This window comes from Typha angustifolia, chromosome 7 (genome assembly GCF_048772165.1).
Source record: "Typha angustifolia cultivar Huaian chromosome 7, ASM4877216v1, whole genome shotgun sequence".
Taxonomy (NCBI): domain Eukaryota; kingdom Viridiplantae; phylum Streptophyta; class Magnoliopsida; order Poales; family Typhaceae; genus Typha; species Typha angustifolia.
The window spans coordinates 7088039-7232217 of NC_133245.1; the positions used below are offsets into that span (position 1 = coordinate 7088039).

The following is a 144179-nucleotide window of genomic DNA, read 5'->3' on the forward strand; positions in this document are numbered from 1 at the left end:
ACATCCAGATCTTGAAGGAGTCATTGCGTAGCCTATCATTGGTATTGAGAATCTATCAATTTGGTATCAGAGCCAGGAGAACCTCAGACCTCCATTAATGGTTGAAACAAGGAAGATGCTATCAACAAGGAGACCTATGGAGAGCACACCGACAAGGGAAGACTCAATCCTCGATGACCCTAATCGTGAGGCCGATTTCTTTGGAGCGACCACGGCAAGACTAAGTCAACCAACGTCTATGAGTGCGAATATGGATGAACTTAGGGGCATGTTCCAAACATTGTTGCATAGAGTTGACACAATGCAAAAGGACTATAATAAATTCAAGGAATATGTCGTGAACCGATTGGGTTCGTCATCTCCTCGATGACGATCGGAGTTTCAAGAAGGACCAGCGGTGGGATTTCATCGAACTGATACCGCACAGGTCTAAGTGTGTCATGTGAGTGTCAATGATCCCCTCTTACCTATGCTTACACATTATCTCCCATCTCTATTACAAAACCCAAGACCGGCGGTGATGGAACTCGAGAGGCATGAGGCACCAGTGCGCTTCGTCGATGAGGAGGACTGGCACTTTGAGGATGAGGTTGATCCCTATGGAGATGGTGATGCACGTGATCGAGGATTTAGAGAAGGTGATCAACATGCACAAAGGTTTAGACCTGGATTAAGAATCTTTCGCGAACTTGACAATGCTATTCGGGGGAGAACGACACGCTTGGACTTTTCAAAATTCTAAGGCGGTGATCCAACGGATTTGGTGTTTCAAGTCGAACAATATTTTGATTGTCAAGGTACAGCAGAAGATGCGAAAGTCCAGATGGCAAGCTTTCACCTCCAAGGAACATCATTATATTGGTATAGATCGGTTATTCGTGGTGGTGGATTTACCGGATGGGCTAATTTTTATAGGAGGATTACACGTAGATTTGGGACAGTAGCATATGAAGATTTTGCTGCCACATTAAGTAAGATGGTTTAGAGGATGACCGTATCGGAGTACCAAGCTGAGTTTGAAAGAATTAGTAGTCGCTGTGAGCCACCGTGGCATGAACAAACATTAATGAGTACATTTATTTCAGGGCTACGAGATGAGATACAAGCGGATGTTCGTGCACTATGTCCTACTACTCTTGAGGAGGCCTTTGAGAAGGCTGTGAGAATGGAACAAAAGCATAGGGCTCTAAAGATGGTAGCAAAAACCAATTAGGGCAACTGAGATGGACAGTTTGCACCTAGAACGCCGCCTGGAAATTCTGCGGTTTCAAAATCAACAACTGCGAGCACTAGACGACGACCACCTTTGAGACCTTCTTCCGATGTTAGAGAAGGCACTAAACCCTCTCGTTCAAACTCTCACACAAGCCCAGGTGGAGGAGCGAAGAGCGAAGAGCCTTTGCTTTCAATGTGATGAGCGTTTCACCCCTAGTCATCGGTGTTCTAAATCGATCGGGAGTGTGGTGCTTATAGATGGTCTTGAGGAGGATGATGAAGTTGTTGATGATGGAGAGTGTCCAGAGGAGGTCCATGAGGAGGCTGTTGTGGAGGGCGTGGAGGAAGATATCTAAGCTGAAATATCAATGCATGCATATTCGAGTACTTTCGTGCTGAGGATGTTACGGGTAGACGGACTCGTTAAAAAGCATTGTGTGCACATCCTCATCAATTCGGAGAATACACACAACTTTTTAGACGAGAGGTTAGTGAGGAGATTAGGTTTGGATGCCAAACCGACCACGGGATTTGACGTTGTTATTGGAAATGGCACAAAGCTTAGGGCGGAGAGCTTGTGTCGCCGAGTCAGTATACGGGTACAAGGACATGATATCATTATGGACTTGTATCTGTTGGCGCTGCGAGGAGCGGACATTATTCTTGGTGCTCAATGGTTATAGAGTTTGTGATCCATCACATTTGATTTCCAAAGCATATGGATGAAGAATAAACAAGGAAACAAAGATGTGCGACTTGATGGTGTTTGGTCTTCGCCAATTCTTGCAATGAAGCCTATGATGGGGCTGCCTTGTGCATATGATTTGGCCTATCTTCTTTAGTTAGGACCTATAGGAGATGAGCCTTAAACGAGTTTAGGTACTACTATTGAATTGTCTAATTTATTAGATAATTTTTCTGGACTGTTTGATGAGCCATAGGAGTTGCTACCGAGGAGAGCGACAGACCATCGCATAGAGATTGTACCCGGGGTTGCACCGACGAATGTGAGGCCATATCGATATCTACATATGAAAAATGAAGTTATCTCAAATATGGTAGCTGAGATATTAGAGCAAGGTCTCATTTAACCAAATCATAGCTCATACTCATCCCAGTGTTATTGGTGCAAAAAAAGGATAAGACATAACATTTTTGTGTCGACTATCAAGTACTAAATGTTATTATCGTCAAGGACCAATACCCTATTTCGGTTATCGAGGAGTTGTTGGACGAGCTTGTAGGGGTGACTATATTTAGTAAGCTTGACTTGAGAGCCACGTCTCATCAAATTAGAGTTAACCTAGCGAATGTGCACAAAACTGCATTTTGGACTCCGAACAGGCATTACGAGTTCCGGGTGATGCCTTTTAGTCTCACCAATGCTCTAGCTACCTTTCAAGGCCTCATGAATGATATATTTTGGCCTCTCTTTCAAAGGTATGTCTTGGTATTTTTGATGACATTTTGATGTATAGTATGACTGAATTGAAGCATTGAAGGCATTTGGAGGATATGCTGAATTTGTTGAGGCAAAACCAATTAAAGATCAAGAAGTCCAAGTACCTATGGGAAGTACCACAGGTGGAGTATTTAGGCCACATCATTTCAGCGGATGGTGTAGCGGCGGATCCTCAAAAGATTGCATGCATAACCGCTTGGCCTATTCCTACTATTATCACCGGATTGAGAGGATTTTTGGGGTTGACCAGATATTATTGTCGATTTATCGTCGGATATGGCAAGATCGCTGCTCTTCTCACTTTTTTGCTGAAGAATGACTTTTTTAGATGGACGAATGAAGCCATTGTAGCCTTTGAAAAACTAAAAATAGCAATGACGACGGCACATGTTCTAGCGTTACCGGACTTCACCAAAGAGGTCATTATGGAATGTGATGCGTTGAGTGTTGGCATAGGAGCTGTACTAATACAAGGAGGATGTCTCATAGACTTTCTTAGTAAGGCTTTGTCATAAAAATTTTAGCAATTATCGACTTATGAGAGAGAGATGTTGGCAATTCTGCATGCGGTGACAAGGTGGAGGTCTTATTTAATCGGTAGGCGATTCATTATCCGAACCGATCAAAAGAGCCTCCATACTTTATGAGACAGCGGATACACACTTCAGCACAGCAGTGATGGGTCACAAAATTGTTGGGGTATGATTATGAAATCCAATACAAAAGGGAATGGAAAATATAGCGGCGGATGCACTATCGCGCCAACCCGATACTGCCGAGCTTGTAGCCTATTCTTCTCCTACCTTTCCCTTTCTTGACGAGCTAAGGTATGCATGTACATCTGACCTAGGTATTTTGAGATTATTGCAGGAGGTTATGGATGATCTGAAGCACCATCCCGAGTTGGAGAATCGAGGCTGTTTGCTGCTTGACCGCGGATCTATTCGGGTGCTTGCAAATGATGGATTGCGGCAGAAATTGTTGGAGCACTTTCACCAAACTCCAGAGGCTAGTCATGAGGGTGTCTTGAGGACTTATAGGAGGATATCTCAGAGTTGCACGTGGCCAGGATTGTGGCGGGATGTGAGGAATTTTGTCCATTCTTGCGAAGTCTCTCAAAGGGCTAAAGCAACCACATTGAAACCGATTGGATTACTTCAGCCTTTACCTACACCGGATCGTATTTGGGAAGACATTTTTATGGATTACATAAAGAGTCTTTCGTTGGTACGTGGTTATTTTGTTATCTTTGTAGTGGTTGACAAATTGAGCAAGTATGCGCACTTTTCGGCATTGTCACATTCGTTTTCAGCCAAGTCGGTGGCTAAAATTTTTGTTAGAGATGTTGCTCGATTAGATGGCATGCCACACATGATTGTCTCAGATCTTGATCGTGTATTTATGAGTGACTTTTGGACGGAGTTTTTTAGATTATAAGGGACTCAATTGAACTTCAGTTCAGCCTACCATCCACAGATAGACGGCTAAACCAAGGTGGTTAATCGAGACATTGAGCAGTATTTGAGGTGCTATGTTGGGAAGATATCGAGACGATGGTTGGAGTTCTTACCATGGGCAAAGTGGTCTTATAACACTGCCTACCATAGCAGCATTGGCATAACTCCATTTGAAGTGGTGTATAGACGCACGACTCCAACGTTATGTGCTTATGATCCAGTGGGCGAGTGTTGAAGCGTATTGGTCCGGTTGCATATCATTTGGAGCTGCCGGAGGGGTCGAGAGTGTATCTTGTCTTCCATGTTTCATTGCTGAGGGAGTGGATTGGAGATCACGAGGTCATTGGATCGGTTCTACCGAAGCCATCGGAGGAGATAGAGATCGTAGAGCCAGTTCATGTACTTGCTAGGCGATGACGACGACATGGTACCAGATTGGAGATGGAGATTCTAGTTGAGTGGCTTGGCAAGCCATCTGATGAGGTGACATGGGAGTTGGAGATTGATATCTTGGAGAGTCTCCCCGACTTTTCACCTTGAGGGCAAGATAGGGGAAGCATAGTAGGCTAATGCACTTAATTAGGATCTTTTCTTATTGCATTAGGTGTTTATTTTTATTAAAATAAAATTTCTGTATGTCGCGTTCAAACGTAGGAGGGGTCGCGTTCGAACGCCTTTACGAACGCCTGCATCAGGTTCGTAAATACAGAGAACACATATTGTGCGTTCGAACGCGGTCGGGCGAGTTCAAACGCTCGCGTTCGAACGCCTGCATCACCTTCGGACATACAGAGATGAAGCTTTTGGTGCATTCGAACGCGATCGAGTGCATTCGAACGCGATCGAGCGCATTCGAACGCGATCGACTGGAATCCTCTAGAATTAAGAATTCATATTATTTTAGGACTTGTTGGCTAGCCTCTATAAATATGTGGATGGCAGCCAACTTTATAATGCTATTAGATTATTGATTTCTTGTCTTCTATCTTCTCTCTAGACTCTCTCTCTCCTCCCCTATCACCATCTTCTATCTCTACCGTTGACAAGGTTTCTCCTAACTTCTAATCTCCTTTGACTGTAGAGCCACTCTTTTTTTTTTGGATCTCGACCACTTCGTACCCTTCTTCTATATCCCTTAACCACATCCACCATCCACCTTCATCTCCATACCCATCCATAACCTAACATCCACTCCACTTGTCGCCACTACCATCACCCACGTTCTTTTGTATTTTAGTCCTAGTTGTAGTTCGAACCTACAAAGGGTGTAAATACAAAAGTTGTAGATCAGGAAGTTATGAATCTAATCCATATAGTTTCGTAATTTTCTGACCATCAGAAAATATTTGACGAATATTGTTTTACGATTGCGCGGACTAATTCTTGTAATACATCCAGATCTTGAAGGAATCATTGCGTAGCCTATCTTTGGTACTGAAAACCCAATTTGGTATCAGAGATCATCAATATATAATCTTTACAAATATACTAATAAATTAGGAAAGAAAATGAAGCGTAAATAAAATAAAAAATCTTACAAAAATAAACCAACTAGGACTGAAAACTACAACAGACATCTGAATGACTAGGAGAATATTCAAATGAATGCACTTGAATATGAAAAAAATACAAGGCGAAACGTGACGAGCATTCAAATGCATAGAAAACCATTGAGAGTTCTGTTAGAATGACATTTCATCCACTGAAATTTCAGGAGAGAAATGATTTCTAATTTGATTAGATCTAGAAGATATCAAAGTCAAAGTCATTGGTGGTAACTATCGAAGATGACAACTCTTTTCTGCCCCTCTAATATTCTCTGATCAATCTCTGATGTACACTTAGCACTTAGACATATATAGATGGCTCTCTTCACATTTTGTGTGCTCTGTATGTATGAGAAATATAAAACTCTCTGAATTTGAAATATGATCTTCCTTGAGTATTCTTTGGATGGATATCTCTCTCTAGCCTTTTTGATCTTTTAAATCAAGACAAGAAACATTTTTTTGGTTCTACTAGGAGAATATAAAATATGAAATCATATTTGGTTTGTCATGCAACCTGGCAAATGACTGCAAGTGAATTGTCTTAGACAACAAAAGTATTTCAAAATGCTATAGTAAGATCAGTGCGCATTGAGCCTAGTAAGTATGCATTGACATGGTAATCTGGCTTAGTTTTTGAAAGCGGTGAACACAAGATCGTGGAGTGTGCACCCATGTAGGATTCAAATACTTGATTCTTATGGCTTGCTAGTACATACTAAGCTTTAAGTGGTGTGTTTAGAGATTGAGAGTGGTCAATTTGTGGTGGTTGGACTAAATCTAGGGTTGTGGAAGGGCTTAGCTAAGTAGTATGAAGTTCTATGATTTGGATACGATATTGGATAGATGATGGTGGAAGATAGCTAAGACTACTGAGTTGTGGTGCGACTAGAGATGAGAGGTTTGCCGTGGGGTGACGGTGATGATGGTGTGAAGGCTAAGTAGTTAATATAGGTGGCTCGACAAAAGATGATAATTGTGGCTTACATATGTGATAGATGACTAAAGGTTATAATTAAACTACAGCTATGGTAATGGAAAAGAGACTATACGGAAGATAGAGATGGCTAAAGCAAAGAGAGAAGTGGGAGAACTCAAAGACAAAAGAGATAGCTAGATAGCTAGAGAAAAATGATATATAGTGATATAAATGGAGATGGAAAACAATAACTAAAATTGAATAAGTGACAACGTAATAAACTTATCTAAACTAGTCTTAGTATCTCTTTGGAATGGATCACGATTTTGTCCCAGATGGAATATGAATCTAAACAAAGTCTTGATAATTAAATTGTAGATCATGATGTTACTGATCCAATCTCTTTATGATACAAACTAAAACTGAACTGATTTGATCTTAAAAAAGTTCTAAGATTTTAAGCAGTGGTAATCTCATCATTTATTCAAACATGCGCGTTGGATAATGAGCGATCGCTTATTAACAGCATATTTTAAACAACCGCAGCTTTGCTCATTCTCAATACCTACATCAGTCCCCACTTTGCTATCTAACATGATAAGCTCTATTGGGTATGTATGAAAAATGGCATATTCTTAGCCAAAGCTACTTATGAATATCTCTAGCATGGTGAATGGTTGAGCTCGTCATTGGACAATAACAATAGAAATCTCTGGTTCATTATCTGGCGGGCAAAAGAAGTGTTACCGAGGGTGAACTTTTCTATGGAGGTGTTTGGTTTGCACTATTTTGGTAAGAGAGGTCCTTCATAGTCGCGTCTAAGAAATTGATGAAGGCTTACCCTATGTGCTCTTCTAGCAACGAGACAATCCACTATCTGCTCCAAAGTTGCTCATTTGCGCGTGCAGTTTGGCTCTCCTAATACCTAGGTATTAGAACCATGAACAAACCCTCCTCCTTGAATGCCTGGTTGCCGGTGCTTCACTCAAATCTCCTAGTAGAAGACATGATCTATTGCTTTTACCTACTATAGTGTATTTAGAAAGCTAGATGCCAAAAGGTCTATAACAGCAAGGATGTCTATCCAAGAGATGTAGTGTTCAATGCTAACAAGCTTCACTCAAGTTACTTAGCGTGTTTTTTTAGTACTCTGAACCACAAAAATGATACTCATCAATCAATAAAGCCCAACAATGCAGTCAGTTGTATTGGCTGGGTTGATGCAGCTTGGTGCAATGCACCCTACAGTGGTATCGGTATTTACATTAGGCTCAACCCTTACTCTCTCCCTCTGGCTAAATTAGTTTTTTTGAAACATTTCTCGTGCCCTTACTAGGTGAAGCGCGGGCTATTCTAGCTAGCTTGATGGAGCTCTCCAAGTTTCCTTTATAAAATGAGGTGTGGCTCTTTAGTGATAGTCACTTATCTATTTGATGGATTAACGACCATGCAACTAATCCAGATTGGGTAATCCATTATACAGTGCTTGATTATAAATGACTACTATCTAAGCATCCCTAGATTAAGCTATAATTTACTAGCAGGTGCAACAATTTTCTTCTGCATAACCTAGCCCAGCATGCCATTCGCCTAAGGTCTTTTCAGCCATTGGTCGAGCGAGCAGTTGGACACTATTTACAATAATTTCCTTGCGCATAACTTGGCCCAGCATGCCATTCACCTAAGATCTTTTGGCCACTTATTGGGCGAGAGGTGGGGAATCAATTTTATTTTATTTAGGGTATTCATCCAACATAGAAGAATCACCTGACATCATAAAATTATATTTCTTATTCTTTTGGATTCATCAAAAATTGACTATAGAATGATGCAAATTTATAGAATCTTCTTGATCTGCTCCTCCATAAAAATTTGAAATTTCAATCTTGATATTCATAATTTCACATTGCAACAACTCTTTTTTGAACCCTTGATGACTACAAGATGAAAAGGATTTATATTTAAAAATATGGAAATAAAAATTCCATAGCAAAGTCAGATGTCAATGGAACAAATCTTATTTGGTTTAGAGAAACCAGGTCATACTAGGTCTAGAAAAAATAAAGAAGAATCAACTTTTGAAAATCAAAATCAATTAAGAAATTTGGATCCTACTCTAGTATTAAAAATCAAACTTAACTCGATGTGCAAAAATCTAAGAGTAGAAAGTAAAAAAGCTCAATACAAGTAGAAAAACAAACATGACTAATACACAGTGGTATTTTTTTGAATGTCAAAATCTTCTCTCGCATAGAGAGGGCAAAACCATAGACCTACCCAATATTGATCGATCTTATTTCACAAAGCAATAAAAAAAGACTTAATTACAATCCCTCCCAACAATCAAATTCTATTATGTTTAAATAACTTCTTAAACAAAAACCATTTGATTAATTACCGTTATGAAAAGATCGCCTCCTTTTGGTAATCACCTAGCCAATGGATCAACCCTCAAAAGCACCTGTCTTAAATTGTTTGATGCCGACAAATGTTTCATCTTCTTTTGATACTACTGGATCATGCTTAGCTATAGTTCAAACAATTAAACAAGTGTAGAAGTCTCATTTAAAGATGGAGTATAAATTTCAAGAGGGAACTAGAGGACTCCTAAGATGATAATATAATTCCTAGAGTTCTCTATTTAATCGGTGATTCAATATCTAGTTCTGAGTCCTTAAATAAAGGTTAGAAACTTCCTTAACAATTCTCACAACTTCAGATGAATTTGTGAGGTATATAATGACTTCTCATTCGCCATCCGATGACAGGACACAAAGAGATACAAGTCAAAATAGCTAATCGCAAGAAGAAACACGCTGATATTAAAGGAAAGCTTTTCAAACCAAAGTTAGGTTTACATAAAATAAAAATAATATCAGCCTAATATAGGACCATAAATACATATTAATAGTCTTTACCAACGTGCTAATAAATTGGGAAAAATATCTAACCCCAAGGAAAAACTCTTTAAAAAAAATTAACCAACTTAACTACGACAAACATTGGAAAAGCTGGGAGAATGCTCGAAATGATGCATTTGAATAAGAAGAAAAAACGAGGGCCTCAATTTTTATTTTATAAAGACACTAGTGACTGATTAGCTTTTTGAAGTGCTGCTAGTTTTGCTTTCTGATAGAATATTGTGTAGGTTCGCTAACCACATATTACTATATAAGCGTCTCTTATGTGGCTAACTTGACATAAATTTCTAACATCTTATTGATTAATTCGTGATGCTAGGATTCAGAGACTATTCTATTTAGCACCATACTTTCTATAACTTGCACCTCAATCAAGTTTGGCTAGTCTCAGGTCGCATGTTATTATCAGCTTTATATTTATATTCATTAGTTAAGTAATTCAAGCTTATCTTACAAATACTCCTGTATAACTTATGCCGACCAGAATTATGAAATCAAGAGAAGCATCTTGGGAAACATATAAACACCACGAAAACTATCATGACTATTTTATTTTAAATTGAAGGCGAATATTCTCGCATGCAAATGATTGTATTACTTTACCGTGCTGTCCAAAAAGATTGTAATAACTAATAAATTTGCAAATAAGTTAGCTTGAAGTAGTTTTTTTTTTTAATGAAAGATGATGAGTCAAAAGAATACAAAGAAAAGGATTACTAACAAAACGAAAAATAAAAAGAACATAAAAAAAAAAAGAACATAAAAAACGAAAAATCCAAGGTTATCTGTGTGTTGGTTCCTTTTACAGTTGAAAGTCATGCAGTCTTCCTAGTCCTTGAACATTGCGCACGTCATGCAAAGGTAGCAATGACATGCACGATACTATGCACAAGACTGGTTGATGTCAACCTTAGATGCTGACCCAAGTATATATATATAGATTTTTTGACTCTTACGACTTAGTGGTACTAATTGAGTAATTGGTATATACCCCATGACCCATCGAATAAATATCGAGATGGAGGTCGAGAGGAAATAAAGGGAAACATAGTAGTGGGAAACCAAGTGGCCAAATGGTCCGAGCCCAAAGTGGCCTCACTGAGGGCCAAGCTCCTCCCAATATATAAAGAGTCAAAAGCGATCTCTCTCAGGAGGAGGGAGTGTGCGTGTGTGTGTGTGTGTGAGAGAGAGAGAGAGAGAGAGAGAGAGAGAGAGAGAGAGAGAGGTCTGGTGAGTGGTGGGATGGGCACATCCTGATTGATTCAGACCTTGGTGCTCATACATGGATTCCACCAGACTTTTTTTTTTAAAACAATTTCCCAAGATGTTTGCAGATGACACCATACATTTAAGCATATTTTGTTGTTCAAACCCTGCATTTCCAATATCAGAAGTCGTATCTTTAACATTGTTCAAGATCAGTGAAAGAGTGTTTGACAGATAATAATATTTCTCTTTATACGTGAGTCTAACATCACCTATTCGCTCTCGAGTCTAGTCTTCTAATTTTGAGTAAGTCTTACTGATTTGCAGAACCATTTGCTAGAGACCGGAAAGTCCCAAGTCCGAAACGGAAGAGATTTGATACAAACTATTTATGAAACCCAATTCAACTCACAAGTTTTAAGTTTTTAGGTAAGAGCTGAATTAAGTGTCTTTATTTTCCTAAATTAATAGTGAAAAATCAGGTGGGGGAACTGCTAGGGAAATAATTCGCTGGTATATAGGGTGTCATATGCAAATTTCCCCCTCCCTTTTTTTTTTCCTCTCTCTTTTCAATTGACCAAGGTGGGTGGCAATATTCCCGGTCATGCTGTGGTTAGGATAATGATGGGAAATGAGAACTCAAGGCTCCCAAGATGCTTCTACTCATCTTAGTTGAGAAAAAGGAGATAGAGAGGGACATGTTCCACTTTACGTGGACATTACCCAAAGGCGATGGTCCCAACTTGCAGTTTATTAATTGCAAGCCACCTCCATACCCTCTCTCTCCTTCTCATTCTCTCTCTCTTTCTCTCTCTTTAATTCCTTTATTACTTGGGATTCGTTGACTACTACGCTTGTGGGATCCATCATTTTGACTATGTGGGTTTGTTCCCAGAGTTTAATTTAGATTTTGGGATGTCCACTGCGCACACAGCAAAAACTGAAACAAACGTTTTATCCTAATATATATACGTTGTTGTCCATCGATGAATATGATACATTTTCTTTGTTATTTGGAGATATATATGAGCTGGAATGGTGGAAATAATTAGAAAGCGACTCTAGATGCCAATTTTGTGCGCGCTCCTAAGAAAATATCTTCGCTGGAAGCACTGCTTATTGTGGGATGAACAAGGAATTCTATATATATTTGACCAGAATAAAGTTTTTTCTTCTATTAACTAAGGTTGTTATATAAGATTCCTAATCACGATTTATATTTGACCAGAATAAACTTTATAGGATGTGCAAGGACCATAAAAAAAATTTACAATTTAATCAGCAGGATTATCATTTCAACCTCATCTAGCTTTATGTTTCTAATGTATTTGTTATAGGGTTTCAATTATTTATGTTACGAACCGGCCTAATCCGATCCACAACGGTTCTGAAATTTAGATCCTAGCTTGATAGCCCTTCAATGGCTAGATGGATGCTAGAGTTAGTTCTTGATGTGAAAGGGGGAAAAGTTATTGTGAAAGAGGGAGGATAGAGGTTAGAAGAAGCCAACCAAAGACTTGGGCGGCGGAAGAAGGGAGGTGAGAGAGGGCGCCAATAGCTAGAGTCAAGAAAGAAGAAGATGAGGCTAAAGCCAATTTCAATCCAGATAATAATATTTCAATTAAAATTTCCTCCACATATATATAGAGACTCACTCAAAGGACTCCTTAAGTAACACAAAAACATCCCAAACAACCCTAACATCCCTAACTTAACCCATACTTTCGCTGCGGTGCGTTTGAACGTGCCCGATTGCGTTCGAACACGCCAATTCCGTTCTCTGTCAATACAAACGTGATGTAGGCGTTCGAACGGCCGCGTTCGAATGCGCTCATTTCCGTTCGAACGCGCCAATTCCGTTCTCTGTCGATACAAACGTGATGCATGCGTTCGAACGACCGTGTTCGAATGGACGTGCGCCTATTTTCGTTCGAACGCGCCTTGGCAAAAAATAGATTTTATTGATTCTACTAACTCAACTAGATAAATAGGTTTATTCCCATAAACCCAATGTCCCGCGTGGAGCCAATGTGAATCGAATCGTATCACTCCACCACGCTTCTGCTCACCTTGACCTCAAGGTGTTAGCTCCAGGTAACAGTCCATGAAGTCAGCTTCAGGCACCCATGTCGCCTCCTCCACTAGGCATCCTTGCCACTCCACCAAAATCTTAGTCGTCCACTCGTCCTGAACTCGAGTGCGTCGGCGTGCTAGGATCCGAACTAGAATAGGGGTACTTGGTTCGGATTTAGACTCTTCGACCTCCGTCGTCATTGGTTCGGGTAGAGCACCTTTGATGGGCTCGGTAGGGGGAACTCGAGCCTTGAGATTTGAAACATGAAATACTGGGTGTATTCGTGCCTCCTCCGGTAAGTCAAGGCGATAGGGTATCGGTCCAATCCTCTCGACCATCTGATATGGTCCATAAAATTTTAGAGCTAGCTTCTGATTGGGAATTGGTTTAACCGAGCTTTGTCGATATGGTTGGAGCTTGATGTAGACCCAATCCCCAAACGAGAAGGACCTTTCTTGGTGCCTCTGGTCATAAACTTGCTTCATCCTATTTTGGACAGCCGCTAAGTATATTTTGAGTCTCCTCATCACCTCATCACGGTCTCTCAGAACGACATCTACCTCGGTTTGCTCCGTTCAGACTGGTGGCAAGTATGTCTGCAAGGTAGGAGGGGGTCGTCCATAAATGACCTCAAATGGAGTCATGCCAATGGCCGAATGAAAAGCTGTATTGTATGACCATTCAGCCTATGGCAAATAAGACATCCACCGTCGTAGTCGCTCACCCACAAAACACCTCAAATACTGCTCTAAGCAACAGTTCAGCACTTCGGATTACCCGTCCATTTGAGGATGATAGGCTGAACTCATCCGAAAGGTTGTCTCTTGGAGTGCAAAGAATTCCTGCCAAAATTTACTCACAAATATAGGATCACGATCTGAAACAATTGATTTTGGCAGACCATGCATTTTGGCCACGTTGCGCACATAGACCTCAGCCACCCTTTTCGCCGTGTAAGGATGCGCTAAGGCTGAAAAATGCGCATACTTGCTGAGGCGATCAACCACCACCAATATAATAGAATGTCCCTTGGCCTTGGGTAGGCCATCAATGAAATCCATGGCGACATCCTTCCAAACCTTGGTCGGATTGGGAAGCGGTTGAAGCAATCCAACAGGTTTGGCCGACTCCGTCTTTGTCCTTTGGCACACTTCACAAGCCTTGACATAGGCCTGCACATCCTTCTTCATCCCAATCCATATGCAACTCTGACTTAATCTTCTGTAGGTGCGTAATACCCCTTCATGTCCAGCCATAGAAGAGTCATGGAAGTGGCGCATCAACTCCAAGTGCAATTGACGGTCATCTGGAACAATGATCTTCCCCTTGTCTATCAAGAGTCCATCCCTCAACAACACCCCTTGTTTACAATTAGGATCTGCAGCAAGGTCCATCATCTTCTTGGCTTCCGAATCATTCTTGTAGGCCTCCTGCAACTACTAGAAAAAGAAAAAAATCGGTGCTGAAATGGTTGCTAACTCGGCTAGGTTTGGGCATCTGGATAAGGCGTCGACATTGCTGTTTTCAGTCCCCTTTTTGTATACAATCTCTTAATCATATTCGAGTAGCTTAGACACCCACCTTTGTTGGGCTGGTGTGTGAATGCGCTGCCCAAGAAAATATGGTAAACTCTTTTGATTCGTGCAAATCGTGAAGCGCCACCCGATGAGATAAGGCATCCATTTGGTGATAAACATGGATGATGGCAAGCATCTCTCTTTCATAGGTTGATAGCAACTGTGAACACTCGGAAAGAGCCTTGTTCATGTAGGCTATAAGCCTTCCTTCTTGCATTAAAACTGCCCCTATATCAACTCCGGATGCATCGCACTCAATGGTGAATGGTTTGGTAAAATCTGCTAAGGGAAGGACCGGGGCTGAGACCATTGCCTTCTTTAAGGCTTCAAATGCTTCCCTGGCTTTGTCCGTTCATGAGAATCCCACTTTTCTTAGCAAGGCTGTGAGGGGAGCTGCCACCTTGCCGTAATTTGCTACAAACCGGCGAACGTATTGATTTGACCCCATAAGCAGGACCACCACCCAATAGCATGTTGCCAAACAGAAGCAAAACCCCAAGAAAAAGTATTTCTATTTTGCATGTCCAATCATGAATCCCGGAATGAATCTTCTTAGGGTCTACTTTTACTCCATCTTTTGATATGATGTGACCCAGGTAGTCGACCCTTTGCTGCCCCCATGAACACTTGGAATCCTTTGCTTTTAGCTCGTGCTGCCGAAGTAGTCCAAGAACCGTCCTAAGATGTCCCAAATGTTCCTCCCATGTGCGACTGTATACTAATATATTATTAAAGAATATCAACACATATTGGCTTAGGTGAGGCCTAAATATATCATTCATTAAGCTTTGGATAGTGACTGGGGCGTTGGTAAGTCCGAAAGGCATGACCAAGAACTCATAGTTTCCATTATGAGTTCTAAATGCCGTCTTGTACACATCGGATGGTTCGGCTCTGATTTGATGGTATCCAGCCCTCAAATCCAACTTCAAAAAATAACATGCACTAGCTAGTTCATCCAACAACTCTTTAATCATCGGAATAGGGTACCGATCCTTGACGGTGATGGAATTGAGAGCTCGATAGTCCACACAGAACCTCCATGACCTGTCCTTCTTTCGCACAAGTAAGACGGGTGAAGAATAAGAGCTTCTACTTGGTCTTATCACCCTGTTGGACATCTCTTGGACCATCTTTGATATAGCCTCATTTTGGATGAATGGGTATCGATATGGCCTCACATTGGCTGGGCCCGCCCCTGGCAGGATCTCGATACGATGGTCTTGCGCTCTAGGTGGTGGCAGTCCATGGTGTTGTTGGAACACATCTTCGAATTCCTACAAAACAATCTTTAAGTCAGCGGGTAAGGGTGTTGAGTCCTCCATATCCTGGGTCCCCTCGATGAGTTTCATGAGGAACTCGCGGCACCCGGGTTTCAAGAACCCTTCTAGGGATTGTAGGACTTCAAAAGGTTCCTTGTTTGATGTAGCTATTAATTGGATCGGGTTGCCTTCGTATCTAAACTCTGTTGCCATGGTGGTGAAATTGAAGGTGACTAGTCCAAGATTCCGTAGTCATTGCACCCCAAGCACCATGTCGGCCCCTCAAAGAGCCAACGGGTAGAAGTCAATTTAGAAGGTGTGACCTTGAATTTGTAGTTGTACCTTGCAGCATATTCCCTCAGTCCTCAACACGGTGTCGTCCCCGATGATCACATCAAAGCTATTAGAAGGCTCCGATTATAAACCCAATCGCCTAACCATACGTAGATCTACAAAGTTGTGGATGCTTCCTAAGTCAATATGAATTAGTGCCTTTTTCTTCTTAATCATACCTTCGACCCAAAGGGTTTTGGGAGTTGACTTGCCGGCAAGCGAATAGAGGGAGAGTTCGGCTTGAACTTCTAGCGAGTTATCTTCCTTGATGTGATTTATTTCATCCACTTACTACCCTTCAAGATCTTCAATAGGATCTTCCTCAATCATCTCTTCCATGAGCATGATGGCTGTAGGTTGTTTAGCACATTTGTGGCCTAGTGTGAAGCGTTCGTCGCAATAGAAGCATGAACCCTTAAAACACCAATCTTCGACCTCTGCTGGTATGAGGCGTTGCCCTCTCACCCTTGGCTGTCCCCGAGAGTCAGGGCCTGTACGTGGAAGGTTTTGTCGATTAAGGTTTGGCCGAGCCCACCCTGAACGTGCCACTCCTGAAACCGACGGTCTGGTGTTAACACGCGGGTCCGCAACGCTCCAATTGGGGCAGTGAGTAGCCTTCAATTTCCTTATCTTTTCTTCCATCATTTGAGCCGTTGAGAATGCCTCTAGTAAGGATGTAGGACGTGTAGCCTTGACTTCCACTTGGATATCACGGCAAAGTCTGAAGATGAAAGTACTTTTAAGGGCCGAGTCCGACCACCCATAGACTCTATTGCTTATCCTTTCGAACTCTTCTTGATAGGCTCTTACCGAAGTTTTTTGGATTAGCTTTATCAAGGTGGCTTGGAAGTCTTCATAGTATGATGGTCCGAAACGCACACAAAGCGCATCGGCAAACTCCTCCCAAGTGGCGAAGGGACGAGTTCGATGTGTTGCTTGATACCACCTCACCGCTACATCTTCAAGGTGGAATGAGGCTAATAACACCTTTCAATGATTAGGTGTCCCTTGATATGTGAAGAACTATTCCACTCTATAAATCCAATCCAATGGGTCCCCACCGTTGAACTTAGGAAAATCAATTCAAACAGTGCGGGGTTGTAGCATTTGGTCGTGCCCGTTCTCATGTCCTCAACGAAGCGGCCCTTGATGTTAGGCCCTTAGGTGATGAGGAAGTTCCTCCCACTCATCCCAAGGCTCCTCCTCTGGTTGTGGGGCCATAGGTTCCCTCAGGTGAAGGGGAGGTATGTCAGTGCGGTGCCCATACGGCTTGTCGCATTGTCTCCAAGGTGCCTCTAGGATCGGTCCTCGTCGGTTTCCCTTTCTAGGTAAGGGGAGTTCTTCATGTCTTCGATGTTGTTCAGATATACGCCTTAGAGGGTATTCATTCCTATCTACAAGGGTAGCTTTGAGCTCCAACAAAGTTTGTGCCATAAGCGCTAGGGTTTGCGCGAGATCAGGCGGGCTTTCTGTCCGTCCTCGAGAACTCTGAGGGGATGGAGATCTTGATATAGCCACGCGGTCCATCTCCACACCTTGATCACTTACTTGCTTGGCCACCTTGGATCTTGTGGTAGCCATAATGGTCCGAGGAAAGTTGGCTCTGGTACTAGTTATTACGAACCGGCCTAATCCGATCCGCAACGATTCTGAAACTTAGATCCTAGCTTGATAGCCTTTCAATGGCTAGATGGATGTTAGGGTTAGTTCTTGGTGTGAAGGGGGAGAAGTTGTTGTGGAAGAGAAATGATAGAGGTTGGAAGAAGCTGACCAAAGACTTAGGCAGTGGAAGAAGAGAGGTGGGAGAGGGCGCTAATGGCTAAAGTCAAGAGAGAAGAAGATGATGCTAAAGCCAATTCCAATCCAGATAATAATATTTCAATTAAGGTTTCCTCCACATATATATATAGAGGCTCACCCAAAGGACTCCATAAGTAACACAAAAACACCCCAAACAACCCTAACATCTCTAATTTAACCCATACTTTCGCTGCGGTGCATTCGAACGCGTCAATTCCATTCTCTGTCGATGTGAACGTGATGCAGCGTTCGAACGGCCGCGTTCGAATGCGCCCGTTTCCGTTCAAACGCGCCCTGATAAAAAATAGATTTTATTGATTCTACTAACTCAACTAGATAAATAGGTTCATTCCCATGAACCCAATGTCCCGCATGGAGCCAATATGGATCGAATCGTATCAGTTTACTGTTTGATTTTAATGATAACGATTAAACAAATTAGTTATATTTTCTCAATGGTAGCAGACAAGTTGACATTTAAAAGTATAATCTTTTGATGCTTAGGGTGAAATAATTTTGAATATATGATAGTATTTTGGGCACAACTTTTAAGTGATATATGATACAAATATGATGCTTTTTGATCTTAGATGAAGACTTATTTATCTATATTTTTACTATAGTATATAGTTTTGAGTTCTCATGTTCTATTTGCCATAAATTATGCCACAGCTGAAGTATTACAAAACTGTATTTCTGGTAGATAGATTTTTGACACCTATCTGATATTTTAGTCATAACATTCAATACAATGATCTTTTACATATAATATTTTATATGCGGAAATTAAACTTGATACTTTATAACTTTTATATACATATATTTTTTAATTTTGTCTATTAGCTATGTGAAATATGATCTACAAATTGACTATCCATAGCTGCATTTTAGGTTGATAAAATGAAGACTATTTATAGTTTTAACTATAATTGATGTAATTCTCATCAAGTCGGAAACATCACTCAGATATTTACATCTCTGATAAATTTAAATTCGAATATTTAAGCTATCAACAAGGCACCGCAAAGAAAATATTGAAATGTGATGCAAATCCCTTGATATTAAATGCTTTGAAAAAAGTGTCTCTAATGTCTGTAACACCTTCAAATGAGAGAGAGTTTTCTCAAGTATATGCATAGGGATCCATACCAGAGGTTGAAGTAAGGTTTCCGAAAAGCAAATCAAGAGACAAAAAATAGAGCATTCTAGCTCAGCCTAATATTGGAGAAGTGAATATCTCAACTTGATAAACTTTCTCTCTCTTCTTTCTTTTTCTTTGTGAGCTTAATTTATAAATCTATCTCCTTGGGAATATTTATACGCCATGGATGTATTTGCATTTTAAGTTTCTTGTGAAAAAGATAGGAAAGACTTCATGGTTTGTTAATGAAAGATCAGATAGTCCTCTTAAATAGGTTTATAACTAAAAATGGTGGTTGTTTTGAGGAGAGATATTTTGAGAGATAAATCTCTTATAAATATTGCTAACACCTTAGAAAACTAGTGGTATATGCATTTAAGTACATAATGAATCCTCAAAGGATGATCCTTAAAGAGTAGATATAAACATTGCTCCAACCATTATAAATCCTAGTATCTTATTTTCTCTCAAAAGCTTTTATTCATCTATTTTATTTGTAATTTGTGCATACATTTATATATCAGTTTTTTTAATCTTTATTATAAACCCAATTCAACTCTCTTTCCCCTCTTGCTCGCCTAACCAGGCCAACATATAATTATTATATATTTTATATTTTTTTAATTAAAAGGAGAGTTGCTAGTTGTGCTCAAGTATTATTTATTCTTATGAAGTCTTAGCTCTTGTACTGTTAGAAATTCACCCCATTAAGGAAAAAAAGGTAATCCCTACCTATCCGACTATCCATTTAACACTATTACATTTTTTGTAGGTGTGTAAAAAGATACATAAATCAAAACGAGGTATCAATTCTCTATACTAGGATATTATGTTGCTAATTCTAAGGAGAATCTTAAATATTGTTAATAGCCGAGATAATGACTTTGTAATCACTTTCGCATATGATTCTAGGGAGCTGCCCTCTAACTACATACATCAAGGCCTCTTTTAGAGCAAGAGCTTATGCTTCTAAGGGAGGGGGCACTCAACTGGCTAAGCTTAGCAAAAAGAAGGAATTTGGTGCTATCACTCCCAACAAATCTAAGGCCATCCCTTATCTACTCAGGTCGAAAGCCTCAACCACGTTGAGTTTTACCTCCCTCCTGATGTTTCTCCCTGTTAACCAAATATCAATGATAGACTTTAGAAATGATCGGACACACCTTCACTCAAAATAATCCTTGGCCATAGCTAAGGCTTGCCAAATCATGTTTGCGGCTTGGTTCTAGCTCCTTGAAAACACATTTTATTTCAAGCTTTCCAAATCAACCAGATTGTGGTAGCTACCACAACTTTAAGCTTCTTAGAATTGCTCCCAGGGCGGGACCAGTCATCGGCACCCAATTGACATCAAGATTGAAGGTAATGTTAGGTTGTAGCCAATTACATCCCACACCTTCAAGGCGAAACAACATTGATAAAAAAAGATGGATAACTATTTCGAATATGAAGCCTATGAAGAAGTACTTTAGTGGGTGCCTTGTCCCACGGGATTTCGAATTAAAAAGAAGCACTTTATCGTTAAATTTAGCCTCCCAAGACATTTACATCCCGTCCCTACATCTCTAGTTTTGAGTTGAAAAAAATTGTAAATGAACTTAGGATGATGCCTTGTCTTGTGGGTCCGGCCAAAAAATTCACTTACCCTCTATCGGTCCAATTCTACTTTCTAAGATAACCTTTGGAGAGGAGGCTCAAAAACTTTTGTAACTTGTAGTTCCATTGACCATTCACCTAATGTTAATTTACTTTCATATTATGGATGATTTGATACTATCATAAAAACAAAGGTATCAGACTCAAAGGCATATTAGTGATTCGAGGTCCTTTAGGATATTAGTCCTATAGTCCTGTCTAATGAGAATTTTAGTGGCCAAAGGGTCTATATACCCATATTTGTGGTTCATTAAAGAAACCAAAAAAGGGATTTGTGCTTTGTAGCTTAGGCATGTATTGAATTGACTATTCTTTTTTCCTAGCTCTCTTTATTTCTCTTAGCCCTAGCCTTTTCATTCATCTCTAACTTCTCCCCCTTCAATCGAAGATTAGGTTGTTGGATAACGAAAACTCTTTCAATTTGGGGTTGACTGATGCTATTTAACATAGTTTTATTGGCCCCATCCCTCCTATGCCTTTTGGATTTGGACCAAAATACTTCACAAAATTGACTCCATCAAAAAGGGGTTCTTGTTTGCAAGGGAAGACAAAATGAAATAGTTTCACTGCTCGGTAAGTTGGGAACATGTTTGTAAAATCAAGGATCAAGGGAGTCTTGGCATTATTAATTTCCAGTCTTAGAAATTTGCCCTACTAACTAAATGGTGGTGGGTGGTGGAAACTCGGTCACTCTCCACTTTGGCACAACCTTATCCTATATTTCTGCTACCTAAGAAAGAACTCTCCTAAAGCACTAAGACATTTTTCTTAATCCTACAAATTGGAAAGGCGTTCTCAAAACTAAAGATCCTTTTCCAACTGGAATCAACTATATTATTAGCAATACAGAATGGATTAACCCTTGGACGAAAAGATGGGCTACAAATATCTCTATTGCCACTCTTTATCCCTCAAGCTATTAGCACTTAATAGAGGAAACAAAACCCTAGCCTCCACTGTAAGAAGATCCAACTCAGAATACCTAAATTCATCCTTAAGAATTCCTCGGAAGAAGAGACTCAGAAATTTCTAAAGACTTTCAGTAGATTCGAAATCTCCTTATAGGAAAGCAATTAATGAATGAATGAATGCGATCAGATTGTATAGAGATTTATCCCTAGTGGAATATCCCCTGCCATATCTCTCTACAATATCATCAACTTCTCAGGCCTAAGTTTGACAAACTTATAACATATGGAATCTCACTGTAACCACAAAAGAGTTGCTTTCCCATAAGGAGATTCGAATGCGAACACATCAAAAGAATTTACAACCATCTTTCTACTAGGAGGCTGGGTCCGAGAGGATGGCCGACATCCTAGAGCACTATCATTCATGGAACGCTAACTACATTCCACCGTTCTTAAGGAAAAGATTAAAGGTTTTAAAATGTTGCTTCCAATGATCTAGTTGGTGGAAGCTACGGAGGGAAAGAAATAATAGAATTTTTGATTTCTCAATACTAACAACCTCTGAATTCCTCCTAGACATCTCTCACCTCTGGAGGAAGTGCTGAGCCTTGCTATCCTTTTTAAAGGCTCCACTTCTTTTGAAATCTTTTACCTCGCTTTTCCTTTTGTAATATATATTTTTTTCTGTAACCCAATTTTTCTCAATAAAAAAAAAATGTAAATCATGTAGCTTGAACAATATCCTAACTGGTATTTAATTAGAAAAAAAAAGAACCTAGCTGGTGAGATACCCGGTTTCCCACCGTGTCAGTAACAAATCATTATGGTTTAACCAGGACATCGTACATTCCCGCCACCACCCTCTCTCTCTCAAGAAAAGAATAAAATAAAACAAAGATAATTTGAATAATCTCTTAACATAAAATTGAACAATCTAAATTAATCCAAAAAGAAAAATATGATCTAAAGACAAACGAAAATATAAATCTGATAACAATGTTACAAATTAATGAGCATGCACCATCTGAAGTTCCACGATAACACAACTTTCCCCACACATCTTTCTCTTGCATAGATAAGGATAAAAAAAGAGAGTAGTTTTGCAATCAATATCTCATGGACATAGGTGGCAAGCTTGGATGATGAAAGTATCATAATTTACATCTTATCCAAGTTAAATAATTTTAACTAGATGTACAAACTGAAGCTGACGAGCTGATTCATCTCGTTCTGTTAGCCGCAAGGACAAGCATCAGAGCACTCAGTATGTAAAAAAGAAGACACTGTAGACTAGTGATATCTTCTTTACGTGAAGGGCGTGCCTCAATTTGGAAGGAAGTAAACTTTTCTTGTCAGACAAATCATCCAGTTGAAACTTGAAAGCCAGCAGCTCTCTTTTGAGATTGCTGTTATGGATTCTCACAGGAAACTTGTTCCAAGTGAAAGATCACTAAAATTGGAAAGAATCTGTGAGCGGGTTGTTCCAGTTTGGTGAGCAATTTCTAGCTGTTCTTCCAATGGGAGCATCTCATAACTGCAAAAAGAAAAGAAAAGAACAAATAAAAAGACTAGTTCAACATAGTATCAGCCTAACATTAATATACCAGGATACATTTAGCCAGCAAATTTATATTTTGATCAAAAACTATAAAGGAAAGTGGTCCAAGAGTAAGGTATAGGAGTTAAAATATAAGTTCTTTAACATATAATTTCTTTACTTCATACTTCTATCTAATATGCTTCAATCTGGTATTGAACTGAAATTGTTTGACATGATGATTTTCATATATCACTTCTTATGTCATGCTTTTGAAATCATCAATTATTTTTCCTGAGGAACATAAACTATGAAGACAAAATGTAAACACAGTATTCTTATTAGCCACTTATGTTCCATGGCTGGTCAGCAAACAGTCCAACCTTGCTACATCTTTTTGCATGCTTGAAAGTGTTAGAATGCGAAGGATCTAAACCATTGTTCTCGAAGGTGACCTCTGGTTCTGGAATAACTCTGAACTAATTTAGCTATAATTATTTCTAAGGTTTGAAAAATTGGGATCGGGATTGGCGTTCCGAAAAAATGATTCGTATCCAGATTGGATCGGATTTTTTTAATTACATAAAATTCTAAATATTTTTTAAAAATACAGAAAAATTTCTAAAAATTTAGAAAATATGAAAAAAATAAGAAAATAATAATTATTCACATATGAACCTTAAAAATTAAACAAAAATATTAACTTTATCAAAAGTCAAAATTCGATGAATACCAAATTGGCTCTCATAAATCCGTGTGATCGTCATCATAATCATCATAAGTTTGAAAATAATGATATCTAGGGTCTAGTGCTCCAAAGAGTGATTGCATCATACCATTCATATCAAATGGATCTTGTTGAATCTGAAAAGGATAATAATCAATATATGGATCTTGTATCTTAGGATATTGAGAAGGATATTGAAGAGGATAATAAACAACATATGAATTATGTGATTATTCCAAACAATGAATACTTGATGAACCATAATTTGTTGGAGTGAGATTTGTGTTGTCGGATTTCGTCGGAGTTCGTTGGAGCTAGATCTCTCCGTTAGAAAATGAGAGTGAGAAGAAAAGGAAAAAGTAGTGAAAGAAAGAAAGTGAGAAGAAAAAAGTAAATAGAGAAAGGGAAAGAGTTTGGAGGCATCAATAATTGATGTCTCTGGATCAGATCCATAATGGATCTGGCTCGATTTGATCAAAACCGGTCGATCTCGATCCTAGCCGATCCTGGCCGATTCCAATCATTTGATTAGGATCAGCCATGGATCAAGATTGGGTTTGGCCAATCCCGATCCGACTAACCTTGATTATTTCTTAAACTTGCATAAGAAAGCTTATACCGTTTAGGTTATTATGGTATTTGATTGAAAACCAATATAATAGTATAATAATTACACTAATGTGACATGAAATGTAAAATTTAAGAGATATTTTAGCAAACGACCAAAATACCCTTTATGATAGGACGGATGAGGAGAGGATAGGAGAGGAGGGAGGATAGGGAAAATGAAATGATAGTTAATTGAAGTGATGTACTTTTAAGAGTAAAAGAGTAATTAGATTTTGTCGGTAAATATAAATTATTGGATGGAAAAGGAGAGGAGAGAGAAGTAGGTATTAGTAAATTAGTATTGAGAGAAACTACTATTTTGATACTAACACTCACTATACTAGAATAAATTTATGCTTAGTCCACGACCTAATAGAGTCTAACTTAAACTTTTAGAGCAATTAGTAAGTCTATATGGTGTTAGAGCAGGAAGTCTTGGTTTCAAATCTAACCAGACTTGCTTGCTACTAAAGATATAAAACCTCAACCATTTAGTATCAAAATTAACATCTTCGGCCCATTAAAATATCTCAATTCTCAAGGCCACACACATAAGGAGGAGTGTTAAAATATAAAGAAATAAAATCATTATCTATCAGGCTATCAATTCAATAATCGTCTAAGCTAATATTACTACACTCATAATGATGAAAAATATATGCAGTAGGAAAGAAATTAACAAATAATCCGTAGGAATCTATTTTACTTTAAACTCGTCCAAACTTGGGCATATTTCCATAAAAGTTCCTCGATATTTGGGTGTGGTTTGTGTACAACTTCTATAAATCCATTGGCACCATGCCACCATCCACATATTTTCTGTATGCATTGCAACACAATTAGTGACCTTGAGTCCATCTATCAGTCTTGCATATTGCTAATATCTAGCAACATATGCCACTGGAACACACTCCGTGTAATTTAAGAACTCTTAAATTGCACAATAGAAACAGTCACACATTAGGACCTTTCTAGTGTTCTCAGATCTTGTTCAACTAAGGAAAAGAAGTGAGGAGCGAGACTAATACACTGCCGCCCTTGCATCGCTGTCGCTGTTGTTGAGTTCTGCAGTCATCCAGCTCCATTTTCCCCCTCCACTCTCGATCATGCCGTAGGATGAATGAGGAAGATGACCCAAATGGGACAAAAATAAAAAGATCCGCAAAGTGGATCTTTCTTAAGTAGCGGATCCACTTTCTAGATCTTTTTATTTTTGACCCGTTTGGGTCGTCTTTCTGATTCGTCCGACCTAGGGCATGGTTGAGAGAGGAGGGGCAAGGTGGAGCTTAACAACGGAAATGGTGATGGTGACTGTGGAGCTCCACAACAGCGACTGCTTCACATTTTTCTGTAGGAGGCGAGAGGAGAGATGCCGTGCGGCACTCCTCGTGGCACGTGCCGATACTACACCGGCACGGCAAGTGTTGACCCGCACGAGTCGTGTCGGTTGGCATGACAATCCTTAGACAGACCAACATGGAATCCTGAAACCTAAACATAAAAAATGAACATCTGTATAATCCTGCCAAACATATAAAGAAGGTATACTGAGAATGGCCAGAAGCATCGAAAATGCCAAAGATTCTGATTAAACACTGTAAATTATCCAGGTCCCTCACTGAAAATGGACCATTAAAGAAACACAGCAAGAATAACATACAGATACTATTATGAATTTAATTGGACACAATCCATAAAACAGCTAATGAGTATAAAATTTGAAAGAAGAGAAGAATAATAGGTCATAACTCATGAAAGTAGAGTAGAAATCTGTAAAGGTTCAGTAAGATTTAAAGGTTCACTTACTGCGAAAGAAGTTCTAAGTCAACCATATTATCAGGGCCCGGACGATGTGCTTTGCCATTCGAATGGAACTGTCGGAATGATCTGGGGTTTAGGCCACAGACATGGGGGACAACATCCACTAGCTTCCTCTGTAATGCCTGAAGTCGACGGTATGTGAGCTCATCAAGTGGTGCAATACATCCAATGCTACCATCTAGTGTGCTGAATAAAAGAGCAAATCTATTGGTCTTTTCAGACACGGGTGCTGTATTTGTTCTATCAGAGGAAGTACAGAGCATCTGCAAGCGCAAGAACTTTGTCACATGGGCTCCAGCATGAAATTCTGCTCTTGGCAAGAGCTTTTGCCCTTTCCAGCTCTCTAACATTTTTGGTGCATAATAGAAGATCTGCATCAAACTGGAAATCAGAGGTGCCCATTGGAACATAACTATCATCAAAATACTAAGTGTTCTTGGTGTATTTTTTATGAGAATAAAAAGAAGATACTGGTAATTCTTGGTTCATAGCTTCAATTTACTTAATAGAGCAGAGGTGCATATGTAAAGGTTGAGTTTTTTGAACTGCAACACTCATAGTATGGTTTCACTATCAGAAAACATCCAACTAAAAGAACAGACTTAGTGTCACAATCCATGTATACAATCAGTGTCCTTAACGTAGCATTTCATATCTTTTTAAGACTATCCGCATTTGGCATATCCTTCTTGTGGTGTATCCCTAATATAGCATCATAAAGGATGACCTTGAAGTTGACTAAAATATACAAGGACCTCGAACAAGAAAGAAGAAGACTCATCCCCTCCTCGCTGCCTTTATTAGAATATAAAAGATAAAAACCACCTTTCTCTAGTCTAGAACAAGGAACAAGGTCCACTTTCTCTTTTCTTTAAAAGCTTTTTATCATGACATTTATTAGATAACTAATTCGACCTACGCATTTAAGTTATACCAATGTATTGAAAAGCGGCCATGAGTTGCAGGCGGTCACCCGACCACATAGCATCTAGGTGGAAGATGGGTACCAAGGCCATTTAGCATGTTTAATATATATAAATTTAAAAATAATTATATATGATATATAATATATACTAATGTAATATATAATAAAGCTTTTAATAGTGCACTACACCAAAATAGAATATTTATTGCAGTACTCTATGGAAATTACAAATGGGAAACCTTAGAAATTGTTGTTCCAGATAGCGGTCCACTTTAGCGGAAACAGTATGACACCTATTTCTCAAAATATTTTGAAGCCGCCACCTACTCTTCTATAAAGCTTAAAAAATAGACTTATTTAGCCAAAAAGTTCTCTAAATAGAACTTTTAGAAAAGAAAAGAATGGAATTGGTATGGAGACTTGAGAGATACGATAATGGGTGATGCATCCCATGTCTAGCTTCTAGAGTATTTCGGAACTGCTATTATGTGATTAGAAGCTTCAGATAAAGAAATTAAAAGAAAGAGAAATAGCTAGAAGCTTCTGCAATCTGTTCTGCCTTTTCTCATCATCAACCAAAATAGTCTCTCTCACTCATGCTCTTTCCCCCATCAATATTGATCTTGCCAATTTGCCCTTGTCGCTTTCTTTCCTCAGTCCAAATTGATTCTTGGTCTCTGCTGGAATCCATCATCAATTTTCAGTCTTCATCATCTACAGCAGTGACCTATATCGGAAGATGCCAACTGGAGGATAATTTATAGCAAGGGATTAGTTATACGCGAAGTCTTGCAAGCAAGATCTACTCCAATCAATAATCGTGAATATCTAGTGGCAGGGATTGTTTCTTCTATCTATGACTTGATTGCAATAGATTGGTCTGTGTTTAAACGAATCTGTCCTTTTTCTCTCTAGAGTGAGGTCGTTCCACGTAAAAAGTGTTGTTAGTGTTGCTTTATTTTTCTTATTATGGTTTACATCATACTTGATGCTAGACTCTAAGTGAGCTTTCTTACTAAGTATTTGTTATAATTCTGCATTCAAACAATGCAGTCTACCATTTTAATATATAAAAAATTAAAAATAAGTATATAATATATTTTTAATACTAATATAGTATATATAAAATTTGTTTTTTGTAATAATGCACTACACCAAAATATCAATAGCATAATTACAATATCACAGCCATAACTAGTTTACAAGAATCACAACCAAATATCTAAAGCAAATAACATGATCAAAGATTAACAATGATAAAAGGGAAAAAGTTTTCCTTCAGCAAACTAACAATAAGGCTATGATGATGCTCTCACTGCAAGGATTTTAGTGTCCTTGGAACTAGGTGTGCTGCATGCTCAGTGGCATGGCTTGTTCATTCAACACATTTCATCATGTTCGACAACATCCCAAGTGAGAGGAAAAGGGAATGATTCCCATAGAAACATTCGGAGAAGATTGATGGAGACATAAAAAATGAGATTGTTAGAGGATCTATGATAAAGAAAACAAACTCTTCAACCAACTTACTACAGTGAGTTATATTGTGAAAAAGGAGGTTTCATTTTGCTTTCTTTCTCTCATTTTTTTAAGCCAACCCAATCCAATGAATATAACTTATCTTCTTTTTTACCTATGATGTGTTCTGGTAGAGAAATGATACGAACCCGCCAAGGATCATAATCAAATCCGCCCTGACAGCAAATAAGGGCCCCTATTGCTGTTTGGGGGTAGTGTGCACCAAAGTCTAGTGGGTGCGTGATAGGCTTTGATACCAATTGATGGGATTTGAAACCAAAAGATCGGCTACAGAACAATTTTTTAAGATCTGAATTTATTGCAGGAAACAGTCCACGCAACCGTGGAAAAATATTCGTTGGATATTCTCTGATGGTCAGAAAATTACGAAACCAATTGGGTTAGATTTGTAACTTCCTGATCTACAACTTTCGTATTTATGTCCTTCGCAAATTCAAACTGTAGTAGAGACGAAAACACGGAATAATGTGGGTGATGGTGATGGTGAAGAGTGGAATGGATGTTAGGGTTATGGATGGGTATGGAGATGAGGGTGGATAAGAGGCAAGAAATTAAGAATTCAATAACATAATGAAGTTGGCTGGCATCCACATATTTATAGAGGCTAGCCAACAAGTCCTAAAACAATATGAAACCCCAAATCTAGAAGATTCACATCGATCGCGCCCGATCGCGTTCGAACGCACTCAAAAAAACCCCTTCTCTGGATTTGCGAACGCGACACAGGCCTTCGAACGCGGGCGTTCAAACTCGCCCGTCCTCATTCGAGCACACTATATGCGTTCTCTGTATTTACAAACCTGATGTAGGCGTTCACAAGGGCGTTCAAATGCGACTCTACCTGCATTCGAACGCGACATACAGGAATTTTATTTTAATGAAAATAAACACCTAATGCAACAAAAAAATCCTAACTAAGTGTATCAGTGCGCACCGAGCTCAGATTACTGATGAATTTTTGGAAGCGGTGCACACCGATAAAGACTAGCGAGTATGGTAAAGCTATAGTGGTCTATTGCAGATAAAACTTTAGATGAGACTTTCAAGATTGTAAGGGGTTGTGAGGTAGTGTTTGGACTAAAGGGAAAGGGTCATGGAAAGGTATAGCTTGGTGATAGGATGATCTAAGAATTAGATATGGTAGATGATAGATGAATTAAGGCTAGGGTTGACGAAGATGGTGGAACGTGCATAATGGATCTAATATGGTTGTGCATAGTGAGAGAGCACCAATGCGGACGATAAAGAAAGAGAAAGACTTACTAGAAGATAGAGAGAGCTACCAAACAAGAGATAGGGAGATTGAGGAATAAAAAAAAGAGTCTAAAAACTGAATAAGAAATAAACTATTAAGCTATATAAACAGTCCCAAAATCTCTCAGGTTGATTTTCCATTCCGTCCTAGATAGAGTTTGAGTGAAAAAAATCCGAATACAAAAAGTTTATACACGTCAACGATCTAATCTATCTGGTTTCATAGTTTTCAAACAATGTATGAATATCTATTGATTATTTTCCCGGAACAGTGTAAGACTGAAAATTCCTGCAATTTAGGAACTTAAACTAGTTTTGACTTAAACTCAATCCTGACTTGGACCATATTAAGAAAGAGAGGCAGAAAATGAAAAGGCATAGGTGGAGGTGGCGGTGGATAATGGATAAAGAGAGAGAGATAGATAGAAATAGAGAGACCACTAACTGTAGCAGTTGAGACGACACCCACCATTGTCCGTCCATTGACGAGCACGAGAGAGTTTCCAAGTGAAAGATGAGGTATTAAGGTTAGGGATGTAGCTATTTGCATGGGATCGGTGCAAGCTGAGTTTGTTTGTTTTTTTTTAATTAATACCTTGTTGGGCCACGTATCCACTAATAGCTTGTTGGGCTGCCTCTGCCTTGGCGACTCCCCAAAACCTGACAATGCAGCCCAGCCACCTTGTTGGGGCACAAATGGCACAAATGTTCAACGTGAGCCACAAGGCAGCCACATAGGCAGCCGCCTCAATACACTGTTTAAAACACATGGGCTTTCTTTTATTTCTCATTAACTGATCAGTTTTAGATGTAACAGATATTTTCGTGGTATATATATAATGGGATAAGAGGGCATTGAAGTCCATCTGTCGAGGATGTCATATTTCAATATTTATTTCTTGAGATTTTTAATGCATAGTGTGGCAACAGTTGGACACTTAAACTCCCATCCCAATGTAATTTTTTTAAGAAGTTAAATTTGAAATGGAAGAAAAATGAAGTAGTAATATTTGTCAGAAGATAATCTTAGGGGTGTATTCTTTTAGGATCCACTTCATAGTTTTCTTCGCACAAGTTTACTCTTTTTGTCAAGCTACCCCTTTATTTGGGCATAAGATCGGCTTGTGAAAGATCATGGTAGAAGAGGTAATAAATAGGAGTCCACTGATAGAGAATAACATATGTGAGAATAGACTTAAATGGTTTGACATGTCCAACAAAGAGCATAGGTGCACTAGTAGGACTGGTTTCATTCAAATAGAAGGTTACTTAAAAGGTAAGGAGCAACAAAACTAAATGTGCAGAATTAGCAAGAAAAGATTATAGCTCTTGATTTGGTACTAATGGATGCATTAAACTAGATGAATGGATAAAATAGATCCATATAGCACTTGATTGATTTATACTCCTTAAAGCCAACAATTTATCCTGCCATGTTCGAGTGACGCTCCATCATTAATACATAGAAGTTGCATGTACAAAATGCATATTGAATAATAGTAATGACATTTTTAAAGTTTCTTCATTTTCTCCCACAAACACATTCATTTGTCAAATAGATAAAAAATTCATCTCAAGAAACATCTTTCTAGGACATTTTAATTTGTGAATTTTGAGTGAATCTGGAGAAATTTTAACTATTTTAAATCTACCACTATTTGTTTTACGCATACAATTCACTTCAAAATTTAAATATGAATCTAGATGAATGTTGCTAAACCGAATAATGACTTTCAAATATAAATCACTTTCTTGTTCAGTGCTTTGTGTTAAAAATTTGAAAGTCACTTAGTAAACTACTAAGTCTTAGGGGGAAAATTTTCCACAAATCATTGAACCGGACAACTTTCAAATATAAGTCATTGAATCTAAAAGCTTTTTAAGTGGAAATTTCTCCTCCTAACACTTAGCAATTTGCTTAGAAGACTTTCAAATTTTATCATAAGTTGTTGAACGGGAAAATTACTATATTTGGAAGTCATTGTTCGGTTTAGCAGTTTTGCTAACTAGACAAATCTCACCTAGATTCATATGTAAATTTTAATGTGTGCTGGACGCAGAAAAAAATGTTTGGGAGGGCTAATTTGTTCAAAATCTCAAATCTAGAAGTACATTAGGTTTCGTAATTTGGAATTTTGAGTGATTCTAGAAGCGCAATAGAATTGGAGTTCAAATTTAATTGAGATATCTAAAGAGAATTCTTGCAAAAATATTTGAACTTGTACAAATATGAGACTTCTAGTTGGCACCGCCCACCAGTGCCATATAGTAGTTGTGTTGCTGCTACGGAGATAAGAAATAGTGTAAGAGAAAGTGGTCAGGAACATCAATGACCAAATCAGGAGAAACAAAGTGCGGAAAGAGCGTATGCACGAAGAGAAAGAAGGTTACAACTTACAAGTTGATGGTGGTTCTCTTTATTCATAGGCTGATATTGAGGACATCACTAAACATAGAACAGACCCAACTTTTACTATTATATTCATACTTGTGAGATAATATCAAAAGATTCAAGACATCACCAATTTTTTTCTTTAGAAAACCATGTCCTTAAAGTGGGTTTCATAGTATGCACGCTAACTCCATAATTGAGAATCAAAAACAGTATAATACCACTAAAAGCTAGAATATTAAAGACATCACTACACATAGGACAGACTCAACTTTCACTATTATATTTATACTTGTGAGATAATATCAAAAGATTCAAAATATCACCAATTTTTTTCTTTAGAAGACCATGTCCTTAACATGGGTTTCATAGTATGTGCGCTAACTCCATAATTGAGAATCAAAGACAGAATAATACCACTAAAAGCTAGAATTGCAACAATTGATTAGAGGTGAACAAGAAATAGAGTTTATTATAATATATTAAGATCTAACGCAAGGATTGCCATGCCATGCCATGCCAACCTGTGGTTGGCATGTGGCACGAGGGTGTCACACACCACCTATCCTCTCACCTCCTTGCAATGATTCACGAAGCCGTTGCCATTGCTTTTGCCACTTGTCATCGCCCTTTTGCTCACGTGCCTTAGCGGTGAGGAAGAAGATGATGGAAGCAAGTCAAATTAAATCATTTTAATTCTGCCACTAGGGCATGCAAGGACAAGTAGTATCCCTCTCTCCTCATTCTCTCCTCTTGTATGCGGTCAGCAGAGGGTGAAGCCTCTACTCTACTCTTGTGGCACAAATCATGCACAACAATCCTTGGTCTAAGGTAGGCCCTTCTAAGTATCCCGATTAACTTAGAGACTTCTTATAGGTTCTAAACAATAAGAGGAAAAATAGATAATACAAAGGTTGAGGAAAACGAGAGTAGTCATTATCGTTCCTCTCAAAATTGCATCTCTCTACTAAGCTTGAATGTTCTTCATCTAATGTTGCCAAATTTAGTAGTGTATATTGCATTTGTACATGAAGAGAAAGCTACCACTTGCTATGAAACCATTTCTTTGCAATGTTTACAACAACAAACTTAAATAAGTTCTGATAACACTTTCCAAATTATGTTCGTTGAGGTTAGAGGAAGTCTTTTTCCTCATCTTATTGTTCTCTTATTTGGGCACTGTTTTCCTTCACAATTTGTGCTAGGTTTTACAATCCATCTAAAGAAACTTCCACAATAAAATAAAATAATAGTTTATCCAAGAGAAAACAACTTCTAGAAACCTTATAAATAACACATAAATGAGGGATTGCCACCTTTGCAGTGATAGAATTGATAAATTACCAAAATAAAATTGAACTAGAGTACTGTTATAGAGTAACAATATTATGCAGTTCTATCTTGGCCAGGACAAGAAAATAAAGAATACTATATATCAGTAGAAAAAATAAGATAAGAAAAGTTAGTGTTACTATTCAACCGAAAAGTATAATGAGTATAAGTGAAAAATCACCTGAATATTTTTGTCCGCGTCTGAAACTACTAGACTCAATGTGCTCCCATCAATTAAGAACTCTGTTGCATAACAATCAAGAGATCCAAAATCTTTTGCTAGCAAGCTCAACTGAGCACCTTGTTCTTTCCAATTAAGAAAATATATGCTTTTGTGAATGTCGCCAAACAAGATAAAATTTTTTACCTGAAACATCAGAAATTGCTTACTAATAGTACCAGTGTGGCAGTGTCAAACAAACACTCTTACACTTTCTTCAATAAAAGTAACAGGAGAAAAAATGAACCATCAAGTAATAAAAATCAGCAGGTTCCTTCAAAGTTCAATCTACATCTAGAAATGTCCGGTTCACAGGCAAATGGCTACCAAATTTGAAGAATAGAGTATTATTGATGCGGACATCAGTGACATATTATATAAGCACATGTATTAGTACATTCCTCCTTTATAAAATTAGTCTTAACTCAATTATTTTTATTATAAGTTTCATATCAGACCTTAAAAACCCAAAACAATCCTCAATCAATTCCTTCGTAGACAAATAATATTGCAATGAAAAATGTCATACCACTTCTAAGGAAAATGTAGAAAAAAATAGAAGTGGGATATTGCAAGCAATTCTCATATTAAAAGGGATTAGCAACCTCGGAAACACGGATACTTTCATACTCTCACCATATCCGTATCGGATACGATACTCGTATACATATCTGATACTTCCTTAAAATATCTGAATATTAAAGATAAAATTAACATTGTAGATATTTCTCGAATAGTTCATAGATTCTTCATAGATACTTTTAATTTTCTTATCAATGAGGCAAATCAAAGGAGCCATTACCTTTCATTTCTTATAAGATCTAAAAGGTTTCTCTTTGTGAAAAGATTTGAATTCGCTTATTTATTATATATATTATATTAGAAAATCATATAACAATTATCAATTTCTCTTGATTTATAGATCGAATTCACTTGTTTATCTCACATTTTAGTTAGTAATATAGTACATAGTATACTAGTTTGCAAAGAACAGTAATTATTTTAAATGTTTATTGAAACATAAACCTATTCTTAAAATAAGTCTAACTTAATAAATACATGCTAAATTATACAGAAAAACCTAAGAATTTCTTAATGATAATAATTACAGATTCAGCACGCCTTATTGGGTCCTTAAAGCACTACAACATTAGGACCTGGATGTACACAAATGTAGAGTGGTTGTAGCTTGTGATCATTAACCCTTGATTGTGACTACTCATACCTCCTAGATTCCTTTTCCAAATACGGTATATTATATTTGTATGTTTATGTGTGCATTTGTTGGCCTCTAGCATGAGAATATTTGAAATTAAAGGAGGTTAGCAATGTACATGTTGTTCATATCTTTTTTGGCTCCTTTTACAATCTAAATTCCAAAGAAGACATGATACTGTGAAAAGTACTAGATACTCAACAATTGATTTATTCTGAAAAGAATCATGAAATCACATTAGCAGGTAGTTGATATAGGTCATAAGAATACCCGAGTAGAGTCCCAGATTTAAGGGTGCATCTATTGTCTATAATCGCTGATATGCAATACATTAATTTGTATTTTGGTCCATACCCAAGGTTAGGAGTATGAAACGCACAAACAACCGAGCAAGCCACTCCCCCGTGTATGTGCATAGCAAGTTACCCTCATACATTTGATGTCAACTAAAATGTGCAGTATTCGTTATTTAGGATTGTTATATTCACATAATTGATAGAATATGGATTGAGCCTTTGGGCTGGATTGTAGAACTGTATATTGAGTGTGTTGAACAGTTTCTAGTATTGTTCTTATCATTCAAAGCCGATATGATGATTGAGATGTTGTAACATGCATTGATTTTATTATTATGATAACTTGATTATCAAGTGGCTATAATATATCATCTGTTGTTATATTTGATATACATGATATGATTACATTATATGAATTATTTGCGATTCATATTCGTTCTTAGTATAATAGTTCTTTTATTGACTCACGTTATCCAACACATAAATTACTGTTTGTTTGGTATTCCCCAATTTGGGGTAGAATCCATTCATTGAGCCCCTTGGCTCATGACACCTTTTATTTTCTAAACCTACAGGTATGGATCTTAATAGCGTATAAAAGACTTGAGTATCCTACATTCCTATCCAAGAAATGTGTTAGGAATTTAGGATGTATAGATGTTAGCCGGTATGCAGTGATGGAGTTTCTGTTAGCACTTGGCAGTTGGTTTTTCACTTTTTTGTATCATTTTATACCAGATGATAGTTTGTATAAACAGGTCACTTTTGTTTATGATGTATTTTACATACAAACTTCTACATATATGTGATTGATGTACTCTTGACTGTGGTCTGTGTGGGACCGACTTGGGTGATATAAGGTATGTACAACAAAATTTTATGGAGATTCTGAGTACAGGTTTGGGTGATGCCACCCGAGTTGTCACATCTCCGCGCATGCCGTTGGACACATACGTGCATGACCAAGGGACAAGTGTTACAAAATACCAAGTATATCTAGATGAACACTTAAAAAGAGTAGCATTGCACTGATTTACCATGCTTCAAATTTAGTCTTTGATATCACTTGTGACTCATAAAGATCAACTACAGCATGATGGGCTACCAATATGTAGTTAGAACCATGGATGGCTCTGTCGACCGGCATGGATCCGGATCCAGATCCGCAACTTAAATTTTAACCGATAACTTTATATATATATATATATATATATATATCTCGATTTCTCTCTCTCTCGATCTCATCTTCTCCCTCGGGCTAGGGCACCCGATGCACTCGAGCGATGGCAATTGGCGAGCGGCGGTCAGCAACAACAAAGGTGAGTATCTCGTTTTTTTTTCTTCTCCTCTTACGGCCGGCCGTGTCACGTGTCGTGCCGGCCACAGGCCGACACGGTTCGTGCTTGTAGCACGGCCATCGTTGGGTAAAACTTAAAACACAATGTATTGAATATAGTGAATAAGTAATTAGAACCTTTGAGTTCTATGGCTTTTTGGTCAATTATTTTGCTGATCAGTAAAATAACTGGATCACATCAGTAGTGACTACTTTACTCGTTTAATGGTCTGACCTACCAGTGTAGAAAGTTTGGACAAACAAAACTAGATAGCAACAGCTCTCTTACATATGGTACAAGTTTCTCTACTTAAGGATAAATTGGAAATTTGATATTTGATACAGTGATCAAAAAGTGAGTCCTGAAAACACCCACAACTCTAATGATGATAATGACAAAATTTTCAAGGGAAATTTGGAAACCAAAACTACTCACAATGTTCAAGCTCACAACATGCAATGGAGCATCATAGAAAGCAACACCATTCAATTCAGAGCCGGTCCACCTATGCAAGGTGATCTTTGGACCAGATGCTATCAGCAAGTGGCCTTGAAGAGCTGCTAAAGCTGAGACAGCACCCTTTAGCTCCTTTGAGTAGACCTCTGAAACCTATTAATTAGTATCATAAGAGGTAAAAGAAACGATGAAAGAGAAAACTAGAAAGACCAGTACAGGTAAGAGCTAGCACTGGCAGGAAATTTTGAAGAAAAATTGAAATACATTTCATATGTCATACCAAATTTTGGGATATTTCAGCATTTTTGACAAACGTATACAGTAACACTCTTCCTCGAGCAGCTACATCCTCTCCTTGTACATAAGCAGTCCCAATGGCCATAAGAGTGTCATTTTCCTTCGTTGTCGTATTCTGAATTTACAAGATGTTATAAGATAGGTATTAACATACAATAGTAATCCAATTCCAACCTTAAAAGTATACATGATATATTAAAAGAATTACTATTTACCATAAATAGTATTACTAATCCCTGGATCTAGGCACTCCAACAATCTAAAAGATACAACAGAGAGGAAAGGTAATGTTGTGGGATGGAAGACCATATACAACACTTACATATAAAGTAACAATGCGTACAGTGAGGGCATTTTCTGAAGTTTGCATTGCAATAGTAGCCTTAGTCTCCCAATGTCCACCAGATTTCTCTGGCTCCATAATCCGTACCTCGAATTCATCAATACAGTAAGTCTTTTGCATGTCATCTGAATTAATGCTCTCATTGTCTGGCTGATGACCCATTTCTTGATCAACCAGAGAAGAAAGAACCTGGTTTAGAGGTCGAATAACCTACAGAAACAGGAAAATAGCATTCTTAGATGACATTATGTAATTATTTGGCCTTGATATCATTATGTGTAACATTTCCACATCTTATTAGGATCAGCTCAAAAGAGAGCAAACAGTTTCGGAGTATCAACAATTCAGGCAGACATCATGATACTCTTAATCAAAAGATAGCTAATAAGGTATGTCGTCATTCTGAATGCATATACTTACAGGAACAGATAAAATAATTGGATACAAATTCTTTTCAGCATAGTATGTGACCTGATGCGGAGTGCCCATCAAAGGTATCTACCAAAATGTGAAAATTAAACAAATTAATTAATCTCAGTGCACCAATTTACAATTCAAAATAGAGAAAGGGAACATAGCTGCTGATTTAACCTTCTGAACTGGCCAGTAGTTGTCGTAGTTACATATTGAAGGAAGCTGACATATTTTCAGATAACCCTATAGAGAAAACATTACATTTAGTCAGTTTTCTGTTCCTTATTATAGGCATATACAAAGATAATGGAGATGATCTCAAATAAACATTTACCTGTGATGTTACATATATAAGTCCATGATTGCAATTTACATTGTGGAGAACTGTAAAGGCTACTATTGAACCATCACATAGCTGCATATTATTGTAAAAGGAAAACAGTAGGAATAAGTAAGAGAGGTAACAAGCTTGAAAATTAGGCAAGGAAACTTTCCCAGATTATAATATCAAACTCACAATCTAGTAAAAGCCATACTTGGAAGATCTTAAATCTAGCAACCAACACTCTTCAGACTATTTAGAATGAAAAAAATCTGATAAGAAAGCATAAGTTGGTCTAACTTTCTTGATTCCAAGATTTGACAGTTGAAGGATAAGCATTAATTTATATCAACTACATACAAATTAACAATTATGAATCATATAATTTTCATGGATAAAGCAGCTTCAAAGACAAGAATACAAGGCACATTCTAGTAAACAAACTTGGATCACACAGTAGGCAAAATATCTCTATTGCACTATGATGAGAACCTGAGCAGCAATTTAAACCTGCAGACAGCATAGAAATGAATGGAGTTTTACTATATCAAGTGCCTGTATGAATTGTAAAATTAACTTAATAAATGTTTTTTTTTACATTATCCTGTAATAATAAGAGCTACAAGCATGCTTACATATGAGAAAATTCAACACTGAGGTCACGAATTTCTTAAAATCGAGAACCAAGCGGTACTCGATTGTCAAGTAAAATATCTACAAAGTTCCAGGCTTAGGCATTTTGGTGAAAAAGGGAGAAATACCATGAATAAATGGTGAGTGGTTGAAGTGACCTATTGAGTATTAAACTAGATTCCAGATCAGAGATAATACAACTTATTGATTGTTGGATAAGCCAAGAACAATATTTTGTCCCTGGTATATACTGGGTTTTTTTTCTACCAATTGGGGCTCTCCCTTCACTGCCCCCATGGGGATGGTCTACAGGGTTCTTTTCTAGATCCAGGAGCTAGGAAGTCCGAGCATCATTATTGCATTCCTATAATTCCAGCTGCGACAAAGCATCTTTTAAGACCATTTTGTCTTTGAAACATGTGTCCTCTCTTCCCAGCTCTGTAGGGACAAAACTCCTTGGATCATTTCCCACCCTTGTGGTACTATCGAACTCTTAATGAGTAAATCCTCTCTAGAATATTATTTTCTATGCCATAGTACATAACTTCTCCAGAATACAACTGTTTCCATATTTTGCTTTTCCACCTAATTTCATACCTAATCATGATTACTAGTCATACAGATTTCCCAGAGGTAGTTTTGAGCATTAGAAATGCTCAAATCAACTTGAAAACACCATTTATCTGCTTTACAAAGTTGCATAGAGTTTTCTAAGACCACAAGTTTTTTCTGCAAAGTCAAGTCTATTTCATAATAGATTCCATGCATTGTGTTACGTCATCTTATCTCGTGTCAATTTTTGCTCTTCCTCCTACACAACAAAAAACCAATTGCATGTTCATTTCACAAGAGAAAAAACCTACCATAAACACACAATAGCAAGGGACAGGATGCAAGCTCAACTAAAGAGTATAACAAATGTGTGCCAAATACAATATTTTTATCCCCATCATTCAGCCAACAAGAAACAGAAAGTAATCTCATACCTGTGGATGTACCCGAAGCCGTTCCCTACAGAGCATAAACCATGCTGGTCTTGAACCACTAAGGAATAAACCTTGATAACCCCCAACATTCTTGAATACTGTAATTCTTGGCCGAGAAAAATTATTGGATGTTTCTTCTCTTGTACTGATATCAACAGAAACACGACCAAATCTCAAATTTCTAAGCCTTGAAGTGCTTATACTGCTTACATTAGTACAACTATGAGGAGAAACAGCACCTCCACCTTTTTGGGCATTTTCCAGACCTTCGTAGAAGTAAGCATGGTAGCATAGCATTGTTCCATCATTCAATATTCCAAAAAGATATGGACGACTATATTGGCCAGACCATTTTTGCATAGCAAGTTCAACTAACTTCATATCTTGTGTTGGTTCTTTCTTTATTGGGCTTTTAGTCTCTTCAGAGGTTCTTTTCATTACATCCTGAGATGTTCCATTTGAGTCTTGAATATATGTATCCACCAGATGTGACTTTCCAGAAATGAAATTGTCCACAGAGAAAACATTTTTAAAAGCAGGCACATCAAAAATTTCCAGTTTACCATTTTCATAACAGATTAAACAATATATGTCACCATGATCATGTAATGATCCATCATTCCCATCAATTGCCTCAGAAGTTCCAGTAGAAAGCCATGCATCAGTGCTTGTCTTACGAAGCCATGGTTCTGGTCCTTCATCATGATAGAGTGTGCATGCAGACACTGATTCGGTTGAGTTTGAAAATATAGCTGGGACACTAAGAGAAACAGTGCAAGTGGAGGGGTCTGCCAAACAAAGTGTAATGACAGGTGCTCATAAATAGCCAAATTATTGAACACTTAATCAAATAAAAATAAAAATAAAAATAAAATAAAATAAAATAAAATAAATGTATTAAGAGATGGAAGGAAAATTGGAGAATAGCTATAAGACCAAAAATATTTTGTGAATCAGGATGTTGAGCAACTAGATATAGTAATTGTGAAAGTTGACCGTCACTGAATTTAGGACGATCTTGATGTGGATGCATGTACTAGAACAGCTGTGGCAAACGCATGTTCGGGTAGGATCCATGTAGAAGCTTCCTTGAGAGGGAGGGGGAAAGACCACAACTAACATGGAAGAAAATAGTAAAACAGACACTTTCGCACTTGTTACAGATTGAATAGAGATCAAAAGAGAAATTGCAGTTTTCTCCAGGTTATTTTCCATAATTTGAAAACTCAAGAAAGAATGGAGAAAATCATCAAGTTAGAATTGAATTGATGCATTATTCAACTAAATACCACTTTCTACGAGAAATTGCATGTGTTGCACCAATATATAGTACTAAAAGACTTGAATTTAGCCCTGAAACATATTTAAGGCCCTAAAAAGATTTAAAGGATGTTTTTTGGGCATATCATTCAATGTAGCATTGCTGGTACATCAGTTTGACATGGCACATCCAACAAGATGTGTCGTGCCAAGCCAAGCTCAGCATGCCATGTGCCTTTGAGATGCATGCAACAAACAATGTCCATGCAACATTGCAATCTTATTGATCAATTATACTTTATATGGATAGCACACCAAATGAAGAAATTTGGGCCTTCTCGCTTCTTTCTTATAAAAATCATAATTGACCTAGAAGTTCTTATGCACCATTTTTGCTCTTGAACCAAGCAGCCCCTAAGGACATAGAAGTAGAAAACACAGATAACCGTCACAATGAAAAAATTCTCCTAATAAGAGAAAAGGAAATCAAAATTGAGAAAAACAAGTTCATTAGTACTATAGTTGATTGATATACCTCCAACAAGCATTTGAACACTTCCATCAGTCATTTTCAGCAATACATATGGATCAGCAATTGAAACAGATGCCACTAAAGGTGACTCCAGATTTGTAGCTGGTTCAGAATTATGTGTCCCAAAGTTCAACTCTTGGGTCATATAAGAACCATCAAGTATACGTGCACCCCTAGCAAAAATCTGCACAACGCGTCGCCTGTAGAATTATAATTAGCCTAGAGAATTTATATAAGAAACTTTTAGGTATAATGCACATCCCAACAAGAAGTCTTGTGCTTCTATGATCAGTTCACATAGCAAGGGTTAAAACAATTTCTATGTAACACACCTATACCGTATACATATTAAAGAAGAGAGAACAAATCATTCTCAAGCATAATGTGCATAACCATCTCACTTCTTTAGTACACAATATCATAAATGTTGAGTGAATGAAAATTGGAAAATGGCAATAAAAGAAACCTCAACATGCAAACACCATTATAGTTGCATGTTGACAACTATATGGGTTTCACAGCAAAGCTCCATAAGATTACAGGTATAATTTTAAGAGTAAGAATCTAGAATAACTATTCTAGATTTTCCTTTAACAGCAAACCAAACAGGGCCTTAAGATATACCCCATTTTTGAAGATACCAGATGCTAAAAACAGGGCACAAGATGCTAAAAGCATCATGTTTGAAGATACCATTTTAAATTTCTCCTTGTTGAAGAATCAAAACCCATTTAGCAAATATAAATATTAAATAATCTCAGTGTTTTGTTTCCCTTTTCTTTTGTTTGTTTATTTTATTAATGTAAATTAGATTTAATTGGGCATTTAATTAGTTTAATAATATATTTTCACTAACATAATTATTAGCTAGGTATAAGTAGTGCAATTACTGAGTAATTATAAATATTTATTATAGCTTATTTATTTATTATTAGATTAATACATATAGTTTTATTAATAATAATCAAATTCATATACATTTATATGCTTGTTAAAAATATATGCACATGTGCATGTGTATTTTTAGCATCTTATTTATTATATACGATTTTGTATAAGATGAAATGCTAAGCTTATATATTTATTTTTACATGATTAGATATTAAACATTTTATGAATAATTAATGACTAGTCAAGAAAGAGTAAGAATCACAAAATAATTATAACTAGATGTTGTCTATACTTACATTTTATTTATAATTATATATATTTAGCCTTTTAAAAAGAGATGATTATTACATGCTTATTCTATAATTAGCAAAAAGTTATAGTAATAACATATTAACATTAATATAATTATAATATATATATATATATATATATATATATATATATCTGGTTGTTTAATAAAAGTATTAGGAGTAATTAGAAACCTAGTAAATTATCATATGGGTTCTAAATGGATAAATAAACTAACTTTGTACTATTTAAATATTTTTAGATCCTAACACTATTTTGGACCCCGTTGACACCCCTTGCAATGGATTAATGTTTAGTTAACAGAAATGAGGAATACAAGTGTTCTATGATCATATGGTGAGTAATCTTATCTCCTAGACAGCTTTTTTAAATTATGATATATTATATATTTAAATATTTTTAGATCCTAACACTATTTTGGACCCCGTTGACACCACTTGCAATGGGTTAATGTTTGGTTAACAGAAATGAGGAATACTTGTTTTGGGTGTTCTATGATCATGTGGTGAGTAATCTTATCTCCTAGACAGCTTTTTTAAATTATGATATATTATATATTTATATATATGCATTCCACTTTGGCTTCCAATATGTTTATACAAATTTATATACAGATGATTAAAAATGAGTATGCAGATAATGCAGAAAAATTAAAAATGATTGGAGATGGATATATTATTCATATTTTTTTTGTCGAGTTGATCTTTAGCATTAGTATACATGATATATAATTAAAAAATGCATTACATCATATTTCTTTTGACTCACACAAATTCCTGAGATGTATGGTTTATTATAGTACAGGATATATATGATCTATCATTTAAAAGGAAAACATTAAATCTCATTAATAAGATAATTGGTAATTATTCGACGCTACAGTAGTTGTCGGAGGGTGACAAACGGCTAAGGGTGGTAGAGGACGACCGTAAGGTAGGGTGACTCGTGGAGGTGATGGTGAACATAACTTAGAGGTAGAATTAGGGTTCTAAATTAGATTTATTCCTAAAATAACAAACGGTTATAATTATTTTACTCTTACTCCTAAGATAAACTCAATGCCAAAATGATTTTTCAATTCTTGCATGCTTGGATGATAAAGAAGCCTAGCCCATTTATATATAAAGATCGAGTATAATGAATTCTACTCGAACTAGAATTTATCTTAGAGGCTTACATGATTTAATTGGACTTGCATTAATAGTTTATATAACTTAACTATACTTGCCTTAAAAACTTACATAACATAATTAGACTTGACTTAGTACTTTATATGATTTAACTAAACTTGTCTTAAGAGCTTACATAAGAAATAAGCATGAATCAATTAAAAAATAAATAAATTCGATTCATCGAGCCCAATGTCTTTATCATGCAATCCGATCTTATTTGATTCATATCAATTTAGTAGTCTAGTATAATTGTCATTCAGAGTTGACAATTATAATTAAGATATCAACAAATGTATTGATTTATCATATTCGGATATACATGATTATCGAGTAGCCATACATCATATGTGTTAGGACCAAAAAAAAAAAAAAAAAAATTAGGTTGAGAGAAGAGGGTGCACGTGCTCTGCACGTGCAGCCCCTCCCCTCTCCTTCTCCGGTACGCAACGGAAAAGAAGGGATTTCATCTAATCCGAATCAGATTAGATTTAATCCTCTTCTAATCTATAAATTAGAAACCCTAATCTCTCTCTCTCTCTTTGCTTAATGATTAATACGTGCGGCACCGTATGGGTGTTGGGGAGCCAAGGGTGCGGCCGGCGAACCTTCGCCGTGGCGGTCGCCGGCGTCTTCCTCTTTCTCTTCTTCTTTCTCTCTCTTTTCCTCTCTTTTCCTCTCTCTCTCTCTTCGATTTGGGGAAGACAGACTCGGGTTGCCCGAGTCTGATCTTCTCCCTTTTAGTGATGGATTCGGGTCGAGTTGGATCCAAATCCAAGGAACCCGACCCGGTTCCATTATCTAATTGGATTGGGCCTTGGCCCAATCCATTTAAGAATTTATTTGGGTGGGCTGCGGGCCAACTGCAGCCCAGCCCAATTGATTTGGGCTTATTTTAGCCCAAATTAATTATTCTTAGGTTAAATTGTATAAACATTTTTAATAATTGTTTTAATTAAAAATGTTATTGTTATTTATTATTTAAGGTGGTGATTTTTAGTACGTAGGCTAGAGATTTGAGATTTTGGTTGTCTTGCCTAGACTCAGGTGAGTAGGTTCACTCACGTGTTTATTTTATTGTATTTCGTATTTTTCTCAGACCATGTAAATTTTCTGTGTGCAAATTATTTATTTCACCCTCATGTGTAAAAATTAAATTGTTGCAATTTCTGTGTGCAAGTCTATTTATTTCATCCGTACGTGCGAAAATTTAATTGTTTTATTTTCTGTGTGCATTTAATTATTATATTCAGAGCATCACCATACTTCGTGCTAATATTGAGAATTTTGAAAAGAAAAATGAGACTAGTATTGATATGACTTAGAAAAAAAGTCCCGGTATAAATCGTCTGCGATTTTCCGTCTCAAGTCTATCTAGAAGTCTAGGGGAAAGTCCTAAATTAGATCACTGCGGTGACTTTCTTAGGTGACTCTGGCGGGGTTAGGGAACAGTCCTTTTTAAAAAATGAGAAAATTTCCTAGGTGACTCTAACTTCTCTCAACGGTTAGAGGAAAAGACAGAGTGTTGATCACAGGGTGATACCCTCTGATGACCCTAACCGGATCAGCTATGAAGAAAAGTCTCGAGCGTCATCTCGAGGTGACTTCTAGTTAATGTGGATCCACAGGGTTTAGACCCATTGAGACATATGACAGTATAAATATCAAAAAGATGTTAATATGTTGAAAACGTGCAAGGTTACAAGTTGTGACATTTCTCTATTGTTATCATTGTTATTATGTAGAGAGCATGCCTATTGCATATTATGATGGATATTGTTGCTTTTAGTTTAATTTATTCAGCATTAATATCTTTTAAAATTTATTTGGTCCGAGTGGATTCGACTAACTGAGCTATAGTTGTTGGCTCAAGAGTTCTATTGTTTTTTTGTATTTGTTTATTTATTTCAGGTAATAGTCAGCGGGGCGACTGAGCGTGATGTACCCGGATTTCACCTCCACTTAGGATTCACCTATTTACCTTTCCGCTCTTTTAGATTTTGTGCTTTAGATTAGAAGATTTTATTCTATTTTATTTTAGTTTAGAGACTCAAAAACATTAACATTGTTTTTATTTTAATTGCATTTAGTAATAAAATTTTAATAAAGCACATTCTCATTTTATTTATTTATCTTGTCATCGTATACGTAGAGAGTATTATTAAGGCTTCGTGCATTTCAAGCATATTGAGATGCATGGTTGGTCATGATTCCAATTTTGGGTCGTGACAATATATAGTTGCATTTAAAATTGCCATAATCATGCTTCCCAGTTTTGGTCATTCTGGAATTGAATTGAACGAAACGGATCGGGATCGACCATAATCTACTGCAACGGGAAGAGAGATGAGAGGGAAAGAGGAAGAAAGGGAAAAAAGAAGAGATAGAGGAATAGAGAGATGAAAATAAAAATGATAAATATCACTTCTCTCAGCAATGTCGCTATTATCAACAATGTTTGTCATGGATAGCCATGCCAGTCAGCACGCCCTGTGTCGACTGGCACTTGCCGTGCCAGCGTGCTGGGCTAGCACAGTTATGTGCCGTTCGGCACAACCCCGTGCCAATCATTGTGCCATGTGGAGCCAATTTTTTTTTTTATCAATCATTATCAAATCAATTGATCAATTGATCATTTAGAAGACTTAGTGATAATGAAACTAGAGATGATAATGATGATGATGATGATGATGATGGTGATGGTGATAGTGATAATAATGAGACTCAGCCTGGTGGTAGTGATAATGGAGATGGGATGTGCGTCCCTGTTACACAACATTTTCAAAGGTGTTCTTTTTACAAAGGACTTGAGTTTATAGATAGCAAAATATTAGAAGCAATACATCCACAGGATGATAAAAGTTTATCATAATAACTATCATATCAATCATACCAGCTAGAGCCAAAATACTATTATTATACTCCATATCTACAATCTACATATGCTTATGGTGTGCATGTGCCGATGCCATTCATTTCCGTGCATATATAATATTCATATCATATCATAGGAGAACTATAAAATTTTTAATTGTATGCAGACTATTATTTGTTTAACTATATTATGAAGTGTTCAATCATTAATATTAATTTTAATAAATGTCTTCAATCATAGTATGTGTTGAATAATATTTATATCTAACTATTACTATATCTTTAATAAAATATGTAATTTACAAAAATAATCAAAAATAATATAATGTAGATTCTAAACTTTTAATACATATATTTAAACCAAAAGTTAAAGATTGACATATCGAGGACCGAAAAACATCTTTAAATATTCTACAAAAGTTCATTAAAAATATTTTAAATGCGTGCCAATGGCACATAGGGGTGTGCCACTAGCACGTAGAGGTGTGCCACTAGCATGATGGGGCATGCCAAGGCGTGCCACTCAGCACGCCCTGTGCCGACCAGCACAGCCATCATTAGAATCTCCTTTGACAATCAGGCCCCGCCTCTATTGCCCATGATTAATTGAGTTTCAACTTCACGGATGGTGGTCATGTTGTAATGGGTTGATGACTTGGTGGTGTGTATTATGGAAGGAGTGGATAGGTTAAGTGAGTTATGCAAAGGGTTTACGAACTACTCATATGTAAATGGGTTAAGCAGATTATGTTGTGTCAAGTCACCCACATAACAAATAGGTCATGTTCATGTTTGAAAACTGCAAGCTGGTTAATAAATAGGTCATATTCATATTAATCTAAAGCTGACCTGACTCAAATCTGACCTAATCCAAACCCAACTAACCCGATTGCCACCCTAGAGAGAAGGGATCATTAAATGAAGAGCGCAAGAGAGAAGAATATTGTTAGGTTTCAATCAGAGTTTCAATTATAGATTAACCCAAAATCTGAAAACTCTCCAATCACAATCATGAAATAAGGCTCTTGCATCACTATCATTAAATGGACAACCAGCACAGCCTACAACTCTCAAGTAATAACAAGATTCTGAGAGTACCTTGAAAAGAAATATGAAACAAGAAAAATTTACCTTCCGAATAAGTTGCCAGCCGCTATTGTACTTCCTTGTACATAATAATCAACAGTTTCTGTAACCTCTCCTAAATCATCAGCTGTCTCAAGAACCTATACCACAAAAAGACAAACAAACTATAATATCTTATCACTATGAGAAGTGTATTTCTGTATCAACGGTTATAGAGAACATCAAGTCAAAAGATTTGGATGCCAAACAGGATGCTTGGTTATCCTCTAGCCTCCATGCCAAAATCTCAAAATTTACTAATGAAGAATAGAGTATAACATGGAGAATTCTAGCGAGATCTTAGAATTGGATCATTAATTCCTTTTAATGTAAGAAGTTTAACTATTCTATAATTATTTGACAGTAGCATTACAATAAACAGTAGTCATCACTGTGCTCTAGCAGTACTGTTTTATAAACAGTATGAATAATTACTTTATTGTTATTCTTTTAAGCTCTCCTCAAAAGTCCAAATTTGGATTATCCATAGAGTCCTATTAGGAGTAAAAGTTATTTCTTACAGATCAAGTTAGGGTTTCTTTATACTCTACAGTAGCAATTAGAAGGCCAAAACTGTAATAACCAACATATTCATGAAAAGAAAATTTTCTTCACCCGTATTTCCTAGTTATCCCCCTCCCGATTCTGATATTATAATCTTATTCTCTCTTCTCTCCTATCTTCTCTACTCTCTACTGACATCTTTCGACAGTCTACCATTACATCTTAAGAGGCTAGAAAGTAGAAACCCTTATTTTGTCCTACATTAGTTGGTATCAGAGCACAATTTCTAACCGGATAGCAATCTCTTTCCTTTATTCTAACTTTTCCTCATTTAATCCTCATATTATGGGCATAGCCAAAATGATTTCTATTGAAGATGCCAAAAAACCAAGAATATTTTTGCAGACTTGATCGGATCCCTCACAAATTTGTTCTTGAGTTTACTGCAAACCAGCTCAAGAATCAAGAGCTATCTATTCAGATTTTTCTTGAAGTCAGATCACTGTAATATAAAAGCCCATACTGAAGTCCAAATAGGTTCCAGTGTTCAACTTTTTTTTTACATTTTACTATAGTAGATCATTGTAGCACTTTTATAACACATCATTATTCAGAAGACTTCAACAGTACTGTCCAACATAAAGTATAAACTGTATTGATGCATTATTTTACGAACTTTTAAGAGTCCTAGAAAGTCCAAACTTGGGTTTTCTTAGGTTATCCAAGGAATCCAATAAGAAGTAAGAGCCATTAGACCAAAAGTTGCACCAAACAATGAAGTTATGAAAAATGAAAATAAGACTTTCCTGGGATAGGTTTGCTTGTTTAATCCCATCTCTAGAATCTTATTCTCTTCATCTCTTACCTTCTCTACTCTGAGTACCCTCGATTCACTTCAATTGTACAAACCACTGTTGCATCATAGGGCAGCCGTATTTTGTCCTAGATCACTCATACAGTAGTTTACATACAATGCAAAAGGAATACTACAACCAATACAATCAACACAACAAACATAAAAGGAAAATAATACGATGGGAGAAGGAAAAGAGAAAGATGGACCTCTTACAAGTGGTTTTAATATTTTTTATTCCAACACTCCCTCTCACGTCTAAGCTCACGATATCTCAATCAACCCAAGACATGAATTTGAGACCAAATTGGCAGAAAATTTATATTTTAATTGTCAAATGGTTTGGTGAGATTTGAACTCAGGACCTCTTAGTCTGATACCATCAAACCAGAAACTACTCTAAAATCTTAAACAGATAGAGAACGGTGGTCTTAATCCTATGCACGGTCACATCATATACCTTGCATGCATCTGACCACCTACTTAAACCCAAAGTTGCTCTTTCCTTTTTGTGTTTCTTCCTTGTATATGTTTCCTTCTCTTTCTTTTTCTCTTCAGGAAGATGATAGGAGTATAGGAAGGCCAACAACCAAAGAGACAAATCAGAGTTACTTTAACAGGCTAATAATAGTTATCTGATTATGGTAGCAGATTTCCAATAATATTTCATAACTCATTTAGGATGACTGTATTGTAAATAAACCAGAATACAAGAACATATTACTAATTCAAATATATGTCATCGATACATGCTAGTGTTACACTGATAAGCTTCCTAGGCAGAAACCCTATAAAACTTAGCAAACAAAACTAACATATTAACATATGATAAAATTGAGAACCAATTCAAGCCAGCAAATAATATCTCATTCTATTTCGAAATGTTTTACTTACCATTGTCCGAGTTTCCAGACTTATTATTAAATATGCATGATATTCATCATCTTCTGCCATTATTTTAGAAGTATCAGTTCCATGACCACGCGAGCTCTTATGGTACACAGTCCATATACCTTTGCAACCAGGTAATTCCACCTGCAATTGCATGTTAAGGATCAGTTAATGTGCAACTGGTGCAGAAAGAACCAGGAGCCGAATATATGTTCATCATAGCATATGATCAGATTGCTACATAGAAGTTTAGTTTTTCTCAGGAGTTCTTCTCTGTACTGGCACTGCTTCCTCCCAATAGTAAGAAATATCGTGATTGTATATGGAAAAGTAAATTGGAGATACTACAATAGAGAAAGGGTTTCTTTGTAATCAGGAAACAGGAGGATAGAAGACCTCAAATGGAACTTCAGGCACAAAATATGTATTACATTAAAGTATGACACAGTCTAGAAGATCTAAGGTATTAGGGGCGCATTAATCCTTTTCTGATAAACTAATGTACATCAATGTAGATAGATAACTTGTCCGAGTACAAGCATGATTAAGTAGTGCATGCATAAACAAATATTCCAGACATAAAAATTGTTGCAAACTTCATCCTTCATCCAAACACAATATGTACAATAGCAATAAAGATGTCAAGGTACAAATCTCCAAAGTAATATTGTCAAAATCAAAAAAAATAAAAAAAATTTGGGGTTGAGAGAGGGTGCATGTGCTCTGCACATGCAGCCCCTCCCCTCTCCCTCTCCGGCACGTGACGAGGCGCAGATAAGGGGGGATTTCATCTAATCCGAATTGGATTAGATTTGATCCTCTTCTAATCTATAAATTAAAACCCTAATCTTCTCTCTCTCTGCTTAACCATCTCAGCCATCTTCTCTCTCTTCTTCCTCCCCTCTTTCGCTTTCTTCTTCCTTACCGTCGGAGTCGTCATTGTGGGATCGGCCCACCAGAGCACCACCGAAACCATCGAAGACCACCACGCGACTCGTTGGTAAGCCCTTTCCCACCCATAAATTTTAATTAAAGTTTAATAGGGTAAATCAAAAATACCTAATTTAGGATTTCGGCTCCACCGGCAAATCTGGCCGACCGGCGGCTTCGGGTCGCAGCCGCTCCGTCTGGAAGCATCTTGCCATTGGCCTCGTGTCGTGGGCATTCACCGTTGGAGCCCTCGTAGCTCCGGTCGCCATCGGTCATGGGATCGATCGCCGTACGCGGGTTCTCCCCCACCTCGCGAGGATGGCGGCACCGTATGGGTGTTGGGAAGCTGAGGGTGAGGCCGCCGAACCGTCGCCGCAGTGGCCGTCGGCATCTTCCTCTTTCTCTTTTCCTTTTCCTCTCTCTCTTCTTCTCTCTCTCTCTCTCTCTCTCTCTCTCTCTCTCTCTCTCTCTCTCTCCGGCTTGGAGAAGATAGACTAGGGCAGCCCGAGTCTGGCCTTCTCCTATTAGGTTGTTGGATTCGGGTCGAGTTGGATCTGAATCCAAGGAACCCGACCCGAACCAATTTAAATTGGATGGGCTGCAGGTTAGCCATTTTCTTGGCTGGGCCCGATTAACTTCATTTTTGGAATGGGCCGCGCCAACAGTATCCCAGCCCAATCCAATGGGTAAATTAAACTCATTTTAGTTCTTTTTTATTTTTTTTAAATTTTAGAAATATTGATATTATTCAAATTAAAATTTTGATTATTATTTATTATTTAAGGTGGTGATTTTTAGTACGTGAGCTAGAGATTTGAGATTTCGGTTATCTTGCCTAGATTTAGGTGAGTGGGTTCACTCACATATTTATTTTATTATATTTCGTACCTTTATCAGACCATGTAAATTTTCTGTGTGCAAATTATTTATTTCACTCTTACGTGCAAAATTTTAATTGTTACAATTCCTGTGTGCAAATCTATTTATTTTATCCGTACGTGCAAAAATTTAATTATTATATTTTCTGTGTGCATATAATCATTATACTCAGTGCATCACCATACTTCGGGCAAATATTGAAATTTGTGAAAAGAAAAATGAGACTAGTATTGGTACGACTTAGAGAGCAGTCCCAGTATAAATCGATTGCAATTTTCCGTGGTGACTCAAGTCTATCTGGAAGTCCAAGAGAAGATCCTAAATTAGATCACTGCGGTGACTTTCTTAAGTGACTCTGGTGGGGTTAGGAAACAGTCCTCGGATGAATGAGAAAATTTCCTAGGTGACTCTAACTTCTCTCAACGGTTAGAGAAAAAGACAGTGTGTTGATCACAAGGTGATACCATCTGATGACCCTAACCGGATTAGCTATGAAGAAAAGTCCCGAGCGTCATCTCGATGTGACTTCTAGTTGATGTGGATCCACAGATTTTAGACCTATTACGACATATGACAGTATAAATATTAAAAGATGTTAATATGTTGAAAACGTGCAAGGTTACAACTTGTGACATCTCTCTATTATTATCATTGTTATTATTTAGAAAGCATACCTATTGCATATTGTTATGGATATTATCGCTCTTAGTTTAATTTATTCAGTATTAATATGATTTAAAATTTATTTGGTTTTCGAATGGATTCCACTCACTGAGCTATAGTTGTTGGCTAATGAGTTCTATTTTTTTTGTATTTGTTTATCTATTTCAGGTAATGGTCAGCGGGGCGACTGAGCGAGATGTACTCGGACTCCACCTCCACTTAGGATTCACCTATTTACTTTTCCGCTCTTTTAGATTTTATGCTTTAGATTAGAAGTTTTATTTATTTAGTTTAGAGACTCAAAAACATTAACATTGTTTTATCTTTATTGCAACTAGTTTTAAAATTTAATAAAGCACATTTTCATTTTATTTATTTATTTTGCCATCGTACACATAGAGAGTATTAATAAGGCTTCGTGCATCTCAAGCATATTGAGATACATGGCCGGTCATGATTCCTATTTTGGGTCGTGACAAATATTGATACATAACACATGTTGAGAGGAAGACAACTTCAAGAAGATGATGAGAAGTTGTTGAGATTATACTGTCTTAGAGTATCTGAATTTATTGTAAATGTCTTAAATGTATTGAAACACAAAGGGATCTTCATCTGCTACTAGTAGTAGCTAGCATCACATTTGTTACCTTATGTATTTCAAATACCAATGGGATTATGAAAGCTAGATAGTGCATTTCCATAATATGTCATCTATAGAAGAGTGTTGACTTGATTGTGATAGTCAAAAATCTAAAATGATGACTCATGTTAAGATCACGACTCAAAAACTTGGTCGAAACTGATACCTTTGGGATGGACCTGATCTAACTTACCTAAAATGTATAATATCATATCTACCCAGTAGATTTTGGCTGAAATTGACGCTGTGAAACTGACGAGATGGGGCCCTGTGCGAACCCGTTAATCGAGATCACCTGATTAACTTACCTATCCAGTGACTACCAAAATCATTCACTCAGCATGCTGAGGGGGAGAGGTCATGGAAAAGAAAAAACACACTTTTCAAAAGAAGTCGTCAAAATTTTGACATATCAAATCTTTCATCAAATCCTAAATCAAGAATTCGAAAATCTAAATATTACCCAGAATTAAAATCACTTCTAGAAAATTAAAGGAAAAATTATAGTTTACCCCCTCCAGACCAAACTAGAGATCAAATTTGAAGATCCTTAATAAAGAAGAATCTATAGAGAATTAGATAACTTTCTAATATATCTAAAATAAAACCGACCAAATTTGAAATGACAAAAATATGATAAAAACATACATTTATTTATTATCATATCTTTGTTGTCTGAAATTCAATTAGTATTATTTTAAATATATTGAAAAGCTGATCCAACTTCTACAACTATCTCTAATGAAGTTCATCAAATTCAGCCTCTAATTTAGTCAAATAGGTTGAAAAAAAAAACAACAATTACACTTTAGTTTAAACCATGAAGGGATCAACTAACACGTATGAAACTATAATGGGGTAAAGTAAATTTAGGTCAACAGAGGGATAAAAAATGTAATTTTTCCAAGATTAAATCTTGCCAAAGAAGGCCTAAAAGTTTTAGTATAATTTGGAGAAATAAGTATTATTTTATTATGTTTTATAATAAATAGATGTCAAACTTGGTTGATAACTTGATATTAAGAAAAAATTTATATGTAGCATTTTATATACTTAAATATAGTTTAGTATTTTATTTACATAAGTTATTTGATAAGCTTACCACTTGGTTAAAAAATACGACCTCCACCAAAATATTCATGTCTTAATGAACATCGGTGTCCTGAAATGAAAAACTTGACTTAACAGTTAAAAGCTACCAAATTTGCCACAATATATGAAATTGGAAACTGCTGATAACTTATCAATGAAAGCTATTCCCCATCGGTTCTCCCTCTAGTTTATTAGTAACTAGAAACAAGAAGGTCATGCCGAATGCACATGCCATGCTAATACTTAGCACGACCCTACATGCCAATGCCCAATAGTATACCCGAATGTGAATAGTAAGGTTCAAAAAATCGAAACCAAGAAAGGTATCGGCTTTCCAAAAAATTGATAAGTATCAGCCGTATTGATTGCTTGGATCGGATCGGAATTTTTTTAATTATATAAATTCTAAATATTATTCAAAAATACAGAAAAAACTTTTCAAAATTTAGAAAAAATGATAAAAAATAAGAAAATGAGAAAGAAAAACTATAGTACTGTGAAAACTAAAAAGAATAAGAGATTAGAGAGAGAGCTAGTGGAAAAAAATCAAACAAAAGAAAGAAAAAGAGAGTGGAAGAGAAAGGGAGAGGAAATGAGAGAAATTAAAAACTAAAAATAAATAATAAAAAAACTCATCCGAGGTCGCCGAAGGTTGAGGTCGTCGAATATTCGTCAAAAAATGTCGCCGAAGGTCGAAGTCGTCGAAGATCTACTCGGTCACCAATGGAAAAGGTGAGAAAGAAAAGAAAAGGAGAGAGAAAAAAGGAGAGAAACAAGAGAAAGAGAGAGAGAAAAGAGGACAAAAGAGGCAGATAGGGGGGTGGGGTCCAAGTTGGATCCAAAATGGCCGATACAACCGGCTGGTTTCAGCCAGCATCAGAATAGGTTGAAACTAGGAACCTTGCTTTATACATGTTTTAGTTTGAATATATAAAAAAGCATACATTAGTGTCTTTTATCCTTAGATAATATTGTAATGACCTATTTTATTAAAGGTATAGCAATAGTCAAGTAAAAACATAATTCAACACATAATATGATTGAATACATTCATTAATTGATAATAGTTTAGTAATTAAAAATTAATCCAGATGTATATTTAAATGGTGCAGCTTTTAAAAACTTCACAAAGATCTTCACCACCAGCCTCATCTCACACCTTGAAAACTTGTTCTTAGGCTACTCTTCAAAGGTCTGTACATATTTGACAACTTTGCAATCGCTCATGTGCTTATCTCTTCTTTCAGCAAGGCTTGCTTCACAGAGTGTCCTAATAAAGCTTAACTTCTCAAAAACTAAATACCCTCCTTCAAATTTTCCAAGCTAAGCACACAACATCCTATTAGAGTAGATTAGATGGGTGAAACTCTATCTGCGGTCCTCATCAATGAGCACCCATCCTTTTTATCCTAATCATCGACATGCGCCTCCTCTTTCGGACTCAAACCTGGGCGTAGTTGCTAGCTTAGCCTACACCCCTTCTCATCCACGCCCATCCTCTAGTTCATGGACGATAATCTTATCCTTTCCTCAAAGAGCATCTCCTCAATCCTCAACTTCAATTTCATCACTATCCTCAATCCTCATCCTTAACTGCAAATTTTGAGCCATTCCGCTCAACCCTCAACTTGTGCCTCCTTTGGGACCTCTTTCTTTAGTTGCACGGTGGATGTCATTCAATTAAATATCTTGATCTCCCCTTTAACTAGGATTGGTTTCCAGTCATTGACAAGTGTGAGAAGAGGCTATTGGCTTAGAAGGCTATAACCTTGTCAATTGGAGGTCGTTTGATCGCGTGCCAATTATTGTGCCATGTGGAGCCCTTTTTTAAATTTTTTAATTTTTATTAATTATATCAAATCAACTAATTAGTTAATCATTTAGAAGGTTTAGATAAAATTTATAATAAGACTAGAAATGATAATAATGACGATGATAGTGATAATAACAAGACTCAGTCTACTGGCAATGATGATGGAGATAAGACATGTGTTCCTGTTACACAACTTTCTCAAAGAGATATTATTTTTATAAAGGATTTGAGTTTGTAGGTAGCAAAACATCAGCAGAGGTGTACCCACAAAATAATATAAGCTTATTATAAGTACCATCATATCAACCACACGCACCATAGCCAGAATACCCTTATTATACTCTATATCTATAATCTGCATATGCTTATAGTGTCTGTGCCTATCCAGTGCCTTTCATTCCCATGCATGTTCAACATTTATATTATATCATAAGTGAATTACAAAATTTTTATTTGTATAAAAACTATGTGAGACATTACAACAAGCAATATTATTAGTAAACGAGTTTTAAAGATAATATTTAATGCAATATTCTCTTATTATTCTTGTGCCGACAAATGAAATATTTGATCCTCCTCATAATTTTACGTTCAACTAGATATTAATGTTAATTATTAAACTATTATCAATTAATATCATGTATTCAATTATATTATAGTGTTCAATCATTAATATTAGTTTCAATGAATCTCTTCAATCATAGTAAGTGTTGAATAATATTTACATTTAACTATTGCTTTATTTTTAAGGATAATAGTAATCCTATCATTAACTAATTCATTTTATTTATTAATTTTATAGTAATAGAAATACATGTCCTACTGAGATAAAATTTGTAACTTACTATCCTCTTGCCTAGCAGGCAAAGATCTACCTCTGATCCTACACATATTAGATCTAGTGCTTAGATAGTTTAGCCAATAGTAGGTCAAGATATATTGAACGGTGATGTGGGCGGGGTTCCCGAGGAATACAAATAACCTCTGATTTTTTTCTAAAATAAGTCATTTATAAAAAGAATCTAAAGATAAAGCATTATAATGTAGGTTTTGAACTTTTAATACATATATTTAAACTAAAAACCAAACATTGACATATCGAAAACTCAAAAATATCTTTAAATATTATAAAAAATTTATTAAAAAATATTATAAATGCGTGCCAGTGGCACGCGAGGGTATGTCACTGGCATAGTGGAACGTGCCAACACCTGCCGCTTAGCACGCCCCGTGCCGATGGTGGCACAACTTGGCACGACCATCGTTGGTCTGACCCTCGTCTATGCTCTTAGCTATCCCCACTTCATCTTCATGTTGCATCCAAACTGGGTATTAAACAAGATCGATGCTCTCAAGCAAGGCTTCCTTTGGAAAGGGAATAAAAGTTTTGGGCTTCCACTATCTCGTAAACTGGAGAAGGTGAACAAGCCAAAATTGTATGGCAAATTGGGCATCCTGAACTTGCGCCTATTTAGCTTAGCCCTATTGAGCAAATAGTGGTCGAAATTGATACCTCAAGGCCCCCATTTCTTTGGAGACCAATCACCCTCGAGCTCTACTATTGGAGACACGTCCCTTCAACAATGCTCCTTTCTATGGAGAAGTGTCATTAAATCTTCCAAGGCTTTTACTACCGGGGTCATTTTCTCTCTAGCTAAAGGAAATTGAATCAAGTTCTAGGTGGATAGATGGATAGGTGGGTAGGCAACCTGTCTCTTTCGACCTTATTCCTGAAAGCCTTCATCGTGTCCACTCAGTAAGGCATCTTCTTTTGGGACATAGGGTCTATCCACTAGCCTAGAAAACTTGATCATGCGGCTTCCTCTAAGGTCCTTGCAATTGAAGCTCTACTAGTGAAGCATCCATCTCCCACATTGGACTCCAACTCAATTCTGGTTTGGTCTAGCCAACGCTTTCTCTATCAAGCCTTTCTATAACATCTTGAACTATGGAAGCATCCATGTTCCCAAGTCCTAAATTTTGTGGCAGAATCCTATTCTCAACAAGGTCAAGATCTTCCTTTGACTAGCAACCATGAGATGCCTACATACTAGGGAGTTTCTTGCCATTAAGGGAATTCTTGTGCCTCTCGTTTGCCCTCTTTGTGACAAGGACTATGATTCAGATTGACTACATTCTCTTTAACTGCACCTTCACCTCTTCAATCCTCTCCAAGTTAGGGGCTTCAGACAAACCGAACTTGCCCATTCACTACTAGTTGAATTAACGCAAGGCTTTCATCTTTTGCCAGTTCAGGTTGGCCGTAGACGATAGGCTTTCTTTGGTGATTATTATGGAAGGAGAGAAACTGTAGGATTCTCAAGTCCGAGGCTCTCACTCCTTCTGGCTTTAAGATCTCTCTTTCTGAGATCTGGTGCCAACAGAGCTCGCTCTTCCCCTCGACCTCTCCTATTAGCTTTGACTCTTTCTTCTCCATCTTCTCCTAGTAAGTCTTAGGGGTTTCTTTCATCTTTATCAATAAATTTAATTGGGCTAAGCCCACTTATTCTCAAAAATAACAGTTCAATAATTAAAACAAAAACCTAATAGAACGTAGTTAAGCTAACATATTCCTATATCAAAATGATCCAATTTGAATAAATTTGACATGCTAATTTTGATTTTTTTCTAAATTTCAGAAAATTTTGGGAGAAATCTAATCATTTTAAAATTTTAGCGAAAAATTAGTTGGATTCAAATCAACTCATATGAAGCTAATATAATATGTTCATATATCAATTTGACCTGATTTGAACTAATTTGACAGATTAATTTTGTAGTTCCTAACATTTGGAAAAAAAATTGGGCGGAAAATCAAATTTTCTCTTTTATTCCTACATTTTAAAGAGTATCTTTTATAGATCTAACAAAATTAGACTAAATCTAACAAAATTGGACTAGATCTACCATTTACGCCCCAAATTTTTAAAGTGTAAAACAAAACAAAAACAAAAATCCCATGACAACTCGTATCAGTCGGCACAGGGGCATTCCTGTTCGGTGTTGCCATACCCACTAGCATGGCTTGGCATACCCCAGCATAGGGCTGTGCTAGTGAGTGTTGATCAGCATGGCCATTCTTAGTCTAGAAACACTAACTACAAAATAAAAAAGAAGGAAAAATATTCTAGAAACTTATACATCTTATATTTCTAGTAAACCGAAAACAACCTTTTAGTAGTGATCTCCTTTGTCTTCTGCAATCAAGCACTTTGCAAAATGCATTATTTATCTCCCAGAATTATCACCACTATCTCATGATGGTTAGGCATAAAGATGTTTGTATTCATTCCTTCATCCATTAAAGAGAAATAACAAATGACATGATGATAACACAAACATAAAAATACACCAATTGCTGAAACATGTTAAGTAAACATGATATAAAACAAATGGTACCTCAGTGATCAATTCAGGGCGAATTGATTGTTGGAGAACACAAAGAGCCCCATTCTTTCCATGACCAGAACAGCACACCTGAATGAACCATCCAAATTAACATATTAAGTCAAATTTATTTTGTGAGAAAATCTATTATAATAAGAGAATGAAGAGAGACTTTTATTGTAATGCAATAGAGAAAGATGCAAAAATCTAACAGTTAGCTAGTAAATCAAACACATCAAGAGAAACAATGGAGCATGCGTAACTGACCAATTCATAGTTGCTCTGTTTAGAAATTCCCGTTGCATTTGGATCTGCATTGATCCTAAAACCGTATGAAAAGTCCTTCAATGGACCAACATTAATCAAGGAATCTCTCACCACAAATGAGAAGGTCTTCTGCATAACACAACAGGAGAATTTGAAGGAGTATAATTTTGAACTACCTCACGAAATATACCAGTGACAACAACGATGTGACGACAAGAAAAACTTCTGAGGGAAACTACAAAATCTAGGGCATGTAAATACTTCTCTCTGCAAACCTACTAATAAATGTAGGAGATGTGCCTAAAGTTCGTCATGGTTGAATATTGAATAATTATAGCACTGTATTTATAAATATCATAATCACTTAATCAGTCAGATTATAACCATTAAAACTAGAGCTACAGTGCATATATCCTTGGAAGAAGAGAAAATCTAAACTTCCTAGTTCTAAATAAATCCATAATTTTAAATAAGATTTTTTTTCACAATAAAAAACATAGTGAATCGTGGTAAGGGTGTTAATGCACTGAACCTCCATGAGAGGTTTGTGTGGCCGAAAAGAACAGAAGACAGGATTCACATTTAAGGTCTTAATACAGTTTCAGACTAAACTATGAATCCTGAACCAACTAGCTGGCTATTGGCTTAAAGAAGGGAAAAGAAATAACTGTTGTGGATGAATTAATGCAAGCATGAGGCCTGGTTAAACCCCACTGGACTCAAAACTGATAGCACAGCAGATGGCACCAGACCACACAACCAATGGGCAAACCAAAGATTAGATATGGCAATACTTGAAAAGGAAAAGATAAAAAATGTTTTAGAAGAAACATCCTCATAAAATAATATCCATAGTAAACTTAGAAAATTGAATTTAGCAAAATTCAAGAAAAAAGAAAAGTAACTACCTCAGTTCAGGGAAACAAAAAAAAATAAAAACAGAGAGAGAAGAAAGATAATTGGAATTTGTTCAAGAAAAAAGAAAAGTAACTCCCACAGTTCAGGGAAACAAAAAATAAAAAGAGAAGAAAATTTAGAATTGAATAAAAGTGCTAACTAATTGAACTTCTGAAACCAATATTGAGTGAGTAAGCAAAGAGCATCAAAACATGATTAATATATTTCCAAATTGGTCTAAATAAACATGAAAGAACCATTGAACCAAAAAGTTAGATACCTGCACTGACTCCGAGCTGTTTGGGACTGTAGTATACAAAGAAAGTTCTTCGACGCTACTAATGTCTTGTAAAGCATCAGAAGACATCCTTCTCAACCGCTTTGCCAATGGGGCATCACCTTCAATATCACCAACCTGCTTAAACAAAATAGGTGATGACCAGAAGACGTGAAACAGAAAGGCTACTTTAGAGTTCAAGAAGTGCAACCATCGATATAAGAGAGGGACGAGGAGGAAGGCTGATTGTTTATGAAGTGACAGAGAGGGAGGGTGAGAGTAGATGGAGACAGAGTATGATAGGGTTTTGGTGAGAACAAGACATCTCATGTCCATTTCATAGGTCACCATGACCCAGTAAAGAAAACAGGAGATGATGAGCAAAACAAACACTGATAGGTGTTAGGAAGTAGGATGACTCACTTTGAAAAAAATACTTAGTAAGAAAGAGTTTTAGAAGAAAGTGCAGATAAGGATTTCAACACAAATTACACTCTGACTGCAGCATTACAAATAGTTCTTGCTACTATGAGTAAAGAGAGGTAGCAAATCAGTCGAAATTTTATGCCATCACAATCTTATGTAAAGAAGAATTCACAACAACAAAATAATGGAACCCACAGCACTTAAAAGTTGAAGTGGTCCTAATATAGCAGTAATAGGATAAACAAACAACAAAATAAACATGAGAGCAAATGAAATGAAAAAGGTGAACAGGATCATTTTAGGGCACATAATAACAGAATGAATAATCACAGGCACTCCACCAAAAACTAAATGGTAGTTAAGCACTTCCATATGCATTGGGAAAAAGATATATCCACACTCTACCCCATACATATATAGGATAATAAGATCTTTAAACAGGATTGCACTGGCCATCTTTCCAAGATGGGCTTAAGCTGTTGCGATCATACAAAGTATGACTTTTAAAATGAAACTATTAGAAATGAAAATTATTCCAAAATGAAATTATTAGGAATGAAAATTATCCTCAGTCTAGGGGAGGAAGAAGCCATTGACAACCCCAAATTTATGACATTTGTTTTGCTCATAATACAAATCTTTACTCGAATGCAAGAAGAAGCTCTGGCCCCTAATCATGGGATGTGAAGACGATCAACCGAGACATTGAACTTTTAGTTGGTCACAGAGTATAAATAGTAATGAGTTTTGACACTAGAAAGGCCATTTCTGTCTCAATAGGTTATAACATTTGAAGTACAATTTATATAGATCAAGCATCAAGATACCAAAAGGTATCAAAAGGGATAAGGAGACCTCAAATTAAATATGTTTGAAGTAAGACATGCTCAATTCCTAATAGCACACACCAACATGGATGACCATGACAGAGTATTTGGATACTCCCCTATTAACGGTGTTAATAATTTAATGGTACAATATAAGTATCAACCTATGTCAACCAGCATGGTAATCCATAACTAAAAGACTCTAATGTAGCCTCTAATACATGTATTAGAACCTAAAATATATATAAAAATCCCAAAAAATCCATTTAGACGCATTCCATCGTGCCACTGGTACACTGGGACATGTTGAGTCGGCACACCCTGTGACAATAGTGTATCGGCACATCACGTGCCATCAGTACAACAATTCTTAATTCCACTGTATTCATGATCTAGTGGATAAATATTATTCTCAAGTACTACAAGAACCATGACGGACCTATAGATAGAACAACAATAGCATGTAGAAGTCTTGCTCAATTATGCTTGTTTGTAAAGAGTGCATAATAAACATAGGTACAAAAGCAATGGCAAGAAAATGTCATTTGAGAATAAATTCTATTTCTTTAAACATGCAGATGCATTAGAAATATTTCAAATTTGCACCTTATCTTTCACATGGCTAGAAGTGGATGTGGAAGTCCCACAACTATATTGTACAAGAAGGCTGTCTCCCAAACGACTCCCAAGGAAGAAAAATGAACTCCCAATAGTTGTCACATCCTTTACAGATATAAGATAGGAGAATCAGAAGTACAACAGAGGGGACATAACAAAATAAGTTAAATAGATAATACTCAGATACATCAAAAAGAAGGAAAGAAGAATAATAATTATAAGTGCATCACAAAAAATGCAGGGTGAACAACCAACCGAAGTCAGAACTGATGCTTTTGACTTCATAAGATCTAGTCTCTGCACAACCCTGCAAGCAAGAAATAAAATAAGTCACAAGTCAGAGGAAAATGAATTATACTGTAGCTTTATGCATCGAGAAGGATAAGATTCACTATCAGTAATGTCATAGATAAATGATTGTCCAGGCAAATTATGCAAGATTTGGAAGGTCACGCAAGCAATGCAAGAATTTGTCTTCCAAATTTATTAACAAAAGCTGTGATATTGTACCTCCCATCATAGACCAAGGTGAGCAACAGTATTTCTCCTGCTTTTGATGAGAACATTGCAACATCATGCAATAACCATGTTGCATTAGCTGCATCAAGCTCCACAGGGAACTTTGATTTTGGCATTTCAGGACTGCAGCATTCAATGCATATCATAAAACAGTCACTCAGACTTAATTAAAGTTCCAAAACATTAAGAACTGACACAGTACAGCCCACAAACTACTAGACACATACATGGATGCAAATATCTATAATTCTATATACATACACATATAAATAAAAACTTAAACTTATATTATAAGAAAATAAAACTAATAGTACATAATATCTGAGCAACAATAAAAGTAGATGTCAGAATAAAGGACAGCTTTATCACAATACATCCTGAAGCAGCAAGTTATTGGCATTGAATTTACAAATTGGTACAGTATGCAATGGGCAGGCCCCTTCAAGGATAAATAAACTTGTAACAGCACAAAGTACCAATAAATAAAATCATGTCTGGCATCTGCACAAGACCCTTAGAAGTTGTTGAGAATTAGATTTTCTTTTCTTTTTTTTGATGTATTTATTATCTAAAAATTAGATTTGTTTTAAAGTGTCATATTTGGTTAAAACTCCTAATGGATTGAGATGTTATTTTATTTAAAAAGGTTCTATTACGATTTGGTTGATCTTTAAATTAATAGTCCTAGTTTAGTTATAGATTAGACTAGGAAATATTTGGGAAAATTCAAGTTGTAAGTTGATATAATCTCCTCACCTCTATCTCATCACTATATCTAGAGGTGAGGGAATTCCGATAATAAAGAGAAAATCATGAAAAATTCCACTTTATTCTTTCCCCCACAACTAGGTGGGTTTGATTTTCTTTTTCCCATGACTTGGTGAGTTATCTTCTATCTTTCCTATCTATCTAGCAATGCAAGTATAATGAACCTTGGAGGTAAATAGATTCACAGAGACCCTATCTTTTTCTCCATTTTTTTCTCCTTAAGGGTGGCTCAACTTACCTCCTTATCTTTCTTTCATGTTGGTATGGTTTCTCATCCCTAGGCCACATCAATTTAGTATTGAGCCACATCACAAATCAAAGTGTTGATAGACAGAAATATCAAAACATTCCCATGTATCACTTGCATGGGATTGCAAAGGTAAGTACAGCTATCCATGCTCAAACTGTGGAATTTGTACTAAATAAAAAAAGTTGGACGGAAGTTTATAAATTATAACTATATTTTCGAACTATATTTTTGACAAAATTATTAAAAGTCATAAATTAGAATTACAACTAAAATGTTAACTGCCAATACTAGTCATAACATCTTTTTATCTTTTTTATATCTAATCAAGATCACTCTTTAAAAAATCAAAACTAAGAAACGAGACCAACTAATCAAGTTCGAGGCTTAATCTCAAACCAATGATGGCTTGCATGAATAGTTGGTGACGCCTTCTGGACTCTCTAATGCTCTAAGCACATTTATAAGAGTTATGAAACAAGTACTCCGACCATTTATGGGGAATTTTTTTAGAGTGTACTTTGATGACATTCTGATTTATAGCCACTCAGAGACAACATTTAAATTATTTGCGTCAAGTCTACCTCACTCTCTGCACTTCAAGCCTCTATGCTTACAAGAAAGAGTGCTCCTTTCTTGTAGGTCATGTTTTATTCTTAGGGTTTGCGATTTCATCTGAAGGAATATGTACTGACCCGTAGTTAAATCAAAGCAATTGTCGATTGGCCTAAACCCTAAAACATTCATGATATTCGTAGTTTTCATAGACTTGCTACATTCTATCTACATTTTTATTCACGGGTGCAGTACAATCATGTCCCCAATTACTAATTGATTAAAAAATGGTGACTTTCAATGGTCTCGATCTACAAATAAAGCCTTTGAGGAGATCAAGGGAAGAATGATAGAAGTTCATGTTATCTGTAAAGATTTTGAAGTAGAATGTGATACTTTGAGGATTGGGATAGGCGGCATCCTAAGTCAAGAACGTCATCCTGTTGCCTATTTTAGCAAAAAGTTAAGTGAGGCAAAACAAAATTATTCCACATATGAAAAAAAATTATATGCGGTTATTCAAGCTCTACACTACTACTGTCATTATTTACTCCAAAATGAATTTGTGCTATATTTCAACCATTAAGCCTTTTACACCTCAACTCTCAAAAGAAGCTCAATGCTCAGCATAGTCACAAGATTGAATTTTTACAAGAACTCTTTTGTTCTAAAACATAGGGTTGGAATAAGGCGGCTAATGCGCTCAATCAAAAAGTCAATCTTATTTCCATTAGGAGTATCATTATCGCGGGATTTGACAAGCCAATAGAAAATTATGCATCTGCCATGATTTTGGAGAAGCCTACCTCACCTTGTCAAATAACGTGAATGTATCTCTGAATGACTACTCCCTCCAAAATGATTATTTATTTAAGACCAACAAACTTTGCATACCTCGTACATCTGTACGTGATTTCTTAGTTTGGGAGATTCATGTTGGTGACCTTTCAGGACATTTTGGACGCGATAAAACCATTGAAAAGTTGGAATGTCAATTTTATTGGCCGACTCTCAAACATGATGTAGCCAAAATAATCAATCAATGTCATACTTGTCAATTGGTTAAACATCGCAAACAAAACATTGGCCTAAACACTCCACTTCTTGTACCAGACCATCCGTAGCAAGATGTGAGCATAGATTTTGTATTTGACTTACCACATACTTTTGTTTAGCATGAGATCTTTGTGGTTGTAGATCATTCTTCTAAAATGGTTCATTTCATTCCACGCGCTAAAACCTCTGATGCTTCAAACATTGCAAAACTCTATTTTGACCATCTAATCAAACTATATGGTTTACCTAAAACTATTGTGCCAAATTGGGATGTTCTATTTATGAGTTAATCTGAAAACTTTGTGGCACGTCACAAAATTGAAGTAGGCATATGAGTTAAATCTTTTACGCTGTCTCATAAATGACCATAATAGAAACTGGGATTCTATTCTTCCTATAGTGTAATTTGCATGTAACAACTCTATTAATAGGTCTATAAACATGAGCCTATTTGAGGTTGTCCAAGGGTATAAAGCTCGTAAACCTTTAGACCTTCATATGTCTCCACATTCTAGAGTATCAAAATCTGTAGAAGCATTTGTATATTATGTCCATTCATTATATCAAGAGATAAGTAAGAGAATCAAAACTAGTAATCTTCAATATAAACTACAGGTCGATTTGAATCAATGTGCTAAAGAATTTCATGTTAGAGATTGTATCATGTTTCGTATCAGACCCGTGTGATTTCCTTCGGGTACCGCAAGGAAATTGCAAGCCCGTAGTGCTGGACTTTTTTAGATATTGAAACATGTTAAACCTAATGCTTATGTTATACATATTCCCTCTGATTATGGCATTAGTTCCACTTTTAATATCGAAGATTTAATGGACAATAAACCTCTCGCATCCATCCCTGATTATCCTTCTGATACAGTTAATTCCACTTGTCCAAATATACATACTTTAAAACCTGCCACTTACCTTCTTCATCGACACAAAATGAAAATGTAGATGTTATTTTGGATGATTAGGTAAGATCCGACGTTGATAGAAGTATGCACCGAAACCTAGTCTGATGGAAAGATCACCCAGAGTTGGATAGCACACGGATCATGCATGAGGAGCTTCAGTGATACATCCTAACCTCTGAGAGTTCTACTAGAGCTGCCCTCAACTCCCCTCAACAAAGTCAAATTTTTCCCACCCTCAGAGAGTTGATGCCAACACTACATTCAGGCATGTGTACTTGGGTAGATGCAGGAGGGTAGCTCATCCAGTGACACTTTGGTTGGGCGACGAATCATGTGGAAGAGGTTTTTACATAAGGGTATTTTAGTCTTTTGCATGAGACATCTTTTAGTCTTTTGCTTGAGACATCTTTTAGTCTTTTGTCCTTTTTAAGGTTTGCCTATATAAAAGCATGTTATGTTATCATTTGGGATTGATGAATATTTTGAGACTTTTAAGATTATCAATTTTTCCTTTGTTGGTGGATTCCAACAATCCATTAGTGGATTCTATGGGCTTGTCTACTTTTTCTCCAATAATATCCTTTCCTTCCCTTCTCTATCTGGATCTTTCACTAACCTTCCCTGTACTATTTCTTCATTTTACTACCTACTGAATGTTGATCATTTTTCATTATATATTACTGTTTTACTGTCTCTTAGATTTATCATATCATTACACTTTAACACTATAAAAAAAAACTTTTAATTACTTAATCACAACCTTCAAGGAGGCCTTTAAACCATGTCTCCATGGAGCCTGCCATTGGACTGCATCAAGATCTAAATAGTGCCTGATACCAGTTCCAGGCTAACTATGCTCAAAACTGAGGGATGGCTAATTGTCCTGGAATCACAAATAATCTCTGTTCTGTCCATGTTAAGTTCTTCAATACTAGAAATTATCATTCCTCATATATAACATATCCTGGAGCCTCTGGTAGACTAATATCCATGAGTTTTTAAATATTTTGCACTTTATGTACAACTGTCTTTATTTAAATAGTCAAATTCATTTTCCGACTAATTGCTGGCTTCAGTTGTATTTTGTTCATTAAAGGGCTGGACTAAGATACACACACACACACACACATATATATATATAGAGAGAGAGAGAGAGGCTCTTGTAAAACAGCAGACTTGTTTGTACAACCATTACTAATATTGTTCGAGAAACACTACCAGCATACTGCCTAGGCAACTACCTTAGACGAAGCATGTCCAAGGATGTGCTTTTTGTCATGCCCAGGTGACGACTGATGTTGAGATTTAAATTCGCTGCAGATGTCACCAGATTAGTGGATCCTAAATGTTTATCATGGTTTTAATAGCAATGCATTAATCTATTTTATTGATTTTGCTTACTAATTTTGACCTGTTTGTAACTATTATTTCTTTCAGTTGTGTAATTGTCAATTCCCTTTATTTTATGGATGTCCGTCGTGGCAGCCACCAGAACCTAAGAGATAGGTGTCCTTGTCTGCCTGTCTAACTAGTCTTTAAAAACCATGACAACCAAAAGTAAAATAATTTCCACCAAGTGCAGGTTGTGCAAAGGCTGGTGACAAGATGTAAGAAAAAAGCAAGACGTAGCATGACACTCCAAGATGTGATAAAACCAAAAAACAGAAAAGAAGGTTTATGGTTAATTTAATCTAAAAGAAATACTGAAGTGACCAATAAATTGGTTGGTTTTGGTAACACACAGTAATTCAAGAATAATGAATATATAATGCAAGGAGGATTTACAGAACCTTCCATCTGGCTGAGATGCAAAACCATTGAGACCAAGGGAACAAGATGCTGACTGCAATAATCAACAAAAAGGAAGGTGTAAGAAAAGGAAATAACTAAGAAGGCAGAAGAGAATAAAATAATCGTAGTTAACAAAAATTTTGAAAAGTCTATAAGAACTACACCTGACTGTGATAGTGGATACTATTTGCACAAATCACAAGAACACCACCAATAGGTGAAGGAACTGCAAGTAGCTTGTATGCATCATGGGGTAGATTCTGAAGGAAAAATTCATAGAAGTAAAATAAGAAACTAGAATGATAATATTTATCCACATTTCAAAGAAGAAAACTAGGTAAACATTTTATAGAAGAGCATCACTCATGATTCTGTCCATCATATTCGTACAACTCTCTCTTCAGAAGAAGCACAGTCAGCTGCATTCTTTTACCTTACTCTGGTAAATTAATGAAATAAACCCTTGCATTTTTACGTCTTTTAACTATACAAAAATCTGAACCATCCAAGAAGCCTTTGAAACCGAATATCATTTTATATATGCATACTCCACAACAAAGCAACCATTTCTTTCAAGCTGCGAAAGGATTAGTTAATACAGAATCTTATCTTTGATCAAACTGCAAATGAGATAGCATGAATAATATAGTCATAAGAAAAGCAAAAGGAAAGGAAAACTTGGCCCTTCAGCCTGGGAAAAGGTATAACCAACTATATAGCAAGCTGCTAGAGACTGATGTGACACAAAATGGAGCATCCCCCATTAGGACATGTATCCAAAACTTGTATACAGCTTCATGTCCACTGACACTTTTAGCCAGGAAAAGAAAAAATTGTATATACCCTTGAGCTAGAAAAATCTTGTCAGATGACCAATTTTTTCTCCACATCCCCTATGGCAACGCGATAAACATCATTTCACGTGACGGTAAGGCTTACCCTTGCATCCAAGAGATCATGGATCCAAATTTTAAAAACAGCCTCCTCGGAAATGAGGTAAAGAGTGTGGACATTGTGACCACACGTAGACAGGAGCCTCATGCACTAGGATAATCTTTCTTCTCGGAGAACATAAAAGATAGTATGTTAAGCACAATGAGAAGGTAACTGGACAAAATTTAGAAATATGGTTCCTAGTTGGTGGCACACAAGATAAATATCAAAACTGTTCTGTAAAAAAACTTCAGACTACAGCTTATATATCATGCTGACTGTAACCAACCACAGAACTAGTTCATACTGCCATGCACCACCACCAATCACAAAAAGAAAAGAGCAACTAGCTGTACTTACAAAAACTGAAGCAATTCATATTTAACAAACTCACATCAAGCAAATAGAGACTGGAATTGGAAATAAAAGCACAACTTAGAATAATGAACAGAAGGGTCTCAACGGCTTATATTGGTAAAGCAGCATAATTGCAACTATGATAAACAAAAATAAACTCAGAAGGCAGAATGATGTGATTAATAAATAAATACAACTAATAGCTTGTATTCTTTCTATTATTAGAGTTTAATTAAACTTGATGGAGAAGAAATAAGCCAATAACACTAAAAAAAGGTCAGAGTGTTAGAATATCCATGCGATCAATGGCGTACGGTAACATAAATGTCCAACAAAGGTATGATCAGAACATCATAAATCACCAAAATTCAAGCTAGTCCCTTTATTTAGAAGACAAGGTTAATTATATTATCAGGTAAGTAGTGTCATCAGTATAACAGACTTACAGCAGCAGACCATATCATTGGATGTTGCTTTAAAGTAGTACTGATACTAAGTGCAGATATCACGCATGTATGATGCTTCCATGAGATACGCCCAGCCCATGTAGGCTCTCTTTCTTGAAGAATGATCATAACAGGTTCGATATAACCTGCTCAAGGGGAATATATACTAGATAAAGTCATAATCAGATCATAGAATCACATGATAGCAACAAGAAGTAAGCATCAGTCCCAACTATTTTTGATCGGGTACAGGAATCCCTTTCTCCATTACTCAGTATCTAATTGCAATTATTTGCTTTAATCCAGCTATCCTAATAATCTTCCATTGATAATAGATAACAACGACAATGACAACAAGCCTTTACATCCAACTATTTGTGGGCAATTATATGGATCATTTTCTCCATTGAGTCCATTTTGTGCATCAGTCTTTCCAATCAAACACTGTCATATCTTTTGCATACTAATTCCTCCAATTTTACTTTTGGTCTTCCCCTAACATATTAGGATCCTTAAAGCATTGACATAAATTGTGACCGTAGACCGATCAATAATATCTTACAGTTTACTTAGGTTTTTGGAACCCTAGGTCAAAAAGCTAAACTCAAGAGAATCCATCGTTAATCTACATCACAACTCATCTCATGCTCAAAGAATCCTGAAATGTGAATTCACATTTTGATTCATTTTAGTTTTTCGTTATCTCTTAAAATGCTATCTAACTACTTAAGCTTTTAGGTTAGTTGGTTACTTAACATGGTATAAGAGCCTGGCTTTTTAGAGGCACTGAGTTCAAACCTCATTTATTGGTGTAGAGGGTCGCATGTCCTACTGTCTTTCACCTATCCACTAAGGGGCATCTTAGAGACCCTAAGTTCAAACCTATATATAGTTGGTCTACTATCAAACTGTTTAAGTTTATAAGTCAACTAGTTTCCAAACTCTATCATTTTTCTTTATTAAAGTTTCCATCCTGTTTACTCAAACTTTATTAAATTATTAACCTAGACTAGCCTCTAGCAATCCATAGCTTGATTCTAGACTTTCTATTAAGCATGGTTGGTCGTGTCGGTCGGTACGCCTCATGCCGATCGGCACTTGCCGTGCCAGTAATGGCACAACACTTGGCACGGGGTGCCAGTGGCATGCCCCCATGCTGACCCGTGCTGATCGGCACGTGCCATGCTGAACCATGCCAGGCTGGCACGGCTGTGTGCCGTTTGGCACAGCCCCATGCTAATCGTTGTGCCATATAGAGCCTTTTTTTTTAATTTTTCTATTTTCATCGGTCATTATTAAATCAACTAATTAATTGATCATTTAGAAGGCTTAGATAAAATTGATGATAATGAGACTAGAGATGATAATGATGATGGTGATAATAACAAGACTCAGTCTGGTGACGATAATAATAGAGATGAGACATGCACCCCTATTACACAACCTTTTCAGAGAGGTATTCTTTTTATAGAGGACTTGAGTTTGCAGGTAGCAAAATATTAAGAGAGGTGTACCCACAGGATGATGAGTTTATCATAATTACTATCATATCAACCACACCCACCAGAACTAGAACACCATTATTATACATTATATTTACAATCTGTATATACTTATGATGTGTCTGTGCCTACGCCGATGTTGTTCACTCCCGTGCATGTTCAATATTCATATCATATCATAGGAGAATTATAAAATTTTTATTTGTATGAAGATTGTGAGATGTTACAACGAGCAATACTATTAGTGAATGAGTTTTGAAAAATATCGACAGTATTTAATACCAAGGATGGCCGTGCCGGCGGCGTACAATTCAATTATATTATGGAGTGTTCAATCATTAATATTAGTTTTAATGGATGTCTTCAATCATAGTATGTGTTGAATAATATTTATATTTAACTATTGTTTTATCTTTAATAAAATATATCATTTATAAAATAATCTAAAAATAAAACATTATAATATAGGTTTTAAACTTTTAATACATATATTTAAATGAAAAACTAAAGATTGACATATCAAGGACCACAAAACATCTTTAAATATCCTAAAAAATTTATTAAAAATATTTTAAATGCGTGCCAGTGGCACGTAGGGGCGTGCCACTGGCACGACGGGGCTTGCCGAGGTGTGCCGCTTGTGGCATGGCACAACACGTGCCACAGGCACGACCATCGTTGCTATCAAGCATCCATAGGAGAATTAATTTCCTTGCTTCCATCTCAATGCCCCTACGAAAGATATGTAGCCTTTCCTCATCCTACACCAGGAACAAGTTTGGATTTCAAGGAAATAGTTACAGGGAATCAGGGATAGCTTACTAACTATTGAAGTCAAATAACCAGCATGCAAAAACAAATAACCAATGAGTAAAGCTTACAGATATGATAACATATGGTAAAGTTTTGGCAGATGAAGCAAATAGATCTCAAGAAAAAGAATTACACTGTATGACATCAAAAAAGAAGAAATAGTCAAAAACAAATGACGGCATTATATGATGCTAATAAATTCACAGAGTAAGCTACAGAGTAGGGGGTGTGGGCATCATGTGGAAAAACAATGCTATCATTAAGGGATGAATATCTGGCTCTTATGCTACCATGGTAAGTCAACTGTGCAGTGTAACAGTGAATTTCAATAGTTCAGATGTATTGCAGAATGCAGATAGAATAAGAGGAACAGATGTTTGCACTCAGATAATACAGTCTTAAACGTATTAAGGTGTTCTTAATCATAGAATCAATAGAACAATTTGTACTATTCATAGTCTAATGAGAGACATCATCATGTTATGTAAAAAAGAAACTTGATGTGATTGTTATCAGAAATAATCCTCAATGAAAGTTTGAGCAAATCCAAGTATAATAAAAGAAACAACAGATGTAGCGATGAAACATTCCTACCAAAGAGAATTCTGAAATATTTGATAACTTCATAAGGACACATTTTTATACCAGCAGAGAATAAATCATAAAATCATGTAAAATCAGCCTTCAACAAAACGTGTATTGATATAGCAAATTACCATGTACAAATGTGAAATCCTTCACGTGATTCATATCTAAGTCCCGTAAGTTAATCACATACGACGACTCAATGCGAATGGAACTAGTGCCTCCCGCACTAGCAGGCTCATCATCTCCAACTAAATTTTGGCCAGCCTAATCAGCAAATGCTTAGAAGAAACTCATTAGCAATGTTAACATTAGCATATCAAATGTTTAAATACAAAATAAATTCAAAAATTTTGCAAGAAACAACAATATCATGTTTAAATACTCATATTCTGTAGAATGTTTAACCGCATATTCAGTAATTGATGTGAATCAAATATTGTGACAATTAGTGATGCCCCTTGAGCAGCTAATAATTACTATTTCACAAAAAATTATGGCTAATTGATGTAGAACAATGATAAGAGAAGAACAAAATAGCAAACCCATGGGATCCACCTACGAGGTGTTGGAATCCACCAACAAGAAACAAACCACGGATTTTGTAACAAAGTAGATGATCTCAAATCTCAAAACATTCATTAATCTCAAATAAGAAGACAACAAGCCCTTATATGGGTAAATCCTAAAAGATAATAAGACTAAAACTACCATAAAATATAAAGAATAAACTGCCATCAATACCAAAGTCCCTCTCCCAAGATCTCTAACCAATGTCTAGGACAGTAGGCCACTCTAATAGTCCTCTAATATGTCTGGATCAACCTGTTGTAGCTTATCATGAGTAATCCACGTGCTACACGTGATGGCAGCAACAATGGTAGCGACGGTAGTAACGAGGTGACAGTGATGACGTGGACGACAGTGAGGATGAGGCATGGTCGGAGTTGCGATCAGAAATGCGGTAGTGGATGTGTCCTCACCACTAATAATGTAAAATGTTTTAATATATTTTGCAATCCTGTGTTAGGCTAGATGCAATTGCCAAGGTGCCACCATTTGCTAAATGCTACAAAACCCAACTGGCTGCTCTACAACTGCCAAGCACTTTTTGTAGCATTCTGCATTTGCAGAATAAATGAATGAAATAAATCCTATTAGTGCTCGTCCCCGAGCAGTTTCTATTTTCTCATTTTTCTTTTGAGTGACATTATACCACATCAATTTGAAGAATTACAAGAAATTAGGATACAGTATTTATGTTGGATATTCTTAGAGACTTTTAGTAAAATGACATAAAATCTGCCATAATGATACAGCAACAAATCTAATGTCCTTGAAAAAAGGAAACTCAAGTGATCACCTCCAAAACTAAAGAACAAACTTATCATACGATTCATACCACACCAAGAAAGAAAATAAAGAACGAAGATAATAAGTATCTAGTAATAGACAATATTGTAGAAGAAATTAAAGCAACAAGGATATCATTATGGATTTCGGATCCTTGACAAGGACAAAGAACTGATCACTTACAAAACCTAAGAACAAGCTTACAATAACAAATTAAAAACAAAAAACAACAATGATCTAGAACTTGAGTAATGAGGTGGATTTGACTTGAATTCAACTTGTACCTAACCCAATATTCAATCATGATCAATCACATTTAGCTGATTGTTAAATGTTTCATTGAATCCCCATCACAGCTAAATATTTGTATTTTCTTTGGTTAACCAAAGTCAATCTGACGAGAAAAAGAACTACTTCAAAGGAGACAAAAGTAACAGGGATTAGAAGAAATAGCATGTCTTTATTCATCAAAATTTGCTATTTAACGAAAAGCACCTATAGGTCAGCTTTTAGAGTAAGTAGAGTAACTCGCAACAAGGGATAGTTCTAAGGTTCTGAAGTTGACAATTTTCAGCATTTTGATTCAGAGGGTGATATCCATAATTATAAGGGGAAGGAGAAAGAGAGCCAAGAGGATATAGGTTCTGAACAATTAGTAAGATAGAGAGCTAAGAAATCAATAATTAGTTATCTTAGTTCAAATGACAGTTGGGTTCTCATGGAAATATTTGGAATCCAAACCTAGTAACCTAAATCAGCCAAGAATATTTGAATAAAAAACAAAGTGTTTTTAAATGAACCCTTAGTTTAGTTGATTTTCAGTCTCAGCCTAAAATGCCAAAAACCTGCAACCTAAACCACTCAAATAGATGACCAGAAACAAAAACAAAAGGTAGCCAATAGCAACCTGTTTGTCCGAAATCAGCAAAATTTAGCTGTAGTGTTGGTTTTCGACACGTTGCAGCTGAGACAAATCAATTTTGGATGAAATGGATCATTTTCAACCAAAACTTAAAACTGTAATGTTTATACAATACGTTCAATATAGTAATCTTCTTAATTTGTGACAACTGCATAAAGTCCAAGATCATCTTGGTAGTCAAACAATAAAGTTGCTCAAATAAACTCGAGAAAGGTAGTTCTTCCAACTTGAACCTCTAAATTAGTTTCTTTTTGAATATCAATTCAATAAAGAAAAGACTTTCCAAGGCTTTTACAAAGATAAATATTATTTATCTTGAGATAGCAAGCCGAAAGGGGTTGACACTTGGCTAAACAAGTGTAGTACCATGCTCATTCTTTGCTTGAGCGTTCTTCAAGAGTCATCTTCCTAGCAAAATCATCTTGATAGAAGATAACTTGGTATTTTTTTATTATAGGCGGGAGAACTGAAAACACTACTATTTAGTACTTATAACGGTAGTTCAAATCTACTGATACCGGTCTAATCGGATCGTCTCACGGGAACATTGGGGTCAACAGATCGAGTCTATTTAAGTTAATTATCTTATTAGCTTATGTTATTTAGTGAGAGTCCCACAGTTCTGGAAAAGTATCCATTAGATATTCCTGAGACATTCAAATAATATGAAAGCAGACAGATAATATTGAGGACATCATCATCTACAATTTTCATATTCAGAGTTTTTTTCGAGAACAAAGAACCAACCCGAGAAAGATAGAGAACTAATTTATCTAAGTTTATTAATTTATATCTTGTTAGGTTTAGGACTTTGGTTTATCATTGTTCATGTTTATCTCTTATGTAAACTTTTCAAGCAAATCGTAATTCGAGTCATGCAAATATTTTCAAGCTAGTTCTAGTAAGACTCATTATATTCGACCTCTATATATAGAAGGCGTCAGTCTCTTTTGCTTAATCATCTAAGCATTGAAAATTATATTTTAGTCTTAGACTAACTTAGGAGTAAAAATAAGAATAACCTAAGAGTAGAATACCATCGGCCACCTCTATCTAAAACCTGGACCCTTTTATTGCAGATTGACTCTAATCGACTCATAACATCTATAGAGAAAGACTCAAACAGCAAGTCCAAACATTGTGAGTAAGATGGAGCCTGATGAATATTAATAATCTACAAGATATATCTGGCACAAGTATCCATGCATTCAACTTAGTCTTTGAGGAATGAAGTCGTCAGTATCTAACAAGAAGAAAGAAATAGAAGATATCCTTCATAGCAGGAAACAACACCTGAGCAGCCTTAAGAATAATCATTTGAAGCCCATAAATAAGTGCTCCACTACATCGACCAAGGGGATCAGCCTTTACGACAGGACCCCTGGCAAAAGATTCCCTGCCTCTTTTCAGGTATTGCCAATCTGGTCCTTCAAAACAGTGCATGGAACTGCAAGCAAATAAGGAATGACAGAGTTTAGCAGTAACAGTTCTGAAAAATTATGCCTCACAAGTATAATAAGCAACTAAATCTCTGCTGAGGATTCAAAACAATAGAAAATTATATATAAAATAGGAGGGATTGAAAAGTTTTAGCCATAAACTAGTTTATACGTATATATAACAAGCGAGGTAGAATTTCCAACAATACTTATTCCTACTAACTAAAACCTAAAATTCACAGAAGTATTTTAAAAAAGACACTTCCTAACCACCTCCAAATAAACCACAGATATTAACGACAAGCTTCATCTGCATGTTTCCACATACAAAAAGAAATGGTTTTTCATAAATAACAAAAACCGGCATAAAATGGCAAATAAACTTTAGACTAGTAAACAATATACAATTGCATCAAAATTGCACCTTCAGATTTGTCAAGCAATTTCAACACAATGTAAAAAGAAGCAAAAGGGATCCAAGAGGATTGGGAGTTGATCTATATCATCATCAACATCAAGGCCTTCTCCTACAATTATAGAGTTGGCTCGAACAAAATTAGAAGGGAGGCTACTGCAAGAATTGATTAGTAACTTCAAGCAGCTGTTAGATAAACATCAACCCTCCAGAAACCATATTCTCACTGAAGCAGGCAAGTGAAGGCCTTGCCATGGAATCTACTAGCACAGTCAGTGAATAGCGTCATCTAACCAGTTGGTTGCAATGCAAGCTCATCGAAAAGAGGAGCGATCTTTCAAAAGTTCAGTCGGAGATGGAAAGTATCTAGCCATTTTGTTATCATGTATCATTTTTTAATATTGTCCAGAAAGTTCATGAGGGCCTTCCACCATACCAGAAAATTGCAATCGTGGTCAAAGGCGACACCAATTGCAACAGTTGGAATGTTGAGTCTGAGAAGCATCTTCATAACACATCAACAAACAATTTAATTGGCCTAAAATATTAAATGAGTAGTCACTTTTGCCTTCACAAAACTAGCATTTGTTTTTAGAGAAACTCATTGAATGTCTCAGGATTATAAAACATACATAAATACCAGCAAAGAGTCTGTATCAGGTAATAAGAAAGAAGATATATGCAACTAAGAAAATTAACAACAAAGAAAAATAATTTATTGCCAAGTATGTAATATATAAAACAAAGTCCCTTTCCCTGCATATCATGTGCAGGTAGTAGGGTGGCATAGCACGCCACAGGTATCATGCCCATACATAGAATGGACCAAATGGTCTGCATCATCTGTCTGTGAGTCCTTCATTTATAGATATATAGGTTAAGTGGCACATATATTACCTACTACGCAGTCCATGTATTGAATCATCATACTCTAAGACGGTGATTTTTGCATCTCGGAAGGCTAGGACAATTGAATCTCTTCTGTTGCTGCGATTATCAACTCCAACAGACAGTACTGCCATGCACTCAACATTGCCATGCAACCTAGACATAATTCAAAGATTTAAGATACCGAAGAGCTTAACATACTAAAATAACATTCTAAAAGCCACTCAGAATCGGTTATAATCCATATCAAACAAGATGAAAGAGGATATAAATTATCTATTGACAAGTATAAGTATCGCTGCATCAGCAAGACAGCAAGTGATTGAACATAAAAGTAAAAGCAATGTATGCATCAGAATAAGGAAATTTCAATTTGTGACTTGAGCATATTGGCTTGGTCAAACTGCAAAAGTACAAATTTTGGAGAGACTGTCAGATACTGATGAGTAAGAGGCCATCACAAAAGGCTAAATAAAGACGAGTACCAAAAGTTGTTATGAAAAATGATTCCTAAGGGCTCTTCATGTTCCACCCAAGAGTACAAAAACTTGTTAAACAAGTAATATAATAACTGTATGGACTCTTCATTTGCTTGAGTTCTACATACTACAGAGTTTACTAGACTTAGGCACATGCTGCACCTGAAGTGGGGGGAAAGTGCAGTCAACATGGACCAAATAATAACTTTTACCCTTATTTACACTAATTTTGAGACATTCAACCAAACTGGACATTATTTAGTAGATTTTTTTTTTAAAGATGTAATAAGAACAAAAGTCACTTATACATACATATAGGTACTTACCATCTTGTCTAATTTCAAGGAGGAAGTAAATAGGTGGCCACATGCTTTATTAGATAGTTTCTGACCATTTCGTGCAAGGATTTAAAGAAATAAGAACTCCAGACAGTAGCAGCCAAACTATAGGTGTGTAATGCAGTCGAAATTGCCTTAAAAAGTTTGCAAGCCACAGGTTAATGCAATATATATATATATATATATGAGAGGTCACGCCACTCAAAATTCTAAATGATGGGCATATAGAAAATACATGTACTGTCACACATGTGCAAGCCAGGATATAATCACCAAGAATAAGGTATATTAGCAAATGCACACTAACCCATCTGAAAGTCCAGGCATGTTGACCCTCTTATGCATGTGACTTGTGACAATACAAACAGATATACAGCAAAGCTTTAATTATTATCAACACTGCAACCTATTGGCATGGTATTACCAGTCAATGTGTAGAAGAAATAGTATACTGATACAGAGAATTTATTCCAAAGTTAAAAGAACAATTCGGTTGCAAAAAATAAAGGATATTTTACCCTTTTGTAATTATAATGAACGTAAACCAACTGGATAGAAAAGGAGAGGAAAAATATCTGGCACCAAATGGTCAAAAAACCCTAGTACCCTACTAGATTTTTGCTAATTAGTGGTGACAAAGCCCATTTAGCACTTTCTGGTTGATCTATATTTAGTAGTTCCCCAACAGCCAACAGGTGGGAGACAAAATCCAAAAGGAGAAGATCACAATAATACACTAATATGATAATAATACATTCATTAGCTTGAGGCTCAAAATGATTTTTGGATCAGTTAAGATATCCAAAACAGAAAAATCTACTAGCTTGTAAGTAATTTTATTCGATTTCTTGTTCTAATGGGGGACAGATCTTTCAACGATAATTGATGGTCATCGAAGCAAATAAGGAGACTATATTAAAAATTTGAGTCAGAGAAAGAGGCTAAATTCTTTAGCGACATATAAGGCATAGTCCAGTTATATTTTAAGGTCTCCGAAGATAAGTGATGATCAAAGGGGAGCAAGCTGACCAAAGTGACAATAAGGGTAGAAAAGGCCTAAGCTCTCTGGTGATTTAGGGAACATAGTCTAACTCCACTTCAAGGACTTTCACGAAAGGTTTGACCATCGCATATTTATATTTTGTACAGCTTACTTTAAAGATGGTGAAGGGAGTGAGGAGAAAGAGAAAATTGAGAACAGCAGGAGCGAAGAGGCAAAGGAAAGGAGAGAGAAGAGAATGACTTGAGGAGAAAAAGGTCACAAATAAGGTTACATTTGGGCGAGGCAGGAGAAAGAAGAAAGTGAGAGGGGGTCGGGTTGGGTTTTGTGTAGCAACTAATTTTACATTTACTGATTTTACTTAAGTAAAATCAGTAAATGAGTTGTCCAGGCTATATTTGGCGAACTTGACTCGCAATGACCCATTAACTTAAATTAAATAATTTTTCTGCAGTTTAAATCATAGTTGGGCCAAACCAACCATCACCTAAACCCATTTAATGTAAATTAAATGGTTCGCATTAGTTGAATTGCCTCAGTCAAATCAGATCAACTTGTTCATTCATCTTCCTTTCCTCTCACTCGATCCTGACCAAAGTTGTCAACAACCTTTCTTTTCCAACAAGTCAGCAATTCTCTTCTCTCTCTCTCCTCTCCTCAATGTCTCTTCATTCATTCCCTCAATCCATAGCCACCCTCCCACCTTCCTCTTCCATTTTTTCTCACCCTCTTATTCTTTTTGTTGTCATAAAATAGTGAGCCAGCACAAGATACTCCAACCAGCATGCAAAGTGGAGGGCAATACATAAATCCTTGATATAAATCAATAATTATTTATACTAATATTTTTATTATAAGTTTATTGTGAGAACTGAGGATATATATATATATATATATATTGAGAGAGAAGAGGGTGCACGTGTGTTGCATGTGCAACCCCCTCCCCTCTCCCTCTCCGGCACGCGACAAGGCAGCCACAGATATCTCGCCGAATCCAAATCTAATTTAAATTTGGATTTTTGCTCTATAAATTAAACCCTAATTTTTTTCTCTCCTTAACCCCCAGCCTCCTTTCCCTTTTTCTTCTTCTTCTCCTTCGTTATCTTCACCACATGACTCCTTAGTAAGCCCTCTCCCACCCCTCAAGTTTAATTTCAGTTTAATAAGTTAAAATAAAAATACCTAATTTGTGAGGTTTTGGCTTCGTCGGCGAATCACGCTGGCCGGTGGCTTCGGGTCACTACCGCTCCACCATAGGAAGTCTTTTATCGTTGGCCTCGTGCCATGAACATTCACCTTTCGAGCCCTCGTGGCTCCGGTTGCCATCGGCTATGGAGTCGATTATCATCTACAGCTTCTTCTCCACCTCGTGAGGACTGCAACGTCGCGAGAACGTCGGAGAGCTTGAGGTGTCACCGTTGAACCGTCACCGACACACTCTTTCTCTCTATCTTCTCTTCATCGTGTCGATCGTGGGGAGGGATCTGGTTGGGCTCGGGTTTAACCCGAGCCAACCCTTTTTATTATTTTTGCATGTTCGAGTTTAGGTCTGGATTTCAGATCCAAAGACCCTACTCAAACCACTTAAATGGAGGGTGGGCTGTTAGTCCACAACCTAGTCCATTGCATTTTAGCTAGGCCTTGGCCCAGCCCAATTGATTGATTGATGTAGGCTACGGGCCAGCAACAGACCAGCCTAATCCAATGGTTTTAATTTAACCTATTTTAGTTTTTTAAGTTTTAAATTTTAAAAATTTTGATATTATTCAATTTGAAATTTTTATTATTATATATTATTAAAGGTGGTGATTTTTAGCACGTGAGCTAGAGATTAAAGATTCCAGTTATCTTGCCTACACTCGGGTGAGTAGGTTCACTTACATATTTATTTATATTATATTTTGTACCCTTATCCATGTAAATTGTTGTGTACAAATTTATTTATTTAATTCTTATATGCAAAGTTTATTTATTATATTTTGTGTGCATTTAATTATTATACTTAGTGCATCGCCATACCTTGTACAAATTACAAATTTTAGTAAAAAAATTAAAATAAAACTAGTATTAGTATGACTTAGAGAACAGTCCCAGTACAGATCGCTTGCGGCTTTCTATGGTGACTTAAGTCTATCTGGACGTTCAGAGAAAAGTTTTATATTAGATCATTGGAATTGGAAAACAGTCCCAGGATAGAACAGGAACTTCTTAAAGTGATTCTAACCTCTCAATAGTTAGTGAAAAAGACAGGATGTGTTGATCACATAGTGACACCTTCTGATGATTCTAACCGAATCAGCTATGAGGAAAAAATCCGAGCGTTATCTCAAGATGACTTCTAGTTGATGTGGATCCACAGGGTATAAACCCATTGAGACAAATAAAATTATAAACATTAGAAAGATATTAATATGTTGAAACTGTGCAAGGTTACAAGTTATGACTCTCTATTGTTATCATTATCATTATTTTAATAGGATGTATGTTGGAAATTATCATTTATATTATTGAACTTAAGTTTTATTTAAGGATTTTTATAAATCACACCCTAAATTTTGCCTATTTTATAATTCGCACCCCGTCTTTGGAGATTTTATAATGCGACCCATCCTTTTCTCTATAATGTTCATTTAACACCCCGAGTTAACTTAACCTAACCATAATCAAACTGAATAATACCAGAAAGAGAATATTCTATTATAATCCACTATGTAATTTATAATATTCCTAAATTACCCTCGTACTTATCTCTAATTTTATTGATAACTTGAACATCCATACTTATTGCTTTGTCTCAAACCATGGAGAACATCACCTAAATACCAAGCCAATCTTAGAGCTTCTAAACTCCAAGCCATAGAGATCTTAGAGCTCTCCAAATGCCAAGCCGATTTTGTTACTTGCAACCTCAAAGATGGGAAGGGAGATGAAAAAAATTTGAGGAAAGATGGAAAAAAAGGGTTTAAGCTGGAGAGATGGAGAAAAATAGGTAAAATTGAGGAAAGCTTCTAAGGCTTGTATGTGGTAGGGATTTTGGATAATTCTTATGGGTTGTGGATTTTGATATTATAATTTTGTGAGGTAGAGTTTAGTTATAGATAAGAGGAATTAGATTTGGTGTGATTAGGGTTTAGTTTGGGGAAAAAAGATTTTGTTGGGATTTAGATTAGGTCAGGACCTTTTAAGGGTATTTTAGTAATTTTTGAACTAAAGTCACATGAACTATATAACATGATTAATGTCAGTTAGCTAAAGTAATGTTAGGGTGTTAAATAAAAATTATAGAAAAATGAGGGGTCGCATTATAAAATCCCCAAAGACGAGGTGCGAATCACAAAATAGGCAAAATATAAGGTGTGATTTATAAAAATCCCTTTTATTTAACACTATAAAATTTTAGAATTATTTGATTTTTGAGTTGATTCCACCCACTGAACTATAATTCTTGCCTCATGGATTTTTTTCTCTCTTCTATTATTTCAGGTAATGGTCAGCGTAGCGACCGAGCAAGATGCATCGAGACCCTAACTCCACTTAAGACCTACATATTTATCTTTCCATACTTTTGATCTTATGTTTTAAATTAATTATTAATATAATTTCATTTAAAGATACAATAATAATGATATTGCTTTATTTTCATTGCAATTAGTTTAAATTAAATAAAACAGATTCTTTTCGTTTATTTATTCTTGCCATTGTACATTTAGAAAGTATTAGTAAGGCTTCGTGTATCTCAAACGTATTGAGGTGCATGGTCGATCATGATTTCGATTTCGAGTCGTGACATTTATATATTTATCCATAAATAAGAAAACCACATGCCCCTACATATATACCTTCTTATGCATTATCTAGCCCATTAACCTCCTATATCTTACAATTACCTTTTAAAACATTGAAGTCATAGATCGTCTATCAACATATGCAAGAGAGAAAGAGAGAGATTCTTACGTTGCTACGATTGTTTTCAACTTTTTATTCTATAGCAATATCTCAAATCTTAAATCTTAATCTATACATGTCATTAAACAAGCGAATATGTGGGTATGTATAATAGAAATTTTGACCAAACTAGCCATCTTCTAAACTTTATTTACCAAAATAGACCATAGCCCAAACTTAATACTAAAATAGGTATGTTATACTATAGTTGTTAGTAAAATTGGATTTATCAAAATTTAAGTTTTAGATGGGAACACCGAAAATATCTTTTTAGAAAATGTTGGAATGTTTGGAATGTTTGGAATGTTCAGAATCTTAATTTTTTTATAATGCTAAACTTATAAGTGTTTTATTAGCAAAAATTTAGACAAAATTTTAAATTAAACTTTGACGGAGCTATTACCATTTTCTTTTTGCAATTCTAAGCACAGTTGGCTATAGGAAAAGTCATGTCATTCCAACACATAGATCTTTTTCATATATTTACGTCATATCTTATGACTAAAACAGATAACCGATCACAAAGTTACAATGCTCTAAATTTTTTTTTATGTTTTTACCTAAGTTATGTCATTCTAACCCATAGATCTTTTCCATATATTTACAACATCTTTTATGACCAAACAAATAATCGATCACAAAGTTACGACATTCTAAATTCTTTCTTTATGTTTTTACCTATATTGTGCTCATTTAAAGTCCGATTTACCTTCGATCAGAAATCATTACATTTGTTTCTTCTTCTTCTTCAATAATCACATATCATATATCCATAATATACTATTGTTAAAAATTATGACCTTCAAAACAAAGTAATTCAGTATCTTAATAAGACGTTAAATAGTTTAGCATTTTTAATAATAAGACATTTAATTATTCAGCAGTTTATGTGGAAAAGATAGAATCATCTTTCCCCAATAAAGCAATGACTTTTCACTATCTTTTTCTTAATAAAAACACTAACAAAATCAGTATTTTACTTAGAAGATAAAATGTTAAACTCATTTAAAAGTTAAACGATGAACTTATCAACATTTTACTAATAGCTACATCAAAACAGACCCCTTTTGGTATTAAGTTTGGAGTGTGCTCTATTTCGGTAAATAAAGTTTGGAAGAGGGCTAGTTCGGTCAAAAACTCATGTATAATATGCCTAATTTGGGTTCTTCTAATTTGAGTTGGATCTAATTGTGCTCCAATTAGTTCAATTAGTACTATTGTCCACTTGAATACATTTCAAGTTTAACTGAATTCAACTTGGGTTTCCTTGCTAGATTTGTTTCCAATTCAAACTAATCTAGTTTTTAAAAGACTATAGGTAGTAGACAGGCAAACAAGAGCTACCTAATGCCTAGGCACTATAGGGGCCATGTAAGCAGATGCTCAGAAATCACAACAACAGATAAAGAAATAATAGCTAAAAGAAAGCCCAAAATAATACATAAAATTGATATATGAATTAATGAAGTTCTACTAAGAATATAAGAGGCATTGGCGTCCACAAATCTAGCAGTATATATGTGTTTGAATTTCAAGCTCAACCTATAAACTAGAACATAGTAAAATATAATGAGGTAATCATCTTGGTGGACAAAGCTAAGCTTAGGCAGCTTCCTTCTAAAGTGGGTGTATAGGCAGTAAGGTCAATTGAGCAAAGGTATGAGAGACTAGGTGTTGTTCATCCTAGCATATTTTTATTCTTCTATTTATTTTCGGTTATCCTTGATCCTTAACGAGTGAAAAGAATAACGTTGGACCGTGGGATAAATTATCCTACTAATTCTCTTCCACACATAGCTTGAGGCTCCTCTTCTACCTAGGAACACAAAAGAGAAGTCGTAATCATGATCTGAAGCATCTCTCTATAACGATCAGGTTAGGGTTTAGGATTTAGGGTTCAACATGTATTGGTCTAAGCCATTGTCAATCTGAAACAAAGGTCAAAACAGGGTTTTACCTTGGTCTGAACCTCAGATTAATCTTATTCGCCTTACATCCACCATATCAGTTGTATTGGCCTTGTATCTGTTATATTAACAGATATCGGACCTAGTACGGTAAACACAAAACTATTGATTTTCTTCTAAATGGCTTAGATGGAGATCAAATCGTAAGTTGGATCCAAGCTAAATCCAATGTGAGATAGCAATTATTGATGTTCTACGCATCCCCTTTTACGTTTTCTCCACTTTCCAATGCATGGTAGAGTGGCCAATACAAGACAAATATTAAAAAGTGAAGCTTCAACAAGGTGACCTCCAGTGACATAAGTCCTCACCCTCTCTCCTTTCATTGTTTTCTCTTTCAACCACCTTTGTAGCAGATGTGGTTGTTGTCATTATCTGACAAGGAGTTCAATATTGCTCTAAGTATATTCAATCTTCATATTATGTAAATCTTCTTATTTTTCTAACCATTTTTCTGAACTTTTAAGATGTCCCTGCATTTTGTATTACTTCTTAAAATTTAAGTACAAAGACAGTCACACTATTCGACAACAATAATAACAACAAAGCCTTCAGTCCCAATTATTTGGGATCAGCACTATCGATCTTTGTTTATCTATTAAGTGTTTATTGCATCGGCCATAGTTTGAAACCAAAGCAATCAATGTTTTAAAATGCAGCCGCAGGTGGCGGGGCGGTCACCCCACCACCTAGCGCCTAGGCGGAAGGCGAGAGACAAGGCGATCTAGCATTTAAATATAAAAAATAAATAAATATATATATATATAATATAGATATATAATATACATTATATACTTATATGTAAGTTGTAACCAATATAGTATTAGAATATACAAAAATTTAATAGTGCACTAAACCAAATACTAAATAACATTATCACAATTTACAACTATAATAACAATTAACAAGTTCACAACCATAATGCCCACAAGAAATAACATAAATACATAATCAAAGATTCAAAATTATCACAACCATAAATTCCTAGAAACATGTTCACAATTATAACTAGAGGAATAAAGAAATAAAAAACAGAGAAAAAACATATTATCAAATAATTACTGAATTAATTTCGGAATTAAGTAACAATCTTAATTAACAGAAATTGAGAAAAAACATTCAACAGAAACAGAAACATTCAACTATTTAGCAGATAATTACTTCAATTAATTTCTAATTTCTCTGACTGCCTAGCATAACATATTATCTCAAGTAATAAGAAATTAAGAAATAAGAAGTTAAGAACTAAGTCACTAACAGATTAACTAATTAAGACAAAATTGAAAATAAATAAAAAAACCTTCAACGTGAGACTGAGAGAGTGAGACTATAAGAAAGGAGTGAGTGAGAGAGGAAGAGAGTGAAAGAGAGTGAGATTGTGAGAGAGTGGCTGAGTGAGAGAGAGAAAGGGAAAGCACAGTGATCCATACCTCTACCGCCGACCATGGAAGAGAGAGCCAGAGTGGACGATCGAAGACAGATTAGGAATTGAAGGATTTAGGGTTTTAGATAAGAGAGCAGCGAGAGAAAGAGAGGGGTGCAGCAAAAGAGAGAGAGAGGAGAGAGTTTTTAACTTTTTATATAATGGTTAATGGGTTAGTTATTTTTAGTAGATAATCTGATCCATTATAAAAACTCGACAAGGCGGGTTGGCATGCTGAACCGCCAGCCCGCCTTATCAGGCCGAGCAGCTCGCTTAGCACCTTTTGGCGCTCAAGCCGCCCATCAAGGCAGCAAACCACCTTGCACGAGCACCAAGCGGAATGGCAAGGCGGCCAATGTGTCGCCCCGCCATGATGGCCGCCTTTTCCGCTTTTTAATACATTGAAAGCAATTGATACAATAGCCAAAAAGACAGATGCAACTGTTACATATTGTTTTCTCCAACAGTTGATACTCACATTTAGAACCTTTGCCCTAATCATGTTAAACTCCTAAACCAGCATAACCTGACTTGTTAAAGCCTTAGAGGCATGCAATACTTTATTCTCAAACATCTTGCACTTTCACAACTTCCATCCTATTTTACTGGTAAATTTTCTTTGGCCTGTAGCTAGCATCCATTATTTTGCAGAAGCTGATGTTGCCCTAAAGTGCTTGTTGCCTCCATCATTTTCTGTTGAAATAAGGTCAGCTCTAAAGTAGAGCAAAGCCACATGATGTCCCAATTGAAGATGAAGTCTGAAATCTCTGCCCTCGCATTAGGAATACCAACAGGTAACTCTTAACTTAAAACCCTCTTTTTCATGACCTATTCAGAACTAAACTGCAATCTAAAGTCCTGCACTGCTAAAACTTAGTTCCTTCTCTTAAACCTAGCCATAGACTTTGTTTTAATAGTTAACATTATTCATATTCGTCTAGCAACTAACTGACCCGAAGACAAAAGACAAGAAGCTGGATCTATCTACAACCAATTTAAGAATCCAGAAGATCCAAAGATTGCAGAACTTGAAAATGGTGAAAAATATGAAATTGCAGAAGGCATGATGAGAGACATACATGTGGAATCATAAACTGACCCATAAATTCTAGCATTCAGGTTGTCTGGAAACTTATAACATTAAAGCAACGGAATGCATGCTAAAATATGAAACCATTTAACAAAAGAATACTAAAATGAATTTCCTTTCGTCAGAACGGCTCACCGATAAGAGCACACGAGCTCCAGGCGGGCACCAGAGAGCCCATCTATGAAGCCTCCACTGCACTGCTGCTCACCCGAAGGCCGAGGAGCTCTGGCTTCGTCCTCTTGAGCCCTAACAACGTAGACCTCGAGTACATTCCCGGCGGTAACGATAAGATTGGGGATTGGGTCAATCCGCCTATTGGCCGGCCATTCCGCCGCCTCGATATCGTCCGACTGAAGTGGAGGGATATGGGCGGCGGCGGAAGCGGCAGCTGCAGCGGCGCCAGAGGGGGAGTGGGTGAGGAATCCAGCGGCGCAGTTCTCTATTCCAGTAGGCCAGTGCATCATCTTGAAGGCTGCGTAGCTCATCTCAACTGTAGGGTTTAATCTATGGTTTCTCCCTTGGTTCGTGGATCGACGGCAAGGGTTTTGCAGATGAGTGGGAGGGAGGAGGAAAGCGCGAAACCAAAAGCGAGGACCAGTGAAGAGGCTGGTCGAAAACAGAGATTGGAGGGAAGAGCGAGGTTTAGGGTAGACAGCGGGGCTATGGTTTGTGTTCGATCAGAGGACGCCGGGTCGGACGGACCAAAAGGCAAACCCCTGTACCGTCGTTTAAGGTACGAAATACGACAATGAATAAACTTCTTTATTGTAAGTTAGTAAAGTAATTTTGTGTAATTATGAAATACGAATACAATATTTTTGGGGGAGGGAGAGGAAAGAAAGATTATAAATTGGCGAAATGGTTACAAGAGTCTCTCTTGGTATCCGAGACCAAAATATGCATAAGTTCAATCGGGAGGGGGAGGAAAGAAAGATTATAAATTGGCGGAATGGTTACAAGAGTCTCTCTTGGTATCTGAGACCAAAATATGCATAAGTTCAATCGGATATCTCCAATCCCAAGTACACCTAAAGTCTAGTCTCTTGCTCTTGTTAGCAAACCAAGCCGTAGCCCAATTAACTTATTGAAATGTGTGACTAACTTTACATATCTAATAATCGCTAGTTAGATGAAAAATATTACCAACAATGGCTTTTGTGGACCAAGGGGACTTCTTGCTACCCTGTAAAATACAGGCAAGTATGAAAGAATCAGTTTCAATCCATAGGTTGGTGTAATTCCTTTATTGGATGTCGATTAGCGTCTCCCTTATTGCTGAAGTCTCGGAACTGATCAGCAACATGTAGTAGTTACATCTACACCCTATAATAGCTATAGTACTATTAGGTTGTCGGATGATGAAATCGACTCCTCCAGCCTCTATACTACTTACAAAGGAGCCATCGTAATTAACATTTACTAACTCCATGGGTGGAGGTTTCCAACGCACTAGAGCAGTAGAAGTTGGAGTTGGAGTTGGAGTTTGTTTCTATTGCCCAACATATAACTAAGCATAGTAATCATTAGTCAAGGCTAAGGTACGCAGCCAAACTAATTTCCATAAGAAAGCCATAATATTAGGCAAGACGGCAGGAGCCTAGATTTTCGCCCAACCATCCCAATGCTCCAAGGAATCTCTAAGGGACCACATGAATTGATAAGCAGTTTTACTGGTTGCTTACCCCGATAGGTGGGTTTTCAGATCCAGTAGTCAGAATGATCTTATAACATCCACTTTTAAATACATGTGCTTCTTACGTGGATAGAACTTACGTGGTTTTTACATGGCCTGATGGTCAATATTTGTACATAATATATAGGATAAAACCTAATATTTTCATAATAAAAATAAGCTAAATGGAGTTTAAATTACCACAGGCTACAACAAGCCCCAAAATATATATCTATACACCTCATTAAGACAAATGCCCGCGTAGGGGCTACAATTCATATAACTTATTTTACAATACTAAAACAAATAAAGAAAAGTATAATCATATCTTTACCAACTCTTCTACAGACTCGGGGTCATCTACTAATCTGAAAAAACTATTTTCATCAAAAGATTGTGAGCATAAAGTCCAATAAATATACATCTCTACAATCTAAAAATAGGATGATGAAGAATGTCACATGGTACATATGTATGCCAACATGATTATGGCGATGCGTCCATGCAACATATTTATATCAATAGCTCACATGTATTAAATAAAAAACACATGATATGTATCATTTAAACTATCAAAATGTCTGCTCAAACCGACACATGTGATGCCTGATAGTCCCCTCCTGACTTCATGACCTCAGGCATTAGCTGATATAAATATAGGTAATAAATATACACTTTGCCTACTAACCTTGGGCTAAGCAGATAAACGGACACCGTCGAGACAAAACTTAACTACAAGGTGATACATGCAAGTGGTGCAGTGATTAACATCATCAATCATAAGATATGCACATCGAATATATCATAATCAGAAATACTCCAATAATTCATGAATAACTGTGAAGTAGTAAATTAAATATAATTATGATGAATAGTGTATAAATATCTACCTATGTATGATATGAATGAGACAAACTCATAAAATAAAACATCTTTTAATATTACACTATTCCTATACAGTAGAGAATTTACTTGCGTGATATCGCTTTTAAGTTAACCAACTCCAACTGCGCCACAAGATCCTCTTTGTATGGTAACTGATCTACCAATATGACTAATATAATTCTCAATGAGTAACTCTAAACCTAATTTATACAATTAATTTAAATGATAACGATAGGTTGTCAATAGAATTTCTATGTCGGAGTACAAGCATAAGATCTTCTAGTCCCAAACTATAGTCCATAATTCCTAATGGAATATCACTAACTCATGATTTGAAAGTGATGAATGTAACAATCTAATACTTAGTATAACAAATTTATTAATATTATGATTTGAATTGCCAAACTAACATTTTATGTTTAATTAAATAACACACTTGTATATATTAATATAATTAACCCTGAGTTAATGCATAATATATTATTTAATGAACTAAAGTAGTGATTAAAATGAGGTACAAACTAATCAGCTACCCTCAATTAATGATGTTAATGATGAAAAGCTAAATAATTATATAATGCATATTATATATTTACGATAAACTTAGTTAGGATCTTTTCTTATTGCATTAATTATTTATTTTTATTAAAATAAAATTTCTGTAAGTCGCGTTCGAACGTAGGAGAGGTCACGTTCGAACATCCTTGCGAATGCCTGCATCAAGTTTGCAAATACAGATAACACATATTGTGCGTTCGAACGCGGTCGGGCAAGTTTGAACACCCATATTCGAATGCCTACATCGCGTTCGCATATACAGAGATAAAGCTTCTAATGCATTCGAACGCGATCAGGCGCATTCGAACGCAATCAATAAAAATCCTCTAGAATTAGGGTTACATATTATTTTAGGACTTATTGTCTAGCCTCTATAAATATGTAGATGGTAGCCAAATTTATAATGCTATTAGATTATTGATTTCTTACCTCCTATCTTCTCTCTAGATTCTCTCCCTCCTCCCTCCTCCTTCTTCACCATCCTTCCACCTCTACCATTGGCAAGATTTCTCATAACTTCTAATCTCCCTCGTCTATCGAGTCACCCCTCTTCTTTGGGATCTCGACCACTTTGTTCCCTTCGTCTATATCCCTTAATCACATCCAGCATCCACCTTCATCTCCATACCCATCCATAATCCTAACATCCACTCCACCCGTCACCACCACCATCACCCACGTTATTACGTGTTTTTGTCCCAATTGTGGTTCGAATCTGCAAAGGATGTAAATATGAAAGTTGTAGATCAGGAAGCGACGAATCTAATCCACTTAGTTTCATAATTTTCTAACTACTAAATAATATCTAATAAATATTTTCCCACGGTTATGTGGACTGATTCCTATAATACATCCATATCTTGAAGGAATCGTTGTGTAACCTATCTTTGGTACGAGAACCCATAAATTTGGTATCAGAGCTTATCGTTTGGTATTAGAGCAGGTGAACCTCAGACCTCCATCAATGGTTGAAATAAGGAAGATGACATCAATAAGGAGACCTATGGAGAGCACACTAACAAGCGAAGACTTAATCCACGATGACCTTAACCGTGAGGCCGATTCCTTTGGAGCGCCATGGCAGGACCGAGTCAGCCCACGTCCATGGGTGCGAATATGGATGAACTTAGGGGCATGTTCCAAATATTATTGCATAGAGTTGACACAATGCAAAAGGCTCACAATGAATTCAAGGAATATGTTGTGAACCGATTGGGTTTGTCATCTCCTCGACGATGATCGGAGTTTCAAAAAGGACCAGCAGTGGGACCTCATCAAACTGATACCCCACAGATCCAGGTGCGTCATGTGAGTGTTAATAGTCCCCTTTTACCTATGCCTACACATTATCCCCCACCTCCATTACAAAACCCAAGACCGGTGGTGGTGAAACTCGAGAGGCGTGCGGCACCGGTGCGTCTCGTCGATGAGGAGGATTGACACTTTGAGGATAAGGTTGATCCCTATGGAGATGGTGATGGACGTGCTCGACGATTTAGAGAAAGTGATCAACATGCACATAGGTTTAGACTTGAATCAAGTATCTTTCGTGAACTTGACAATGCTATTCAGGGGAGAATAGCATGCTTGGACTTCCCCAAATTCCAACGCAGTGATCCAACGGATTGGGTGTTTCAAGTTGAATAATATTTTGATTGTCAAGGTACAATAGAAGATGCAAATGTCCAGATGGCAAGCTTTCACTTCCAAGGAATGACATTGTATTGGTATAGATCTGTTATTCTTAGTGGTAGATTTATCGGATGAGCTGATTATTATAGAAAGATTACACGTAGATTTAGGATAATAGCATATGAAGATTTTGCTGCCACATTAAGTAAGATGGTTCAGAGGATGACCGTATTGGAATACCAAGCTGAGTTTGAAAGAGTTAGTAGTCGTTGTGAGCCACTTTGACCTGAATAAGTATTGATGAGCACATTTATTTTAGGGCTGTGGGATGAGATACGAGTAGATGTTTATGCTATTTGTCCTACTACTCTTAAGGAGGCCTTTGAGAAAGTCATGAGAATGGAACAAAAACATAAGGCTCTAAAGATGGCAGCGGGGGAGGCCTTTGAGAAAGCCGTGAGAATGGAACAAAAGCATAGGGCTCTAAAGATGGCAGCGAAAACCAATTGGGACAACCGAGATGGACGGCTTGCACCTAGAACACCGGTGGGAAATTCTGCGGGTTTAAAAATAGCGGCTACAAGTACTAGACCACGACCACCTTTGAGACTTTCTTCAGATGTTAGAGGAGGCATTAGATCTCCCCGTTCAAACTCTCACACCTGCTCAAGTAGAGGAGCGAAGAGCGAAAGGCCTTTACTTTCGATGTGATGAGCGTTTCACCCCCGATCATCGATGTTTTAAACCGATCGGGAGTGTGATGCTTATCGACGATTTTGAGAAGGATGATGAGGTTATTGATGGAGAGTATCCAGAAGAGGTCCATAAGGAGGCCATTGTGGAGGGTGCGGCGGGAGATATCCAAGCTGAAATATCGATGCATGCATATTCGAGAACTTCCGCGCCGAGGATGTTACGGGTAGACAAACTCGTTAGAAAGCATTGTGTGCACATCCTTATCGATTCAAAGAGTACACACAACTTTCTAAACGAGAGGTTAGTGAAGAGATTGGATTTGGATGCCGAACCGACCATGGGATTTGACGTTGCTATTGGAGACGGCACAAAGCACAAGATGACGATGAGGCGAAGATATTCGGTAGACATGAGGTTGAATGGGGATGACAAACCAACAAATTTCACTAGTGAAGATAAGATGAAAAAAAGAAGCTAAACACAAAATACTTAACAAAAATGAAATTATCTTGTAGAGATGATATATCACATACCAATGAGTTCGATGGTGGTCTCAAAAGGGTGTAATGATGCTCCGTCAGTAAATAATAATTGTTGCAAATCTTACTTGAGAAAGGAATGAGTGCCCCCCCAAAAGAGATGGGAGAAGAATAATAAGAAAATAAATCTAAGGTTTTAAAGATGATAAATCTGAAATCTAATTAGGGATTTCGAATATTTATCACCAACAAAAATAGAAAAATGTGGAGAGTGGGGAAAGATGATACTATAGCGCACATGTTTTTTTTTTTTTTGCACAGGATGTTACATATCTTGAATAGGAATGTTGGTGCCAGTGATCATATTAAGATGATACCCACCAAAGAGACTATCAATGAAATGCTTCCAAGAATTGTTGGTTAGAAGCTGTGAGACCCTAGTGGTGAAAGGCCAGAGGCTGATATTAATAAAAGTGGGCCACCTATCTAGAGCAGTGGAGCTAAGCCAAGGATCAGTCCATAAATCAGTGGACTTACCATTACCAATTATCCTTATCGGCCCCATTTCTGAGCTTCTGCATGGCCAAAAGAATGAGCCTCCAATTCCAAGAGCATTTTTTAAGCTTTTATAGAACCAAGGTGGGGGTCCCATATCTAGCTGTTATGAACCGAAACCACATAATAGGGTCGGAGTTGAAAATATGTTGAACATTCTTAGCTAGTAGGGACATACAAATGGTACACATATAATAACAAGCCCCCCTTTTACTCTTAAGCATGGTGATAAGCATGGTGATAGAGTCCCATCCTATCAACTGTAGGCGGCTAGAGTTATGATTGTTTCAGAGGAATTTTCAAGATAACTTAGTATCTAGTTGGCAACAAGAAAAGGAGACCAAGTTGAGGACATTAAATGTACAAGCATAGAATTTATGACCGAATTAATGAGCATAATTTGTCCTGCTTGGGTAAGGTTAATTTTTTCCAACCTGCTAACTTTTATTTTATTAATTTTGGACATGAAGTCCTCATGGTCCTGAATCAGAAGCCAATTCGGAGTGATTTTAGACCCCAAGTATTTAAAGGGGGGGAAAACCCCCTCCCTCATATTGAGGGAACGAGTGATACTAGATCTTTTAGGCCTAGTGATCTTTTTAGGGAAGTAAACTTTAGATTTTGATCTATTAATCTTGAGATTAGTAATCCGGTTATAGGTTTCAAAAATATTTTTCAACGTAGTACAAGACTCCGAGTTAGCGTCAATTACTACTAGCAAGTCATCAGCATACATTAAAAAAAAATTTGCACATTATCTCCTATGGACAAAGGAGTAATATCACCAAAATCAACAGCACATCTCACAAGGGGGGCAAAAATCTCAGCAGTAATAATAAAAAGATGGGGTGATAAGAGATCACCTTATTTGATTCTCCTTTCAAACCATTATGATGGATAACCATTAATAAAAGTAGAAAAACTCGGTAAAGAAACACAGATTTTAATCCAATCCACAAATTTGTTGAGGTGATCATAACCTTTCTCTAAATTAATCTTAATCATAATAAAATCACCCTTGCATTTAGTAGAGTTAATGTAATTAGTAATCTCACGTGCAATAGTGATATTATCATGAATATGTCTACAGCGATAAACGTTGTTTACTTAGAACTGATTAAGCTTAACTAAGATTCTATAGTTCACATTGCAAAGCGAGATAGATCTATAGTTCGAGACCAAGACCAGATTATCCTTCTTAGGAATGAAAGCTAGATAGGTGTGGCTCCATTGGTCATGAAGGGAGGTAGAGTTTTGAAAATCAATTAAAGAGTCCACAAGGTCTTTAAAAATGATGTCCCAATACTTCTTATAAAATTTGACTTGAAAACAATAAGGGCTCTGGGCTTTCCCAGTAGGCATGGACCACAAGATCTAAGGACAAAATAGTATCATTATCCATAGAAATTTGTGCAATGTAGTTCTTATGATGTTTGTTTGCTAGATGTATGAAAAAAATGAGTGTTGTCATCCCCTTGAGTGATCCGATTGACCCTGGATTTGCTACGCCATTTCAAACTAAATTGTTTGAACACTGCAGTGCACTTTCTATTAAGAATACCAAGAGTAGAACTATTAGAACGAGAAAGAGAATCGAGAATTTAATGGCCTTTCAAAACTGAGATCTCATGCCTAACCTTATCCAAGATAACCTCAAGGCGGCCTAGAGAGAATTTGTTCCACTTTGAGACGGACTTGCAAACCGGGTCAAGCTTTGGGGTTGAATCAAAGCGAGCAATTAGGTTTCTAAAAGCAGAAAACAAAAAATAATAAAGAAAAGGGGTCTCCCCTTAAGCTTGTCTTCAGGATTGAGAATGCAATTAAAATCCTCAAGAAGAATAGAAGGAAGATCAATAGACAAATAGCTAAGTTTGTACCAAAGCCAGTTTCTGATGTGGGCATTGGTACTATCATAAATAATGGAGAGAAGGAAAGGGTAGATACCTTGGCCTGAGATGATACCATGTATGAATTGACTTGAGGAATCAATAATAGAAACTTTAAAGTCAACCGAGTGTCAACAAAGAAGGATTCCCTCTGTCGAGCCAATACTTAGGACAAAGGCTCCCTGCCATTCAGGGTTGACTCTACACAAAAATGCCAGAGTAGCACCTAAATCAGTATGAGTTTCTAAAATAACAAATAAATCAAGCAAATAGAGATTTTAAAGTTTGAAAAGTTAAACTTGGCCTTCCCTTTAGGAGAGCCTTCTGATATTCCAAAATAGGATCTGCATTATAACGTGGGGATAGTATCGCCTGACTCCACCGATGAGTTGTTTTCGTCTACGGCACTCTTAAAGGGAGTCAAGTGGTCCCCAGCTATTACAAACCAAATCTTGATCAATTTGGACGTAAAAAAATTATAAAAATTTAGGTTTTGGTAGTCTCACGAGATAGGGTTCTAATGGATTTAGTTTCACGTCAATCGAATATCTAGATGCAAAGATATAATTAAAATAGTAGAGAAATATTAGAATGGGGCAAAACGATAAATATCCTACATTGCGGAGGTCATCGGTGGGTGGTAGACGGCCAAGGGTAGTGGTGGGTGGTTGTAGGGTAGGGTGTCTACTGGAGGTGATGGTGGTAATGAGTTTGAGGTAGAATTATGATTTTTAACTTAGATCTACTCCTAGGAAAATAAACCGCTATAATTAACTGACTTCTACTCCTAGATTATCTTATTCTTACTCCTAAAATAAACTTAAGACTAAAAGTCGAGTACAATGAGTCATTCTCAGATTTAGCCCTAAAGACTTATACGACTCAAACTAGGATTTACCTTAAAGACTTACATGACTTAATTGAACTTGTCCTAGTAGCTTATGTGACTTAATTGACTTGTTTTAGTGTCTTACATAATATAATAGACTTGCCTTAAAGGCTTAAATAAGCATGAATCAATTAAAAGATAAAGAGGCTCAATTCATCAAGCCCAATGTCATTATGATTCAATCTGATTAGACTTAAATCGTATCAATCCACCACGCTTCCGACCACCTTATCCTTAAGGTGTCTATGATGGTTTTCATACCTTCCATCGCTCTCAAATTACATATCTTTAATCTTTATGTGGGTCTCGTCTACTTTGAGGAGGAGGGTCCCAAGGTGGGTTCTCCTCTAGGAAAGCAGTCTGCATAACTAAGGAAAAATATTCATCAAATATTCTGTCGTAGTCAAAAAATTATGAAACTAGGCGTGGTCAATACATAACTTCCTGATCTACGGTTTTGGTATTTATGCCCTTTGCAGATTCGGACTAAAACTGGGACAAAAATACGCAAGAGTGGGGGTAATGGTGGTGGTGATGGGTGGAGGTGTTGATAGAGATATGGATGATCATGGAGACGAGGGTAGATGGTTGATGTAGTTTAAGGTATAAGGATGAAAGAAGAGAAGTGGTCAAGATCCTAAAAAGGAGGGAGGACTCGATAGAGAGGGAGATTAGAAGATAGATGAGACCTTGTCAGTGGTAGAGATGGTTGGTTGGTGAAGAGGGAGGAGGGAGATTAGGTAGAGAGATAAGAGAGAGGATAGAAGAAGATAGAAATCAAGATTCATTCACTATAATGATTTTGGTTGCCATCCACACCTTTAAGAAACTAACCAAATAAAGCCAAAATGACAATTTTTAATCCTAAAAATAGTGGGCTCTCGTCGGTCGCGTTCAAATGGGGTCGACCGCATTCAAACGTGCCAATCGTATTCTCTGTTGATATGAACTGATGTAGGCGTTCACATGCAGGCGTTCGCAAATACTGCATCTCGATTTTTCTCCCATAAAGCACCGCAAATACTGCTCAATGCCTCGATTGACCAGCTCGATTTGGCCGTTCGTCTGTGGATGGTATGTCGAATTGAAGTTCAATCGAGTCCCTTACAATCTAAAAAATTCCATCCAAAAGTCGCTCATAAATACACGATCACTATCGGAGACAATCATATGTGGCATGCCATACAACCTAGCAACATCTTTCATAAAAATTTTAGTCACTAACTTGGCTAAAAATGGATGTGACAATACAAAAAAGTGTACATAATTGCTCATTCTGTCAACCACCACAAAAATAACAAAGTAGCCACATATCAGCAAAAGACCTTGTATGAAATCCATAAAATGTCTTCCCAAACATGATTTAGTATCGGTAAAGGCTAAAGTAATCCAGCCAGTTTTAATGTGGTTGCCTTCACCCTTTGATAGACTTCGCAAGCACGGACAAAACTTACATGTTGCCTTAGTCTTGGCTACATGCAGCTCTATGATACCCTTCTATAAGTCCTAAAGAAATCATCATGACCAGCCTCTGGAGTTTGGTGGAAGTGCTCCAACAATTTCTACCACAATCCATCATTTGCGGGCACCCGAATGTACTCATGGTTTAATAGATAACTGTCTCAGTTTTCCAACTCCTTAATCTTCAGCTAGTTTTTCTTCAATAATTTCAGCACATCCTCTAAAGGTCGCCAAAGCTCTACTTTATTTCTGTTGTACACCAAAATATCGTCAAAGAATACCAAGACATATCGTCGCAGCAGAGGCCGAAAAATATTAATCATGAGAACTTGAAAAGTTTCTGAAGCATTGGTGAGATCAAATGGCATCACTCAGAACTTGTAGTGCTCGTTCGGAGTCTAAAATATAATTTTGTGCACATCTGTCGAGTGAACTCTAATTTGATGATACCTGGCCCTCAAGTCAAGTTTGTTGAATATTGTCACCCCTGTAAGCTCGTCCAACAACTCCTCTATGAATGGAATGGGACCGGTCCTTGACGGTGATAGCGTTTAGTGCATAGTAATCGACACAAAAATGCCACAACTCATCCTTTTTTTCGCACCAATAACATGGACGACGAGTAAGAGCTATGACTTGGTTTTATGAGGCCTTGCTCTAACATCTTAGCCACCATCTTAGAGATAACTTTCTTCTACACATGTGGATATCGATACGGTCTCACATTCGCCGATGTAGCCTCGGGCATAAACTATATGCGATGGTCTGCCGTTCGCTTCGGTTGCAATTCCTTAGACTCCTCAAATAGTCTAGCAAATTTATCCAATAAATTAGACAAATTAATTGTAGTACTTAGACTCATTTGAGGCTCATCTTCTACTGGTCCTAATTGAAGAAGATAGGCTCAATCACTTGCACAAGGTAGCCCCACTATCGGCTACATTGTTAGAATCGATAGGGACTGAATGCCATTAAGTCGCACCTTTTTTATTTCCTTGCTGAAATTTCATTCATATACTCCGAAAATCAAATATGACAAGTTCCAAGCTTTGCAACCACTGAGTGCTAAGGACAATATCCACTCCTCGCAGCGCCAATGGATACAAGTCCACAATGATGTGTGTCCTTGCACCCGTATATCGACCCAACGACACAACCTCTTTGCTCAAAGCTTTGTGCCATCTCCAATAGTGACTTCAAACCTCTCGTCTATCTTTCTTACCAACCTCTCGTCTAAAAAGTTGTGTGTACTCCTAGAATCGATAAGGATGTGCACACAATACTTTCAAACGAGTCCGTCCACCCGCAATGTCCTCGACACGAAAGTATCCAAATATGTATGAATCGTTGTGCTTGTTGCTTTCCTTCTCTGAATCCTCGAACACGCCCAACACCATCACCAAATGGATCGATATCATCCAAAGTGCCTATCTTTTTCACCGACGAAGTGCACCGGTACCGCGCGCCTCTTAAGTTCCACCACCGCCGACCTCGGGTTGCATATCGGAGGTGGAAGATGTTGTGCAAGAAAAGGTAAAAGCAGCTCATTGGCATTAACATGTTGTACTTGGACTTGTGGGGCATCGGTTTGGTGTGGTTCCACCACTAGTCCTTCCTGCAACATCGATCTTCGTCGAGGAGATGACGAAGGTGATTGGTTCATGACATAGTCCTTCAAGGTGTTATGATCATTTTGCATTGCATCCACTCGATGCAGCAATGTTTGGAACATGCTCCTAAGTTCATCCGCTAATCCCATGTTCACACCCATGGATGTCGGTTGACTCGGTCCTACCGTGGCTGCACCAAGGGAATCGACCTCTCTGTTATGGTTTTCGTGGGTTGAGTCTTCTATTATCAGTGTGCCCTCTATTGATCTCTTTGATGATGCAATCTTTCTTGTCTCTACCATTAATGGAGGTTCGAGGTTCGCTAGGCTCTAATACCAATGATAGGTACGGAACGTCCTCTCCAATATCTGGATCGGCTGAAAGAAAGCAATCTGTGCAACCAAAGAAAAATATTTATCAAATATTATCCCATAGTCATAAAATTATGAAATTAGGAGTGGTTAATCTATAACTTTCTGATCTACGTTTTTTATATTTACGCCCTTCACAGATTGAGACTACTACTGAGATGAAAATACGCAAGAGTGGGGGTAATAGTGGTAGTGACGGGTGGAGGTGATGATAGGGATATGGATGATAATGGAGATGAGAGTGGATGGTTGATGTAGTTTAAGGGATAAAGATGAAGGGGAGAGAAGTGGCCGAGATTTCAAAGAGGAGGGAGGACTCGACATACGAGGGAGATTAGAAGATAGATAAGACCTTGCCAACGGTAGAGATGGTTGGTTGGTGAAGAGAGAGGAGTGAGATTAGAGTAGAGAGATAAGAGAGAGGATAGAGGAAGATAGAAATCAAAATTTATTTATCATAATAATTTTGGTTGCCATTAACACCATTAAGAGGCTAACAAAGTAAGCCAAAATGATAATTATTAACCCTAAAAATAATGGACTATCATCGATCGCGTTCAAATGGGATCGACTGCATTCGAACGTGCCAATTGTGTTTTTTATCGATGTGAACTGATGCAAGTGTTTGCATGCGAGGCGTTCGAACACACGTTTTGCATTCTCTGTCGATGTGAACTGATGTAGGTGTTCGCAAGGGCATTCGAACGCGCCCCCTTCCACATTCGATCGCGACCTATAGAAACTTTACTTTTTTAAAAATAAACAACTAATACAATAAAAAATGACTCTAGTAAGGTGTATCACACACTTGTTCGAGCCATAGTCTACCTTAATCGTAGGTGGCTCTAGCCAAATCCTAGCTGTTGATGGTTCGAGCCAAGATCTTCCTGCATGCGGTTTAGGCCATGGCTGGGGTGCAAGTGGTCCAAGGAAGGTTTTAGTGGTGGTGACTTGGACCAAAAGTGTCTAGATCATCGTCAATGGAAAACTAGGGTTTCGACCTTTATTTTCCATTGTCGCTAGGGAAGATGACGATGGGGTTGTCGCTAAGGGCTGCTTCGACACCGCATCGGTGGTGGAAAATGGTTTGTAGAGATGGCAGAATCTCCACTACGGCCGTAGATGGTGTTTTGGTTGTGGTCTGGATTGGCACTTTGCCTCCCTCACAGTTTAGACTTTCATATCGCAGGGAGATTGGTTCCACTGTGGTCGATGGCGCTAGCGATGCAGGGGGGTGGTGCTAGGTAAGGAGGGCTACTACCAAGGCTTGAATAGTCTTTTCCATCCACTCGGTGCTCTTTGCGTAGATCTAGCGACCTCATTAGAAAATTCATTAGAAAACACCTTTACCCACGCAGGTGGTTTCTCACCGACAGTTGCTGGTGGTGGCGATGGCACCGGATAAGACCCAGTCAGTCTGGAGATCAATTCTTGGTCCTCCATTGTTGCTCTCTCGAGTTGGCTTTGGATCACGTGTTCTCCATCATTCGAGGAATGTCGGCTCTGATACCAATTTGATAGGAACTAGCTTGATCTGTTTCGAATTAGTTTCTAGACATAAATTTTTATGAAAGTTTCAAGAGAGTTTTTGGTAGATCTGGTCGTTGGATCAATACAAAATTTTGATAGTTTGTAGCCTTAGAAAGATATTTCTAATGAATCTAATTTCCTACAGATCGAATGGTTAGATTAGAAGATATCTTCATAAAAATGGATGAAGGTTGGAGGGTCAGTTCTGATACCAATATTACAAACTAGATTTGGACCAATCCTGTCATTTTATTTATCCTTTTATTCTTATTTTATAATTATATACTTAGACTATTTTTATCTAAAAAGAACAAACTTTTTTTCTTATATCATAACTACCATTTTGTAATAATAGTATATTTATAATATTAAAATTGTATCTATATTGTAAATCTACTTATTTAATAAAAGTAACAAGGAGCGATTCTAAACTTGACAAATCCTCATATCTTACTCAAATGGATTCTATTTGGATAAATTGCTAATTTCATACTACCTAAACATTTCAAATCTCGAACCCCTTATTTGAAACCACGTGGACCTTGCTAGTAATGAATTAATGTTTGGTTAACAAACGCGAGGAATACTTGGTTTGTGTCTTCTAATCGGACTATGAGTAGTCTTACCACCTAGAGAGCTTTCCCATTTTAGAATATATTATACTATATGTACAATTTTTGTTTTGAACTCCAGCATAATTATATGATCCTAGAGAAGATGATTACAATTGAGCATATTTTATTATTTATTTGGTTAGACTTATTTTAGATATAAGTATACAGATTATATAGAGATGATTAGAGATAAATATATTATCTATATTCTATGTCGAGTTGATATGTAGCATGATGCATATGATAGATATATAATTGGAGACTATATTGTACATACTCCTTTTGACTTTCTTACCAACTAAATTTATAAGTTGCATAATCTATTATAGTACTAGATAAATGCATATGATTTGTCATTTAGAAGAAAAACATAAAATTTGATTGATATGGTAGTTAATAGAAAACATGAAGATACCTGAGTATGCGAAGGTTAGGACGTGCTTGGTGGATAATTGATCACTTGATATATTTATAATTTTGTAGACTTACGTCCGAGGTCTATAGTCTATGTGCACAGCAAATATTTAGACATATGCTATTCGGTAGGGCATATGTGGCAAGTTATCCTCATGTGATTTTTATCAACTTATTGGGTCTAGATGATATTGATACCCTTAATTATTGACAGTTATGATTATAATTGAGATACCTTTAACGAATTGGCAAGGTATGATCTAAGCCTTCGGGTTGGATTGTAAGACTAGGTATTGAATGTTGAATGTGCACAGTGGTCTAGTATGATGAAGTTATTCAAAACTGACATTGATGATTGAGATATTAATAAATATATATGATTTATTATCATTTGATATACATGGTATTTGATTAGTCATCATGCTTCATTGTGATTTGATACAAACTGACTTGGGGTTCATCCAAATCATGGACAGTTCTGTATAGTTGAGGGAGAATATTGACCGAATATTTTCTAAATGCTAGAAAATTATGAAACTAATTAGAATAGTTTTGTAACTTCCAGATCTAGGTTTTTGATATTTAGACCATTATCAGATTTGGATGATATCAAGATCTAATCTGGACAACAAACTGATGGTGGTGTAGGTGGTGGGTGTGGATCGGCTTGTAGATGATAATAAAGATGGTGCCAATAGTGGATGATGATGGTGGTGGTTAGGTAGGTTAATTGTTTGGAGGAGAAAAAGGAGGGAAGGAGGATGAGAAGTAGGCTTACTCTACAGGACTAGGGAGATCAGCGGATGAGGGAGATTAGAAACTAGATGATACCATTCCAACAGGAGAGATGACATTGGATGGTAAAGAGGGAGGAGGTAAATTAAGGCCGACCGCCAAGTTGAGAGGGGAGATACTAGGATGCAAGGAGAAAAACTAATTAATCTTCATTCATGCATACTTAAGAAACAAGCCATAAGGTTTTATTTATAAAAATTAATCTAAAGAGTCATAAACAACTTAACTAAACTAGTCTTCCTTATCTATCTCAGATTTGTGTTTTCTTTCTTTGCATATAGAATTCGAATCTTGAGAAACCTTGACTATAAAAGTTATAAATCCTGTGTCTACCAATCTTTTTCGTGTAATTTCATAATATTGAATACCTAAAGAATATCTTCTGAATATTTTTATAAAACTGTGTAAAGTTGGATTTAGCTAATTAAATAAATTTCTAACCTACTACGATTCTAACTAAATTATAAAAGTAGATAAATAAATATACTCAACCCATTAAGCCCAATATACCCTTGATGTGATCCGATCTAACTCGGTTCGCATCATGGTTGCGTTCAATATTATAATATGATTATGATCGGTATACATCATATATGTTATATTTGAGAGAGTTATGATGATGGTATGACTAGTCATTTATGTATTGGTATTGTCGAGAATTATACACTTGATTGATCATTACATGATATCTACTATTCATTGATATATTATTGATAACACATTTATATACTCATTATGACATAATTTTTATTTTTTATTCATATTATTTAGAACATGGTTTACTCTCTTACATCTCTAATTTAGAGTAAAATCTATTTACTGAGCCTTTATTTGCTTTAAATCAACATAATTGGTGGAAGGGTAAACATGACGATAATTATATTAACCCTTAATAATGTGTTAGACCGTCATAATCAATATACTAACTCCACCTAATTATTAAGTGTAAGGATTCCTAGGTGGACCTTTCCAAACCTATAACGATTGTCAATAGGAGTATTTAATTAATTAGTGGTAGATAAATTATGCTTATGCTTACGCTTTTTATTACTTTTATTATTGAGGGAGGTAGACTCAATACTATGCAAGGATGATCTTATAGAAAAGTTGGAACTAGTAAACCAAGAAGCACTGTTAGGTAAGTAAAACTTTGGTAGTCTAGAAATAGTACAGAGAATGAGATATTTACTTTATGGCATCATCGCATTCATATTATGTATGTACATATATTTATTTACTATTATTAATGCAAGTAGTTCATGTTAGCTTTACTTACTACACAACATAATTATATTGATCATAATGCTATACATATCCATAGACATATTAATGTATGATAGCATATAATACATAATAATGTTGTGTGTTCCATTGTACTTATTTGTGATGTATGATATTATGCTACTAGCACATATGCACTACTATGAAGGGTCTGACTTGTGCATCTCAACAGTACTCGACATCTCTCCAGCTAAGATAAGGGGCGGAGAATATTAGTATATTTATATATTAGGACTCATTCTCGAGATGATAGCCTATTGATTCTAGATAATCAGGCAGTTGTTTTGCCGAACGATGAGCGATTCATAATTGATCGATAAGAGTCAAACTCTTTAAGATATTTAAGTTAGAAAGTGAAGGCTAGGTTAACATAGACTTAGTAGTACTTGATGATGCAGGGTGAGGGCGTCCTTGAGCAATGAATCATAATTTTTCGCATAGTGATGCAATGATGTAAAACTGAGAGCTTGGATAGTAGAATCAATGTGCGATACTGACTCATGTAATAGACTTACGACTATGGTCCTTAGTTTGTAGTGGCAGATGGTCATGCTATTTGCTAGGTAATGGAAAGACTATTCTACCGCTAGAGTCTACCTCCCTTGGGGGTGTTTGTGCGGTTAGGTGTTTGTGTTGATGTGGTCTAAGGACGTGGCTCTGCATGAGCCTAAATTAAAGACTTCATAGTATAAAATGATGCATATCATATTATATAATGTTGACATGATCTATGAACGGAACTTGGTGTGAGTTGAGTTTAAGGATATGATAGTCTGAATTGATGCATGTCATGTTATAAACGACTAATATAATTGCATATTAAATATGAAGATGATGAGTATATGGTATTAATGCATTGATTGTGATCATGATGGACATATTTATATTTATCTCATTGTTGTATTTTTATTTATACTACTTTTAGACTGTAGGAGTAGGTACTTGCTTATGCTCACCATCTTTTGGTGAAAATATTTTCAAATTAGTAGATGAGTATTGGTTCCTGGAGGATCTAGCGAAGATTTATTTTCTTTCATTTTATTTATTTTATTATTGTAAAATAAAGTTAGATGGACTATAGTCCCTGCATGGATATTTATACTAGTTATATGAATATGTATTTTGGAGCTTGTTGTGACCTGTGATGCTTTGGGCTTCTTTTGCTTATATTATTTAGAAAAATGTTGGGTTTTCAACTAGTATATTATGTAAAAACACTAAGCAATTGGTCATGTGAAAATCAAGTAGGTTGTACCCATATAAGGGGCATATGTATTTGGTGGCGGATGTTATAATTCATCCTTAGCCTCTATGGTAGTAAAAAAAAAAGGAAGGGAAAAGAGCAATAAACAAAGAGGGTAAAGGTTTTTAGACTGAGGAAAAGAAAATGATGGAGTAAAATAGGACAACCAGCTAGAAGGCTGAGAGAAAAGAAGAGACGTGGACTAGAAGAAAGATCTCCCAGGAGAGGAGAGGAGCTTGGAGGCGCTAGGCAATCCAAAAGAATAGAATGCAAACTTTCTTTTCAATCTAAGAAAGCTAAAGTACAAGGACCAAGAATAAGAGTTAGTTTGTGTCTTTAGTTTGACTTGTCATGGTTACAATTTTTTTTTTGTTGACAAAAGGCAGCAACTACTCTGTTTCATTAAAACAAAATAAAAACAGCATCAAGATGAGTTTAGTTGAACTAAAGTCTAAACCAAACACCAACAAACAGTATATCCCCTCAACAACATTTAAACAATAAAGCCCTATCCAGAGAGTAAAAAAAAATAAGAAACTACACATTCAGCATAAACCCAAACAGCATAACATATTTGAGATAGGCATAACATCTAATCAGTAATTATCAGAACAAAACAAGTCCATAGCTCCTGCATCTGTCTTGAATGTCCGTGATTTGAACCATCTTCTTAGCCTTTTTCACCGTTTCCTCTCCTTGCAAGCTTGCCCAACAATAAAATAAAGAAATCATGCGATGCTGAATATCTTGCCAAGATATGGCTTTATCTTTAAAAATTCTAATATTCTTTCTAACCAAATACTCCAGATCAGAGCCGCAACCCAAATAAGCAACCACTTCCTCAGCTCTTTTCTACGGATCAACTTGTATTAAAAAACTAATCCTTAGCATGCTTAGGAATACTAGTTAAACCAGTAGCAATCACCACCTTCCCCCATTAGCTTCTAAACATAGCTACATCTCATAAAAAGGTGGTCCACAGACTCCTCTTTGGCACAAAACATACATCCAGTAGCTCCACTCCAACCTCTTTTGTGTAGATTATCTTTTCTCAAAATCCTATTTTGACACATAAGCCAAAGAAAAGCTCTGACTTTTAAAGGGATTTTTAATTTTCAAATCATCTAAAAGTGTCGATTTATAATCCCACCATTATTTAGAAACCGATACAAAGATTTCATTATATAAATTTCATTGCTCGCAAGCCTCCATTTAATTCTATCTTTTCCTTCAGAAAAAGATACCCCACTATTCTCCACCAAATTTCTTAACTCCTCTTCACTATTCAGATGCTTAGTGAGACTCCTCTTAAAATTCAGATTCTACTAACTAGACCTGTTCCAAACCTCCTACACTCTAACTGATTCATTCCATGCAATTTCAAACAGTCTATGGTACTTGATCGCTAAGCTACAATCACCACACCAAATATCTTTCCAAAATTTTATATCCTTCCCATTTTTTTAGCTCCAACTCATACTTGTCTGAAAAATCTTGCTTGCCTACATCACCCCTCTCCAAAAAGAAGAATCCCTATTGGAACCACCAAGATCCAAGTCACCCACCTTGAGTCTTCTATAATATCTTTACATAACCATGTTCACCCACAATTGATTATCAGATTTTATAAGCCTCCACCACCATTTAGCTAAGAAAGCTTTATTCATATCACTTATGTCAGTGATCCCCAGACTCCCATATTCCTTTCTTTTACACACCTTTTTCTAGTGGATTAGGGAATATCCCTTTTTACCTCCTCGGTACCTTGTCATAGAAAAGTACTTCTCAATTTATTAATTTTCGTAATCACTCACTTCGGAATATTGTAAAAAGACAAATAATAGAGATGTATAGAGCTTAATATAGATTTAATAAGAGTGATTCTCCCTCCCAAAGATAGGAGTTTACTCTTCGATCCTGCTAGCCTTTTCTCAACCTTTTTAATTACTGGAATCCAGTCGCTCTTTCTTAGCTTTGTCATGTAACAGAAGACCTAGGTACTTAATTGGTACCTTTCCACCTCATAATTCAGTAGTTTAGCAAACTTCTCTTTATTTTCAGAATTATTCCCTAGACATACAAGAGAACTTTTGTTAAAATTAATCTTTAACCCTAAAGCAACTTCCAAGCAATAGAGGATAAATTTTAGGATCTCAACTTACTTCTCATTAGCCCATAGGAAAATTAAAGTATCATCCACATACTACAAATTGATAATTACCATCCTCCCATAAACCTTTAATCAGACCAGCATTTTTGCCTGATCAAACATTCTGTTGAGACCATCCGCAATTAACACGAACAGGTATGGAGATAAAGGGTCTCCTTGTCTTAACCCCCTTTCGACACATAAAATACTTACCCAACTCCATAATAAGTAGCATAGCTGAATAACCAGCTTGCATTTCCTAGCTTATCCAATTATCTAGTAATCCTCTCCATTCTAGAATATTCCTCAAAAAAATCCCAACGAACTTTATCATAAGCTTTTTCAAAATACAGTTTCAACAAAAGCCCATCTCCTCTACCTTTTTTTTACTCCAAAAATGATCTCATGGGCGCAGGCCATGCTATCAAGAATATATCTTTGTATAAAGAGAGCACTTTGATAACCATCCACCATCTCTCTAATCACACTGCAAAGTCTGATAGTCAAAACTTTAATGATGATTTTAAAGCTGCAGTTCAGTAGACTGATAGGTCTATATTCCTCAATCCTCTCTACTCCAATTCTCTTAGGGATTAGAACGAGAAAAGCATAATTTAGTATGTGAAGACCCTTTTTCCCCTCTGCCATATCATGGAACACTTTCATCAAATTCGATTTGAGCATCTCTCAGAATTTATAGTAGAACTTCATACTAAAAATCATTCAGGCTAGGTGCCTTATTTTCAATCATATCAAAAACATTCTTGGAGACCTCAACCTTAGTAAAAGGTTATCCTAGTCTTCCTTTATCATCATTCTTAATTCTAAAATTATCCCAAACCTCCTCTTTCATCCTAATCCTCCAGTTATTCACCTCCTCAAAAAGCTTTTGATAATAATCCATAATTTGTTCCTTTATCTGGTCCATATTACTAGCATATCATTTATCAGTATAAACTAGATTGAGTTTTTTCTTCTACAATTTGCAACCATATAAAAATAGATAGTATTCATATCTCTCTTAGTCAGTCACTATTGACAGGATCTTTGCTGCCACATCAGCTCCTCCTTATAAGTCTGATTCAGATTAAAAATCAATTCGGCTCTTGCAATATCCTCCTCTTTATTTAAAGCTCTATTCTCCTCCTCAATATCTAGAGCAATGAGGCTCTCAAGCCAAATCTTCTTTTGCTCTTGATCTTTCTTTTTGATGTTCTTACTCCATTCTCTAAGACATTGTCTAACTTTCTTAATTTTCTGAGACTAGTTCTTAATTGCAGTATTATCTCCTATAAGAGTGTTCTAACATTTTTGCACCAACCCTTCAAACTCATCTTTATAGAACCAGTAAGATTCCAATATGAAAATGTTCCTCTTTCTACTAACTCTTCCAGAATCCACCAGTAAAGGCACATGATCATAGCATATCCTTGGTATAGTAGTGACCACTACTAAAGGATATGCCATCCCCCAATCAATAGATACAAAAACTCTATCTAGTAAAGCTAACATAGTATTTTCTCTCATATTTGACCATGTGTATTTTCTTTTATTTAACTTGAGCTCCTGCAACTCAAGCTCATTGATGACCCAGTTAAAGAGCCTTCTCTTTCTCCTCCCACCTGCTCTTTCTTTTCTATCAGATTGAAACATGGTACTATTAAAATCTCCACCAACTACCTATTTATCCCCCATTCCATTGTTTAATAGTCTTCAACTCTTCTTAGAGAATTTGTTTATCTTCCCATTCTTGGGGCCCATACACATTAGTAACCACTCGATCCATCCTTTTTTCTTTGCTCCTAACTTGAATTGCCATAGAATGAGCAAATTTCACACTATCCATTACCTCCAAATTAGTCTCATTAATCCCAATCGACATACCTCCAGGTCTGCCCACTGTAGGAACATAATCCCATAATGTAATCTGACTCCCTCCTAGAGCCTTTAGACTTCTGTCACTCATGATCATTTTCTTAGTTTCCTACAAGCAAATAAAGTCAAAATTTTCTTGATATATAATCTCCTTTACTCTTCTTTTTCTCTCATTACCTCCCAAACCTTTAACATTTCAAAACAGGCCCCTCATGTTTTACCATCCTGACCCTCCTTTTCTTGTTGAGTCTTATCTCTTAAAGACGCCATATATTTTTCAGCTCCCTCCCTTTCAAGCGCTTTTAGAATTTTTAAATTTTCTTTTCTTTCCTCATTATTGTTACCCAAATATATCCCATAAGTATTAGCTATAGAGACTAGTTCATACAACATAAAGAGATCTATACCTGAATTACTCTTTCTCTTAGCTTGTTCCAGAGCCTTTGTCCTTCCCCACCTCTGCAATTTTCTACTGAATCTTTCTGTCATGTCATCCAGTTTTGATAAAATTTCTAATGCTCCTTCTAGTTGGCACTTTTGGTATTGAACTCTGTTTCTTCTTTATATATTTTCTCACTCCTGTAGTCTGCACTGCCTGCAATGGTTCCACCTCCATAATATTTTCCTCATTATAAACAGTCATGTGTGATTCCTGTTCTTCTTTAATAGCCTTCTCTTGTTCATCAATCTCATCCTCCCAATTATTATTCTCCAGCTCCAAAGAGACCTCATCTTGATTCACACTCTTTCTTTTCCACATTCTTTCTCTGATAATAACTTTTTGTCCTCTGTTAGTTCCTCATTTAAATCCTCTAGAGTGGTCTTTTCAAGGGAATTCATTGACACATCCTCTCTCATTTTTATGTTATTATTTTCTTCTTTTGTATATGACTCTTTCCTCAAGAATTCTTTAGGATGTCTCCTTCAGGTCTTCAACCACCCTGATATCTATTTGTGTCACTGAATCCATTAACACATTATGCCAAATACTTAGCCTGTTTCTATCTTTTTTTTCCCTCTTCTCCAGCAGAATACTTAATCGGAGTGAATTTTTTTCTCACCCCAACTTTCCCAAGATTTAGAACTACTATGTTACATGTTTTGAACAAATCTCATTTTCATCCATTTAAAGTATTTCTCAGGCTATGGTTTCTTCTCAGTCTCTTCTACCTCACAAGAAATTTCAAAACCATACCCTTTACAATCACAACTAATTGAACTGAGATATCCACAATATCTTTCACCATTATTTTCAATCTAGCATATTTAAGATTTATCTTCTTGCTAGTTTGATCATCAACCATAACCAAAAATTCAGAAGATTAAACTATTTTAAAAAAATGAATATAGTTCCAACAGTGTAATGTGATACCTACAATACGTATCCAAATTGGCTCTCTCCTTCCAATCATCGTGGAATCCTTTCTCCATAGTGAAAATTTCACTTAGGCAATCTCCAAATCTATTATCCCTAGCTGGGAAACCTCCTCCATCTTTTACATCGATGAGAAATCAATTAGATACTCCTGACCCGATATTGCTCTAGCTCTCCAAATATGCCCCCACGATTGCATCGCATCCATCACCAATTCCAGATTATTTGTCGATATCCATCCAAATCCTCTTGCAGCTCCTCTCATCATCTCCGATTTGGGATTTTTTTGTGTTAAATAGTTGTCATGTAATAGCATAAACATAGTATGGCAGATGATAGGAAGAGCTACATGGTTAGCATTTTAGCTTAAAAAAGAAAAGAACTCACTATTGTCCTCAATTTCTACTATTAACTACCAAATTGCCCCTTTGGATATTATGATTTTTGTTCACTTCTTTATTTCATATGAGACTAGCCTGAATTCTCTCAGATTATCTTTACACTATACTCATCCCAGAAGCAAAATATATAAAAATCCATTCATCTATTTGTGATGTCTTAAATATGGATATGATATAAATGCTACGTTACTTGAACATGAAGTTTGAAATGATCTCTCAAAAAATAAAATCGATCGTAGTTGCCAGAAATTAATAGCAATTTTGGGATCCATGCTACGTTAGTATTTATCCATAAAATAGGGAAATATTAGATATAGATAATAAGAGAGGATAACACCACTACATTTTTCTTGAGCAATACTACAATATCCTTTTCTGGGTTAGATATCTAGTGCATTATATCTCTTTCTTCGGTGTATAGTTAACTTGCTGAGTAACGTAATCTTTTCTGGATGATTCTTGAATTTTGAAAGTATGTCCACGTGGAATTGCAGCTACTAGTGGACATCAAAAGTAATGCACATAACAAGAAGTAAAACTGAAAATTTTACTATAGAAATTTGTTAGGTGCTGATACCTAAAATCACCTCTTCTGACTTTAAAATAGTTCTACTCTTATTTTTTACCTTAATCTAAAAAATTATTCAAGGGTATTAAGGTTAGTCTCCATCTATAGTTATTTTAACTTATCTATATGATACATACCTTTAACAAAATTTGCAGCAAAGTGTTTTTATGCATTTTAAGCAAGACTAGAATGATAAATATCTATACAACAAAGTTTGAGTAATGATAAAAGCAAGATACATCATATTTTTATTATGAACTGGCTTGATCTGATCCGTAATGATCCTGGATTAGATTGGGAACGTGAATTTCGAAGAAAGCTACATATGATTTAGCCGTTGGATCTTCCTGAAATTTGGATATGTTGTTGTCCTTGAAAAGAGCTTTCCAATAAATTTAAGATCGTTGAGTTTGGATGGCTAGATTTTGAGATATTGGCTGTACAGTGACCAAAGGTCGGGTAAACATTAGCTTAATAGTCCTTCAATGGCTAGATAGATGCTAGGTTAATTCCTTTGAGTGAAGAGAGAGAAGTTGTTATAGAAGAGGGGGATTAAGAGTTAGAGGAAGCCGACCAAAAACTTGGGCGGTAGAAGGAAGGAGGTGGGAGAAGGCGCCAATAGCTAGAGCAAGAGAGAAGGAAATAAAGACATAATGCCATTTTCAATTATCATATACTATTCTAATTAGAGTTTGCTCCATATATTTATAGAGGCTCACCCTAGGGACTCATCAATTAAGTTAAAAACCCTAACAAACCAATAATTTTTGCCACGATGCATTCAAATGCGCTCGATCGCGTTCGAATGCGAAATTACAGTCTCTGTCGTTGCGAACGTATGTAGACGTTCGAATGGCCCGAACCCGTTCAAACAAGCAAATCATGTTATCTATTTTTGTGAATCCGTGCAGGCGTTCGCACGGCCCGTTCGAACGCGGTCCTTATGTTCAAACGCTCTTTGGCAATGTTCTTTTATTTTTTCAAACAAAAAATTAATTTGATAAATAGACTCATTCTAATAAAGCTAATGTCGCGAGCGAAGAACCAAGTCATATTCTAATAGTTCGTATGAATTATTTTTTGTAGTTTCTATATATATTCTCTTTCATGCTCGCCAAATCTTTATGCGTTATTTGAAAGCACAATGGTTCACAATCAGCTTTTAATCATTAAGGTTCCCACAATTATCGGTGAGTGATTAATTTATATATACAATGTGACCTAGTATATTTATGCTCTATGTTATGCTGTATTAGTCCATTTATGCAGACTAGCTTACACGAGTAAAAGTTTGGATATTATATCCATGTACTGTAAACTACATGATTTATTACGTGCAAATATGATATTCCCTTAGGAAATGACAATGGTTCTTTCAAGAATGACTACATCCTAACAATACTGTTTTAGAAGATAAAATATTAGCTCAAAATTCGTTTAAATGGCTCCTTAAAATCTAGAAAGAATAAAATGCAAAGAAAAAACAGCCAAGGGCCCATCCAATATTCTCGGCAAAATCAGTGGCATTTTAGTCCTAGATGTAAATGATTTAAGTAAGATAAGGTGACATTATTTGCCTTCTACGCATCCGTGGAACACCTGCACATATATAGAGAGGTGGACGCGGACACGTTTCTACATTCCCTCCCGTCTCTGTACTAATCATGCTACTGAGACTTAACCGTTATAAATTATAAGATATTGCATACGTATCCGTCTAAAAAGAATTATTTACATATTTATCGTTTAAAAGTTTACGTTTCGAATGTATAATTTATACATAGCCTTCGTCATGGCCAATTTGGTCTATCAGATCGAACCAAGCCGAAACATCATCAAACTAAGTCGAGGAAATGTACAAATAGATCTTTTAACTCTTATTTTTCCCGAGTTATTCATGGATATATATGATGCATATATAGGTGTGAAAATGTGATCGGAATGCTTGATATAAATATATCAAATAAGCATGCATATTGGGCATATGTATATTGGGAGTAAGGAAATTAAACCATGTTAGCTTCCCTCGGGAGATGCACAATAGAGATGAGAGATTGGAGCTTGTGATAGCAGTTGCGGGAAAAAAATGTGTGTATGTGTGTGCGCGCGCGCGCGCGCGATAGAGAGGCGTGGGGGAGAGAGAGAGAGAGAGAGAGAGAGAGAGAGAGAGGTACTGGGTTGTGGTTTTTTTTTTTTTCTTTCCATCGGATGTTTGCTTCACGCAAGCTGCTAAGTGTTGGACTGAGAGGGGGAGAGTAGGCTTCGCTGCCTGGCGTGGCTTTAAAGACTCATCAATACAAAGAAACCAAAATTAAATAACAAAAGAAAGAAAAGAAAGCCCAAACAGTGACCCTAACACCTTACTCCACATATAGGACAAATAATTGCCTAAAATTAATTTCACCCACATCAACTCCTCATCCTCCGTCTTCTTCCCTTCTAAGCTCTCTCTCTCTCTCTCTCTAAATCTATACACCATAAGACCATGATCTAACCAAACAAAGACATATAGCAGCATAAAAGGAAAGCTAGGATAACCGCTATGAGCGGAAGCAGTAGTAATACTGTAGAAGGAGGAGATGGTTGTGGTGGTGGTGGTGGTGGTGGTGGAGGTGGAGGTGCTGGTGGTGGGCCTTGTGGGGCTTGCAAGTTCTTAAGAAGGAAGTGCGTAAGCGGATGCATATTTGCGCCATACTTCAATTCCGAGCAAGGCACAGTGCACTTTATGGCAGTCCACAAGGTGTTCGGCGCAAGCAATGTCTCAAAACTTCTGCTCCATATCCCCGCCCACAAGCGCCTCGACGCCGTCATCACCATCTGCTACGAGGCCCAGGCCCGGCTCCGAGACCCTGTCTACGGTTGCGTAGCCCACATCTCTGCTCTCCAGCAACAGGTTCAATCTCTTCTCATAGTTAAAACAATTCAGTTAGCTAAATGTTAGGTTTTGTTTCATGGAGCTATCCGTAGTAAACTTTACAAAGCTATGAGACGTCGCTCTCTAGAAAGGAAAACCTCACAAGCTAAGCAAGCGAAAACATTCCCTTAATTACTTTTATCCAGCTCCATCTTAATTAATTATCTCTAGTAGATCACAAGAATATTCTTGAATTTGTAGTAATGATATCAGAAAACAACTTCGTTTTGTTCTCCACCACCAGGTTGTAAACCTACAAGCGGAGTTATCCTACCTCCAGGCCACGCTTGAACAGCTGACACCACAGCCACCGCGCCCTCGAACGCCGCCGGCGGTTCTCACATCGCCCCCCTTCTCTATAGCGGATCTCCCCTCTTCGACGAGCTTGCCCATGAGCGTCGACCTCTCTGCCCTCTTCGGCCCGTTGGTGCAGCCCGAGTGGTCTCTCAGGCAGCAGCTCACGCCTGGCGGCGGCAGCGGCGATCTCCAAGCATTGGCGAGAGAGCTGATCGACCGGCAGAGATCGGCTGACACGTCACATCGGTCCCTTCCACAGTCCAAATGAGATGATGCACTGACCATATCGATGCAGCTAAAATTGAAGTGATAAGAGATTCTCGAGGATGCCCGGGCTATACGGGCATCGGCGGTTTTAGTGTATATATATCTCTATACGATTGCTAACCAGAGACGGAACAATCTTCCGTTCCTTGCTCCTATGTTGAGATGAGTGGAATCTAAGGTAGTACTAATTGGCACAACAAAAACATACCCAGTCACTATCGTAGTGGCGTCCAGGGTCATAATAAAAGCTATTGCAAAGTTATATTGACCTTTTTTTTTTTTCTAGCATATGAGTAATGAAAAAACCATAGACACACGTATGTATCTAACCTCTAGGCAATGATATCACTCTTTCGTTTAAGTAAAAATCGAAAGAAATATTTAAAACGAAAGCAGAGATGAACGCCAAGATTTTAACGTGGAAAAACCCAAAACGGGAAAGAAAAACCACAGATCCAAACTCGGATCAAAACCAATTACTATGATAGTAGCAGTTACAAGACTGACTCACAAAACAACCCGTCGATCCAAACGATTTTATTCCTTTTAGTCTTGATCGCTAGAACCCACGATTCACTGCTTCTCGTGATTGAAGTCCAATCTCAGTAGCTCTCGAGATTGATCTTTCGTCTAAATAGCCTTTAAGACGAAAGATTAAATTCTTGTAGATGAGTGGAATCTTGTTAGTTGAAGAACCAATGTAGCCTCAAGAAATCTCCTTCAATAATATTTTTTCAACCACCCTAGAGATAGGATTTCATAATCCTTATATATGATATTCAAGATAAAGCCAAATCCGAGTCTTATCCGTACTCATGATCTTCAAGATAGAGCCAAATCCGAGTCTTATCCGTACTCACAAAAGTCCAAGATTTTCAAACTTCATTGGTATGATTTGATCTCATCAACTTTGCTTCAATAATTTTGCAATTCTTCAAACCAGAGATTTTCTAGACTTGTGTAAAGCTCATATACATGTAAAAAATACACTTAGAATATTTTGTACACAATTACCAACAATTAAAAAACCTAACAACCTCCCCCTTTGACAATTTGTGACAAAACATCTAGTTTACAAGATATTACAAAGAATTCAAAATGAGCATTCAACAAGTTTAGAAGATTTCGCACTTCAATCCCTACAAATAATAAAAATATACCAATCCAAGATCAAGTGAAAATAACTTGAAATGAATAACAATCCAAACACAAGTTATCAAGCAAGCATAAGTTCAAAAGTACTTAAGCAAACAAAGTTCAGAGTTACTTTAAGCAAAGTTATAAACAAAGATATAAAGACTCTAATAAACTCCCCCTATGCCAACACTCCCCCTACACCAGTAAACTCCTAAACTCACCACACACTACACACTCTCCTCCTTTTTGACACAAATGTCAAAAACTAGGAACTCAGAGGGAACTGACGATGAAGAATCGTCAAGATGAAGTTGAGGTAGGTAACGAAGACGGCCTTGGTTTCTTAGTAACTGTAGGCTTTTTAGGCATTCTAGAAAAAAAAATCGCAAGATTCTACATATGCCCAAAGCATACAAAAAAAAAAACAAGAAATCCAAAAATTCTAAAAACCATGAAGATCCTAAGTGAAATCCATCTTCCACTTGAAAATGCTAAGTTATCACGTTCAATCGCAAAAATTTGCGTTCAAACCCCCAATTCAAAAAAATCAGAAATAACCACGGGCCATTTATAGATAACAGGTGGAGTGCCAAAATTATGTTTGTATCGCCCTGCAGCCGTTGATGTAGAAAACATTGAAAAAAAAACCCTTTTTTTTAAAGTAAAAAGTCTAAAAAAAAAATCAGAAATCTTTTTGGAAATGCACTTTTAGAAAATCAAAATAGATTCAAGACATAGAATATAACAATAAAATGAAATAAGTCATACACAGATCAATCAAATCATCAAAAGCATATTATAATCAATTCTAATGCATCACTCAAAATTAAATTAATCTTGATTGATCATAACAATAAGTATATGCAAGTTGAGCATAGATAACATAAAATTATCATCTTAAACAAACTTTCTTATTTAACAATGATGCAACAAGTAGTCAAACCGACTTAGTATAGAAAATTTTGCACTTTTCGACTTATTCTTCATAACATGACAGGAATTTTTCCTGTATTTTTTTTTACTGAAACATATAGGTGCAATGATGGCTTTCACACATAAGTAGGTAGCCTTTTTCTTGTAGTACAAATCAAACAATGTGCAAGAAAAATTCACATATGTCATTTTTTTTTTAATTTGCAAATAATGTACTGAGTCAAACTGGACTCTAAACAAGACGGCTTTCACACTAACTCATTGTAGCCCTTTTCATTGATCTTTTATGAATAAATTTTTGATGACTAAGCATGAGGTCAAACTATGCAAATCAAGGTTAATAGTGAGCTATTTAAAAAAATAATTCATGATATCATACTCACGCAAGAATACACATACGTTATGAGTGCATTAAAATTAGTTTCATTATAATAGAAGTCGAGGGAGTGACAAAATCAAAATTGATACAATATACTACAAGATGACAAAATTGATTATAATAACTCATAATCAAGAGAAAAATCATATTTTTATGTCAAGAGTATATTATTGAATTTAGGAGTGCATCAATTTTTTTTTATGACAAAAACTCTCGACAAATCTGAAACTTAAAACCAAAGAAAATTTCAAAGTAAAAGAAAACCTAAATCAAACGAAACGAAAAAAACTCGCAAACTAAAAAGAACACAAATCCCAATAAAATCAGTCCAAAGCACAAATCCCTAAAGAAGTACGAAGATACTCAAATATCTGTAAATCCAAAGGTTTTGTAAACAAATCACCCAACTGTTTCTCCGTCTCAACATATTCTAGTGCTAATGTTTTGTCTTCAACTAACTCGCGTATAAAATGATGTCGGATATCAATATGTTTTGTACACGAGTGTTGAACATGATTTTTTGATATATTAATAGCACTTATGTTGTCACAATAAAGCACCATAGTATCTTGTTCAATGCCATAATCCTTGACCATCTGTTTCATCCATAGTAACTGAGAACAACAACTCCCTGCTACAATGTAGTCGGCCTCTGTAGTAGATAAAGATATCGAGTTTTGTTTCTTACTGTGCCAAGCAACCAAATTGTTTTCAACATAAAAGCATTCATCTGAAGTACTTTTTCTATCATCACATGAACCTGCCCAAACAGAATCCATGTACCCCGATATGATAGCACCCGAGTCATAAGTAAACCAGATACCTAAATCAACTGTGCCACTGACATATTTTATGATACTTTTCACAGCAAATAAATGAGTCTCCTTAGGTTCATACTTTTCACACCGACACTAAATTCAATGTCTGGTCTACTAGCAGTTAAGTACAAAAGATTATCAATTATGCTCTTATATAGTGTCTGATCAACACTTTTCCCTAAAGTGTCTTTTCCTAGTTTGATAGTTGTATTCATAGGAGTTCTAGCATGTTTTGCATTGTTACATTTCAGATTATGTGAAGTTCTAACAGCATAGCAATTATTAGATGTTCTAGATCTAAAACATATAATATTACCATCATGATCTAGAATAGTACAATCATTTTTGGAGAATTTTACCTCATAACCTTCATCATAAAATTGATTGATGCTCAGTAGATTTACTTTTAAGCCCTTAACATAAAGAACATTTTCAAAAATAGAAACACCTGGAGTACTTACCTTTCCTTTACCTATTACATTGGATGAGTTACCATCTCCAAATGTCATAACTCCCCCTTCATATTCTTTGAGATTAGAAAATAAGGATTTGTCGCCTAACATATGTCTTGAATAGCCACTGTCTAAATATCACAAGTCAGAATTTAAAGCTTTCAAGGTAGTATGTATAACATAACATTTCAAATCACTTTTCTTGACCCATATGACCTTTGTTTTCATCCCATAAATGAAAGCACTTGTAGGTTTTTTCAAAAATTTGCAATATGGTCGAATATGCCCTAGAATGCCGCAATGATAGCATGTCGAAACAAACCTTTTTATAGTCACCTTTTGTCGAGGAGTGTGACTAGAGTTTACCTTTGGTACCGTCGAAGATTCACTAATTTGTATATTCAAGTTCTGTTTAGAAGGGTTCATCTAGGATTGCTTTGTAAATGCGGTTGATGGCTTCATGTATTCTTCCTTTTGTATACCTGCAGAAACAAAGACAGTTTTGTTATTTTTTGAATTACCAGTGTATCCAACACCATACCTGTCATTTCTAAAGATCTGAGCTTTTAGAATCTCGTCAAGTTTGTTCTTTCCTTTTAGAAATGTAACTTCCTTATGCAATCGCTCTAGTTCAATTTTATTAGCATTCATTTTATTCTTCGCATTGTCAAGTTATTCAGAAAGATCTTTGACACGTTCAAGCTCCAATTTGTACTTCTCCTCAAATTGAATTCTTTCTGATTCGATTATTTTGAGTCGTTGAAGTAGTCTAAGATTGCTTTTCTTGAGTTTAAATGACTCCAGGTACAAGTCATTATATGCCTTTTGAATTTCAGATTCATCTTCCTCAGCTGATAACATATCCTGATCATCTATACTATTAGTATCAACAACAAAGTTAGTATTAAGTAGAGAAGAGGCAAATGTTACAAAGTTTTCTTCGTGAGTAGTTTCTAAGATCGTCTAGGCTTCTTTTGCTATTTCACAAGTAGAAATTCTTCTAAATTCTTCCGAGAAAACACAACTAAAAATTATATTTATTGCTTTGCTATTCCAGTCAACTTTTTCATAATCTGTCTTATCCCATGATTCAATCGGTTTCTCAATAAACTCATCATTCACCATGTACATTAGTGGACTCCAACCGTTCACAATGGCCATCCATACACGCTCATCTATAGACTTCAAATAAGCTCTCATCCTAGCTTTCCAATATCCATAATTTGATCCATCTAAAATAGGAGGTCTAATAGATGAGGGTCCATCTCTATGAAAATCCATGCCTATCTGATCTCTCTAAATGAGTGAGAGAACCTGCTCTGATACCAATTGAAAAAACCCTAGACACACGTATGTATCTAACCTCTAGGCAATGATATCGCTATTTCGTTTAAGTAAAAATTGGAAGAAATATTTAAAACGAAAGCAGAGATAAACGCCAAGATTTTAACGTGGAAAAACCCAAAACGAGAAAAAAAAACCATAGATTCAAACTCGGATCAAAACCAATCACTATGATAGTAGCAATTACAAGACTGACTCACAAAACAACCCGTCGATCCAAACGACTTTGTTCCTCTTAGTCTTGATCGTTAGAACCCACGATTCACTGCTTTTCATGATTGAAGTCCAATCTCAGTAGCCCTCGAGATTGATCTTTCGTCTAGATAGCCTTTAAGACGAAAGATTAAATTCTTGTAGATGAGTGGAACCTTATTAGTTGAAGAACCGATGTAGCCTCAAGAAATCTCCTTCAATAATATTTCTTCAACCACCCTAGAGATAGGATTTCATAATTATTATATATGATATTCAAGATAGAGCCAAATCTGAGTCTTATCCGTACTCATGATCTTCAAGATAGAGCCAAATCCGAGTCTTATCTGTACTCATGATCTTCAAGATAGAGCCAAATCCGAGTCTTATCCGTACTCACGAAAGTCCAAGATTTTCAAACTTCGTTGGTATGACTTAATCTCATCAACTTTGCTTCAATAATTTTGCAATTCTTCAAATCAGAGATTTTTTAGACTTGTGTAAAGCTCATATACATGTAAAAAATACACTTAGAATATTTTGTATACAATTGCCAACAATTAAAAAACCTAACAAGTAAAATTAAGATGAACACGATTCTTAATCATCTCAGAGTTACTTGGTAGTATAGTGTAACAATGCAATCCAATAGTCTCTTTCACTCGACTTATCTTCGAAACCTAGCTTTTGAATCTCACTTTTACTAATATTACTTGTATCGATATTTCGTAAATCATAAATTCTCTAACATCCAATTCTCAATATTCTTAATAAAAATCATATATGAGTGATTCATGATAAATAATATCAATTTGTTAATATTTTTTGCAATTTTTCTGGGTTAGAAAGGTATAAGCCGTTACCTCAAAAGGGCACAAAACCTCAAGTTTATAAAATATCTAGAGTATCCCTCAATAAAACAGACCAAAGCTCATTAGGGACAAACCCAAATCAATGAGACAAAAAGGAAGTAGATTTACTAAAGGCAGCTAACCAATACGTGCAACATGATTAGCTCCTCTACCAACATAAAAAAACATAAATTATATTTAATAAAGACAACAAATGTTAAATATTAGACAAAATATGTTTAATCTTCCAAGGATCCAGAGGATGAGATTTGATAAGGTTCACCAACACCTACGAGTTAGATTTAATTTTCAAGTTGTGTAGTTGATGAGCCCGTGCCTAAATAAGCACGACTTTGAGAGCTTTAGCTTCTAGTTGAATGATCAAGTCCCCATCTTTAGGACTAGCCCCAGCAAGAATAGGTAAGCTCTTATGATCTTGAAATATGTAAACAAAGCAACCATAACTTGAGTAGCTAGATGTGCCTCATCAACATTGAGTTTAAGGGATTGAGCCAAAGGAGGAACCCATCCCTCACTGAACGTAGTAGCTCTTCGCTAAGGTTTGTCGATCTTCTCTTCCCCCCCCATTTTATCTCTTTAGCCAACTCCTTTCCTATTGGTAGTCACCGGTGTTTTCTCCCTCCTCCCTCCCCTAGTCTTATGGCTAGATAGAAGGGAGGAGTTTTCTCCTTCGTCGGTGGTCATCGATGTTTTCTATCCTTCCCCCTCCTCTAGCCCTCGACTAGGTGGAGGGGACTGGGGAAGAACTTTTCCATCGACCCTAGCAGTGTAATTAGAGGTAGATGAAAAAAGATTTAAAATAAGAGTACAATTATTACTTTGATATAACATAAAAATAAAATTATTTATTTTACAAAAATTAAGTACATGTCATAAATAGCATTAGAATACTATTATTAAATTTATTAAAATAAATATAAGTCAATCATTTTAAACTCATATTTAACTAATTAGTGAATTATATTAAATAATTAATTTTAATTTTTCATCGAATATTTTTTTTTATGATCACAGTGAAGATGAGCTCGTTTAATTAAGAAAAATATTTTTTGGAAGAGAGAGGAGAGAGAATATTGATAATATATAAAATTGATAAAATTATAATTAATTTAAAGTTATGTTAGAATTTATATATTATTTATTTATTGTGGATTGAATTTGGTTAGAAAAAATTTTAAAAAAATATTTAGTTAATTAACTAGGTGAGGCTCCAAACTCAAAACAAACATTGTGTACTAGCTATCTTCTCTTTCTTTCTCTCTTTCTCTCTTTCTCCTCATTTTACTCTTTCAGGACTTGCTGACAAATCCTTTTTCTAACTATTGGGTACTGCTTGCTGGCTTGCTATAGTACATTGAACCCCTCTCTCTCTCTCTCCCTCTCTCTATATACATATATATATATATATATAGTAGTCTCTCTCCTTTCCCTGTTTTTACGGATGAAAGAGATCTTAATCTATCTCATTACATATACATTATTATCTCTAATTTATTTATTTTGATTTAATTTTAGGTTGTTAATGCCTAAAGTCCGAGTCTTTTAAGAAGGTTTGCCCCGTGCTAAGATTTTTCGCTTTAAAAAAATAAAATATCTAGGCGACTGTAGATAGGTTTGATGCTCTAATTCATCATTGGTGGACTAGTAGCCCGTATCACTCCAATAATCCAATTCAATTGTTCCCCTACTTCAAAAGGTGTGATCTATAGATACAAATTTCATCAATCCAATCTATATTCTGTCAAGGTTGAGAAGGTTCTCAAGAACAATATTGCCGATTTAGATGCTGAAAAAAATGTGAATCATTATATATATGCCCTGGTACTAATTAATTTTTTTTAATAATAAACGTTCAATGAGATAAGTCTACCACACATTATAAAAAGAATAAACATAAAAAATAAAGCATGAAAAGACACTTGAAGACATAGGAATATTTATTGAAATATCAAATTACGTACAAAACCACGTAGTAAAACTTGGATTGAAATTAATCACTAAAACATGCAATTACTAGAAGCTTATAAATTACAATCTTCATGACTCAATTTGTAAAAATATTGTTTGCTAGCTCCCATGATATATCGCTTCTCATGATAGGTTTTTAAAACTCAGTGACCATTGAGATTGATCATTTTGTTTTAGTAACTATATAGACATAGTTCTTCTAGATTTGATATAAATGCAACGAGTGATTCAGCATGTTCCATCTAAAATCGAAAGGTGATCTCCAATAATCTCCAAAAGATGATTTTATGAGATGATAGACTAATTACTTACGATTAGGTACTCACCTAAAATATCAATTAAAGATAATATATAATATCTCTTTAAAGATTCTCAACATATTTTACAGACATGATTTCATAGAATAATATAATATGTGGAAAACCCTCTCCCACATTGTGCATATAGCCATAGCTTCTCAAGTATTTGCACAGGTAGAGATCAACCATTACACATCTAGCGGTATCCAAAGCATTGCACATCTAGATATCCAAAGCATTGCACAATTAGTGGACACAATACAAAAGCATTGCTTATACATCGAATGAGAATACATATATGGATGGCATGCATTGCATACATAGAGCCAACCAATTTAATGGTCAATTTATACATCAATCTACTTTATATCAAACCAAAATATATTTTTATAATTCTAAAAAAATATAATACAGGTTTTCTATCTTTTACATGAATATATATATATATATATATATATATATATATATATATATATATATATATATATATTCATGTAAAATATATTGTGAACGCGATGCAGGCATTCTAATGCGCGATCGAACGCACTTATTTCTCACTTCTCTGGATTTACGAATGCAATGCGGGCATTCACAGTGCGTTCGAACGGGGCGTTCGAATGCACAAAGCACACTCTTCACTCGCGTTCACAACCACGTTTGAACTCACTCCACCCGCGGTCGAATGCGACTTACAGAAAACTTATTTTCATGGAAATTAAACACTAAACCAAGAAACAAAAACACTCCTAGAGTGAATCCATGCTCGAGACGACATCAGTGAAGTCTGAATCGAATCAAATTCATCAATAATGACTCCATGGTTGCCATCCACACCTTTAGAGGCTAACCAAACAATTCAAAAATAACCCTAAATAGTACATTTTCGCTGACCGCGTTCGAACATGCCCGATCGCGTTCGAACGCACATATTTCTCACTTCTCTAGATTTGCGAACGTGATGCAGGCATTCAGAACGCATTCGAACGCACATATTTCTCACTTCTCTAGATTGCCGAACGCGATCTGGCGTTCGTAGGCGCGTTCAAATGCGGCGTTCAAATGCACAATTTGCACTCTCTGGATGTGTGAACCTGATATAGGCGTTCACACCCGCATTCAAACGCACTCCACTCGCGTTCGAACATGACATATAGAAAACTTATTTTTTTTAAGAATTAAACACTAAAACTAGAAACAAAGACATCCCTAAAGTGTATCCATGCTCGAGAGAACATCGGTGAAGTTCGAATCGTATTATATTAGATTTGTATATACAGATAACACAAAATGTGTGTTCGAACGCGGTTGACGAAAATCTACTATTTTTAAGATTAATAATTACCATTTTTGAATTATTTGGTTTGCCTCTAAAGGTGTGGATGGTAACCATGGAATCATTATTGAATGAATTGAGTTTTGCCCTAGTCTCCTTCATCTTCTTCTCTCTCGTTCTCTCGTTTCTCGGCATCGCCACTTCTAACCTCCCTCGACTGGCCACTTACCCTAGTCCCTTAGGAGCGGCCCACTCCTCCCCCTTCTTCCAATCTATCTATTAACTTACCCTAACCCCTTCCATCTCCCATAACCCTTCTACCACCACTTATTCACTGGTGCCACCCCATTACCATTGGTCCACCACCATCCATCATCATTTAGGATCTCGTGCCTCTATCCACGGATCCATAGACAGACTCTCTGATGTTCATCTACTTCTCAAACAATATCTCGAGATCCCATTATTCGATTTTCCTGAAATTAGATTTTTTGGAAAGCTCTTTTCCAGGGCTACAACATATAAAAACTTCAAGTTGATCCGATGACTAAATCTTTCAGGATCCCTTTCCAAAGATCCGTGTCAGATCATGTCCAGATCTGAAACATAGGATAGATCGAACCTTAGCCTAAGGGGAGATCGTATCAATGAAAATAAATAACTAATGCAATAAGAAAAGACTCTAATTAAGTGTATTAGAAATCTTCGCATTTTGGGGCTGATATGTTGACCCTTGGTTCCATCCTTCGAAGGTCTTCTTGGCACCTTCCTTGCGGACCTCTTGGCTGTCATTGTCATGACTATTGCCATTGCCATTGTTAAACGACAATGGTTTTGGCTTGGCTGCATGATTTCTTCTCCACTCATACTCATAAATTTTTTTCTACAATAGAGGTGGCAGTGTTGAGGTCCCTAACTCCTCTGGCCATATGCATCAAAATTAATCTCCGCTTCATTGATAGGAGCATTTAATAGGGACTTTATAGTCTTTGTGATGAAGGAAATGGGATTCAACGACTTGTGGCCTAACTTTTTGTATGCCCATAGCTGCAATCCGTTAAGGAAGAAGAACATGTAATTATCTTTTGACATGTTTGAGTTGGACCGCATCAAATAGGTGAACTCTTTGACGTAGTCAGCAAGAGCCTCGCTATGCTTCGGCCTCCGCAAGTCCTAGGCCAAGAACTCAACATTCTTGGGGTAGAATTGCGCCTTTAACTCATGCTTCAAGTCCACCTAAGAGTCAATATGAGAAAGACCCTTCTCAATCGTTGACACTACCATAGCATGGCATCATCTGTGAAATACATGGATGCGGTTTAGACTTCCTGACCCTCGTCCTCCAATCGTAATGCCTTAAGGTATCGCTCCATGCCCCAAAGAAAGTTCTCAACCTCCTTCACGTCGCGCATGCCATTGAATCCTCGTGACTCTAAGAAGCGTGGCCTAGGTGTGTCTTCACGACACCACCTCCTTTTGCGATAGCCCTCTCAAGAAGACTTACTCTCAATTTGAGATCGTTGACCTCTTTGACTTTGAACCAAAGCTCCTGAGAAGTAGTTGCCTCAGCAAACTCTCTCAACATTTTGTTGATCAAGCTCCGCTTTGAACTTGTGAAATTGAGACTTGAAAGAATCCATCATATCTTGGACAGTTTCTTCCACTGCGTGTAGGTTGTCTTCAAAATGGATGTTGAGATTCACCAACATTTCCAATCTATTGTCTACGCGCCCAAAGCAACCCTCAAGTGCAACCATGTGATCCTCTATTGTGAACTAGCCCAGAGCTGGTTGGTCTAGTCATGTCAGGGTTAGTCTAGTTGAGTTGAGTTTAGTCTAGGGTTGCTTAGAGGGCAAGTAATCCTAGCATAGGTAGCCACTATAAAAATGGTGTGGTTGGTGAAGGAAGGCCTATGTTTAATGCTATAGAGCAAGGCATGCCATTAAGCTTCCTGACATCCCGCACAAACATGTCCTCTACAGTGTTCGCCGTGCTAAGACTGAGAAGTGAGCATACTTACTCAGCTTGTCTACCACCACGAATATGACAGAGTACCCCCGCATCCCACACTATCGGTAGCCCTTTGATGAAATCTATGGAGATGTCCTCCCAAACTCGGTCTGGATTCTGTAAGGGCTGTGATAATCCTACTGGTGTAAATGAATCAGTCTTAGCCCGCTGGCACACCTCACACACCTTCACATGTGCTATCACCACCTTCTTCATCAAATGGAGTGGAAATGGTCCATAAGTCGCATGCGCAATCCATCATCTGCTAGCACCTAGATGCACCCTCTATCCAATAATAGTCCATCGCAGCTCGAGATGGCTCGCTACTTGCTAATTGGAGGTCCTTAATGAATGGAAAATTCGGCATCAATATGGCCGCCAACTCCGCTGGTGCGGGTTGCCGTGATAACGCATCTGCTGCCTTATTCTCTGCCCCCTTTTTGTATTGCAGCTCATAATCATATCCTAGCAATTAGGAGACCTATCTCTGCTATGCCGAAGTGTGAATGCGCTGGCTCATGAAGTATGGGAGACTCCGCTGATCGATCCGAATAACGAACTGTCGTCCGATCAGGTAGGGTTGCCATTTGGTCACTACGTGCAAAATGGTGAGCATCTTGCACTCGTAAATGGACAACTGCTATGATCTTCCCAATAAGGCCTTGCTGAGATAAGCTATATGCTTTCCTTTCTGCATGAGTACGTCGCTGATCCTTGCCCCGGAGGCATCACACTCCACCACGAACTATTGAGAGAAGTTTGACAGGGCTAGCATAGGGGCAGTGGTCATGGCGGCCTTTAGGTCCTCAAAGGCCCAGGTTGCACCATTAGTCCATTGATAGGCTACGGAACAATTCTTTTAAGATTTGGATTTATTGTAGGAAGCAGTTTGCATAATTGAGAAAAAAATATTCATTAAATATTCTCCCGTAGTCAGAAAATTACGAAACTAAGTGGAATCGATCTGTAACTCCCTGATCTACGATTTTTGTATTTAATCCCTTCATAGATTCAAACTGCAACTAAGATGAAAATATGAATTAGTGGGAATGATAGTTGTGGTGACGAGTGGAGTGGAGTGGATGTTAGGGTTATGGATGGTAATGGAGATGAGGGTAGATGTCAAATGTTGTTTAAGTGATAAAGAAGAAGGGGAAGAAGTGGTCAAGATCTCAAGAAAGATGGAGGACTTGACAGATGAGGGAGATTAGAAGTTAGGAGAGACCTTACCAACGGTAGAGGTGATAGGTTGGTGAAGATGGAGGAGAGAGATTAGGGAAGAGAAGATATAGAGAATATATGACGTAAGAAACTAATAATCCAATAGCATAATAATTTTGGCTACCATCAATACCTTTATATTTATTAACCCTAATTCTACAAGATTTTCGCCGATCACATTCGAACATGCTCGATCACGTTCAAACGCACAAAAGACGTTCTCTATCGATGCGAACGCGATGCAAGAGCCCGAACGCCATGTTCGAACGTGCTTGACCCCATTCGAATGAGCATTTCACGTTCTCTATTTTTACGAATCTGATGCAGGCATTCATAAATGTGTTCAAACGCATCCCCAACCGTGTTCGAACATAACATACAAAAAATTTATTTTAATGAAAACAAATAACTAATAAGAAAAGATTCTAACTAAGTGTATTAGCCCACTACGCTTCTGCCACCTTGCCCTCAAGGTGAAAAGTCAGGGAAACGAGACAAAATATCTATCTCCAACTCCCATGTCACCTTATTAGATGGCCTGCCAAGCCACTCGACAAGAATCTCCATCTCTAATCTGGTATCATGTTGTCGTCAACACCTAGCAAGTACACGAACTGGCTCTACGATCTCTGTCTCCTCCAATGGCTCTAGTAAGCCGATACATTTTATTAGGGTCTTTTCTTATTGCATTAGTTGTTTATTTTTATTAAAATAAATTTTTTATAGGTCGCATTCAAACGTGGTTGGGGGCGCGTTCGAACGCTTTTGTGAACGCTTGCATCAATTTCGTAAATACAAAGAAAGCAAAATGCGCGTTCGAATGCAGTCGGGCGCGTTTGAACGCCTGCATCGCATTCACACATACAAAGAAGGTTTTTTGTGTGTTCGAACGCGATCAGGTGCATTTGAATGCGATCAACGAGATTATACTAGGATTAAGGTTAGCTATGATTATTAGGGCTTATTGGCTAGCCTCTATAAATGTGTGGATGACAGCCAAAATCATAATGCTATGATATTATTGATTTCTTGCCTCCTATCTTTTCTCTATTCTCTCTACCTTAATCTCCCTCCTCCCCATTCACTAACCTACCACCTTACTATTGGCAAGATCTTTCCTATCTTCTAATTTCCCTTGTCTATCGAGTCCTCCCTCTTTTTTGGGATCTCGACCACTTCTTCCCCTTGTCTTTATCCTTAACAACATCCACCCTCATCTCCATTATCATTCATAACCCTAACATCCACTCCACCTGTCACCACCACCATCATCCACAATAAATCGTGTTTTCGTCATAGTTGCAATTCGAATAAGCAAAGGGTGTAAATACAAGAAACATAGATCAGGGAGTTACGAATTGATTCCACCTAGTTTCATAATTTTATGACTATGGAAGAATATTTTGTGAATATTTTTCCTCGATTGTAAGGACTGCTTCTCGTAATAAATCCAGATCTTGAAGGAATCATTCCGTAGCTTATCATTGATATCAAAGCTTATCTTTTGGTAGTGTAGAACCCATCAATTTGGTATCAAAGCCAGGCTAACCTTAGATCTCCCTTAATGGTTGAAACAAGGAAGATGACGTCGACAAGGAGACCAATGGAGAGCACACCGACAAGGGAAGACTCAACCCACGATAACCCTAACCGTGAGGCTGATTCCTTTGGAGCGACCACGATAGGACCGAGTCAACCAACGTCCATGAGTGTGAATATGGGCTTGGCAGATGAACTTAAGGGCATGTTCCAAATATTGCTGCATAAAGTTGATGCTATGCAAAATGATCATAATGTTTTCAAGGAATATGTCATAAATCGATCGGCTTCGTTATCTCCTCGACAATGATCGGTGCCTCAAGAAGGACCAGCGGTGGGACCACACCGAACCAATACCCTACAGTCCAGGTGCGACATGTTAGTGTCAATGATCCTCTTTTATCGATGCCTATACATCATCCCCCACCTCCGTTATAAAACCTAAGACCAATGGTGGTGGAACCCGAGAGGCGAGCGACGAGCGGCACCAGTGCGCTTCGTCGATGAGGAGGATTGGCACTTTGAGGATGAGGTTGATTCCTTCAGAGATGGTGATGGACGTGCTCGAGGATTTAGAGAAGGAGATCAACATGAACAAAGGTTTTAGATTTGAACCAAGGATCTTTCGCAAATCCGATAATGTTATTCGGGGGAGAGTACCATGCTTAGACTTTCTAAAATTCTAAGACGGTGAAACAATACTTTGATTGTCAAGTGATAGCAGATGATGCAAAGGTCCAAATTATAAGCTTTCACCTCCAAGGAACGACATTGCATAGATTGGTTATTCGTGGTAGAAGATTTACCAGTTGGGCTAACTTTTATAGGAGAATTACACGCAGATTTGGGATAGTGGTATATGAAGATTTTGCTACCACATTAAGCAAGATAGTTTAGAGGACAATCGTATTGGAGTATCAAGCTGAATTTGAAAGAGTTAGTAGTCGTTGTGAGTCACCTTGGCTCGAACTGACATTGATGAGCACATTCATTTTAGGGCTACGAGAGGAGATACAAGCAAATGTTCATGCTCAATGTCCATTTACTCTTGAGGAGGATTTTGAGAAGGCCATGAGGATGAAGTAAAAGCATAAGACTCTCAAGATGGCAGTGAAAACAAGTTGGGGCAACCGAGATGGGTGGTTTGCACCTAAAACGCCGGCTGAAAATTCTACGGGTTCAAAGACAACGGCTGTTAATACTAGACCACGACAACATTTGAGACCTTCTTACGATGTTAGAGGAGGCATAAGACCCATCGTTTGAACTCTCACACATCCTTAGGTGGAGGAGCGAAGAGCGAACGACCATTGTTTTCGATGTGATGAACATTTCACCCGCGGTCATAGGTGTTCCAAATCGATCGTGAGTGTGATGCTCATCGACGGTCTGGAGGAGGACGATGAGGTTGTTGGTGATGGAGAGTGTTATAGGAGGTCCATGAGGAGAACATTGAGGAGGGCACCAAGGAAGATATTCAAACTGAAATATCGATGCATGCATATTCAGCTACTTCCGCGCTAAGGACGTTACGGGTAGACGGACTCGTTAGAAAGCATTGTGTGCACATCCTCATCGATTCCGAAAGTACACACAACTTTCTAGATGATAGGTTAGTGAGGAGATTAGGCTTGGATGCTAAATCGACCATGGGATTTGACGTTGCTATTTGAGACGGCACGAAGCTTAAGGCGGAGAGCTTGTACCGCTCGGTCGATATACGGATGTAAGGACACAACATCATTGTGGACTTGTATCCGTTGGCGCTGTGAGGAGTGAACATTGTCCTTGGCATTCAGTAGTTACAAAGCTTGGGACCCGTCACATTTGATTTCCGAAGCATGTGGATGAAGTTTAAGCAAGAAAACAAAGATGTGCGGCTTGATGGCGTTCGACCTCCGTCGATTCCTGCGATGCAGCCGATGATGGAGCTACCATGTGCGAGTAATTTGGCCCATCTTTTTTAGTTAGGACCAGCAAGAGACAAGCCTCAAATGAGTCCAGATACTACCATCGAGTTGTCTAATTTATTAGACAAATTTGCTGGACTATTTGAGGAATCAAAGGAGTTGCCACCAAGGAGAACAACAAACCATCGCATAGAGATTGTTCCCAGGGCTACACCGGTGAATGCGAGGCCATATCGATATCGACATGTGAAAACGGAAGTTATCTCAAAGATGATAACCGAGATGTTGGAGAAAGACTTCATTCAACCAAATCATAGCTCTTACTCATGGCTTGTGCTATTGGTGCGAAAGAAAGACGGGACATGACGTTTTTGTATCGACTATCGGGCACTAAACACTTTTACCGCTAAGGACCGATATCCCATTCTAGTTATAAAGAAGCTGCTGGACAAGCTTGTAGTGGCGACTATATTCAACAAGCTTGACTTGAGGGCCCGGTATCATCAAATTAGAGTTCACCCGACGGATGTGCATAAAACTGCATTTCAAACTCCAGACGAGCATTACGAGTTCCGAGTAATGCCTTTTGGTCTCACCAATGCTCCAACTTTTTTTCAAGGGCTCATGAATGATGTATTTCGGCCTCTATTGCGAAGGTATGTTTTGGTATTCTTTGACGATATTTTGGTGTATAGCAGGACTGAATTGGAGCATTGACGACATTTGGAGGATGTGCTGAATTTGTTGAAGCAAAACTAGTTGAAGATTAAGAAGTCCAAATGCCTATGAGGAGTACCACAAGTGGAGTATTTAAGCCACATCATCTATGCAGAAGGTGTAGCAGTAGATTCTCAAAAGGTGGCATGTATGACCGCTTGACCTATTCCTACTACCACCACTGGATTGCAAGGATTTTTGGGGCTGACCGGATATTATCACCGCTTCATCACCGGGTATGGCAAGATCACTACTCGTCTCACTTCTTTATTGAAGAAGGACTCTTTTCGATGGATAGATGGATGAAACCACTATAGCCTTTGAAATATTGAAATGTGAGGATGTCCCATTGTGCCAGTTTTAGTGCTACCAGAATTCACTGAAGAGTTCATTGTGGAATGTGATATGTCGGGAGTTGGCATAGTAGCTGTACTAATGCAAGGAGGATGTCTCAAAGCCTTTCTTAGAAAAGCTTTATCATAAAAATCTCAGCAATTATCGATTTACGAAAGAGAGATGTTAGCAAAAGGCTAAGGCAACCACATTAAAATCGGTCGGATTACTACAACCTTTACCTATACCGGACCGTATTTGGGAAGATATTTCTATGGATTTCATAGAGTGTCTTCCGCTAGTAAGTGGTTATTTTGTTATCTTTGTGGTGGTTGACAAATTAAGCAAGTATGCGCACCTTTTAACATTGTCACTTCCATTTTCAGCTAACTCAGTGGCTAAAATTTTTGTGAAATATTGCTCGGTTACATAGCATGCCACGCATGATTGTATCGGATCATGATCGTGTATTTATGAGCGCCTTTTGGACGGAGTTTTTCAGATTGCAAGGGACTCGATTGAACTTTAGTTTGGCTTACCATCCATAGAGGAATGACTTAAATAAGGTGGTCAATTGAAACATTAAGCAATACTTGAGGTGCTTTGTTAGAGAGATGCCGAGATAATGGTTGGAGTTCTTATCATGGGCGGAGTGGTCTTACAACACCATCTACCATAGCAGCATTGGCATGACTCCACTTAAGATGGACGCACGGCTCTGACATTACACACTTATGATCTAGTGGCATCTGTAGATGGACAGAGGTGGACTTAGCTTTGGTAAATAGAGATGCCACATTGAGGAGGTTGCATGCTCATCTTAAACTTGCTCAAAACCGCATGAAGCAAGTTTATGATCGCAATCATAAGGAGTAGGAGTTTGACATTGGCAATTGGGTGTTTGTGAGGGTGCAACCATATCGACAAGTGACCTTACGTCCAATGCGAAAGCAGAAGTTAGCACATCGCTACTTCGGTCTGTTTCGGGTGTTAGAGCGTATTGGTCTGGTTGCATATCATCTGGAGCTGCCGGAGGGGTCGAGAGTTTATCCTGTCTTCCATGTTTCATTGCTGAGGAAGCGAATTAAAAATATGAGGTCATTAGATCAGTTCTACCGGAGCCGTTAGAGGAGATAAAGATCGTAGAGCCGGTTCGTGTACTTGCTAGGCGTCAACGACGATATAGTACCAGATTAGAGATGGAGATTCTAGTCGAGTGGCTTAGCAAGCCATCCGATGAGGCGACATAGGAGTTGGAGACTGATATTTTGAAGCGTTTCTTCCCTGACTTTTCACCTTGAGGACAAGGTGGGGGAAGCGTGGTGGGTTGATACATTTAGTTAGGGTCTTTTCGTATTGCATTAGTTGTTTATTTTTATTAAAATATAATTTTTGTAGGTTGCGTTCGAACGCAGAAGGGGTCGCGTTCGAATGTCCTTACGAATGCTTGCATTAGGTTTGCAAAAATAGAGAACACAAAATATACATTCGAACGCGGTCGAGCGCATTCGAACGCCTTTGCAAATGCCTGCATTGCGTTTGCACATACAGAGAACGCCTTTTGTGCGTTCGAATGCGATCGATCGCATCTGAATGCGATCAACGGGAATCTTCTAGAATTAGGATTAATAATTGTATTTTGGCTTGTTGGCTAGCCTCTTTAAAGGTGTGGATGGTAGCCAAAATTATTATGCTATTAGATTATTGATTTCTTACCTTCTATCTTCTATCTATTCTCTCTACCCCAATCTCCCTTCTCCCTCCTCCCTCTTCATGAACCTACCACCTCTACTATTAGCAAAGTCTCTCCTAACTTCTAATCTATCTCATCTATCGTGTCCTCTTTGTCTTACTCACTTAAACGACATTACCCATCCACCCTCATCTCTATTATTATCCATAACCCTAACATCCACTTCACCCGTCACCACCACTATCATCCGTACTAAAGCATAATTTTGTCCCTATTGTAGTATGAATCTATGAAGGGCATCAATATGAAAAATGTGGATCAGGATGTTACAGATCGATTTCACTTGGTTTCGTAATTTTTTGACGGTGAGAGAATATTTGATGAATATTTTATCTTGATTGCGCAGACTACTTCCTACAATAAATTTAGATCTTGAAGGAATCATTTCATAACCTATCATTGGTATCAGAGTCTATCAATTTGGTACCGTAGACCCTATCACATCGCCAATTGCTACATCAAATGCATTGGTCGGTTCCGCTTCCAATCCAATCTTTATGTGTGCTCCATGAATTAGTGAGGATGTGCATGTAGTGCTTCTTGACCAATCTGTCTACCCCAAGTGTCTTTGCTGGAGTAGGCATGAATTGAAATTTCGGCTTACATATCCTTCTCTTCATATGCTTCTAGGGCCTCCTCAATAAGCTTTTCCACAATCTCTTCCTTAGCCAATTCCTCCTTTGGATCATCTTGACCAACAATCAACATGACGCTCCCTGTCTAGGTGCAAAAGTTTATTGCATCTGAAGCATAGGCCTTTTGCCTTCCACTCTTCCACCTGGGCAGGTGTGAGAGTTCAGACAGGAGCTTTATAGTTCCCTTTCACATCAGCAGAGGGCCAGAGTGGAGCTCTCAGTCCTGGTTTTCCAACAGCCAACCTCGGAGTCACTATTGCAATACCAATTACTTCAAGTAGCCAGTAAGGCTGTCATGGTTCTCGGATGGACCTTGAGTTTTTTCCATGGTTCCTCAAGCCCTAGTGCTTCCTCTCCATAATGATGACTTCCTTTAAGGTTCTTGGACACAAGGCTTCAACATCCGCTCGCAATTCACTTCGCAGTCAAGCTAAGAAGTTAGATTTCAGCAAGGCATCTAGCCTTGGTGGATCACAACGTGCACTAATCTGATCAAAATCTTCTTGCTACGCTATCACTGTAGTTTGCTGTACCATCTTGGTGAGAAGAGTATCAAAATCTTCATATCCAGTAGCTCCAAACCTTTTTATAATGCCCCTTGTAAGGTCAACCCATGTCCTAAGCTACCTGTTCCTTGCGGCGCCCTGATACCAATGAAGGGTTGGTCTTTCAAAATAGAAGCTTGCTAGCATCACCTTGGAGTCTTCCAGCGTTCTTTAGAACTCAAAAAATTGCTCGACTCTGTATATCCAATCAAGAGGATTGACACTTTAAAATTTTAGAAAATCAAGATGTACCGATCATCCCCATACACTAAAATCATTGTTAGGATCATAGTCTTGACTCGGCCTAGCCACAGGAGGGTGTTATTGTTGTCGATATGCATCTGATACGATCTCCCTTTAGGCTAAGGTTTGATCTCTTCCAATTCTCTGATCTGGACTAGATCTAGCACAAAACTTTGTAATAAGATCTCGAAAGATGCCGCTATTAGATCGACATGAGATATGGATATGTTGTAGCCCCAAAAAAGAGCTTTCCAACAAATTAAGTTTCAGGTGAATCGGATGTGGGGATCTCAAGATATTGTCTGATTAGTGGATAAACATCAGGGTGGTCTGTTTAGGATCCGAGAATGGAGGCACGAGATCCTAGGTGATAGTGGTTGGAGGCGGACCAGTGATTATGGGGTAGCACCAGTGAAAAGTGGTGATGGAAAGGTTATGGTTGATGAAAGGGTTAGGGCAAGTGTTGGATTGGAAGAAGGGGGAGAAAAGGGCCACCCGTAAGGGTATAGGGTGATTGGCCGGTCAAGAGAGGTTAGAAGCAGTGTCGCCAGGGATTGAGAGAACGAGAGCGAAGAAGAAAGAGGCAAGGCAAAACTCAATTCTTCAATAATAATCTCTGGTTTCCATCCACATCCCTTTTAAAGGCTAACCAAACAACTCAAAATTAATCCTAAACAATGCAATTTCGCCGACCGCGTTCGAACGCACCGAGTTCACTCTTCTCTGGATTTGCGAACGCGATGTAGGCATTCGAACGCGTGATTGAACACGCCTATTTCTCACTTTTCTAGATTTGTGAACGTGATGCAAGCGTTCACAGTGCGTTTAAACACGACATTCGAACGCACAATGCACACTCTCACAACCACGTTCACAACTGCGTTCACAACCTGCATTCAAATACAACTTACAGAAAACTTATTTTCTTGGAAATTAAACATTAAAACAAGAAACAAAGACACTCCTAAAGTGTATCCATGCTCAAGACGACATTGATGAAGTCCGAATCGTATCAGCATCCCTTCTCCACTGCATGAAATCATGCCGGTGATCGACCTCATCATACTCCACCCACTCCTCATCATCTTTATGTAAAGTTCACACCCGAGCCCTAGGGTTCTCCTTGGGTTGCACCGGTCTAGGGATAACCGGAGCCTCTCGTGCTATAGGGTGTGGAAGAATCGACTCGTACTAGTGGATGACATGTTCGTCGATAGGGCTAACCGGACTCGATGTTTGATGCTGATGTGTTGAGGTCTCGCCTCGTTTCAACATCAATCCATGAATCGCTTCACGACTAGTGCGGTGGTCTTCCTTGTTCTCATCATTAGCCTCCACCAACCTTTCCAAAATCATGTTGGTTGGTGCCAAGGCCCATTAATGCGGACATTAGGCCTTCCGCACTCATTGGACTTTCCGCGGAAAGATTCACTCTCTATGCTTCATGCCTTGGTGTTTTGATGTTTGCACCTTCTTCTGTTAAGTTTAGATCTTCTGTTTGCCTTCTAGAAGCCATCACTCGAGTCGTCATCATTAATGATACGTCCGAGGTCAGCCTAGCTCTGATACCACTTGATAGGATCAGTAATAATGAGGTTGTAACAATTTGAAGATTTGCCCAAATTTTTCTCAAGACAGAACTTTTGAGGAGATATGTGGGAGATCTAACCATCCAATAGATCTATAACTTGGAAAGATTGTTCCTCTTGAAGTAAGGAATCTAACACAACTGGGATCACATCGATCGGACTTGTAGATCAAAAGTTATGAGGAAAATATTGACTATGGGTTAAATGATGGTGTAAGGGACAAGAGTAATTGAATAGGGAAATAATCGTTAGGTTTTGCGGAAGATGGTGATTACAATGGTAGGGTAGAGCATTAAGCTAGATGAAGGGAGAGAGGGTGGACCGATCCTTGAGAGGCAAGGGAGCACGGTTAGATTGAGGGAGAAAGAAGACGACGTCTAAGATTGAATGTCATTGGAGGAAAGAGAGAGGGTTAGGAAGGATAACTCCAATATTTCATCAATAATCCTCAATTATGTTGCCTTTCATATATTTAGAGGCTAATCTATCAAACAAAATAATTAAAAGATAACCTTAAGATAAAGTAGTTTGCCGATTGCATTCGAATGCGTTCGAACACAGATTTCGCGTCATCTATCGTTGCGAACGTGTGTAGGTGTTTGAATGAACGTACTAAACATGTTCTCTATTTTCCAATCGTATGCAAGCATTCGATAGTTGCATTTGAAAGCGACTTCCTAGAGTTCGAAAGTAATTACCAGAAATCTTATTCTTCCAAAACAAGAGTTATTTCTAGAACAAAAATAAATCGAAGGACTAAATTGTAAAAGCAAATAAACTAATTAGATTAAGGGGTTTTGGCCTCTCTCCAGTCAGCTTGAGACGTCGAAATTGTATCACTATTGTGAATCAAATCAAACCGGTTCGTATTAATCAGTTTGTACAAGGTGTTGCACAACCCGATCATTCTGAAGTCCCTCATGTATTCAAAAATCTTTTTCTTGAATACACATAAATATCAATTTTGAGGTGAGGCCACAGACTTATTAGAAATGGGCGTTTAACCTATTCAGTTTGGTGTTGTATTAAGACCAAGGTTTTTAAGAGTAGGTTCAATTTCTTGCTGTGACAGAATAGAGTTCAAGTGCTCCATCACCGTAGGAGGGTCTTGAGACACAAAATGAGGATGTTAGGACAGACCACAGCAAGAGAAGGATTACAGGAGGCAAACAACTTTGTGAAGTGTTGCAAATGGCATTCTTGATAGCATTAGGATTGCACAAGGTGTCTCCATTGTTGAGACAGATTAAGTTGATCGTCGCCTCTTATGGGAAGTGGTTATATTATGGAAGAATTTGTAGTTTTTGTTCCCCCACCACAATCAACCTACCCTGGACCTCTGCTTCTAGTATATCTCCATTTTAAGATAAAGTTCTTTGAGGCAACCTCTAAGGTGATTCTCCTTGAGAAAGTTCGAACCCAATGGGTGCTTTGAAGCTAGAGAAGCTCTTTTTCAAGATGGGCAACACTGAGATCTAAGCTCCCTACCTGATGTGGTGAGTGTAGTAGGCTAGTTTCACCAAGAAGCACTTGGAGGGGCAGAAGATCTCAATCCACTTCTCTATGTAGGAGTAGGAGATGATCTTAAACCATCAATTCTCCACCTTGAACATAAACAATGCATGGTTCTCTACCAAAGAGGTGTCCATGAGAATAGAATTATGATTCGATGAAACAGCGGGAAGGTGTAGCACCTTATTGGAGGGGAAGAGGTTGCACCAGTCAAAGTTGGCCAAAGCTCGATCTAGATGCTTGTAAATAAATAACCAATTTGCACGTCTATTCAATCAAGTGAAAGCTGAGCTGGATAGACCCAAATCAAGAAAGCCATCTTTGTTGATATTCACCATAAAATTCATTGATTGATGACTGCAGATCGGTTGGCCTCCGAACTTCTTAGATAGGGGGATCACATAGTTATAGTCAACTACACAACAAAGAGGAAGTTGAGAAGCCAAAAAAATGGAAGATTCTTGCTCAAAGGAAGAAGTTATATGTTCCATGAGGGTCAGGTTTGGCCTTATATTTTAAGTCCTGCCTAAGTTTGATCTCGAGACTTCCTTTGCTAGTAAGGAGATGGAAGGGTTTCAATAAGAGGCTCGATGACGTCAATGCAAACCCTAGTACGCATGAACCACACCCATTTTGAGGTGTCGGTGACGTCAGATGCTACAGGCTCACCAATGCGCACGGCAAAAGCGTTTGGACTGACATAAAACCAAGAGGAATGCTATGAAGTGACACCTAGAATTCTGAGTGATTGAAATACCATTTGGTTAGGGTCATCTAAACAAGAATAGAGACCCTAAAAACTAATAAAAAATTAAATACTATAATTAAATTATCTAAACATTCTTCTTGCTTTTTGAGATGCAAAATTACTAATTAAATGTTTGTATTCAATTTTTGCTAATATATCTTTTTCAATTGATAATATTGCTCGTCCATTTAATCTTTCTTGTGATATTGCTAATTAAATGTTTTCTAGTAGACATAATCAGCAATGAATTTTTTTAAAAGAATAAACATTAAAAACTGATAAGTTGATATAATGAGAAAAAATTTAAGAAAAATATGTAAATAATATCACCGTCCTGACCAATGTTGATGATCAACTCAATTACACAAAAGACAGTAGTTCGACTAGGTATTGATCGAGTCGAAGGAGTCAATCAAACAATACGTGATGATTCATCATCAGTCGAGTTTGTGCTGTCCTCTCACCAGTGATGATCACGCCAATTGGAGATTGGTGAGAGAGATATGTATCATTTTTTTTAATTGAGAGAGATCATATATTCAAATTGGAATTATATATGAGATTTTATGAGAAATTTAAAGGATTTATTTACTGTTTGATTACATTAGCATAGCACTTAGACTTAATTATTATATATGAGATTTTATGAGAAAATTAAATTGTCAATTAATCCTTCCATTTAATTTGCTTTTGTTGGCTTGTTTCCAATTATGTGTTGTATGGTGATTGGTTTTCTTGGGCCCACAATGTGGCCCAACTCTATAGCTGATCCTTATAGCAAGGCTGGTCAATAGTTTTTGTGAGCCCAAGATGGGGCCCAAAAAAATTTCATTTTGGAGCCCAACTCTATAGTTACTGTAATCAGTTTATTTGGAGGCCCAAAGCAGCCGCCTAGATGGGCTTATATATGGGCTTGCCCTATTGGTTGTCAGGTCTATAGAAGATGAGTGAGGATGAACAAGTCCCTATTGAAGGATCACGAAGCTCCAGACCAGATTTTCCACCAGTTTGCCGCCAACTCGAAAGAGAAATACCCCCATCAATAAATTCAAATGAGCCTTCCAAGAACCATGACTTAGTAAGAGCATTTTTCAGACCCACCGCATTATAGTTTTTGGACGTGGAAAGTTTGCAGATCCAAGCCTGGGCTTTCAGAAAAAGAAAAAAAAACATTTATATTTTGCATATAATTTGGATGATGTAATATTTAGGTGTCTGTCATCTTAGTTAAAAAAAAAAAGTATTTAACTAAAGAGACTTAATTATCTAATAAAGATTAGAATTTTCTATCATAGAATTTCGTTATACTTGTTGTTTCCATATATATGGACATCTTCCATCTACATAAATTTTAGAAATTCAAAAATTTTAAATCCAATTATGCGCGGATGGGCCAATAAGTATGGTCTTAGGTCGGGCTCTAACGGATGGGCCGAGAACTCCTCGGGTTGGGCTGGGCTTTAGCCCCCTTTGACCTAAGCCAGTCTAATAGACTTTCGGTTCGAGTTATGTCGGGCTGGGCTAGACTGGGCAAAAAATAGGCTTAGGCTAGGTATTGACCAAATTTTATCGGGTTGGACATAGTAGGGTTTGGGCTTACGGACTTTTTGAACAACCGTAGGAGTTAATATCCTCCACTCTTCTTGCTCTAATGGCATCTGGGCAGTTGTGAGATTTTAGATTTTAAAGAGATAACTGTCTACATGTTTCTTAGATTCAGATTCAAAAGATGAAGACCACATGACAATTGGAAGAATAATTGTTGCCTCATGCTTTCCTACTAGGATGCGTCGTTCACACCCACTTGCCAAAAAGTGAGGTCATGTGCTCAAAAAGGGAATGTACTCCTTGGCCATTTAGTAAAGGAATTAAGCATCCTTGGGGATGAAGGAAGAATAAGCACATATTTAATGGTGATGGAACTATAAGCAAGGGAGAATGTAGCCAGCCTAGAAAAGTGTAGGTCCATTGGCAAAAGATAGCAACAAGTTTGGAGAGCTGTGTGGCAAAAGAAGGAATTGCCAAAAACTTTCTAGTATTTTAAGTTTTGGTCCCCCTTTTGGACTCATAAGTAATACATGTAAAAAAGGACTGAGAAAACTGTAGGACAAGGTTTCACAGTATCGTTCTTTAAATAAAGATACAAATTGTTGCTCGAAGGAATTGTAAATCTCTCTAACTCCTTTTGCTTAGGATCCTAAATCTGCTATTTCTCTATTTTTGGGATGATATATTTGCATGCCAATATCTTTCTTTGTTTAGGACAAATTGAGGATTCTAGTTAGGTGGATCACTGTAGTTTAGTTGTAGAATTCTCTTGTCGATATTAGG

The 144179-nt window shown here is 37.0% G+C and overlaps 3 protein-coding genes across 4 annotated transcripts; 1 reads left to right on the forward strand and 2 right to left on the reverse strand.

Moving 5' to 3' along the window:
* Positions 1 to 12803: 12803 nt before the first annotated feature.
* LOC140762196 (uncharacterized) lies at positions 12804 to 13286 on the reverse strand. The gene has a single exon (XM_073099834.1). It carries the CDS (start codon positions 13284 to 13286, stop codon positions 12804 to 12806), a length of 483 nt encoding a protein of 160 aa, XP_072955935.1.
* A 9159-nt stretch (positions 13287 to 22445) lies between these two features.
* LOC140762489 (probable cleavage and polyadenylation specificity factor subunit 1) lies at positions 22446 to 89709 on the reverse strand. 2 transcript variants are annotated; one of them, XM_073100332.1, is made up of 26 exons: positions 89145 to 89706; positions 78777 to 78923; positions 77319 to 77472; positions 73882 to 74017; positions 70851 to 70996; positions 69279 to 69374; positions 69114 to 69166; positions 63775 to 63906; positions 63520 to 63571; positions 63253 to 63369; positions 61397 to 61531; positions 60220 to 60348; positions 59965 to 60042; positions 50549 to 50689; positions 48304 to 48398; positions 41933 to 42129; positions 40138 to 40925; positions 38531 to 38611; positions 38374 to 38439; positions 38203 to 38280; positions 37762 to 37992; positions 37423 to 37554; positions 37122 to 37295; positions 33799 to 33984; positions 26161 to 26546; positions 22446 to 23015 (listed from the first exon to the last, which is right to left on the reverse strand). In XM_073100332.1, the coding sequence occupies exons 1-26, from the start codon at positions 89492 to 89494 to the stop codon at positions 22901 to 22903; spliced, it is 4395 nt and encodes a 1464-aa protein (XP_072956433.1). In that variant the 5' UTR covers positions 89495 to 89706; the 3' UTR covers positions 22446 to 22900. The 2 variants fall into 2 exon arrangements, with proteins under 2 accessions (XP_072956433.1, XP_072956434.1); XM_073100333.1 differs by lacking the exons at positions 22446 to 23015; positions 26161 to 26546; positions 33799 to 33984 and having other exon boundaries at positions 37120 to 37288; positions 89145 to 89709.
* A 26555-nt stretch (positions 89710 to 116264) lies between these two features.
* On the forward strand, positions 116265 to 117677 carry LOC140763422 (LOB domain-containing protein 30-like). The gene is made up of 2 exons (XM_073101614.1): positions 116265 to 116841; positions 117107 to 117677. The coding sequence occupies exons 1-2, from the start codon at positions 116491 to 116493 to the stop codon at positions 117425 to 117427; spliced, it is 672 nt and encodes a 223-aa protein (XP_072957715.1). The 5' UTR covers positions 116265 to 116490; the 3' UTR covers positions 117428 to 117677.
* The last annotated feature ends 26502 nt before the right edge of the window (positions 117678 to 144179 follow it).

Excerpts from the sequence above, each read along its gene's own strand:
- LOC140762196 (XM_073099834.1), bottom strand. The coding sequence starts at position 13,286 with ATGAAGCAAGTTTATGACCAGAGGCACCAAGAAAGGTCCTTCTCGTTT.
- LOC140762489 (XM_073100332.1), bottom strand. The coding sequence starts at position 89,494 with ATGAGCTACGCAGCCTTCAAGATGATGCACTGGCCTACTGGAATAGAG. Across the intron at positions 63,572-63,774 it reads ACCTTGGTCTATGATGGGAG|GGTTGTGCAGAGACTAGATC; the intron begins GTACAATATCAC and ends TCTTGCTTGCAG. Across the intron at positions 38,281-38,373 it reads ACTACTGGCCAGTTCAGAAG|ATACCTTTGATGGGCACTCC; the intron begins GTTAAATCAGCA and ends ACATTTTGGTAG.
- LOC140763422 (XM_073101614.1), top strand. The coding sequence starts at position 116,491 with ATGAGCGGAAGCAGTAGTAATACTGTAGAAGGAGGAGATGGTTGTGGT. Across the intron at positions 116,842-117,106 it reads TCTCTGCTCTCCAGCAACAG|GTTGTAAACCTACAAGCGGA; the intron begins GTTCAATCTCTT and ends CTCCACCACCAG.